Source organism: Henckelia pumila, chromosome 4 (genome assembly GCF_033568475.1).
Source record: "Henckelia pumila isolate YLH828 chromosome 4, ASM3356847v2, whole genome shotgun sequence".
Classification (NCBI taxonomy): domain Eukaryota; kingdom Viridiplantae; phylum Streptophyta; class Magnoliopsida; order Lamiales; family Gesneriaceae; genus Henckelia; species Henckelia pumila.
Window position 1 is genome coordinate 2,516,796 of NC_133123.1, and position 128,303 is coordinate 2,645,098.

Consider the following 128,303-nt stretch of genomic DNA (forward strand, 5'->3'; position numbering starts at 1 on the left):
TTCACAACCTTTCCAAGCAAGTTCTAGCGTCGTTGAATCCAGGTATTACAATGGTGATTTCGGACCAATTAAGTTCTATTGAAAGAACAAAAGTGGCCAACCTAAATCCGTGTATATGGAGACACTGGAAACCAATGAAATGTTAATAGAATTCTCAAGACCACGGTCATTGCGCCTCCTAGGCCGATGATTCAGCCACTCATTGTAGGTGTTAATGATTGAGTTCCATCAAGTGGAACTAGAGGTAGCTGCAACCTCCATCAAGAAAGCCCAAGTGCAGCAAACAATTGACTTGATACGGGATAGTTTATTATAGGAAGTGAATGGGTCAGAGATTATTTTTGAAGAAGAACTTGATTATTTTGAGGAATTACAGCTGGGAGATCTCTCATATGCACCATCACAGTTAGAGGATCACCAACCTTAGGTTCAAGATCCATTAGAGGAAATAAACTTGGGAGATTTGGATAATCCGAAACCTGTGTATATTAGTGCGTTGCTCACGGATGAATTGAAGATCATGATGAAAGAGTTATTGGCAGAATTTCAAGATTGTTTTGCTTGGAGTTATGAAGACATACCAGGGTTAGATCGGCACTTGGTAGAACATCGTCTTCCTATCAAAGACGATTTCAAACCATACAAACAACCATCAAGGCGAATGTCTAAAGAAGTAGAAACAAAGGTAAAGGATGAAATAGAGAAATTGTTGAAAGCAGGGTTCATTAGACCAATCAAATATGCGGAATGGCTGTCAAATGTAGTTCATGTAATTAAAAAGAATGGGAAGTTGAGAGTTTGTATTGATTTCAGGGATCTTAATAGAGACACTCCAAAAGATTTATATGTGATGCCAATAACTGATATGCTCATTGACTCAGTAGCCAACATTGAATTATTGTCTTTTATGAATGGTTATTCTGGGTATAACCAAATAAAAATTGATGAAAGAGATACCTCAAAGACTGCCTTTAGGTGTCCAGGTGCTATTGGTACTTTCGAATGGCTTGTGATGTCATTCGGATTAAAGAACGCTGGTGCAACTTACCAAAGGGCAATGAATGCAATCTTTCATGATATGATTAACCACTTCATTGAAGTATATATCGATGATATTGTGGTGAAGTCAAGAAAAACATAAGATCATGTGGAGCATTTGAGAAAGAGTTTCGAAAGGATGCGGAAACATAATCTAAAGTTAAATCCAATGAAATGTGCCTTTGGAGTTAAAGCTGGGAACTTCCTGGGGTTTTTGGTGCACCAGCGTGGTGTTGAAGTGGATCAAAACAAGTCCAACGTCATTCTAGAGGCTAGGCCACCAAAGAGTAAAAAGGAACTACAGAGATTCTTGGGCCAGGTAAATTACTTAAGAAGATTCATTTCGAACCTGGTAGGTAAAACTAAAGAATTTTCCCAGTTATTGAAGCTCAAGGAAACTAATGAATTCATGTGGGAAGCTCACCACCAAGAAGCGTTTGAGAGAATAAAGGAATATTTATCCAAACCACCAATATTGATGCCTCCAAGGTATGGAGTTCCTTTGAAATTATATATTGCAGCCGCTCCGAAATCAATAGGGTGTTTATTAGCCCAAAACAATGAAGAAAATAAAGAGCATACTATATATTATTTAAGTCGTTCACTCCATGAGGTGGAATGTAAATATTCTGTTATTGAAAAATTGTGTTTGACTCTGTTCTATGCATGTACTAAATTGAGACATTATTTAATTCAGTCAACTGTATTTGTTGTGTCAAAAACTGATTTGGTCAAATACATTCTTAGTAGACCTGTGTTGTAAGATAGAATTGGCAAATGGTCATTAGCATTAACAGAGTTTACATTGATTTATTGCTCTCAAAAATCCATACAGGGACAGGCTATCGCAGATTTCTTTGCTCATCATCCAGGTTCTGATGAGTCAATACCAGAGAATTGGAAATCCCTGTGTATGGGATCGAAGAACCACCATGGACATTGAAATTTGATGGGTCTAGCACTGAAGGAACTGCGGGTGCAGGCATAGTAATTATATCTCCAACCGGAATAAAAATAGCTTTGTCCTTTAATCTGGATTTTTCTTGTACTAACAATCAAGCTAAATATGAAGCATTAGTAATTGGGTTGGAGGTGCTCAAAGATTTGCAAGCAAAGAATGTTCAAGTAATTGGAGACTCACAGTTGGTACTTTGGCAAGTAGCTGGAGAGTATAAATGTACGAGTCTATCATTGATTCCTTATTTTGCAGTCGCTTCCCAGCTGGCTGATGATTTTGAGGAGATAAATTTTCAATATGTACCAAGACAGCAAAATTGGGAGGCCAATGAATTAGCGCAAATTGCTTCGAGCTTGAGATTGTCTGAGGAACTCACTCATCGATTAGTGTTAATTCAGAAAAGGAATCATCCTTCTATCATGCAAAGGGGATTACAAATTGAGACTTTTAATGTGGATGTTAATTTGGCAGGTGATTGGAGAGAGGAACTAAAATAAGTCTTACAGTTCCCCGAGAAACCAACTCCTTACAATTTGAGGATGAAAATCCTTAATTATATATTGGTAGAAGATGATTTATATAGGAAAGAAATGGATGGTTTGTTGTTGAGATGCATTGGGTTCCCTGAGGCAATGGAAGTCATGAAACATGTTCATGAAGGAGTATGTGGTGCACATCAATCAGGAATTAAGATGAGATGGCTCGTGAGGAGGCATGGATATTATTGGTCATCAATGTTGAGGGATTGCATTAGATACTCTAAAGGATGTCAACCTTTTCAAAGACATGGCAATATCCAACGGGTTCCTGCTGATAAAATGTATGCCATTATAAAACCATGGCCGTTTCGAGGTTGGGCTATGGATTTGATCGGGAAAATTTACCCATCTTCATCTAAAGGCCATAATTTCATTATTGTGGCCACAGACTTCTTTACCAAATGGGTGGATGCTATACCATTGAAAAAGGTGAAACAAAAAGATGTGATCGATTTTATCAAGGAGCACATCATACATCGATTTGGTATACCAAAATCTATTATTACAGATCAAGGAACCATGTTTGTAGGGTCGGAAGTCAAAGATTTTGCAACAGATTATGCCATTAAGCTACACTGTTCTTCGCCATATTACCCTCAGGCCAATGGTCAAGCAGAAGCCTATAATAAAGTGCTGATTCAAATCTTGCAGAAAATGATGGAAGACAATCCAAGAGATTGGCCTAGGCTATTATCTGAAACATTATGGGCGTACAAAACATCAAAGAGAACCGCAACCGGGGTGAGTTCTTTTGCATTGGCTTATGGGCATGAAGTTGTATTGCCTATGGAGATCATGGTTCCGTCATTATGAATAGCTATACAAAATCATTTGATTCCGGAAACATACAGTGAAGCCATGATCACAGAGTTAGAGGATCTTGATGATACACGAATGTAAGCTCTCAATAGCCTCGTGCTCCAAAAAGAAAAGGTGGCTCGGAGTTACAATAAACGGGTTAGAAAGAAGTCGTTTCATAAAAGGAGACTTGGTTTGGAAAGTCATACTACCTGTGGGAGTTAAGGATAGAGAATTGGAAAAATGGTCACCAAATTGGGAAGGACCATTTATAGTTCATCGAGTTTTGGACGGAAACGCTTATTGGCTAGCCAATGTAGAAGGGGAACCTAACAAACGATGCATCAATGGCAGATATCTGAAGCAATACATTCCTAGTATGCGAGAGGAACATGCTCTATAAGTAATGTAAAGTGGTTGTAAACGCCACAGTTGTAATTATCAGGCTAAATAATGGCCGAGTGTTTGTAAATAAATAAAGCAGTTGAGAAATTGCAGGAATGATTGCATAAAATAACTAACGATAAATGGTCACTCAGACCATTAGTCTGAAACAGAGAAGAAACTTAAATGTTCAAAAGCAGGCGTTTGAAAATGTTTTAACAACAAAAATAAATATTGTTTTCTCCATGAAACAGTGAAATTAACCTAGTGAGGCTGCCAATTCTTCCCACTTCTGCTTACATTCTAGCTGTATAGACATGGATTCATTCAAAATGGTGTTCCATCCTTGATACTCAGATTTTTGATTCACCAATTGAATCTCAGTGTCGCCAATCTCTTGGTCAGCCGACAGTATTTGTGCTTTGAGAGATTCGCCTTCCTCAAGTAGTTGTACTTTATTGGCTTCACAGGTAGCCAATTCTCTCTTCAAATGCGATATTTGTTCTTCCACATTGTCAAAAGTTTGACCCACTTCAATCAGTTTGTTGACATTACTCTCTCTCACTCTTTTGAGATTATCCAAAGCTTCTTTAGAGGCCCTGGAAGTCTTTATTCTGACCGAGAACTCGGTATGTTTGTTCACCGCATCTCGGGCCTGTGAAAGGATAGAAGGTAGAGAATGAGAAGCCATACCTAGTGGGGATTCGGTAAACCCTTGGGAACTCTGAAGCAAGTGAAAAGCCGTTAGAAGTTCTTGATATTGTTGCTCTGTTAATGTGAGTAAATCCTGAGTGATTAAAGACTTGATGGTGGTCATAGCGTGATTGACGGACTCTATGCTGGGATGGGGTGGAACCTCTGGAATGGGTTCACTTTTGACGTCTTGCAAAAAATGGAAATCTAAGTCCATCGTGACTGAAGGAAGAGTGCACATTTGAATCCGTCGAGAAGAATAATCCTGCAAAAGGTACCAGGAGGTATTGAAATAATAAAAATAGGTACAAGAATATGGTTGTAAACAAAGTGTTACCTCGACAGCAGTTGATACGGTGGCTAAGTTGGAAACTTGTGCAACATGGGGAGCATGAATGGGAATACTTAGTTTGGGAAAAGGAGCTTTTGAAGATATGCCAATGATGATTTGCGCCGCAATGATGTTCTCAGTAACATCAGCAGGTGTTGGGTGCTTGAAGAGAGGCACTGCATCTTTCAATGGCATGGAACTCATTGGTTGAGTTACCTCAATAGTTGATCCAGGGGCATCAACATTGAAGGGAATTGAGGAAACAGATATGGTGTCATCATCTTCTAAATCAACAGGAACCTCAACTACGTGAAGGTTGCATGGCCAATCTTCGTGATACACGGGTACTTTTTCTGACTTTGGCAGGGGAATGTTCTTTTGGCACTCCACTACCCATGGTTTTCAATTTTTTGACAGAGGTTTGAACTGCTAAAGGAAGGAAAGTAATAATAAGTAAGAAAGTTAATTTTAAAAGTCCAATTTAGAGATTGTACAATTACCAGGAGGAACTGTCAAAGCAGCGGTAAGAGCTTGGTATTTGGGAGTCCACCATGACATAAAAAGAACAATGCTTTCCCGAGTCACTTCCTGAATTGGAGCTTGAAAGAAGGATCCCCATACTAGGTTTAATTTAGCCGTTGGTAAAGAAAAACGACGATCAACTAGCTAGCTCATCCCAAATGTTCTCAGGTAACTGTTAAGGAAAGAAAAAGTGGTTTTCGTGTACAGTAGGAGGAAAGCCAAATTTTCGGGCCACGATCAAAGGATTGTATATTTCAAAAGGGAGAATGGCATTATCATTGGCAAAGGTACCACTGCTGATCAAAAATTTTAAATGAAGACAAGCAAGTCGTATGTCATCAACAACTTGTGAAAAAGACCTGCTTTGGTGAGACATGAAACGCAAGATCCAAGGATAATTTGCCGTGTTGAGAAACACTGGCAAATAGTAAACACGCCCTCTCCAAGAGTATTGAAAAAAGTCATTAAGAAATCCTTAGAAACTGTATTGATGCAATAATAAATAGCATTACTGTCAGAAGGATTAATGCTAGTAAACGGAAGGTTTCTAATGTCTGGAAAATAGGAAAAGAGCCACAACTGCAAGAACCAGCAAACACCTTGAAGTTTGCGAAGGGGAGTATCGAGTACACTTTTACTCAACCCTCGGTAGACAGATCCTAAGAACATGACCCCTAAATTGACAAGGTTCCCAATACTCAACAGACGCGCAAGGGATAAGTATTCTGCGGATGGTCAACCAGAAGCAGGACAAAACAAAAATTTGCAAACGAGTACCCACATAAACAAGATATGTTCATCAGCATTTGGGGTCTCAGAGGCGGTATGCCAAGTTCCTATGATAGAATCATAGGAGGTGTAGTTCAGATATTCATCTGGGAGATTTGGAACATCCGTCATCGAGATGACACCTATCAATTCTAGACCAATGATGGGAATCCTTAGTAAACGGAGGATATCATGAAGAGTAATGGTCATTGGTCCACAAGCGAATATGAAAGAATTGCAAGAGGGAGACCAAACGGAGTGCAGATTCTAATAAGTTGGTTTGCAACGGAAACGGACCTTTCGTAAGCTGAATGAAGTAATACAACCCTTGGGATTTCCAAATATCACCAAAATGGGGTTCCAGTTTATCGATCCAATTCACCCATTCAGGAGAAAAACAGGGCCAAGATTTGAATTTAGCCGCTTTAGAAGGATGTTGTACAGAACTGGTCAAAAGTAGTGAGGACGCCGATAAAGAATCAAGGGGAAACAGGTTGGAAAAGACCGCTGAGGGCAAGGGAACTTCTACATACGGAGCGTGGGTTATGGTTGCCAAAACTTCAACGCAATTAGGTCTAATAAGGGGATTGGTAGGCCTGTGAGGAACATAAGTCAAATAAAGACAACAGGAGTGCCAAGAAATCAAAGCGACGATAATATTAGCCGTGAGCTCAAGGAGATTGAACTTACCTGATGACCTTCATGTCCTCAGGAGCGATTGATGAAATGGCAGGAGTAGACGCCATGGAAAAGAAGGAGTAAAATACTGCACAAATAAAAGGTGAATTAAGCCATTGAAGGGTATTTTCTGTTGTGTATGCAGGTTTCAGCAGATGAACCACCAAAGGGATATAAACTTACTGGTTGGAGAAGCAGCGGGATGTCAGACCAAAAGCTAGGCTATCGAGGTTTTACACAATGCAAAGGGATGAAACTCTAAACCAGCTCAAAATAATTACTCGGTGAAGATGAAAAGCCCTAAGGAAAGATAAAGAGATGCGCGAATATGAGGAACAATAATGATAATGCTGAGGTGACGTGATCAAATGATTCAAAATTTGAAGAATTGGATCATTGAGATTTTTCTTGAAAACCAAGTCATAAAGCATATCCATTGGCTCGATAGGTAGTGAGAAATTCATCATCCAGTTTTGATGGCCCAATGGGCCATCAACCTGCAGGGGGCAATTGTTAGCCCATAAAATAAAATATTATATTATATGAATTAGAGTTCCTTGGCCCAGTTTCTAAAAACCATGTAGTCCAAGTGGTTCGGCCCACCAGAAATGAAGCCCACAAGACGAAGATCCATCAGTAAGAAATGAAGGGGAAGTCATATTTAAAAGGAATGACCAAATCAAAAACCAGTTGAAAAGAACGTGGCCCATTTTGAGAGATAGTGGGGTGGAAGTTATGGAATTGGGAACAAATGAGCCGTCTGAAGAGAAGAGCAAACAGACATCATCTCAACAACAAACATAGCTATCAAAAAGCTCTGTATTTTCAGTAATCTTTCTGCAGAATTTTCGTACCTTCATCTTATCATTTTCTAGACATTGTAGCGTACATGTTTAGCTTGTTTTTGCTGGGTTCCTCGAACTATTACAACACTTTCTTTTGTGATTAGTATGACAAACACTTGTCATTTTGAATTTTCAGTAGCAAAGAATCAATATTCGGTTGCTATTAATAATTCGTTTTCTACTTTATTTTAGTTCTTTAGCGTTTTACCAGTGAACTTGAGACCGACGACGGAACCAGGGCTTATTTTCGCTTGGTTTTAGAAGTTAGATTTTTGCTTTCATTTGTTATTTTCATTTGGCATTCACGTGTCTGACACGCCTGTAATCAACCCGCTCGAGCCAATTTTTGTGTGCAAACAATCTTATTATCAGAATTATGACAATATCATATGTTGATTGAACATAAAATAAATCTTACTAATGAGAATGCAATTCAGACATAAAATATTTACCAAAAACAAGAATGTGAAAAGCGCATTAAGATCAGAATACAAATTTTGTAGATAATATCATTCACAGAATTTTGCAAAAGATGTAATATAAAAATATTTCCTTTAAAAACTGCATTGGTCAAACTTCACTTTCACTAGATATTATCACACATTAAAAAGTCAAAAAAAATCAATAAAAAAGAATTATTGTATTGCTACCAAAAATAAAATCTATATTAATGGGGCTCGTTCGATCTCTAATAAAATTGGCCCGCAAAAAAATCCGTTTTTTTTTTTCGGAAAAGTCATTTGTTTATGTGTATTTGAAGTCACTCGAATATTATACTATAAAACGTGTTAGAGTTATTTTCCAAAAATGAAATTTGTCTTCGACTCGTTCCCTCAAATATGGACTCACGTGTCACCTAAAAACAACGACCCTACAACAGCCAAAAAAAAAAAAAAAATGAAAGTCCAACAGTCGTCAAATGAGATTCAACGGCCTTTCTTCAGAATCACTCATCTGATAGGATTTCGATCCATTTTATTACAACACCTTTATTTTCTCCCCTCCTCTTTCTTGGGTGAATTTTACTTATTAAATCGTATATATAGTAATCAAGGTCCCTTGTCCTTCTCCCTCCCTTTGATGCCCTCTTACTTGGACTTTCAGAATTCTTGGGGACCTCCATTCCCCATTATTTCCCCACCTTCATCTCTGGTACGCGATTTTTCTTCTTCCCAGATTATATTTTTTTTTCCCATTCTCCCCTTGTGCATGGTTTCTCGATCGTTTTCACTTTGTTCTTTGCGTCGAATTCATCGTATGTTTATAGGTGATTTGGATATATGTAACTAGTGCTTGAAAATGGTTGGCATTTCTTATACGCGCTAATTTTTGTTAAAGACAAACGATTGAAATCAAGGCAGTGATGATCGCGTGTATTTTCGTAAATTACTGGACTGTGTAATGCAATTTGCGATAGTTATATAATGTATATGTTTTCTCACGATCTTCGCATTCGCCTGCCTGTTACTCATTGGAACAGGGTTTATGATATTCCTTCTCTTGCATAGATCACAGAGCGCGGGTTAGGGAACAGCGGTTTGGCTTGAATGGTATTATATGTTATTTGAACAGCTCTTCCCGTCTTGATTTCACGGCAGATCTTCCGAACCTAATCAATGGAGAACTAAAGTCCTTACATATTAATTAATGTTTCTGAAGTTCTTAGTTATTTCTAGGCTCTTGTTCTAAATTAGAAAAAAGGTTTGCAAGGTGATCGAAGAAAAGTTGGCGAAGCCATGAGAATCACTTGGAGAACCAGAAACCATCATAATCATTGAGAAAAGCCAGTATTTAGAATCACGGTGTCCTTAAATTTCTTGGGCAAACAACTAGTGATACTACCAATTGTTTTTGTTCTAAAAAGGCTGGTGGGAATTGGGATTAGTATTGTCTTGACTAAATCTGAGTAATGCACAAGCAACAATGATAAAGAGATCTCCGAATAAATGAGAATTTTGCCTTCAAATGTCTATTCTGGATGATGATCCGAAATACTTGTCTGACTATATACTGCTGGTTAGTCATGTTGCTTATTTTCGTGAAATTTTGAAATTCTGGTTTCTTTTCTAAACATTTATTTCAATAATCTCTCCAAAAAGTTTCCGCAGAAGCCTCGATTCTCAGGTCCGGTTTGAACTTCACTTGCTTAAACACGTGTAGTATGATCTTATCAAATGCTAGGGGATACATTTTACCTGTTTGAATTTTCAGAATTTAATTTTCATATGATTCCTGATATTCATGTTGAGCTGTCTTCTGTTAGGTGTCATGTGATGAAAAAAATTCATTGAATCTACAACAATGGCATCGGTCAGCTTCAAATACTGGGATGACTGTGTGGATCCTCTAGACTTGGACTCAATGTGGGCAGATCCTGATGTAAAAGCAGAGTGGCTCAACGTCGGAGAGACCAAGGGATCGAAGGTCCATCTCTCACGTGATCCTGATGGTCAGCCTTATTTAACACAGACAGAGATGAAGGTAAAGTCAACCAAATCTCTATCAGGATATCACCATACTGAAATAGCTATCTTGCCTCCAACAAATAAGTTTTCTGCCAGAATAAAAATCTAACCTCTGCGCTCTGAATAATGACACGTTGCAGGCTGTGGCTGGAATCATTGTCCGAAGGCATTTTGTCTCGCAGATAGATTCGGTACGATAACTCAAATGCAATTATGGTGAAACAACAATTTTGTTAAGTTGATGTTCAGGGAATAAAATTTTAACCTAACTGAGATTATTAGACATGGGATAATCTAGCCATTTGAATATGTATCTTTGTAAAAAAAAAAATTCTTTATTTAGAACCTATCACCATTTTGCAGCCTAGCATTAAAACGTGATCTAGAAACTTAGTTAAAACTAGATCAGTTTCTATCTTAGTGTTTAGTCTGTCATTTATTTGTGCTTCATAGGACATGCTTTGTGCTATTGCCGAGCTTGAAAGTGATAGGCAGCCTCTTGCCACAAGGTATAACAAAAAATCCAAAGAGGTCAATGTTGGTGTCATGCAATTGTCTCCTAAAACTGCAGAATGGCTGATCAGGTGCCAATTACTCTAAGACACTGATTGGATCTTTATCTTCAAATTGAAACCGGAACACGAGTTAAAATTGTGTTTGCATGCAGAGATCAGGGTTACCGGACCTATGAAATGGATGTGGATTCAAAACTTCTATACAAGCCTTTTGTGAATGTTTATCTTGCTGCGTCCTATTTAAAATGGCTATCAAATGTCGATCAAAAGTAAGTTGGTAAAGAGGGAATTAATTCCTCAGTGTAGTTATTTCTATCCCTCTCCCTTTTTTTTTTTTTTTTTTCCCTTTTTACTTTTTCTTTCCGTTTGCACTGTTTGCCATCCTTCGAATAAATTTTCCTGAACCTAAGCTTAACATTTAAAAAATAATTGTATTTTAGAGAAAGAAGTGAAGAGTTCATGGTAAGGGCTTATAAAGGGGGTATGAAGAAGGCTGCCCACAAGTCAACTTTGCAATACTGGAATAAGTATCTCTCAGTCAGGGAAAGCCTTCCATCCAGGTATCTACTCTCCTTAGGGAGATGCTAAACTTATAAATCGCTAAGATAAGCTTTTTAATAACTAATATCAGCTCGATCTTATGTAGATTTATTCTGATAAAGTTGAAGGTTATATCATCTACTGAACTATGCCTATACTAATTTTCAGAAAAATTTTTGGGGTTGGATCTGTGCCTGATGCTCCTTCAGCCTCTGCCTCGTCTGATCCTGGTTCTCCAAGGAAAGGTATTCCGGATAGTAAAATTTATGCCTCTGCTCGGTAGTACTGTATGGATATTACAATCTTGACATACAAAATTTATTATTTCTATGCAGCAAGTGACGGGCTAGTGCATGAATGCACATAATCTAACCCCTTTCCTATCTTTTCAGTTAATATCTGTATGACTAGTAAATCAAGCTACTCCTCCTTACTTATTCTACGCAAAGGTGCAGGTCCAATCAAAACGACATGGGACTCAAGAACCTCCCCTGAAGACATGGAGCGTATGTGGAATAATCCTAATGTAAACAAGGAATGGAACAAATCTGGTGAGAAACAAGGAAAAGTGCGATTCTCTCATGACGCGGAGAGGCGCCCTTATCTTTCTCGAGTCGAATTAAAGGTCAGAATGCAGACAGCATAGTTCCTTTACTTCTTGGATAAGTTATGAAAACTTTGATGATCTTTCCGTATTCTCTTGGATAAGTTGTGATAATGATAGTGGTTCTATTTTTTGTAGGCAGTCGCAGAAATCATTTTGGGAAAGCACTTCAGTACCAAAGGAGTGAAACCTGTCGGTATTCAAGTTGCTTTCCAAATTTATGTGAAATTCTGTTTTGTATATCATGCAACAAGTTATTGCAAGTCAACATGTGAGATATGGCCAGTTGAGTTTCTACAAAAGAAGTACATAAAGGAAATGAAAGAACCAATTAACTAAGTTCAATAGATTTTAAACACTGGATGTATCGTGATTATTTGTCTAGGCTTTAGTTCTTGAGCAAAAATCTAGATCGTAGCCATGTACAGGACAGGATATCAGTATTGATAAACAGTGCATGTATGAAATTCTTCCACAGTTTGTTTTATGTGCTATCGCCGAGATGGTTAGCATGCGGTTCATGAATGGAATTGGGCAAAGAACAGGACTTATGGGAATTGACTATCCCACGGCACGATGGCTTTATATGTATGTACACTGAATTCACATAAAACTAATGATTATACACACAAAATCCTCCAAAGTGTAATCTTGATTAGGTTTCAATTGATATTTTCGAGATGGATTCTTAAATTACGGGGTCCTATGTCAGGGACTTGGGCCACAAAAGCTACGAAGTTGAGTCGGTTGAAGATCTTACCAAACCTTTTGTTTCCATGTACTTTGGTGCAGCCTATATGGCTTGGTTATCAGAATACGATAGCAGGTATGCTTCTCTCTTATAATGCTACCAAATATTATTTTTGCAATTATGTTGTTTTCTTTTCAATCCAGAATCAACATGTTGATCTTGATTAATCATCAGAGAAAGGAGTCCGGAATTTGTCGTTCAGGCCTATCTTTCTGGGCCGCAGAATGTAAACCTTCAAGAAACCGGTCCTCTATGGCATAAGTTTCAGGAAACATTAACCCGCTACGAGGATAATAAGAAGTGAGGCTCGTACAATTTTGTTGGTATCGATTAAGCTTTATTTTTATGTTCATATTCTGATAAACCAAGTTTTTCTTATAGGGAACAAGGCAGCTGCATCATTCTGTGATATTGGAGTCTGACTTCACATCTTGAGGTATACTGAAGCATATACATGTTATTTAAGTTGCTGTTTCTTTTATTTTCTTTTGTAAGTCACGTCACTGTTTAATTGTCATTTTCACTTTTACTTGAGAGTACAATGTAGTCTTTGAAAATCTCTACACTTATTTTCTGCTTGTCCCCACAAAAAAATATGGCATTGATAAACAAGTTTTGCTGTTATAGTCCGATGTAGAGTTTATCAGTTTATGCAGATGACTTGTAACTCATAAGTCATAACTCATTTTCTAAGATTGGTCTTTTTAAAAAAAAGTATATAGATATATGTGTGCATACTATTAATTGAAGTTAAACATTTTATAATTAACTTTTGGTATGTTGCTGAAGTTTTTCATAATTCCCAAAATATTTTTTAACCACAATATCTCATATTTTAAAATCTCTTTATCTATATTTTATTTCTATCATTTCAATTTCAAATACACAAACTCCGACGGTAATATTATGACATGAGTCTCCTATTTGGCCAACAATAAAAAAAAATATATATATATATATATATATATATATATATATATATATATATATATATAATATATATATAATGAATTTGCCTACTAGTTTGGTTTAAATTTTGTTTTCTTTTGTTTTGTTTTTTTCAATCTAAATTTCGATATTTCAAATTGTAGTTTAATTCTTCGGTAATATTTACAATTATAATATTACTCATATTTGAATATAAATCAAATTAATTTAAAAATATTATATAAGCATGCAACGCGTGCATCAATACACTAGTAATTATAATGAAGCGCTGGTATTTGAGATCCCTTTGGGAAGCTCTCGAGGCTTGATCTCGAGGAAATCGAACTAATGTTCTTTTGTTTTTCGTTTTGTTTTGTTTTTAAATTTTGATATTTCAAATTGTAGTTTAATTTTTCGATAATATTTACAATTATAATATTACTCATACTTGAATATAAATCAAATTAATTAAAAATATTATACAAGCGTGCAAAACGTGTATCGATACACTGGTAATTATAATAAAACACTGGTATTTGAGATCTCTCATGGGAAGCCTCGACTCTTGAGGCTTGATCTCAAGGAAATCGAACTAATGTTCTTTTGTTTTGTTTTGTTTTATTTTGTTTTTTTTTTTCTAAATTTCGATATTTAAATTGCAGTTTCATTCTTTGATAATATTTACAACTATAATATTACTCATATTTAAATATAAATCAAATTAATTAAAAAATATTATACAAACATGCAACGCATGTATCGATACACTAATCCTTATAATAAAGTGGTGATATTTGAGATCCTTCATGGGAAGCCTCGACTCTTGAGGCTTGATCTCAAGGAAATCGAAAGACTCGTACATTCCCTCTCGCTCCTAATACGGTGTACCATTCTTGGACCTACTCCAGAAAGCTTATTTGGATTTAGACTTATTATTTAAATGGATAAGGCCGAGCCTAAAAGGCCCCTAACCTATCAGAAACTTAAATGGCCACCAAATATTAGCCCAATAATGAATTGGGTATCGCTAAAATTTTTAGACGAATATTCAATATTCTTCCTTTGATGATTTGTAGTGACTTTGACACTTTGTGGGTTTTAATTTTGCTTATCATAATAATTATGCCATGGATTTAATTCTGTTCCTTTAAAACTGTTGGTTAAACATAAAATTCATTTTTTTGGGTATAAATATAGAAGCCATGAATTGCAAAGTCTAATCCTTATTCCTTACAAGACAAATAATCCAACCGTCCATTAACATTTTATTAGTAATTTCGTTGAAAAGTCGTTTTGTTAGTTGCCACGAAAATAAGGTCTCTTGCAAGTAAAATCAATAACGTGGCATCGAAACCAAGAATGAAACTAAAAATTATTATTAAAAGTTTACCATGGAGTATTGACCAATTTCATTTTAAAAAATTAAATGTTTTGACATTTTTTTTCTTGCTAAGTTATTCAATGAGAAAACATTGAAAATGACTTATCAAGGTCTCGTTCGTATTCTGTCGGCAAATGATAATTTTGAATAATTCCACATTGGTTATTGATTTGTATATTACATAGAAAAATAATGTATTAAACTAGGGTTTTATATTTGTGCCGAAGAATTTACATTTAAAGAAAATGTTAATAATTAGGATTTTAATTGACTCAGTGTATCAAGATTTGAAGGGAAAAACCTAAAAGACATAAATAAAAAAAAAAACCCTTAAAATTTCCTTCATTTTTTAAATAAAATTCTGGCACCCTCGGATAGAGATTTTTATTCCCAATCTTTTTGAAATTCGGCGTCTAACATACTATTATTTTTACATGTGGTGTGTTTTTTTGATAGGGACGTTGATACAATTAAGCAAGATTTGAGATCAATCGTTCTAATTACAATAGCATCATAAAATGTTTGGAAGATTGATTTATATATATATATATATATATATGTAAAGAAATTTGAATGATAGATTTAAATTATTTTTTATTCCAACTTTCTCGTCTCAAAGTAACAGAAAGGTTTTTCACCCTAGAAAATAAAAAAAAAACATGGGACATATTCAAACATATATAAAAAAAATGTAAACGTGTATTTATTTCATATAAGATTTATCATACACCAATAAATGTTGTGATAATTGTTTCATATAACTGATAACAAATATCACAATTCATATATATATATATATATATATATATATATATTAATATTGTCATATAATGCAATCTAAGAATCCATATAAAAGAAAATACACATGACGACTCTTTTATAACCATTAGATTAGATTAGAGGTCGCAGCGCTGCCCTGTAGGCTGTAGCTAGCATCCAAGCGCTGCTGATCATAATTAATCATTAAGGTATAGATAAGTTTAATCAATAAATTGTTGACTAAATTAGTTATGATAGCTAAAGTCTAAATTATTGTCCTGTGCGAGAGAGACGTGTGGCCCATCTACTAGATATTATATATTCCTAATGCCTTAAATGCCATTTAATAAGTGTGTTAGTTACAATTTTTTCATGATGATTTTTAATAATTTTTCAACTATTATACATAAAGTATGAATAAAATAAGAATTAGTTATCGTAAAAGAGAGATAATTAACTTATTATGCAAGCCAATCCCTCTCTCTCACTGCGCCGTGGAGAAATGAAACCATCACCCCCTTGGTCACTCGAGTACCATTATTGCTGCATCTGAAAGCACAGCTCGTCTCCAGATTCGGGGAATTTCTGCCTTAATTGTGTTCGCGGAATCAATGATGCATGTGGCGCGGTTGGTTGCAAGCAAGATAAGCTTCGTTTGAATCAATTGTGCTGGAGATGGTTTGATGTTGAGGTAATCACTTGCAGACTTAAGTTTTAAGTATCTTTGGATTTTCTGATAATTGAAAGCAAATTTTAGCTTGATTAGGAAATAAATCAGAGCTCGATGATTCCTAGAACAGGTTTGAAGCTAAGTTTCACGAATTGGAATGATTTAAACTCTTTAATGTTTCGAATTTAATGATTTTGATGAATACTGGTTCGGTGTTAAATTATTGACTAAGTTATCCATATATCTATTTGTTAAAGGAATTTTTATTTTTATTTTTAAAAAAATAGAATTTTGAGCTTGTACAAGTTGAAGTGTTTTGAAACGTATGTGACCATTTCCATTTTAGTATTATTTTTGGAAGGATTCGTAATCATGAATTGGATATCTACGTGGTTGATATGTGTTTTATTTCTTACTATATGTATATATTGTCCGTGACTTATATTGTTCGGTACCGGTGTTCAATTCTGCATCTGCGGCGTCTGAGAATTACTTGTGGTTCACTATTAGTCCATATGCTGCATGTATCAAGGTGCACGCAGGCCTTTGTTTCTTAATGGTCAACACTCCTCCGACATCTGTTTTCTGATGTCATGCTGCTTGTATTACATTGCATAAGTCACCTCTTGTTTTCCTTAGCTACATGATAAGATTCTCACTGTATTTTGTTGATATCTTTCTTTGGAAACTACATGTGCACGGAGTGTTACACATTCGCTTTGAGATTTACAAAATTATCCCAGCGTTTTATTTGGAAAAAATATATCAAAAATGCATGTAAGATAATTATGTAATTTCAAATGCAACGTGTAATCCAATGTGTATACCCCCGTTCACATGTAGCAGAACACTTTTTCTTTTGGCATTCCGACATTTTGTCTGCATTTAGTATTTGTTATTTCACAGTTGTATCATAATTCTCGTGGTCGATTTAATGTTTGGACTTAGGGTTCACACTGGGTTTTAGCTGATCGTTGTTAAACTCCAGGTAATACTTCAAATAAAAATGAAGTTGAGTAAATGCATGAGACAGTCAGGGATGGTGGGAATGTAGAAATCTTAATTCGTGGGCCTTGGATTTTTATTCATGTGTTATTGGAATTTATAGTTTTGTTTTATTAAAGCAAATTTTATTCAGTGGGCAACCTATCTTTAGGATTTTTAAATCTCTTTGTGCTTTATGTAATGTTATATTATTTATTTAATTTATTTGATTCAATCAGCTAATAGAGTAAAATATTTTTTAAAGCAAAATCAATTCCAAGTTTGTTTATTTGGATTTTAAAATTATGGGAGATCGAACACTTAGCATATTTTAAAGGAAAATTTTATTCAGAAACTAGCAAGTTAGGATGGGCTCATTTAGAAAACCCACAAGATTTTTATAAACGACTCGATAAATTCGAGAACTCAATATTTGACTTGAGTGAACAGTGAAGTAATTCGGGCCTACAAGATTTGTTTGTTCTTAGGCACAATTATAGAAATATATTTGTTTTGTCAATCAGTTGGTAACTACGGTTCTTATAGGCTCTCTCGATCAATAATATTTTACTGTTCATGAGTTTGGTTCCTGAAAATGGAGTTCCTATCGTGGTGAATAATATTATAACTTGCATGTTCCTATCGTGGAGTTCCTATCGGTCCAAACCATTGTATTCAAACAGTATTGGTCTCCTCATGTAAAACTTGCTAAAACTGATGATCAACTGATTATGATTTTCTGTGTATCTCTATGCATAATATTACAATGCTAGTTTTTCCAGAACATTTTGTTATTGATTGCGTCTGAATTAGTGTTTGTGTTGATGGTTTTTAATTGCTTGTTGGAATTTTACAAAAATTTTAAAGCTTTTTGAATCAGATGTAAATTGGAATTGAGCATTGGATAATCCTTGCATGGTTTGTAGCATTTTAAGGATTCTCCGGGCCCCATTGTTGTGTATTTAGTTACTGCATCAAAGTCTTTACCATGTACAAAAGGCTAATGCAAATATTCCTTTTTTGCAATGTGTTTCAGGAACTCTGCTGTTGTTAAGTGTTTCCTGTATCTCGACATTAGCCAGAATGTTATCGAACTTTTACATTTATGTATAGCGTAAAGATCAGTGAACTTGTTTTCAAGTTTGTTCTTTTCTTTGTGGTGAGGATTGTGGTGCTTCTCCGTGACTTTTGTAAGCTACACACGACACCGTGGCGTCAAAAGTTTTTCCAGTTGAATCTGCATTTGGACAAGGAGAAATTCTGTAATTTTAATATGGAACCATCAAAAACTCATGATTTGGAGCAATTCAATTCTGCACAACTCGGAATTGATTATCTTGGTCCTGAGTCACAAGTTTATACGGTGGATACTTCTGGTCACGCAAATGCAAATTTGAAGCCTTCAGATATTTATTTTTCAGAATCTAAACCTGTTCATAATTACTCTATACAGACTGGTGAGGAATTTGTTCTTGAATTTATGCGTGACAGGGTAAATCCTAGAAGGCCGTTTATTCCAAATGTCTCTGAGGATCCTAGTCATGCACCTCGATACTTGGAGCTAAAAAGCATTTTAGGAATAAGTCGTACTGGCTCTGAAAGTGGTTCAGATATTTCCATGATTTCCACTGGAGAAAAAGGTTCAAGAGAATTAGAGCGTAAGAATTCATCTTTACTTGCAGAAAAGGTTAATGGCAGCTCTTTGCTATCTATGCAATCAGTGCCACACATATCATCAGAGTTTAACGGTAACTATAAACTTATGAATTCTTCATCTGGAGAATCTGGTACCTCATCAACAAAGCTTAAGATTCTCTGCAGTTTTGCTGGTAAAATCCTACCTCGACCTAGTGATGGAAAGCTCAGATATGTTGGGGGTGAAACACGCATCATCCGGATAAGGAGGGACATTACATGGCAAGAATTGTGGCTGAAAACTACTGAAATTTATGGTGAAACACACACCATAAAATACCAGCTTCCTGGGGAGGAGCTTGATGCACTAGTTTCTGTATCGAGCGATGAGGATCTGTTAAACATGATGGAGGAGTGCAATATATTAGAAGATGGAAAAGGTTCACAAAAGCTTCGAATGTTTCTGCTCTCTTTTGGGGATTTGGATGATACTCATCTCACTCTAGCCAACTCTGATAGTGATTCTGAGATGAAATATTTAGTTGCCATTAATGGAATGGACGGTAGAATGGAAAAAGGCTCAAAACTAAGTGGTCCGACAGGCTTTTCTGGCAATAATTTAAATGACTCGGAAGCACTGAACATTGAGAGGGAGACAGGTAGGATTGGGACTGAATTTTTAGCGGTTAGCAACTTAAATTCAGCTGGCATCCTTGTCCCATCAGTGGCAACTGAATCTTCAAAATTTATTCTACCAATTTCCTCTAAAGTTGATGAAGATGATTTGCTCTTCTTTCATGGTCAAACTTCACAACATGATGAAGTCAAGCAATATTCTCCACCATCTGGCTACAATCTGCATCCCCCTTATAATATACTGCCTCAGACTCAGAATGGGGATCCACAATCTTCTTGTGGACCTATTTATCATCAACAACAAGCACTTGAGGGGAAAACTGTTAGAAGCTCAAGAGCGCAGGGCACACAATTGCAAGAAAAGGAAGGAAAATTAGAAGCTAATGGTTCAACTCCTACCGATAGTGCCATTAATCAAGTACCGGTTAGTGACCAATTTGTTTCTTCACAGATGCAAAGTTGCAGCTCAAAATCTAGTTTTCTTTTTGAAGAGCCATCTCCGGTGGCCTCTAAACTGGATGGTGAACTTTCGTCAAAGATATTATGGAGTGACGGGACCCCCATGGAATCTGTGCAGGTCTCAGAAACTTCTGATGTTGTTGATCCATCTGGACTTCCTGAATCCTATGAGAATTGTCACGTCTCCAATATTCCCCCTGCCCCAGAATTAATAAATTCAGTGTCTGATCCTGCCACCTTGAGCTACTTTGAGTCTTCGTGTCCTCAACGGGGCTTTTATTCTGAACGTATTCCTCGAGAGCAGGCAGAGTTGCTCAGCAGAATATCGAAGTCAGATGATTCATACAGTTCGCAGTTTTTTGTTAACCAGTCACAAAATGACGCTGCACTGCAGGATTTAATCATGGAGTATGATGAAAAATCTCGAACTGGGAATGTAGATACTTTTGTGAAGACATTAATTTCTAATGAAAAGCCCTTCCCTGTGGAACGTGAAACACTCGATCATGAACTTACCTGGAACAAAAAGCTGAGTCAAGAAGATACTATTGATATTAAAGGTCCCATGCTTGAAAATCAAGTTCTTGTTTCAGAGGCAGAAACTGGTCTAAAGCTCCCTACTGTGAGGCATGAGGATTCAATACAACCATCTCAAGATCCCACAACTGATTGCTTCAATGGAGCAGTCGGCAATCATTCCGTTGCATCTGATGCTAATGGGAATTCGCAACCTTCTACACAAACCATAGCTCATGAAAAACTCGACGTTGGTGCTCCCACAACTGCACAGAGAGACATAATAAATGATATCGATGACCCATTCTCTGGTGATCTACTTTCTGAAATTTTTTCAAAAGCTATTTTTTCTGATACTGGTCCTCTTCAGAAAGATTGTGCTGGTGTGAGTGTGAATATAGAAAACCATGACCCTAAACATTGGTCCTTCTTCCAGAGACTGGCAGGGGATCAATTTGGGAGAAGGGATGTTTCTCTTATTGATCAGGACCATGGTCTTTCCTCTGGCCTTACGAAAGTTGAAGAGGAAGCCCTGTTAAATTATAACTTCCTACCTCTGGCGAGAGTTCCTTCTAGTCACGTGGAAGTGCAGCAGAAATATGGTGAAGATGATCAGAAAGGCTTGCCTTGTGGAGATGAAGCAGTCTCAGTAGCACTTAGTTCCAACTACAACGTATCAAAAGGAAACAACAGTGAAGGATTGCAATACGATGATTTGATGGATAATAATACAAAAATTGAAGACTCAGACTATGAGGTATTGTCTTTTTGTTGAATCATGGAAAATAGGGATCTTTACTGAGTACAGCTTTTTTCTATGGAATGTTTCTCAATATTAACAATGTTCTAGGATGGAAATATCAGCTTACCTCATTTTGATCCCTCGCTAGTGGATTTTGATATACACTCATTGCAGGTTTGTGCCAATATCTGTATTATAATATGGAATGTCTTGCTTTTATGTAGTTTCACGCAGTTATTTGACTCAATGAATCCGTCAATCAATTGTAGTTTCTTAACCTTGTAGCTTTTGATTTTCAGATTATAAAAAATACCGATCTTGAGGAATTGAGGGAACTTGGTTCAGGCACATTTGGGACTGTATATCATGGAAAATGGAGAGGCTCAGATGTAGCAATCAAGCGAATAAAAAAGAGTTGCTTTACTGGTCGACAATCAGAAAAAGAGAGATTGGTAATCTCCCTTGACGCATTATACACAGAATCATGTTTTTTCCTATATATGCTTTGGACTGTTGCATGTTACAAGTGGACGAGTACTAGCTAATTCGTCAAAATTTTAACCAATGCTTAGAAGTTGTAAGCAAATTGAAGGGATCCATGTTGCTTTTGCATGCACTGTTTTTTTCGTGCTTGCAGAAATGGCTATTAACATTTTCCTACTTTCAGACCTTTGACTTCTGGAAGGAAGCTGGAATTCTCTCAAAGCTTCACCACCCAAATGTGGTTGCATTTTATGGTGTTGAACAAGATGGACCAGGGGGGACGTTGGCTACCGTGACAGAATACATGGTTGATGGATCTTTAAGACAGGTCTTACTTCGGAAAGATAGGTACTGCTGACATATATTATCGTTAAACTTTGTTTGCAAACCATCTGTTAACATTACCACCTAAACATACTCTCTTTTGGCTTAGACTAATATGGTGGATTATGCTTGATGCCCTTGCAGGCATCTTGATCGTCGAAAGCGGCTCATAATTGCAATGGATGCGGCATTTGGAATGGAGTATTTGCATTCAAAGAATATAGTGCACTTTGATCTCAAATGTGACAATTTGCTTGTTAACTTGAAAGATCTGTCGAGACCTATATGCAAGGTTGTCCAATTGACAATTATTTGTTCAAATAGATGGCTAGTGATATGACCTTATCTTTCAGCTAGATGTTTGTGAATAATGAATTATTATGTTTGTATAAATTAACGGAATTTAGGTTTTCAAAGTCATCTTAAAAGGATGTATTTAATATTCATTTCAGCCCAATTAATGAGGTATCTGATTGAATTCAGATGTTGCCATGCATTTGTCAGGTAGGCGATTTTGGTCTATCAAAAATTAAGAGGAACACCTTGGTTTCTGGTGGAGTTAGAGGAACTCTTCCGTGGATGGCTCCAGAGCTGTTAAATGGTGGTAGCATCAAAGTTTCTGAGAAGGTCAGAACCAACCGTATGCAATCTTTTCTTAAGAAAATTTAAATGATTGAAATCAGAAAGTCGATGCGATAAATATTCCAATCAGATTATTTTAGATAATGGATGAAGAAATTTCTTGTTTTGTTGAAATTTGTAAAATAAGAGTTATTTAATTTTCCTGCTACTTTATTATTAAAGAAATTTTTTATCGTTATTTGTGTTCACTGGATTTTTATTATTCATTTAACAGGTCGATGCCTTTTCATTTGGTATTGTCCTGTGGGAGATACTCACTGGAGAGGAGCCTTATGCAAACATGCATTATGGGGCTATCATAGGTTTGTGATTTCAACCATCACCATGAATATTGGGTTCTAAATATTGAATTCGCACCTCTGGCTATCACTTTGACAACTTTATGTGATTTTGTTTTTGTGGTTGCAGTTTTATACATTCTTTGATTTCTCTCAGATCCATTTAGGACCGGATTATGATTTTATTTTTGGGTGAACTAAACTAAATACAAATCACAAATTGCGTGTTAAAAAAATCATTTTTATGTATCTTAATATATCAAATACATGATTAATTTAATATACCATAAGGGATAATAAAATACTAGATATTTATACAAATTTTGTGATCTCGAAGCCTAGTCTAGCCCTTGAATAGGCCTGCACCTGTATCCATTTTCTGAATGCCTAATTCCATGTGAGATTCTGATATGATAGCTCTTTAATGAATTCTACAAGATTGTCATTTCAAATATATTTTTGTTGTTTAGAGAAGCATTACCCTGAACTTCAAGTCTACTCTTTTCATTTCAAATACATTCTATTTTATATGACTAACTTATAAATAAGTAGTGTATGAATTTAAAATTTGATTTATTTCTACATTATTAATTATAAAATACAATTGAAATCCATCCATCCATCCGAGTGCAATCTAACCTAACATGATTCACGGCTATCTTGCAGGAGGCATTGTGAATAACACACTGAGGCCAACCATTCCAAGCTACTGCGATCCAGAATGGAGAAGATTAATGGAACAGTGTTGGTCCCCAAATCCTGCTGCACGGCCATCTTTCTCAGAAATTGCTAGTCGGTTGCGTGTAATGGCTTCTGTGGCTCAGACTCGTAAGGCAAGTTCATAGTCATAAGCTCAAATGGTTAAATGCCATCTATAATTATAAAAACACTAGATTGGTTCATTCAATTGTACACACTGTAGACGACACGCCATAAAATGGCCCACACCATCACTGTAAGCAAATAACCTGGAAAATACGTACACTCTGTATATATGAAAGTTTTTGGAGATAGATATCCCAGTACTGGGAAGTTTGACTTGCCAGTTGCCACGATCGGAATGAATTGAGGTTAGTAAATTCAGATTATTCAGTAGTTTACTTGCCATGCTGATGCAAGAATTCTTGTCTCCTCGTCATCCAAGCTGAAGGCAACCCTGCAAGAATCTTGGTTATAGGGAAGATGATGCCATCCGTTAACCGTGGTAAAATTTTCTTTCTTTTTTCATGTTGAGGTTTTGGCAATCAACCTAAACCTTAAGAAGTAAAGAGAGTTCCAAAAACAAAAAACAAAAAAAAAACCTTAACCTTATTCAATTATATTTGCGATGGCGTGCACAATTATAAAACTCTATTGGACAAGTACATTTATTCCCTTTGATTGCGAGAACTGAGGGCATATTACTTGGCACGAGTTAAGATTTTACATTTTAAATAATTCTTAAATTTTGTATTTTTATACTATCTATATTATTTTTAAATTTGTACTTTATATTATATTATAAAGATTGTAACCCTAATGCTAACTGATATGTTCTTATGTTAATGTATTTCTGACCCATTGAACAAATTAACTTTCAAATGTTCATATTATCCTTGGTGGGCAAAGTTTTTCATTGTGAATTTATAACTTTGCCCTCAAATTGTGTAGGAATCAAAAAATATTTATGGGCAATTATGGAAAAATGAGGTAAAAAACAAGGGCAAAAAAGGATTAAAAATTTAGTCAGACCTTAGGAGGTGATTTATTGCAAAGTAATGAATATGGATTTAACTTTTCATTTATATCTAATTATTATCTCAAAGTTAATTATTGATAAACTATGTATACTATATAATATAAAATTTCACACACAATATTTGGCTAATATTTTTATAATGTAAACTATTTTACTTTTGAAAGGTGAAAAAAATCCAAATGTTTATTGACTATTAAATGACACAAATCGAATGTCTAACGGTTACACACCATAAAAAAAATTGAGCAGCAATATTGTTAAAAATTAAATATAAATTATTTTTATTTAAATTAGTAATGAGATTAATTAAGATTATTTTTTTAATTAATTTGTTCATTAGCCTATTTTCTTTTAATTTTTTTCACATTTTAAATTTATTCATTAACCTATAACTTTCATTTTACTCCCTTTCTACTATTAATTGTGCCAAATTGTCACAAAATTTGTTACACATAAATTTCATATGTTATTATATGATTTTTTTCATTTCATCCATGTATTTTCAATATTCCAATATAAAATTTTGTAATAATATTCGATCAAAGAATAGATTATTGTAACCGAAAAATTATATTAAAAGTTTTGAAAAATTAATAAATATTTATGGTAAAAATTAGAGTAAAATTCATTTTGATACACGAACTATTGGTAAAATTTCAAATTGGTACATGAACTATTGAAAATGGTTTAATTGATACATAATCAATTTATAAAGTCAATTTTACCCTTTATATACATTATTTTAAAGTCTAATATTTTTGTTAAGTTAAAATAGATACACATTTTATTTTTCAAAATTATTTTACTAATAGAATTATAACTATAAATTTATATTTATTTAAATTTTATATTATAAACAAGGGATCGTACTTATTGTACGAAACATTGTAAATATTAATTAATACAAACATGTACATACACATATATATAATGATTGATAAATTATATACTCAAAAATAATATATATTAAAAATATATAATAAAAGATATTTTTAGGTTTATCTATGTTATAATATTATTATTTATATTAATCAAAATAAAAATGATATATATGTGTGTGTCTTTTCATTTATGATCTACAAATTTTATGTTGAATACTTTTTCGTATACTTTATATATAATCTTCTTTTTATAGTATAGTAATTAGTAAATATAAATTTATATTTACAATTATAATTAATATAATAATTTAAAAGATAAAAATATGTATGTAGTTCAATTAATCAATTTAATAACAATATTCAACTTAAAAGCAACTTAAGTAAATTGCAAAATTGACTTTTGAGTTTGATCATATACCAATTAAACCATTTTCAATAGTTCATGTACCAATTTGACATTTTATCAATAGTTCATGTACCAAAATAATTTTTACTCGTAAAATTTTTTTATAGCATTTTGACAAATTCTGATAAAATATTTTAAATAAATAGAAAAAAAAATTCAAAAATCCAAATTTGTTTCAAATAGTATATTAATAAAAAGTCTTGCAAAATAAATAAATGATTATAGTAAAAATTATATAGTATTTTCAAAAAATTTATTTTTTACTATAAAAGTATGAATGTAGGAGTAACGTTTTTTCATTGTCTATATACATATTTACCCTTTTGTTCTATATAAATTATATAATAATGAGTAAAGTGGAAGTTATATGCTAATGAACAAATTTAAAATAAGAAAAAAAAATAAAAAGAAAATAGGCTAATTAATGAACAAATCAATTAAAAAAACACTTAATTAATCTCATTATTAAATTAAATAAAAATAATTTATATTGAATTTTTAACAATATTGCTGCTCAAATTTCTTATGATGTGTAACAGTTAGACTATATTATTTTAAATAAATATAAAAAAAATCAAAAATCCAAATTTGTTTGAAATTGTATATATATTAATAAAAAGTCTTGCAAAATAAATAAATTATTATAGTAAAAATTATATAGTATTTTTAAAAAATTATTTTATTATAAAAGTATAAATGTAGGAGTAAGGTTTGTTCATTGTCTATATACATACATGTTTACCTTTTTGTTCTATATATATTAAATAATAATGAGGGTTATATAAGTAAAATGACAAAAAAAAAAAACAAAGATGGAAAAATACACAAAATAATTAGGTGTAATAATTTCTCACATATAACTTTCATTTAAATGGAGTCTATTTAATTTTATAACTTTCAATTTACTCTCTTTCTACTATTAATTGTGTCAAATTATCAAAAAAAAATTGTTATACATAAACATATGTTATTATATGAAATTTGAGCAGCAATACTATTAAAAATTAAATATAAATTATTTTATTTAAATTAATAATGAGATTAATTAAGAGTTTTTTTTAATTAATTTGTTCATTAGCCTATTTTCTTTTATTTTTTCACATTTTAAATTTGTTCATTAGCCTATAACTTCCACTTTACTCTATTTCTACTATTAATTGTGTCAAATTGTCACAAAATTTGTTATACATAAATTTCATATGTTATTATATTATTTTTTTTCATTTCATCCATGTATTTTTCATTAAAATTATTAAAGATAATAAATATTTATTTTATTATATTGTGAATTATTTCGATTAACATAAAAATGATTAGATCTTGAAAAATAAAAATTTCTATTTATTAAAATTATTAAAGATAATAAATATTTATTTTATTAGATTGTGTATTATTTCAATCTAAAACAATTAACATAATAAATATTTTCACTCTAAATTTTTTATTTTGTCCTTAGATTGTGTATTATTTCGATTCATTGTATATATGGAGATTTTCTACATAATGCTTTAAAAATATAAAAATTGATATATTAAGTGAATATATATATATATATATATATATATATATATATGTATGTTTGGAAAATAAAAAATATTCTCACTGAAATTATTAAAAAAAAATCATGTATATTTAATAATCTATTACCTTACTTATCTAAAAGTATGAATAAAAGGATAGAGTTTTATCATTGTGAAATAACAACTTTGTCATTTTATTTACACTATAAGTAAGGTCATATAAAAATATATAGAGATATAAAAGTAAAAAAAAAAATTTAAGTTAAGGCATAAAAGTAAATAAATATTTATATTATATTACATGTAAATATTAATATCCAAAAATACATTATACACCTTTATTAAATTACAACTAATGCGTCCATTAATATCATTACATAATTTATTTTTTAAATATTATTTTCTGAAAAGAACCATTTTTTTCATTTTTCACAATTTGTTTTTATTTATTTTACACCTTATGTAATGTTAGGCAATATAAAAATATATAAGAATAAGTTAAATTTTAGTTTGTGGCTTAATTGAGTTGCAGTTAATCAAATAGATAAATAAATTTTGAAAAAAACAAAGAAAAAACTAAAACTTACGGTATTAATATAAAAAGTTAGAATTAAAAAAAATATAAGAATATAAATCTTGAAAAGAACAAAACTAAAATTTACGGTAATAATATTAAAAGTTAGAGTTTTTTTTTTTTTTTTAAAAGTTAGAGTTAAAAACATATATTTACGAAATTAATGTATGAGTATAAATTAAATCTATTACCTACCTAAAAATGTGAATAAAAAGGATAAAATTTTATCATTGTGAAATCTATCTATCAATTATCTATTACCTATCTAAAAGTTTGAATAAAAAGGTAAAATTTTATCATTGTGAAATAACAAATTAGCCATTTTATTTATACTATAAGTAAGGTCATATAAAAATATATAGAGATATAATACAAGTTAAATGACAAAAAATAAAAATAATATACAAGTTACATGACTATATGAAAATATATATACCACAACATAACAAAAAAAAAAAACATGCGAGTTAAATGATCGAAATAAAAACAATATACAAGTGACATGATTAAAATAAAAATGCATCGTAATATGACTAAAAATGAAAACATTCAAGTTACAGGATTGAAAATACAAATTCACCATTAACATGATTAAAAGTGAAAAAAAAAATCATTGTATTATTTCAGTTGATTTTCATAATTAATAATTAAAGTTTATTTGATTTTTATTATGAGGCCGTGAAAATCTCAATAATTATAAAATATAATAAATAAATATATTGTATAAATAAAGTCTCACAACGTGCATCGCACGTGCTGTTTACTAGTATTTATAAAAATATAGATAGATGTTTATTGTTCCGTGTTTGTGATTTTACATTTTAAAAAATTTAACTAAAATTCAAAACAAAACAATAGAATGCCAATTAACTTTGTGTTAAAGTGTTTAGCAGCTAACTCCATTTTTCTTCATCAAACTGCCAAAAAACCATGGAATTCACTCCCAACAAAAATTCGTACGTTTATACAATAGATATAATGAAACGACCCTAACTCTATAATAAATAAATATGCGGAAAATTTTTTTTTTATACTTACTAAATATAATATGTACATATATGCCCATACATATATGCACCGAATAAAGGTATTTAAAATGAATAACCAATTAAATACTTAAATAAAAATGCATTCTTAAAAATATAATAAATATCTGAGTCAAACATTAATTAAAAATATACTGCATAAATAAATAAAAGTTTGCATGCACTGAAAATATTAAATAAATATTCTAGAGCAACTGAAAATAATAAAAATGTATCATTCTGACAAAAACAATATCATGCATAGCGACTCAGAATATTTCACGGTCACGGGGCCACTGCATGCATGCTCATACGTCCTCGCCTCCGGTGGGTACAACGTCATCCTCAACGTACTCACCTGCACCATACCAGTGTAGTGAGCCTAGAGGCCCAACATGCTAACATAACAAGGGTTTAAAATAATTTAAACCAATTTAATACTAATACATACATATACATGAATGAGCATGCTTAAAATTTCATAACATACTTAACTTAAATAAACATACATAACTTAATACATAACATTATTGAGCAATTCATTTTCTAACATCGCATGGTTGTATCCGTAGTGTAACCTTAAATCATACATTAAATACTGATCAGCGTGGAAACCTACGTACGTGGCCGGTGACGAATCACCTCATTAAATTGGCAGTAAACTGCCCTTCAATCATATGGGGACGAATCCCCCTTAAATTGTCACACTACTTCAACTTCCAACATAAAATATTTTATTGCTCAATTTAACATTAAATCATGCATAAAATAATATTTCATGAATGCATGTACTTGAATAAAATATGTGTCCATCATATATATTTAATTTAATTTCTTACTAACGTATAAATATTAAAATAACTTAAATGCATAAAAATAATTAAATATATATTCAGGACACATGCAAATTTTCTCAGGGATGGTCCTGGACTGCTGGCCCTACACACAAGCCCATTAACTTAAATCTGGCCCATTAACATACTTAAGCCCATTATTTCAAACCTTAAGCCCAAATAATTATTCTAAGCCCAATTAAATTAATAAAGCCCATTAAAAATTTTACCAAGCCCAATAACACTTACACTGGCCCAATGGGCCCAAAAACTCATAGACTGGCCCAATAATTTTTATGGGCTCAAAAGCTCACAAAATTAATGGACTAACTTAATTAAAATTTTAAAAGTCCAAATAAAATTATTTGGGAGTCCAAATAATTTTATTTCAATTTATTAGTCTCAAAAACACATAATTTTGTAAAATACTTAAAAAAATAAAATACTCGAGCCCGGCCCACCAAACTCGGACCCGAACTCACTAACCCGACCCACTACCTAGCCGACCCGACCCGGACCACCCAGACCCGACCCGGACCCCTAGACTAGCCCAACCCGATCCCCCCTCTCCCACAGCCTCTCGGCCGTGAGCAGCAGGCCCTCTTGGCCTGCTGCCGGCCGGCTCCGGCCGCCCCTGGCCGGAGCGCCGCCGCCCGGACGTAGCCCACGTCCGGGCGGACCTAACCCATGCCTAGCCCCAGCCCCATGCACGACTGCACGACGAACCCGAAGCCTCTGAACCCGTAACCCTTACCTGCGTCAACCCTAGCCGCCGACTGCACTAGCTCAAAACTTGGGCTCGTTTGGCTCGAACCACTCGAGCCACTCGAGCCCAAACCACCCTACCTCAACCTAGGAATCCCTGACCAGCACCCTAGCCGTCCGTAACCATGAAAACATGTGTATGTCCATGAACGAAAACAAAACAAGGCGCCATGAATGTGCAACCGAGAGGAAACCATATTTTCTGTAATTTCTTAAAGAATTTAGTACATACACCATACGCCTACAATAATTACTGAGATGGTACGAAAATTCAAGAAAGAAATCATGCCTTTCACCGTAGACGACGAGAAACGCGAGCGTGAGACGGTTCCGGGACGACGGGACGCAAATACGGGACGCTTGGAGCTTCACGATCCTTGGCTATGGCTTCCTGGGTTTGCTGGGGTCGAGAGGATGAAGAAAGTGAGTGGGGGTGACGGCTGAAGTTTGAGAGTGACGTGAGGTTTGGGTGGGGTTGGGTAGATTTAGGTTTCAATAATTAAGGAAATAGGTTTTTAAGTTAATAAATAGAATAATATAAAATTTAAACATTCTAATAAAAATTAAATCAGAAACTTTAAATTAAAATTTATAAAATCCCGAAATTAAGAATTAGGGGAATTTTAAAGATAATTAAAAATCATTATTTTGGCTAATTTTGGATAAAAATGACCCCTAAAATTAAATAAAATTAAATACTTAAAATTTTGAGATAATAAAGCTTAAAATAATATTTTAAGGCTCTAAAAAGGCTCATAAAATAATTTGGGTGGAAAGTTGTCATCTCGTCCGTCCACGGTCCCGTCTACGCGATTAAATAATAAAAATACCAAAAATCATAAAAATCACTATTTATGGGTTAAATGCTTAAAAAATAAATTAAATCATGCATAAATAATTCACATAATTATTTAACCCATAAATCATAAATTTAAATAATTAAAAATCCTAATTATGCAGGCGGATTTACGAAATTAAAATACCGGGTGTTACAATTCTCCCCCCCTTAAATTGAATTTCGTCCTCGAAATTAAAGTACTTACCCGAACATCTCCGGGTAGCGAGTCCTCATATCCTCCTCGGTCTCCCAAGTAGCTTCCTCCTCCGAGTGATTCAGCCACTGGACTCTGACCATCGGTATGACCCGCGTCCTAAGCCTCCGCTCCTCTCTAGCCAAGATCCGCACTGGTCTCTCCTCATACACCAGATCTGGTGGCAACTGTAAGGGCTCAAAATCCAACACATGCGACGGATTGGAGACATATCTCCGAAGCATGGATACATGGAAAACGTTGTGCACTGCCGCTAGCCCTGGAGGTAGAGCTAAACGGTAGGCCAACGTGCCAACTCGCTCCAAGATCTCAAATGGCCCTATGTATCTCGGATTAAGCTTGCCTCTCCGCCCAAAACGCGCTACTCCCTTCATAGGTGACACCTTCAGGAATACGTGATCACCTACCGCGAACTCCAAATCGCGTCGTCTGGCATCTGCATAACTCTTCTGCCGACTCTGCGCAGTCCTCATCCTGTCTCGAATCTGCGTCACAATGTCAGCTGTCTGCTGCACAATCTCCGGACCCAACAAAATCCTCTCTCCAACCTCATCCCAATGCACCGGAGATCTGCATCTCCTCCCATAGAGTGCTGCATATGGAGCCATACCTATAGACGACTGAAAGCTGTTGTTATAGGTAAACTCCACTAATGGCAGTCTAGTCTCCCAAGATCCTCGAAAATCGATGACACAAGCTCTCAAAAGATCTTCGAGAACCTGGATCACTCTCTCGGACTGCCCATCTGTCTGGGGATGAAAAGCTGTACTGAACAAGAGTCTAGTCCCCAAAGCTGTGTGCAGACTCTTCCAAAACGCTGAGGTGAACCTCGGATCTCTGTCTGACACGATAGACACTGGTATGCCATGCAGTCTAACAATCTCTCTGATGTAAAGCTCTGCATACTGTGTCAAGGTGTAAGTAGTCCTTACCGGCAAGAAATGAGCTGACTTGGTGAGTCTATCCACAATCACCCAAATCGCTGTGCACCCTCTAGTACTCCTCGGTAAGCCAACTACAAAGTCCATCGTAATGTTCTCCCACTTTCATTCCGGAATGGGGAGAGGTCTAAGAAGTCCTGCTGGACGCTGATGCTCTGCCTTGACTTGCTGACAAGTCAAGCACTCTGACACCACTCTCCCGATGTCACTCTTCATCCCGGGCCACCAATACAATAGCTGCAAGTCCTTGTACATCTTCGTACTTCCGGGGTGAATGGAGTACGGAGATGCGTGAGCCTCTGTCAAAATCTCAGCTCGCAACTGATCGACGTTCGGTACCCACATCCTACCACGGTACTGAACGATGTCATCCTCCACTGTATACAAGAGATTTCCTCTAGCCTCATCTCTCTGTCTCCATCGCTGTAACTCCTCATCAGTGGTCTGCCCCTCTCTAATCCGATCTCGTAGAACTGGTTGCACCGTCAACACTGACAAGCTCGGTGCATGGCCACTCGGATAGCACTCCAAATCAAATCTCTGAATCTCGGTCTGTAGTGGTAACTGCACAGTCAAACATGATACCACTGACGACTTCCGACTCAAAGCATCTGCCACCACATTAGCCTTACCCGGATGGTAGCTAATGTCACAGTCATAGTCCTTCACCAACTCCAACCATCTGCGCTGTCTCATGTTTAACTCCTTCTGGGTGAAGAAGTACTTGAGGCTCTTGTGGTCTGTGAAAATCTTGCACTTCTCGCCATACAGATAGTGCCTCCAGATTTTCAAAGCGAAGACCACTGCTGCCAACTCCAAGTCATGCGTCGGGTAGTTCTGCTCATGAATCTTCAACTGTCTCGACGCATACGCAATAACCTTACCACACTGCATAAGCACTGCGCCTAAACCAAGTTTAGACGCGTCGGTGTAAACCACTAACTCCTCGTGTGGTACTGTCATCGCTAACACTGGTGCTGTAGTGAGTGCTTCCTTCAGCTGATCGAAGCTCCTCTGACAGTCTGAACTCCATATAAACTTCGCATTCTTCTTGGTCAAGGAAGTCAAGGGTACTGCAATAGAGGAAAAACCCTTGATGAACTTCCTGTAGTATCCGGCCAAACCCAAGAAACTGCGAATCTCTGAAGCATTCTTCGGAATGCCCCAATTCTGCACTGCCTCCACCTTAGACTGATCGACTGCAACTCCATCCCTCGAAATAATGTGGCCAAGAAATGCCACCTGCTCAAGCCAAAACTCGCACTTGCTGAACTTGGCATACAACCGATGCTCCCTCAAAGTCTGCAATGCGGTCTGAAGGTGCTGTCTATGCTCCTCGATGCTCCTAGAATAGATCAAAATATCATCAATAAAGACTATGATGAACTGATCCAGATATGGCTGAAAGACTCGGTTCATGAGATCCATGAAAACCGCTGGAGCATTGGTCAACCCAAATGGCATCACCAAGAACTCGTAATGCCCATATCGTGTCCGGAAAGCAGTCTTGGACACATCTGCATCCCTAACACGCAACTGATGGTAACCAGATCGCAGATCGATCTTGGAGAACACTGAAGCTCCCTGCAACTGGTCAAACAAGTCCTCTATCCTCGGCAGTGGATACTTGTTCTTCACTGTGACTCTGTTAAGCTCTCGGTAATCGATGCACAGTCTCATACTGCCATCCTTCTTCTTCACAAACAACACCGGAGCTCCCCAAGGAGAAAAGCTAGGTCGAACGAAGCCTTTCTCTAACAACTCCTGTATCTGCTCCTTCAACTCTTTCATCTCGGTAGGAGCAAGCCTGTACGGTGCCTTAGAGATAGGCACGGTGTCTGGCACTAAGTCAATACTGAACTCCACCTCTCTCACTGGTGGAATTCCGGCAACATCCTCCGGAAAGACATCCGGAAAGTCACGAACCACCTCTAACTCTGATAATGATCTGCTAGATGGTTCTGAAGTCGTGACAATACTCGCTAGAAACCCCTGGCAACCCCGTCCCAACAACTTCCTCGCCTGAATATAGGATATCACCTGAGGAATATCACTGCTCTGAGATGCATGAAAAGTGAACGGGTCGCCCCCTGTAGGTCTCACTGACACTGATCTCCGACGAAAATCAATCGAAGCTCCATTGACTGTCAACCAGTCCATACCCAAAATAAGATCAAAACCACTCAAAGGCAAGACTACTACATCTGCTCGAATGGAGTGTCCCTGCAGCTCTAACTCCAGTCCTCGAATAACTTTCGAGGTAGACATAACCTGCCCTGACGGCATAGTAACATCATACCCACTGTCACTACTCTCAGGTGTGATGCCTACCCGCCGGATAAACTCCAGGGAGATAAACGAATGCGTAGCCCCTGAATCTAGCAACGCAAACGTGGAGTTGCCTCCAACTAGAATTCTCCCGGTGATCAAGGAGGTGTCTGGGTCGACCTCCTCAGCCTGCATCACGAACACCCTACCAGCGGTGTTCTTCTTCCTGGGGCAGTTAGCAATCTGATGCCCCGGCTCTCTGCAGTGGAAGCAAACTCCTGCTCCCAATAGGCAAGGTCCCGAATGCATCTTCTGGCACTTCGGGCAAGTGGGATGAGCTATGGCATTAGGGGCCCCGCCCCTCTGCTGCTGCTGCGGCCTCTGCTGCTGTGGCCTCTGCTGCTGATTCGGGCCCTTAGCCGGCCCTGTATACTGCTTCTTCGCAGGTGGCTGCGAAGATGGTCGCTGATACCCTGTCTGAACAAACTGCCTCTTACCCTGCTGCTGCTCTCTCTGGATCGCTCTCCGACCCTCCTCCGAACGCAAAGCCCTGCTGACTGCAGACTCATATGTAAACACGTCTGCCATGCGCACGTCATGCCTGATCTCAGCCTTCAGGCCCTCAACAAACTGCCGCATCTTCTCCTGCGGACTATCAGCAATCATGGGCACAAAACGACAGCCCCTCTCAAACTGGCTTATGTACTCCACCACAGATCGGTCCCCCTGCCGGAGACTCATGAACTCTCGGATCATGCGACTGCGCACATCCTCAGTGAAATATTTGGCGTAGAAGATACGCCTGAACTCAGCCCATGTCAAAGTAGGTAGATGGACTCCTCGTACTGCTCCCTCCCACCATGAGGCTGCATCGCCTCGCATCATGTATGTAGCACAGCTCACCCTGTCGGCGTCTGTGATACCCATATAGTCAAAGATGGACTCAAGTGAGCGAATCCATCCCTCAGCCACCAACGGATCGGTGGTCCCCAAAAACTCCTTAGGCCCCTTCTTCTGGAACCTCTCCGCGACGTCCTCCTCGTGGGACAGTCTGGGACGGCTGCCTGCTGCTCCAGCAAGGCAGTAATACCCGCCGTCATAGTGGCACTGGCCTGCTCCAGTGCTGTAATAGGGTGCTGCTGAGGTGGCGGTGGAGGTGGAGGTGGATGTGGAGGTCTCCCACGTCAGTTCACCTGTCTGGGAGGCATTCTGCACCACCACATATTTATTTACGTAAATCGCCATGCATAACTAAGTGTTTTGAAATTAATACTAACTTAAATTCTAGAAATTAAATCATGCTATAAACGTTTAAAACTTACAGACCGGTAGCGTGGATTTCTGAGCTCGCATAGCAGTGAGGCCCCTCCGAGGACCGTGCTCTGATACCAACTGAAACGACCCTAACTCTATAATAAATAAATATGCGGAAAATTTTTTTTTTATACTTACTAAATATAATATGTACATATATGCCCATACATATATGCACCGAATAAAGGTATTTAAAATGAATAACCAATTAAATACTTAAATAAAAATGCATTCTTAAAAATATAATAAATATCTGAGTCAAACATTAATTAAAAATATACTGCATAAATAAATAAAAGTTTGCATGCACTGAAAATATTAAATAAATATTCTAGAGCAACTGAAAATAATAAAAATGTATCATTCTGACAAAAACAATATCATGCATAGCGACTCAGAATATTTCACGGTCACGGGGCCACTGCATGCATGCTCATACGTCCTCGCCTCCGGTGGGTACAACGTCATCCTCAACGTACTCACCTGCACCATACCAGTGTAGTGAGCCTAGAGGCCCAACATGCTAACATAACAAGGGTTTAAAATAATTTAAACCAATTTAATACTAATACATACATATACATGAATGAGCATGCTTAAAATTTCATAACATACTTAACTTAAATAAACATACATAACTTAATACATAACATTATTGAGCAATTCATTTTCTAACATCGCATGGTTGTATCCGTAGTGTAACCTTAAATCATACATTAAATACTGATCAGCGTGGAAACCTACGTACGTGGCCGGTGACGAATCACCTCATTAAATTGGCAGTAAACTGCCCTTCAATCATATGGGGACGAATCCCCCTTAAATTGTCACACTACTTCAACTTCCAACATAAAATATTTTATTGCTCAATTTAACATTAAATCATGCATAAAATAATATTTCATGAATGCATGTACTTGAATAAAATATGTGTCCATCATATATATTTAATTTAATTTCTTACTAACGTATAAATATTAAAATAACTTAAATGCATAAAAATAATTAAATATATATTCAGGACACATGCAAATTTTCTCAGGGATGGTCCTGGACTGCTGGCCCTACACACAAGCCCATTAACTTAAATCTGGCCCATTAACATACTTAAGCCCATTATTTCAAACCTTAAGCCCAAATAATTATTCTAAGCCCAATTAAATTAATAAAGCCCATTAAAAATTTTACCAAGCCCAATAACACTTACACTGGCCCAATGGGCCCAAAAACTCATAGACTGGCCCAATAATTTTTATGGGCTCAAAAGCTCACAAAATTAATGGACTAACTTAATTAAAATTTTAAAAGTCCAAATAAAATTATTTGGGAGTCCAAATAATTTTATTTCAATTTATTAGTCTCAAAAACACATAATTTTGTAAAATACTTAAAAAAATAAAATACTCGAGCCCGGCCCACCAAACTCGGACCCGAACTCACTAACCCGACCCACTACCTAGCCGACCCGACCCGGACCACCCAGACCCGACCCGGACCCCTAGACTAGCCCAACCCGATCCCCCCTCTCCCACAGCCTCTCGGCCGTGAGCAGCAGGCCCTCTTGGCCTGCTGCCGGCCGGCTCCGGCCGCCCCTGGCCGGAGCGCCGCCGCCCGGACGTAGCCCACGTCCGGGCGGACCTAACCCATGCCTAGCCCCAGCCCCATGCACGACTGCACGACGAACCCGAAGCCTCTGAACCCGTAACCCTTACCTGCGTCAACCCTAGCCGCCGACTGCACTAGCTCAAAACTTGGGCTCGTTTGGCTCGAACCACTCGAGCCACTCGAGCCCAAACCACCCTACCTCAACCTAGGAATCCCTGACCAGCACCCTAGCCGTCCGTAACCATGAAAACATGTGTATGTCCATGAACGAAAACAAAACAAGGCGCCATGAATGTGCAACCGAGAGGAAACCATATTTTCTGTAATTTCTTAAAGAATTTAGTACATACACCATACGCCTACAATAATTACTGAGATGGTACGAAAATTCAAGAAAGAAATCATGCCTTTCACCGTAGACGACGAGAAACGCGAGCGTGAGACGGTTCCGGGACGACGGGACGCAAATACGGGACGCTTGGAGCTTCACGATCCTTGGCTATGGCTTCCTGGGTTTGCTGGGGTCGAGAGGATGAAGAAAGTGAGTGGGGGTGACGGCTGAAGTTTGAGAGTGACGTGAGGTTTGGGTGGGGTTGGGTAGATTTAGGTTTCAATAATTAAGGAAATAGGTTTTTAAGTTAATAAATAGAATAATATAAAATTTAAACATTCTAATAAAAATTAAATCAGAAACTTTAAATTAAAATTTATAAAATCCCGAAATTAAGAATTAGGGGAATTTTAAAGATAATTAAAAATCATTATTTTGGCTAATTTTGGATAAAAATGACCCCTAAAATTAAATAAAATTAAATACTTAAAATTTTGAGATAATAAAGCTTAAAATAATATTTTAAGGCTCTAAAAAGGCTCATAAAATAATTTGGGTGGAAAGTTGTCATCTCGTCCGTCCACGGTCCCGTCTACGCGATTAAATAATAAAAATACCAAAAATCATAAAAATCACTATTTATGGGTTAAATGCTTAAAAAATAAATTAAATCATGCATAAATAATTCACATAATTATTTAACCCATAAATCATAAATTTAAATAATTAAAAATCCTAATTATGCAGGCGGATTTACGAAATTAAAATACCGGGTGTTACATATAAAGCTATTCAACAGGACATTTTCATACCTCACCATCTCAAGCAAATCAGATGACTAACAACAAATGCCAGGTCTGGTCATGTCGTCCCTGTTCAGTCTGAAGCTTTCATTTGCCAGCCGAAATCCAGGCTTAGCATTCCTGACTTCAAATAATCTTTTGCTGTAAAAAAATTATCTGGTATAAAACCCATTCTACATGGAAGGGTATTTGAAATCAATTTTAAGAGCGTCCACTGATTCTGCTCTGTGTGGTAGGTATAATATTTCTGCGACGCCATCAGGACTGAGACTGAGTAACTGCGTCGTCTGGACTAAAATCTTTACAAATGCTAGAAAAATGGCAGTTCATTTCTTGGAAGGCATCGCCTCTTCAATTCTCCTTATAACTACACTCAGACTGTCTCCATTCTCCAGAGCTTTGATTGCCGCTCTATGTGCATGTTTTTGCCATTTCAGAAGATTGTAAGATTGCAGCACAGACCAACGAGCTTGATTCGACATCTATTATGCAAAAATGTCTAACATATAAGTTCCATGTTGCTATACATTGTCTATAAACTATTTTGCATTCAGGGAATATAAAACGAAGACCTGCACAACGGAAAGTGGGGGTTCGAGAAGAACGCTGATGCTCCTAAATAGATTTTCATCATTTTCACCACCCTCAGCCTCTCCGTACACAAGAGCTTCTGCTGCAATTCCGGCAAAAAGAACCATGCAATATCTGATCATGTTCACAATGCAGCAAATGACTTCAAAGATTAATTTTTATCACTTTGAAATGGTAAGATCTATAATATCATACATAACCAAATATGATCACAAAATCAAGAAAATTCGACAGTTATTTACAAACCTGTCAAAGGCAGTACTGCTGACACGGCCCTCAGCAAGCTCATTTTGAAGTTTCTCATCCCAAAACTGAGTTCCTGCCTATAATTGTAACACTTAATATAGATTACACAGAAAATAAAGGCATAATTGTACAAGTATGATGCTGTAAGAAATAATCTACTGGCCACTTGTAAGATTAAAAGGGGAAACAGAAAGATGCCTGAAAAACATGCTCAAGTACCTGACCCTGAATGCCCATCTGCATAGCAACAATTGGGTCTAAAATCACACCGCGAATCGGACAACCCATCAGGTATGCTGAAAATTGAGAGAACATAAATCATATTAATGCCACAATAATGCAAGTACCTCAACATTATGGATCGTATGCAGACCATGCATAAAAAATTTACCAACAAAAAAGCTCCTCAAAGATCATCAAATACATAAAAATAAATATAGTATTGCAACACCATATTCGATATAAATGCAAAAAAGCTAACCCACAAGAAGGTGACCAGCTTCATGAACTAAAATGCGCCGCTTATAGGGAGGCCAATAGCTTGAGATCTGAGCTAAGCATGAACCACCAAGAAAAATAGCATCTAAGAAGGTCAATCCCAATACTGCTGCAAGGTTTGGTCTGATATCTATTCCTTGATTTAGCAGAATAGACGTTCCGGCAAGTAGAGCAATCAAAAGAATGCTAGAACTTCCTGAAACTCCCCACTTTTTAGGAGAAAGTTTTGACACTGGAAATGCAAAAACAAAGCAAGGGAAATAGGTCATGACTCGGAGTCAAGAGCACTGTTATTGCAAAAGCAGCATCAAATCTTCATCACATCAATTCATACTTTATAGTAAGCAGAACTGGCTCATTGATCAGATATCGTTACATTAGTATGATACAGAGTTCAAAATATTCACAAGGTATATTCCGTTTGGATAAATGAAACAGTTTGGTGATGAATCTATTACCTTCTAAACCAGTAGAAGATTTCAATATGGTTGGGGTAACATCTCTTGGACCCTCCAAAACTGCACCACAAAATAATGATTGTTTCTTCAAGCACATAGGATATATATGATTGCAACAATGGGTTTATACTGATTTCAGAATACTTTGAAGGCGCATGATGATAACGCCAGAACAAAAGAAATTCACATTTTACAAAGAATCATTCATTATTATAATAAAAACGTCACCTCCAAAACATTAAACATAGCGTGTATGAGTAGTCCCACACACGCACACAGTAAAAAAAAACAAACAACCATAAGCACCTGGGTTCAGGCAAAAGAGAAAAAGCATTCTAAGCTAGAAGCATCGACAGACCCAAACCCGATAAAACCTTGACGCAAAAGCTACCCAGGAAATCAAATTCAAAACAGGGGAATATCGAAGAGTACCAATATTACGGTAGTTTCCGAAATTGGGCAAGAATCCTCGGTCCTTGAGAAAAGCGTAGGCACTCCCAACAAGCTTCATGTCATCAGCATTCAAGCACGTGTCCAGCACCTCCCAATCCCTCTCCATTTCCAGAAAACCCAACTGCCTACCATTGAGGGGGCGAGACGATTCAATCGAAGAATCGTCGAGTTCAACAGTTACATCTCTGAGGAAACGGAGGGCACGAGCAAGGTCCTTTTTCTTCACAGCTTCCTCGTACTCATGCCACTCCCCCACAGCTCTAGTCTTGATGGGGTGGCTCACATGGGTTTTGCTGCAAAATGTCTGGGTTCGTGACTGTAAGCTGGAAGAATTGAGGATCAAAAATGGAATTTGAGTCGTGAAATGAGAATTCAGAGCAGCAGCTGCAGCCATTGACGAGCTCATCGGAATCACCTTCTGCTTGACCAGAACAGATTTAGACAGGAAAGTGGTCGGGCTTTAACAAAATTGGGCCCAAGTGGTCCTTCAAGGACGTATGAAATTAGTTGGGCTTTCGCATAATAGTCATGAAATTGAGCCGGAATTCGCCCTTAAAAGGGCGTTCTGGGCATTGAAAGTTGTTGGGCTTTAGCATAGTTGGGCCCGATGTGGCCCTTCAAGCCCGTATATGGGCTTTGAAATTCAAACCAACGCGTAAGCCCGACAAAACTTCAATCGATCGCGATGGGACTCGAACCCACAATCTCCCGCTCCGGAGGCGAGCGCCTTATCCATTAGGCCACGCGATCCTGATGCATTATGTTTACACAATTTAACCCATTAACTATTCGTATTAAGAATTTATAAGGATTCAAGCATAGTCTCAATCGCTCCATAAGAATACGACGCAAATTATCTAGGAAAGAGGTTTGCAAGTTTGATCTTTATTACGACATAAATAATCTAGAAAAATAATTAATCAATATTATTAAAAAGATGGCTGGTTGATTCCAGAAATATTAAATATGGTTAGAGTAACACTCTTGTGAGACGGTCTCATCCATGAAACGGGTCAATTCTACCCATATTTATAAAAATAAGTAATACTTTTGACATAAATTGTAATACTTTTTAATGGATAACCCATATAAAAGATCCGTCTCATAAATATGACCCTTGAGACCGTCTCATACAAGTTTTTGCCATATGGTTATTGCTCCAAAAATTCAAATAACGAACTCTCAAATAATAGTAATAATATAATTTGAATTCGCAAAATCAATATTATCGAGTAATTATTTCATATTTCAATACAAAAGAAATAAGAGCTCGAATTTAATGTATATGATCATGTTTTGCATGATTGTCGATTAGTCCAAAGAGTTAACTCAATATGTATCAAAAGATAATGACCACAAATACTGGATTCATCTAAAACCAAAAACAAAAAAACAAAATTTTTTCTCTTAATTAATATTTTATAATACTAATTGAATAAAAAGTTGGTTTGGTTAAAAATTTGGATATCTAAAATTTTAATCAATGTTTATATTTTTATATTATGAAGGTATGTACGTATAAACATATATATTTAAAAGCATATATAGTACCATAGTGTAAATAGTTTTTAACTAAAATAAAATTTATTAAAATTAACAATTTTTATTATATCTCAATAGTTTCATAAATATTATGTTTGATTATAATAAAAGAAAGAAATGAAAAAATATGTAGTGGTTAATTTGATTAGTATCAAACATAAAATATATTTACTAAATTTAATGTGTAAGAGGAAACGTAGGAAGAAGTGTATTGTATTTGCAACTTTAAATTTATTAAATTATTTACTTAACAATTTTATAAATTAACGATATTTTTTAAAACAATATTTTAAAATTTGTTAAAATAATAATTCTGTCATTCTGATAAGATAAAGATTTTTTCGAAGAGTCTCTTGTAAATATATTGTCATATTAAATTCGAGAAATTAAAAGTCATTTTCGAAAACTCTCTTGGAGATAAATTTTTTCATCTATCCCAGTAATGTGGTTTAGTTTTCATATCTAGTATTATTTTCCTTATTCTTTTCAGCAGTTTTACTATTAAATTAATATCCTAAACTTGTACAAAATTTTCAGCATATGAAAATATTCAGTAAACAAGGGTAAAATTAGAAATTGTGTTATAAAATATACCTTTTCCAACAATTTTCTTAATACATATGAAAATACGCACAAACTTAAATAAGTAGGATGTAAGAAGTTGCAGTTTAGAGTTTAGGTAATGTTGAGAAGAGTTTCTATGAAGCACTTATCAACTTGACAAAGGTTTAAAATTTTGTGAAATTTTGTTAAGAAAAAGATGGAAAGTGCTTTCTATAAGCTCTCCCAAACATTACCTTAATAATCTTTACAATTTGTCAAGACAATTTTTTTATAGGACGGTGCTAAATGGCTAAAATCTGGCTAGCCAGAATGGAGTTTTTGGTAATTTTGAGGCTTATTTTTAAGGATGTCCATGTAATATCATATTTTATGTGTCAATTATAAACTTTTCACCTACTATTATATTTAAATTTAAAATTTTATGTCTCACCACATTAATTTATTGTATTTCCAAAATGTAGTTGAAAAGACATTCAATTATTTTCTACAATTTGTCCTATATATTTAAATTTAATAAATAGATATTTTATATTAACTATTACTCAAAATAATCGCTAATATCTCTTTCACTTTTTGTTTTTATTATAATCCAAAAAAATCTAATATTTATTAAATATTGATATAGAGTAAAAAAATCTAATATTTATTAAATATTTATATAACATTATATAAATATATTTTTAAAAAAATATATTTGCACGCGCAAATATGTATATCAATATTTCTATATCTAAATATTAAAAAAAAAAAACTCTTCTTTGATCAAATTTCAGTATTTGTGAAAGTATTAAAATATCATATTAAATTACAACAAGAAACAAAACACTATATGTTTGTTATTTTTTTCGTTTTAGAAAAACCAATAAAATCTTTGTAATCCGAAACAAAAAAACTAAGTGCATTGTTATTAGTCTAGTTGTTGTTATTAAATCATATAATTGTATCCATCTATTTTGCTCTTACACGTGACTCAATTAATCATGTTTTAAAAATTTAATTTTGAAATAATTCATACGTATATAGTGTTAAATGATATTAAATAGATCACTAATATCAGTTATTCAATTAATCACGAAGTATACATTAATTTGAGATAATTTATACAACTTGTATACTTATAATATTATTACTAGTACAGATAACTTATGATGTACGTTGACATCAGTTATTGGTGCACGTTAACACAAATCAATATTTAATATTTTGTTTTTTTTTTGTTTTGTTTTGTTTTTTAATATTTTAAATATAATTTACTGACACCAATTCTGGTATACGTTGACGAATCTATTTATTTTGATTATTTTCAATAATTTAATTAAATGAGTTAGAAAGAATTGTATTACTTGTTGGTTGAGAAAAACTGCATGAGCTTGATCAAAGGAAAAAAAAATAAGAAAACAAATAAAAGTGCTTATTAAACTATTTATAAGGATGTATATTGATAAATAATATTATGTTTATTTTAATTAACTAAATTAGAGATAAAGTTATAAATATTGATTTTATTTTTTTATGAATTATAATTAATAATTATTAATAAAGAAACTGTAGTATTTTAAGAAAGCTATTATGTAGATAAATAATATTAAGTAAACTTTTAATTGGATTTGATTAATATTTTTCGATTGTTAAATCAATATGACTCAATCTCGTCAAGTAAATAAGGTTTCAATAAGTATTTAAGTTTTTCAAAATTTACTAGCTATAATAATTTTATGATTCTAGTACTAAGATTTATATTGGATTATATAAATTTGTTAAAAGCTATAGGTTTTTTAAATTCTTGTCAGATAGTTCAAATGTGTATTATTTTAATTTTTTAAACTTATATCTTTTTAAAGTGTCTATTATTTTTTCCTTTTACTATCTCTCAATTTTGTACTATACTAACTTGAGTGTTATTTTTTTATTACATACTTTTTTAATGGTTAATATAATTTTCAATAGTACTTTTCTAATATTTAATCCTAATATTAATTGAAAATTAATTTTACAGACAAACAAAAAGTTCAATTGGACCTTTAATTTAATCTTAATTTATATATAAGATTTTATAATTTATTATTTTTTGTGATTATTTTAAAACAATTGTTTTATTACAATTAAAAAAATTAAATTAAACGCATCAAGAATGTCGTACATTAGTTATTTAATTTTTATTTTTATATTTGCTATTTTTTGAGATCGCTAAACTATTAAATTATGAAACCAAAATTAAAAATTAAAATGTTATTTGAACTTATTGATTTGTTAACAATAGTATTATTCCTCCAATAATATTATATTGATCTCAATAATTTATTATATAATTTAATAACAAAATCATTATTGAAATAAGTTGTGCAATAATTTATTCATTTTATCAGAATTATTATAAATTAAACATGAAATTTTTTATTTGTATATATTATTTAAAACGATAAGGATATTTTGTCTTTAAACGGCTAATTAATATGCAAGTTGAATGTTGTAAAAAATTGCAGCTAATAGCACGTGGCTCTGATAGTTTTTTATAACATGAGTATATGCGGTGAATGTTAGAAAATTTTGACAAGTGACACGTAACATACTTGTCCAATCCATTTGTCTTATTCTTAAAACATTCTCTTGTTTCGTAAATCTAGTTGAAATATAGATCTGTGATAATTAAAAAATAATATTAGATTTAACTTTGAGTTTTACTAACTTATGAATTCAGTGAGACATTTTTTAATTTATTATAACATTCTTTATTCATTAGTATATTATAACAATTTTTAATATATATACTCTCTCCGTCCCATATATATTGTCCTATTTTATTTTTCACACAAATAAGAAAAAGTTATTGGAAAAGTAAATTTTATATAGACTTTCTATTTTATCCCTATTTAATGTATTAAAAAATGATTGCACAATTTTTAAAGTGTAGTTAATAAAGGTATATTAGTAAAGAAGTATAAAAACAATATTACTAAATAAGGTATATGACTATATATTTGAGACAAACAAAAAAGAAAACGTGGACAATATAATTGGGACGGTGGGAGTATAATTTATAATAGTAAGTTACCAAATAATTGTGTTTTTTATTTTTAATTTATAATCCATATTTGATTATATTATTTATAATAAATTAATAAATAATATATTTGTTAGTTTTATAATTTGTGGGAATAAACATGTATAAAAAAGATTGCATAATAAATAATATATAAGGAAACAAAAAAAAAGAAAGAAGAGAAAATAAAAAACAAAATGAAATAAATAAACAAGAAGTAGAACAAGAGTTTATTTTTTCTAAAAACCGAAAATGATGAGTAAAGAAAAAAATGTAGAATTCCGAGGAGTTGGAAAAAGAAAATAACAATAAATAATAAAAAATAAAAAATGACACATGTCATTTGATGGGAGAGAATTAAGCTCCCAATAATTAGGATCTAATTAATCATTTTCTAGACATAATATAATTAATTATCTCTAACTAATTTTTTGATTGACTAGATTCCAGCCATTTAGATTTATATCGGACTATAAAGTGTATACCTAGATTAATGGGAATTTATGCACATTAACTCTCCCATTACTCATCATGTTCGATTGATTGAACTGTGATTGATTTGTTCTTCATCACCTTTGCATTTATTGGATTATAGTAACAACAAAAGTTGATTTCTCGAAGGAGTATCATGTTAATAATAACCATATTGATCAAATGTCAACTATAGTTACTAAAAAAATGTTTGGCCTTGTAAAAATTACGTGCAGTTTAATTCGGACTTGTAAATTACTTTTTTAAACTTGTTGGCTTTGCTGCGGTAAGCTTATAAAACTTGTTAAATTAATTTGTACTTTTATCAGTTCCAACCTGAAATTATGATATGACATTAGAAAATGAAAAATAGAGATCACACGGCGACCGATGTTGCGAACTATAGTGAGAAATGACTACAAGTCTACAACTAGGAAAAAAAAAAGTGCAAGTTAATTAGTATAGTCCATTGATTGATAATAGGATTAAAAATTAAAAATATGGTCATAAAAAATGTATTCGATAAATTAACTCAACCAATTAAGCAAAGAACCAGTGAAACCGTCTCCTGAACACCTCAGTCGAACCTCTTCGACTCCTCCTCCTTGGACTGAAGCTCGTATCATCTAGTCTGCATCCCCATAGTCCTAGAATTACCAAAGCGTATACATGCAGTATGCAAGAGATGAAAAAGACTACATAAAAAAAGACGACGTTGTTCTATATCAATGTTCGATTTCTTCGTCCTCGATCAAATATAGTGATCTTGGAGAAATTATCTTGCTCGTTTGCGCCTGATATATGCCCCGTGGACCAGCAGTGGTTTGCTCTATGGGGCTGACCTCGAGAAGCAACAGTAATTGTATAAGAATAGGCTATATGTTAGCTAAAGAATTTTATTTTTACATAATTTATGGTATTTACTGTTAATTTCTAGTGTACGAATCACATGAATTCCATGTACATGTAAATATGTAAAATATATGTATATATGTATAGATGAGTTAAGTAGATGCCACCTATATGGTAGTGTCCTGTGGGTGGCGTGACAGATTTTGATTGGTTAAAATCATTGGACTGGGATCCACTAACTTTAACCAATCATGGGGTTACACGTCGCCCGCAAGGTAGTACCTGTGGGCGGCATGAACAAAACCGTGTAGATGTTATTTGGAGTTAAAAGTTACTTTTGTATGTTTGCATTAATCATAGTTTTATGATGGATGTATCATTGTTTCTTTGGTTGTTGAACTCCAGCCACGTGCAATGTCACTGATATTTGCTTCCATCTTTGGTTAATGTGATAGGGCGAAGAGAATTTGGGACGTTTTGAGTGAACAAAATATATGTACATATATAATTTTGATATCATATTACATATATATATGTAAAGTTTTGCTTCAAAAGAAAAAAAAAGATATGATATATATATGTAAATTACTAAATCTTTGCTTCATGCATGAGGTAGTATTAATGCATATCATGCACTGCCTCCACCATAATGCATTTCATTTCTGTACCTAACAAATAATAAATGCTAATTATTTCTTGCTTCCTACCGATTTTGAATGAATACCAACACCTATATATATTATTTCAAAGTTGGGGATAGTAATTTCCCTGCAAGCATTTAGTGGGAGTTAATGTTTTCCTTTAATGTACGTATACTTTTTTGTTGGATTTGGATTGAGATTTTCGGACACCCACCTTCCCCTTTTTTTAAAAAAAAAAATATATTTTACTATTTGATCATAGATAAAGGATTCATCATTCATCAGATTTTTTCAGAAAATAAATTTATTTTATTTTGCAGATAAAATTATTATTATTATTGGAGAAATAAATATAATATTCTCCGATTTCAGCATTAATGAGAAACAGAAGCTGATGTTTGGTTTTAGCAATAAATGTCTACATCGATAATTAATTCTTCTGTCCGTTCTCTCTTACTAGGGTTTATTTTGGTTAAAGTATCAACTATCAATAGTAACAATCTTCGATGAATTTATTTAAAAAAATAATAGTCATAATCTTTATGAGATTAGAATCGATCGATAAAGTTTTCAAAAAATAAAACCAATTGTTTCAATTGGTTTTATTTTTTGAAAACAACTGGTTTTATTTTTGAAATACTTTATGGATTTTTTAATTATATTACAATTTCTTTTTGTCACGGGGCGAGAAATAGGCCAAAATTCCCAGAGCTACGTCTGCAACGTATATTTGTGTTTTTTAGTGACTACCTAGGCTCCTAGCTAGCTAAATCTTCATCGTTCCCTTCATAATCTCAACTTTGTCTTAAAAAAAAGGGGGGGAAAAAATCTACTGCAACTTGAAATATTGTCTGTGTCGCCACATACTTAGCTATTAGTGAAGGTGAATGTTCTATAATTTTTTATATGATAGTCGAATACATAGTATGGAAATAATTTGAATTTACAATCTACTTCATCGAACAAGGAATTCTGACTTTATAATGACTAATTTTATTTTTAAATATCATGACATGTTGTTGGATGCACTCAATTTGAGAAAGCAGTTGCTATAAGACAAGATGATTATATGTATGCTGGGGGCTGGAATCCGTAGAGTACACAAAACCTGCAATCTTGTCCCGATTAGACTAGCCATGGTAGAAATGGCTCCCCCGTGACCAAATTTAATTCTAAAATTTCTAAAGATTGTCGGCCCATATGGTATAAATTTGATTTGAACAGTATGTTAATTTGTTTCCTTTTTTTTTTTTCCAACTTGAGCAGAAGCTAACAATAAAACTTTTGTCAGCGTACATCTTTTGGAATTATATTGAATATTTGTACCAAATATCGAATAGTTAAAAACCTGGATCTTTTGTTATTTGATGATGTTGTGTGGATTTTATTTGGCTACTTACTTTTCTAGATCGGTGTTTACATTTGATGAAAAAAAAGGTGTCATAGTTATCTAGTCGATCATGCACTTATTTGTAGTTGGATGTGGCTTTTTTTTTTTTTTTTTTATGTTAGTGATAGTGCATGTGTTGTATGCTGTTAATGAAATTATTATCGGGATTATGAGGTTATCTAATGGAACAATCATTTGTGATATTATGAACAATGAGAGATTTTGATTTTAAATTTGAATCTCAAATGAGAAAAATCGAATTTTTCAGATTCCTTCTTTAAAAAGGTTGAAGACTCAGAGGTCAATTAACTTATGTATAATTCAAATCAAGAGACGTCCACGGATAAACAGTGACTTGATAAATCCATAGAGAGGACAACAAATTGTCAGATTCCTTTGCTGTGATTTGTGAATTGTGATAGAATCATAGAAGCAAACGATATAATAACAACAACAATAATAATAATAAATTTTTGCTCGGCAATCACTTTTTAGGAGATGATAGAAAATGAGGGCGCAAGGGACGTGGGACGTAAATGGAAAAGTTGTCAAATAGATTTACTAAGGTTTTGACATGCAATTTTGAGGATTAAAAAACGTTCTCCAGATAACAATTGACATCGAATCCTCTCCCTTGGTATGTATCTATATTATTATATAAGAGTTACATCTTTAATATTGAATGTTTTTTGTATGTCAAATTAATCAAACCAAAAATTTCTCGTATTTTACCCATAAATTTAACACATATTTTCTTTAATTTATGTCTCAAATGACTAATTTATCGTCATTTTTCTCTAAGATCATTATCTCATTTTGTCTTTATCTTCTTTTTCAAATTTCATCATTTATACATTTTTATTAAATTATTCAAATACATTTTTACAACTTTTCTTCACGTTTTTAAAACTCACATGTTTATTATTTGTTATAATTTTTTTAAGTTTTTCTTTAAATAATTAAATTATCGAGCATGTGATATAACCACGTGCCACAGCCCACAGTTGCTAATGTTAATTAATTTTGAAATGTCTATAATAACTTATTTACCCTGTCAAAATGACAACAACGTTATTACAAACTCTCTACTCTATGATGGAAGTCGTAGAACTAATAGAAGTCATGAACATCTCTATATTATTCTCTATATTCTTCAATATTTTATTTACTTAGTTTTTTTATAATGTTTTTTTAAATAATGTTACACATAAATAGTGTACGTTCGATCACTGATAACTAAAGTTCTAAAAAACGCGAAACATGACGAAATATCACCATCAAATTTTATACTTCACAAACTTAAATAAATTTAAAACAAGCTTAAGCATAAAAAAACATTTTAAAATTCAATCAAAATCAAATATTTTAAAATAAAATATTATATTATTTACATACGAAACATAATATTTACACACGTAATATCAGTGCGTCCATGCATGTTTATCCCCATGACTGGTACAGAGGAAATTAGATTAATAATTCGCTACTTTTTAAAAAAAAAAAAAAAAAAATCAATAATTTGCTACTTGCTAGTATGTGTGGTGTGTGAAGTGGAGGGATGACCTAGGACTCGCGTCATCATAATGCCAAGAGGTTGCATGACAATAAATGTCGCATTCAAAATTTATGACAAGTCTTTTTGGCAGCCACTTTCGCATTTAATGTCCCTTGTCCCTCGAGGAAAAATTATATGTTAGAATAATGAATATTGCGTGTGAATTTTGAAATATATTACCTCATGCATTAAATGCCCTTCCAGGAATAAAAATATTTTAAAATAAACTTGCTTGTCACCTGTTAATAATTTTAGAGACAAGTGGGGAGCCATTAACTCGTTGCCACTTAATCCCCTATGGAGAAAAAAAAGAAAAAGAAAAAGGAAAAGAAAATGAAATATTTGTAATTATCAGTACTGGAAAATAAAATAGATGAATACGTATAAGTGGTATACAAAGAATTAAAATTGTCTCACTAAAAAAAAAGAATTAAAATTATCAGCATTTTTTAAGTTTCGAATTAAATTATAGTTCATTGGTGAATAAAGCATACATATAACAATATATATATATATATATATATATATATATATATATATATATATATGTGTGTGTCATCGATCCTTTAAGTTTGAGGTGAGATCATGAGATTTGAAATTACGAAATTAATTGTAATAAACCCAACAACTAAAGAATCTATAATTTATCAGAATCTCATTTTTGTGAAAATTAGATTCATCTTCTCCTTTTCTCGAGTAAATACTTTAATATATACGAAGCAACCAAATCCATGCCATGAATAACATTCATCGCACTTCGTTACAAAACAATTTTATATTTTAATTATTTTTTTGAAAATACGTGCTCCCGAATAATATTATCATTTTATTTAAATATTATATATAAGTGGTGTGTTGAACTGCCCGTGTGTTCCACAAAAGTTTCTTTATTTTATTTTGTTTTTTCGAAGAATTGTTTTGCGTCTCTTGCAAGTTGCAACGCGTCACATTCTAAAATTTTTAAAACTAACATTCCTACTTTTAAACAATATATATATATAATAATGATTTCTTCTATGCTTTCTCTTTCTAAAATATTATAAGATTAAATAAAATAGTCAAAATTTCCTTTAATCACCATCATCCTAAATTTAACACCTACTCAAATATTTTGAAATATAAGGTAAAGATGTAGTGACAAAAAATTATGCACACCCAATTAAAATTGCAAGCCTAAATGGCCAATAGCTACATACTTGACCATGCTGTATTCCTAATTTGCCACATCCACCTTTTGGAGTCAAAATAGAAAAGCTTCTCCTTTTACTCTACACAATTAATAAATAGCAATTTAGACTTAATCCTACTTTACAATTTGTCAAGCCAATTTTTAATGAAGTTGACTATGAACTTGTATGCCCCAATTAATGAGTAATTATGTGCTTTAACTCCCCCATGACTCATTAAGCATGATACTTGGCATTAAAATTTGGGGAAGAAATTGAATGCCAACCCATGTTACCTTGATTTCATGTTCAATCAAGACAACTTTTAACTAGTCAAGATCAACGAAATTATTGTCCTCAATGTTTGATTGAACCGTGATTCCATTTATTCTTTGTCTATCTTGCATTTATTATTGTAATATAAAAAATTATTTATCCAGATTTTATTACATGTACGCTTCTAACGACCATATTAAAATAAATGTCAACTACAATTACTAAAAAAAATCTCATTTAGACAAGAAAATTACCTAACATGTTTTAATTTCTGTCATGTATCCCATGACTCAAGCATACGAGGGACTCATCTGAAAATATCACGAATGCCCTGCTGCACCCTCGAATTTCCCATTTCACTCTCAATTTTTTTTTTTTAAAAAAAATCCAAATCAACGTATTTGGGGAATTTCATGTTATTTTTAGAGTAGTAATATCATCAAGGTGCATTTAAAGGTAAATAATTCTTCTCATCTCACGTGTAAATTAATTCACTGAAAAATATAAACTCTACATATCTATACTATACTATATTATAATAGTTCAACCCCTTAGACTAACCGATTTTGGTGTGTTAAATTACACAAAAAATTCTTCTCATTTTACCTCTAAATTTAACACACATCTCTTTTATGTTAGATCTTAAATAACTAAAGTATTCTCGTTAGCTCTAAGAGTTATCTCCTATTATCTTTATCTTTTTTTTTTTTCAAATTTCATTATTTATCAATTCCTATTAAATTATTTACAAAATGTTTTTACAACTTTTCTCTAATTTATATATCAAATTATCAAGCACGTGAAAATCATGTGTCACGATCGTTAATATATATTATATAGTACACGCGTGTGCAAAGCATGTGCTACGGTAACTAGTATCAATAAATATTCACCATTGCCCCCAAGAGGGTGTCCAAGTTGATGGAGTAGATGAACTCTTGGCCATAGTTAAGGAGTTCGATTACTTCTACCAACACCTTTTTGGACTAGTCTGTCACACAGAGCTTGTCTACTGTGGTTTACCTGACTGGCGTTGTTTGCAGGCTATTGCGTTAGTCCGAAAGTTTATCCAGAGCGCATCGAAAGGTAGCGACTGCGGATACCCACGTAACAAAAAAAAAAATTCACCATTAAATATATCTTTAAGATAATATTAATATTCTCATGGTAGAATCTCCTTTCTCCGCTCTCGGAGCATATCTCGACTTTCAAGCACAACCGTGGCATGTAAAAATGATGAGTAGGATGTTGGAGCGGCTTTACATTGAAAATTCAAATTCAAATAAAATTAGATGAGGGGAAAAAAAAAAGTCAAAGCCCATCAATTAAAATCCAAATAGTTTAAAATGGATGGGAATAGTTAGTTATACCCACAATTTCAATCTCAGTTGCGAATAGTCCGCCACCATTCAAGATTTTTCCTTAAATGTTTTTGTCACACTAGTAAATTGGCAATTTCGTCCCGGAAGAAATATAGATAATTTATTATGTAATAGAAAAAATGAGCAGAGCCAAAGAGACGTCCCAATCTCCACTAATTTTCATTCGACACTAACGCAGAAAACAAAAGGCGATGAATGCTTTCACTCTTCAATATAAATACATACATACAAATTGGTTGATTATTTAAATTTAAAAAATAAATGAAAAGCAGCCATTACCATTCATTAATGGGGTTATCAAAGGAAGCCAAAAGGGCTTTGTATTATGTGTGGCATTAAATCACAGCTGTCCTTTAGCATTTAATGCCACCATTACTGACGGCCCCGCCTTCTTCTCCACTTCACACAATCTCAAATTATTATTATTTAATAATTAATGCCATTTAAATAAAATTTCCTGTTATTTCTATATAAAACAAGATTTCATTAAATTCTTCATTATTGCTATTTATTTTAAAATTATTATTTTTATCATATGGTAGCAGTAGTTTCCATCTTCGACATATACTCCCCTCTTCTTATTTTTTATATAACACGATTCGATTTCAACCCTTCCCCTTCCGTTTCTCTCTTTCTACGATACAAAAACTCTCTTTACTCTTTGATTTTTGGTTTTGGTCAAGTGTTCTATGGCAGCCGAAGTCAGCTCTTTGCTCAGATTGATCAACGGTGGTAATACGAAGGAGTCGGGGAAATCAACGGCCCCAATCACTAGGGACTTTCTTGGCGAGGGTCGTACCCTTGAATCCAAAGAACTGGACCTCGACTTGCAGGTGCCTTGTGGCTGGGAAAAGCGCCTCGACTTAAAGGTACAATCTTTTTTTTATTTCGTCCCAACAAAAAAAAATTGGATTTTTTTTATTGGGTTTATGATTCTCTGTTTGTTGCTGTTCCCCTCTGTTCTTTCATGGGCATGACATGGAAAAAGAAGCCATTTTCTTGTATTTTTCAAACTCTGTTTTTGTTTCTGTTTGGATATGTAAGGATTCTGTTTTTATGATTTTTATGATTTCTTTTTTTTCCCCAAATAATCTGATATACTATTTAACATATATAATAATTTGGCATTCATGAGTTGATTGAAGTATGCATTGATTGGATTCAAGGTCATTTGGAAAGGAAGTTATCATCATTTGTTCATGGCATTTATTCCATGTTATTACACTATATGATATGATTTGGTTTCGATGATTCTCGTGTATGTTACAATTTAAACATTTTGGAATTTTCATGTGAAAAATCTGCGGATTGATGTTAATAATAGCATAATGATGGCATTGAATTTGAATATGCACGTCCGTTGATCTTGATTTAATTATAATTTCTCGATTGAAATTAAAGAATAGTCAGAGTCTATTAAATATTAAATCTTCTTGAAATGTGGATGAAATTCTTATAGTTAAATTTTTTACTGCAGTCAGGAAAGGTGTATCTTCAGAGATGCAATCCATCAAACACACTCTCTCCAACCTCAGAAACGAAGCCAAAAAGCAACGAAATCTTCTCCAAGTTTGAAGACCTCAATTTCCCTCCAACGTCGAAACAGACATTGAACCTTTTCGACGACTCGGCCTTGGACCTGAAGCTAGTTTCATCGTCATCTTCGTCCTCGAATTATCAAAGCGTGTGCACTCTGGACAAAGTGAAGTCGGCACTAGAGAGGGCGGAGAAAGAATCCATCAAGAAACGTTCGATATCAATGTCGAAAACATCGTCATCGCGCTCGAATTCTACGTCCTCCATCAAAGACAGTGATGTCGATCATCATCAAGAGGAGAAGTCTTCAGGCTCGTTTGCTGCAGGGTGCCCCAATTGTTTGCTGTATGTGCTGATCTCGAAAAGCAACCCCTTGTGCCCCCGATGCAACAGTTATGTGCCTTTGCCTGTGGCCCCGGCCAAGAAACCTCGTATCGACCTTAACATCTCCATATGAAAATTAGGTTGTGAATGAACCCGTAGATGGTTCTCATTTTTTGTAAAAATGGGTAAAAAGTAGGTGTATGTAGCTAAAGAATTAGTATATGAATTTATATAAGTATATTCTCTCTTTTCATGTTATATATATATTTTTGGCTCTAGGCATTGTTTAAATGCTATGTGATAAAAGTTTAATCATCAAGGTTCTCTTTTCTTGCGGAATTCTCTCTAGAATTCGTAAATCTCCGATCAGATTATTCTATGTTATGCGGGGAAGATTTCTCTTTTCTCATTTGTATCAAAAAATTCATGTGGAGGAGTTCTCAGTTCACAAGTTACAAATAGTGAGAGGTGGAAGAAGTTAATGAATGTGCCTTAAATGAAGTGATGGGTGGAAAATGGAGTTCAAGCAAAAAGTAAAAAGAAAAAAAGAATTTAGTGAAAGCCGTAGCTTCGCTTCATGTGGTAATATTATTAATATAGAAATATGCACTGCCTCCGCCATATTGCATTTCATTTCTGTACCTAACAAATAATAAATGATAATTATTTCTTGCTTCCTACCTATTTTGAATAAATACCAACACCTAATTTATTTCAAAGTTGGGGATAGTAACTTCCCTGCAAGCATTTAGTGGTAGTTAATGCTTTCCTTGAATGTACTTCTTTGTTGGATTTGGATCAAGATTTTCAGACACCCACCCCTCCGCATTTTATTTTTATATTTGATCATAAAATTTAATTTTAAACAATATTTAGACTCCCGTATTGCTATTGTATTTTTGGGGCCAATAAATAATTAAAAATAATAATAATAAAAGGCTACCCTTTAGTACAACTGTTTTATAAGTAACAACTTACATAATCCAGTCAAACTTAAAATGCAACAACTATAAAGTTAAACATTAATGGTGAAGCTTGAGTTGACCGTGTTAAGGGCAATTATATGAAGTGTGATGATAAATTAATTGCATTCACACATTTAATGAAAAGTCACATATTTCAATTCAAACATTAATGTGGAATCTCATCTCAAGATATAAAAACGAATAGGCGAGCTTAATAATTATCTAATTTATTTATTTATTGGTCCAAACTCCTATGTCTATAACGAGTCGCAATCAAATTGCAATCTCATCAACAAAGACTGTTGAATTTTTAAATGATACATTTTCATCAATTAATACCGTATGACCTTTCTAAATACTCGACCCGATTACACACGCGGAGTATGGATGGATAACTGACTTTTATTATTATTATTATTATTATTATTATTATTATTATTATTATTATTATTATTATTATTATATAATATAATATAATATTGATATTTTGAGTTTTTTAAAATCCCCATCGATACCACGAAATGTTCATTTGAAAATCGTGAAAACATTTGATCTATTTCTCAATATGTTATTTCAACATGTTGGGAATGTCCATGAAATGTTAAAAAAAAGTCGAAAAATATCATATTTTTATGTGTGGGTATTTTTTTTAAAAAACAAAAAAATTATTAAAACTTATTTGTAAGACCAATTTATTAAGGCAATAGTTCTTCTAAATCTTTATATGAATAGATTTCTTGTGAAATATATCGAATCAATCTATATATGCACGAAATTTAATATTTTTGATATAAAAAGTAATATTTTTCGTAATTCAACTCGAGTTAGGAATTAATTTTAGAAAATTGATATGTGAAATAATCTAAACGTAATTTCTTTTATATTATATATATTGTGAAAAAAGGAAAATCGCTACTTATCAAATGTTTATAGACAAAAATTAAAATTTAAACATGTAGTATTTTGTATTTTTAAAGAAACAAATTACAGGTCCAAGATGGTGTCGCCATGTCATTTTCAAAAATAAATTGCATGGCATAAGCGTGTGCGCCGCTGATCCTAGACACAGAATTTCGTCGCTTTATCCGCGTGGAAATTTTGCTTCGAATCTCTGGAGAGGCGGAGATTGATCGAATCAATCAATCACATAGTTAAAATTATGAATAAAATTTTTTATTTATTTTTTCAGCCCTTTATGTATACTGCAGTATACACATATTAAATTTTTTCGTGTCTCTCAAATAGAACAAATCCCTCCTTCAATTTAAATTAAAAATAAATAATTATAATAGTTAGATTTCATGTTACGTCGCTACATCTAAAGTTATATATATGTATTGTTTATTGGGAAAAATAATATGAATCTGACATGTACTATTAATAAATATTCATATTCGAACTTATGATAGATCTCATGATCTTATTTTCGATAAACGGCCATCGAGTAACAAAATTATGCATATGATGAATCATTATACCTAGATAATGACTGGCATGGTTGCATGCATCGCTTGATCATTGTAAGCAAATGGTAATTAGTTCTTTAATTTAGGGAAAATTATTTCATGTTCCATCGTGGAAATATTCGATACATTAATTTTTATTTTTTGGTTATTTTGATGTAATTTTTGACGTGAAATGAGATCAAAATAATCAAAAATTAAAAGTTAATGTTTAAAAAACTAATGAACCAAAAACCAAAAAATAAACAATTTAATGAAAAAAAACACTTTTTTCTTCTTTAATTTAATTCCAGTATGTATGTATGAATGTACTAAAGTCTTGAATATTTATTAAATGGAGCACTGTAAATTGCAATATATGAAATAAGGTTTAGTTCAACCTACCTTACGGGTATTACCCTAATTGAAGATCTAACAACTCATTATTTTTCATGTCAGGACTGTAATCTTTAACATTTTATTAAGGCTGAGAGCCTTAGAAAAACTGTTTTGGTGTCTTGGTTTGAATTTTTTTAATCCAAAAATACCCTTTTACTCGCCCATATTCTTTCTATTATTTTAATTTACACATTTTTTTTTAATTTTTCTCTCCCTTCTCGATTCACTTCTTTTCTTCTCAATTATATGGACATAACTGCTCTAATACCATATATACATAAATAATATTCATGTATTACGTCGCACACATATCGGGTGTGTCACAATTGCTAGTATTAATTATACATATGCATTAAAATGTACATCTTTAGACGAATGATTTGAATATTACCTATAAGGTAGGATCTCATTAACCAATAAAGAGATGGATGTGAGGGGCACCTAAGGGATTAAATATTTTTGCTTGCCTCATGAAACTATAAATGAAAGGCATTTACTGGTCACATTCATAATGTACCTAACTTACAATAAATTCCATCCATCCATAATATTAATGTTGGGTTTATGTAATACCCCATTTAAAATAGACACCTACCGTTTCAGATGAAACCCATCTTAAATTACATTTATTGCCTTTTTATTATACCTGTAAATATTCAGCAGACTCTCGTATGCTATTTAATCGCTTGTCAGTACAATCAAACTTCTATGCATGGTAAAATCATATATTCCTTCCGTTTATATATTTAATTTTTCATCCGTTCCAAATATATAATTTAGTTTTTATATTTAATATTATTTTTCTCGTTCTTTTAACAGTTGATTATATTAAATGAATATCATTATCTAAGTGTACAATTATTTTATCCTATTAATTAAAATCTACATTAAATAATAATAAATTAAATGAGAAATGCATTTCTAAAATTTACTTTCTGAAACATTTTTTTAATATGAGTGAAAACACACACTTGTTTATCGAGGAATGATATCGAGTAATATATAATATTATATATAATGCGTAAAATAAGAACACATATTTATATTTCATTCCGATTCTATATTTTTTTTCTGAATCGATGATACTTCACTAGAAGTGGGTGAAACTCGTCATATTTGAATTGACAACGACCGTGAGGAAAAATTATAGAAAATGATGCTTGTTTGATCTTGGATTTGAAATCTAACATTCTTAATTTTTTTAAAATCTTTTCTTGGTTTTAGCGTTCATGCGTACGTGCTTGAATGTTATTTTGAAAATAAATAAATAAATAAAAGGTTAAAGTTTTTTTAAAAAGTATTTGATGAGTTTCATTTTTCAAATATCTAGATGTTTGGATCTGAGTATAATCCGCCTGAAGCTCAATCGTAATAATAATGCATGGGCTAAAAATCACGAGCGAGCAAGAATTGTCATAGCTAGCCTTTAAATCAAAATATTGTATTAATTTGTTTTTTTAGTGGTATTAATTTGTTTATAGTTACGTTGCCGATAAAATGTTAGTATGTACTAATATATATACCTCTCAAAAATCACATTTAATTTGATAAAAAAATCACATTTAATAAAAATCTTTGAGTAATCGAAAGTTTCATAGCAGTGACAGTCAAGTCAGAGCCATAAAATTCCATTGGTGGGGCGAAATTAATAGTGTTGCTAATTTTTAAAACACAATTAAAATAAACTACTGATAGTAAAAGAAATTTTATTTAATAATTCCGTTTCTTACTATAACATATTTGTCATATATATATACATATATATATATATGGGTGATCCTGCTTGAAGTTTTTTTTCCTTTCATTTTTATTTTTTCCTCCAATTCAATTCTGGTATAGGATGTAGGGAATTGCCAAAATGATTTTATAATTGAAAGTTGAAACCAAAAAAAGAGAGAGAGAGAGAGAGAGAGAGAGAGAGAGAGAGAGAGAGAGAGAGAGAGAGAGAGAGAGAGAAAAGATCATTCACCTAAGTTTTAGCTTGGGAAAGAAATTATCGATGATATTTCTTATGATATTTATGAGGGCATTAAATTCTCCCATGTACCTAACAACCTATTGCCATTTAAGATCTCACAAAGGCAAAAATTATATTGTTGTCCTATAATTTGTATTCATTCTATTTTCAGATTTGTTTATGTTGAATTTCTATTTTCATCCATGTAATTTGCATGTTTTTTTATAACATTTTTAAACATTTTAATTTCAGTCATGTAACTTTTTTTTTCGTTTTTTAATATTTATCTTGAACATTTTTTTGGACAATTATTTTTTGATCCTTAAATTTGTCTCATTGCGATTTTAGGTTAGTATCTTTTTTTTTTCTTTTATAATTTCAGTCAATCTCAATTCTCAATGATACAACATTATCATTTTACATTTTAATCCACTGTATAATTTGAAAATTTTATTCTTTCATGAGTTTATATCCGAAGTGACAATTGTCTTCTTGTATAACTCCAAACATATGTTCTTATTTCACAAGTTGATAATTTAAAGGTTGCACTCGATCGAAAGAATTTTATTTGGGATGAAATATTTGATTTGAAGAGATATTTGAAGGGTAAATTAGATTGTGGATTGTGTTTGGATGAAAGAGTTTCAAATCCATAGATTTAAAATTTTTGTTGTCAACAGTGAACAGAATAAATCAAATTTTAAAATTTTTATTTTATTTATTTATACATTAATTTTATAAAATAAAATGAATTTAAAATAATACCTTTATTGACTGAAGTTGAAATACTATTTAAACATGAAGGAATGAATTTGAAATTTGTGTTTTACTTTTCTGAACCACGAATTTGAAAATTCTTTTATTCAATGTAAATTTAGATGGATTTCAAATCTATCATATTCACAAATACATTCACTTAAGTTAAAGGATGAGTAAATTTGAAAAATAATTACATCTAAACAATCAAATTTATTTGAAACGCAACCTAAAATTTTCTTTCAAAGTAAAAATTCTTCAATTTCCCCAAAAAAAAATTGAAACAAAACGCAACCTAGAACATATTGCTCATACCGTTTCCTAGACACGGGCCAAACTTGTCCAAGTCCATAACATGAAGAAAGCAATCCATTGACAGGCCCTTTACGAAAGCCCGTCCATACTTGTTCCTTGTGGCCAACTTTAACTAGCCAGCCCAATTCTCCCAATTCATTCATTCATTTGTTTTTTTTTAAAACCCACATGGCCACACACACACACACACACTAAACAATAGCAAAACATGTGCATCATATCAAGTTATCAATCTTTCACATGTTCTCGACTTCTCGTGATATATTTTTCATTTTTTTAAAAAAAAAAATATATCAAATCAAACCGTACTGATGTAGCCAAAAATCACTTGTATTCGACACGTTGCTTCCGCAAAGTCCGGAGTATGAATAAGTCCTTGTACGTTCCCTTGGAAAATCTTCAGTGGGTTGTTCCTACGTCACAAAACAAAGTCAGAGGAGCCGAGAAGGTTCCCGGCGAAGGCGCTCCGACGCTCAAGTCAATGATTACTCAAGGAATAATAATCAAGAGTAGAGCGTTATAGTGCTAAAGAAAATGTGTACCTTAATAATGAGGTGACTTGAGCTATTTATAGATATTCGGAGAGTTTCACGGGCTTGAGCCTCTTATGGGCTTTTGTAGAATTCAGGGTCTGCTTGAATTAAATATATATAATATTTAAATAAGCTTGGGCCTGAAAAATATTTGGAATTGACCTTTATGATTGGGCTCAGGCCCAGTTGAACTTTTAGGTGTAACCTATCACATACTAACTGTAAAAGCACCGAATACCATGGGCTTCTTTTCCTTTTCTTCTTTTTTATTTTTATTTTTATTTTTATATAAAAAAAGATGTGCTTCTTCCAATATATTTGGGGAATATTTCAATAAAGAAATGAATAATTTATATGATAACATGTGCCCAGTGCGTCAATCAAGGGAAACCCTTCCCGGTCTTCACAGTGAAAATTACGCAAAAGTGTTCTTGAAGGCCAATCCTAACGAAGTACACATTGAATGTATCTTGATATAATCTGGCTTGATTTTAAGGTTGAACTATTAAATTATTGTCTAATATATAAAGCCTCAATTAAAGGCTAAACCATAATGATTACATAACGTCCATTGCTCTGTCAGCTAATATTTTATTTCAAATTCACCGAATAATATAGTGAGTGGAAAGGTCTCGTGAGCAAATATTTTTAAATTCAAGTTTTATTGACTCTTGGATCATGAATAAGATGGTGAATGATGTATATGTATAATATAAAAATGATGAATCAATATATCTTGATAAGATAATAATTCATAACACGTTAAACTTATATAAAATTAAATCAAACATTTGACAAAACAAAAACGAGTAATCAATTAATGATTTATCATTCACATCAGAAACTATAATAATTATAAATTGTTTCATTGACGTTCTTAAAAGAAATGACATCACTTTGTCTTTAACTAGATTTGTTTTGTGTTTTTATGGTCATCACGGTAGCAACAAATTAACAACCACTTCAGTTTAGGTAGTGTTTGAGAGAGCTTTTAGAAAACACTTTTTAGCTTCTCGTTAACAAAATTTTACAAAATTTTAAAATTTTGTTAATAAAAAGCTAAGAAGTGCTTCTTAGAAACTCTTCCAAATACTACCTTAATTGATTGTGACATTTATCGTATATAGCGGAATATATAAGTTCTGCGATCACCTAATCAACGTCAATTAAAGTAGGTGGAGATATATACAAATAAGAGACATAAAAACTTAACATTGTTTTAGGTATAGAGAATAAGAACCCTAACTTTGCCATCAAATTTAATTAAAAAAGAAGCGATATATGGAGTAGCTTTTAATAGAAAAACAAGCCTCCATTTTATTTCCAGGAAATTCGTTTAAAAAAAATAACTCGTAAGACAATCTCATAAAAAATTGTGTTAAAATATATAAAAAATTAATTAACTTGCTCTTACTTTTTTTTGACAGATAAATTGCTCTTACTTATTATCATTTCATCATACGAGTCTCTACCCACCACAAAGCAAAGTTGTAAAATAATTGAGGACGGTCTCACCCACAATTACCTACCTTGTATTTTTATTTTTATTTCTTAAAGCTCATTAAATTTTGCTAATAATGAGCAGGATTATAAAGTATTACACAGTCGATCAAAATAAGAAATAATACAGCTCGAAAGCTCACTTCAAACCGTGGGACTAACATAGAGAGGAGAAGCTTTTGCCAAAACATGCCACAACGCGCAAATATTCGCCTCGAGTCACACTTATGCCTGGTGAAATGACTGAAAAAGCCCTCCATCCCTCGAAGCTTTCGGCATTTGTTTATTTTTGTTTATGGGAATTCTGGAGATGCACAGTTTGGTCTTATTCTAGGGAAATAAATTTGACCATTTGTACTTTCTATATATATATATATATATATATATATTGAATCAGATGATAACATAAATATAATAATAGTAAACTAAAATTTAAGAAATAAGATTATTTCGATTCCGAAAATCATGGTGTATGAAAATCAACTGTCGAGGCAACCAACGATCTAGCGGTTTTTCTCCGGCTAGTTCATTTCTTCGTATCGAAAAAATAATCGATTCTGCAAATTCAACCAACTTCATACGAGATTTCATTGAATTCGTAAAACCATAACAAAATTTGTAGATAATAGAAATGGAAAGCAAAGAGACTGAAACAGCAATGGTCAAATATATATTAGGCAAAAAATTCCCCCATCATCAATCTCAACTCTTAAATTCTCCACTTCGTTCATCAACAAAGTATGGTATTTACAATGGAGAAGCCAAAAGAGTGGGGGAAAACCGAAAACCGAAAACCGAAGACGGATCTGAAAAAATAAAATCCAGCGCTGGTTGCCATATTCGATCAATACTCTAATTCATCATCTCTGTCTCGCTACGTTCTCCTACCACCGGTCATCTGACAGCGATTGCAGCAGCTCCTGAAGGTCGCACGCCTCGCAGCCGATACGGAGCGCCTCCAGCACGCGTTCGAAGAGGAACACGTGGCAGGGGATCCGGAGCACGCCTTGCTGCTCGTACCCGTACTCCTGCGCCGAATTGTCCAGAAGCTTCACAAATATGGGGTGATTCAACAAATCCGCGCTCACCACAAATCTCTCCATCTCATCGCCGACGTATACCGGGAAATGCCCCTCCGGAACACCGCAGTTCCTTCTCCGGCCGCGGGGCGCCTCCTTGGATTCAGTCCGAAGAAGACAATAGCTCGAGGAATCGGCGACCTTGGATAATCTCCTCATTAGCTTCTTCATTGTTGCGGGAAATATAAAACTGACCTGAACAGAGTAATGGTTTAGTGATAGCAAGTGGAAATGAATGAAGAGACTCTGCTTACGGCCACGCTATATATATAATTATAATTATAATAAATAATAAAAATAAATAATAAAATGAATTAAAAGGCGGGAGAAAAGAAGGTTATTTAATATTTAGAGGTACAGCTAGGCGTACTTAACTGGTACGACGTAATAATTTATTTGATTTTGTACCTTTTTTAAAATTGAGTCAAGAGTAATTAATAGTTGTTGAAATAGGGAAATAGATCATTAATTTTTTTTTTTTGGTGTCGAATTTTGAGAAATTAATTCGGAATATCTGTGGAAAAAATTTTGCGCTGATATTTGAGTAAAATATGTAAAAAAAAAAAAAAAAAATCCAGTTATGATATGATCATGGAATATAAAATAATACCTGCAGAGAGCATGTGTAAAGACTGAAGATGGTCAATATTTGAGTTGATTTGAAAATTTGAAATAATATATATTTCAAATTGATTTGAATAATTTATTAAATTCATGAATTGATTGGGCTGTGAGTATTTAAGTATGGAAACGACTAATCATTTCATTCTACAAGGTAATGGAGTATGGCCTTGAAAGGGAAAATACCTATGATAGCATGAAAAACATTGATTTATATTGATTTCCAAAATTTATATGGGATGATCTCTCTAGTCTACTAGTCTAAAAATAAATTATAATACTATATTTATATATATAAACACACATGGGATTTCAATTCTGATATAAAATTTGTTTGAATGATTTATAAAAGATGAGAGTTTTGGTAGTTTAGAGTTTAGATGTCGAATTGTTCACTTAACATATATGCGATAAGATGCTGAAATATATAAAAAAAATTATCACACTTTTTTTCTATCTTTTAATATTGTAAAACTCAGGTAAGACACAAAAATGATATAAAAAATATTGAATCTCGTTATTCGTCCATCTCGATGTCTTGTTACGTAAAATTTTGTTTGAAACTGATATGAATCAGATAATTTAATAGATAAAACTACTAGGGACAAATTAGTATTAAGAAGGTTAGTTTTGATTGTCTTGGAGGGTACGAATAATCATTGTGTAGTATATATTATATATATTATAATTATATGGTGTCATTAGCCAACTAATTGAAATAAGAAAAAAGAAGCCATGTTCGATTCTCGTCGCCAGCCTGTGTGGAGTTGGGTACGATACAAATTATTTAAGAAAAAGGAAAATATGCAATGATTGCATATTCCCGTAAATATATAAAATAAGTAAAATGACAGTTAGGTCTTGAGGATTTCCCCCCATTTTAAAAATATTCCAATTTTCTGATGCCAATTATAAGTTACAACTTACATGTAAACTATCACATGCATGCATATTGAATCAAAATCAAGATCAGTTGGCATCATGATTTCCCTTTTTTAATTACTAATCAGACCCAAACCTCATATTTTCACATTTTCCCTTATTTTTCTATGTTTGTAAAGAAATGCTTTTCATATTTAAAATAAAGACAAGATACTATTTTCTATAAACTTATTAATTTACGAGTCATATTTTTGGAAACCAAGTCGAAATGCATTAACTAAAACACATTTATGATAGCATGCATAACAAAAAAAGTTGCACACAAGTTCTCATGCGAACGTCTTACGAATCTATTTTAAGAAATGAATTTTATATTAAATTTGACTCATGAAAACGATTTATATGTTAAAGTATTACTTTCATTATGGGTACGTATACTTGAAAAGCTTTGCACGTTCTTAGCTTATATTGAGTTCACGCATGTTCAAAAGTTACATGAACACAGTACTGAAAAAACAAAACATCATATTCATATTCACAGTCCATCTATTATTACAATTACAAATATAAATATATGAGAGCTTGACATTTCAACCAAACCACAGGCACTTATATTATATTATTATTATTATATATGTAAATATATGGAAATCCTACCGTTTCAGTTGAAAATGATTACCTTCCAAACTAGAATTTTAATTGTTACAAAAATGTACACCAAACATCAAAAGGAAATTTACACCATGATTCAATCTATTGGTGAGAGATAAATTTGATATTAAATAAAAAATCGTATGATATTGTTAGTAAATATAAGCATTGAAGTTTAATTATATTATAAATAAGGGTATGTTTAATATGAGATGCATGCTCTCACATATCTCTATATCCGTTAGATTGATTGGTCATATCTATATTTACAATGAAAATTAATATATATATTTTTTAACATAAAACAGTATTTTTTTTATAAGTAAGGTTAAATAATTATGAGATTCGTCTCACAAAATTGACCCGTGAGATCATATATATATCAAGTTTTTATATATAAATAAAAATATAGAAGTATAGAATGCATACGTGCATTAATACTTTCGAGGCACTAGCAAAATATCTATAATTCCGATAATTACTTTTTTGTGATCTAAAGCTAATTGATACACGTACGAATTAAGTCACGAACGATTTTATCTCATTTATAAAATCGATCTTTTTAAACATGGTTTCTTTCTATACACTCTTGTTTCAAATATTGAAATTAAAGAACAAGATACTAATTAATCTAAAAAACATATACTAATTATGAATTAAAGTATTACTGATCAATAACTAATTTCAAAGACATGGTACAGGTACTCGTTGAAAGCTTGGTTTAAGCTACATTACAAGAAATTAATAATTCTATCTATTATCAGGTTTACATATATAAAAAGGGTGGATCTTAATTAGATCAAATATTATATGTATAAATTGGATATAAAAATATGTATATTGTATCGAGAGTGCTTTAATTTTTCATAATATCAAATATCACCATTTATTTCCTTTTATCTTTCATATAATTTTATACGTGAATTATGCCCTGGGTACATATATTGTGGAACACATTATGAAATGTATGTATATTATTTTGAGTTAACTGTTTAAAAGTTTGGAGGTGGAAGGAATATATATATTTTATATATATATATATATATATATATGCTTGTTACCTTTTTGTAAGCATTTTTTTTATGCTACTCTTGCAGACTTATCTATACCCTCATGATCTCAAAACCATTGGATATTGTATGAGCTCAACATTTTTTCGTGAGGAATCCAGAATTGACAATACTGTGGGGTGATTTTCACCTAATATAATGAGTTGATCAGTGAGACCCACGTGGGATCCATTTTAACAATCATGGGGTACACGTTTTCGTAATTTTATTTTTATTTCCTTTTTCGTCATTAATATCGTGTATTAATTAATGTTAAATAACAGATAGTTGGATAAGTATCAATTTTCAGTACTTAAAAACATTAGATGCCTACACAAATTGCTAGTAGTATATGAAAATGTAGATTTTATAAATTTTTGTTAGATTTCCTGGATTGTAAATTTCGTTTTAAATCTGACCCACCGAGATATTGATTATTATGGCGCCAAACAAGAGAAAAATTAAGGGAAATAAGGCAACATGCGGGTTTTTTTTAAGAAAAAAAAAATGGCGTACGGATTCAGATATAACAACTAAATAAATAAATAAAAAGTTAGGGATTTTTTTCCCTAAAAAACTAATGGAAGTCTCCACCGTGTACTGTACTTCTGTGAGCTGGAAAAGTTTGGGCTGTGGTGATTGAGAATTGAGATGCTGCGGTGCACCTTATTAATTAACCGTCATATTACCGTACGGTCATGTCCGAAATTTTAAATTATATTTTTTAGCTTTAGAGATTCTACATATTTAATTTAAGAGTTAATTAATATTCAGCACCCATTTCATATGTTTCATTACCATTCAGTTCTTGTCAAAAATTTTATTTTTCTGCACTCCCTAATTCAGCAAAAAGTTTGTCTTAACTCCCTGGACCCACAAAGCATTTTCGAAGTGAAAAATATGTATAAAAATTTAAAAATCAGGTGCAAATATATGAAATTTAAGTACCAACTATTTCAAATCTGGTATAAAAACAAGTGTTCTTGATATAAAGTTTTTTGTGTTATGTTTCATCTCTCTAAAATCGAAAATATAGATCATGATTTGATACTCAATTTGACGTAATTGATGCCATAAATATATAGATCCATACTCAAATTAAATATGTTTGTACTCAAATATTTTAAATTAGTACACATAAAATTGTTGATTTTCGGGATTCTTGAAATACTAATGTATGTACTGAATAATAATGAACAAATGCTTTAATATAAATATTTTGTACATAAACATGTATGCACAATATGTTTTTTATGTTAAGAAATTTGTTCGAATTTTATACTCAAAATCTTAATTCTTGTACCAGATCTAAAAGTGATAGTTCTCAAACATCATATATTAGTACCATATATTTAACTTTTTATACCAATTTTTATATATGAAAAGAAATGTGGGATTAGGGAGTCAAAACAAAAATTTATGACATAGAGACTGAATCTTAAGTTATTATTGACCTTAGAGACTGAATACCAACTAGCCCTTAATTTAAACTCGGAAGGATGTTTTTTATTTAATAAGGTGTATTTAAATATCATATTTCTATGCAAAACAACTTATAAAGTAAATTCACACACAAATAAATTGAGAAAGAGCGGTGACTACGGAGGACATGATAATTGATAAGGATATCCACGAAGTGGTGGGCTCTTTTCCAATGGGCCTGTCACACCCATTTGCAGAAGCTTGCTTCAGATGGATTCGCCAACAAGAATCTTGGGTTTCCTACGATTGCTCTAAATTAAGAACCCACCTCTCAATATTTATCGAATATTTTCTTGAATTAGGGACCTTTGGAAAACTTTGAATAGCTCTCGCTTAATGGACATCTGATGGTGATCAGTTTCAACTTTCACCTTAATTGGTGCGAATTAGTTAGGTCATCCCGGTAGAGTTCAACCTACCTTGTGTGTATTATCATTGGAAAACTTTGAATAGCTCTTGCTAAATGGACATATGCTGGTGATCAGTTTCAACTTTTACCTTAATTGGTGCGAAATTAGTTAGGCCATCCCGGTAGAGTTCAACCTGCCTTACAGATATTACCTCAATAATAGATCTAATGTCTTATGATTTGTCACTTTAACAATATATTATTAATTACGCCTATGTGTAGAGATATGAGTAATTAGATACATGATTTGGACATTACCTTTAATGTAAGATCTTATTAACCGGCCTTCTCCATCCATGATTTCAACTATTCATTGTGATGTGAAACGACACGTCGACAACATTCATTAATATCTCTTAATTCGTAAAATTGACACTTCGAAGATATATGTAAATGGACGATTATGATGTAAAATGTAAATGATTGAACGTCATCATTCTACAAAAGTCATTTTTTTTTATTTTTTGAAATCACACAAGTCATTATTATATTTTAAGCTATAAATATGTATGATTATAATAACCATGTACATGCATCAAATGAACACGTAGGAACAACGCACTACAAGAAAACGCAAAAAGACAACGGATAGGGGGTTAAAAACTGTTGTAACTAATGGTGTTGTTAAACATACGCTCCTACGACAACGGGTAAAATCCGTTGTCTTTTCTCTCAAAGACAACGGATTTTATCCGTTGTCGTAGGCCCTCAAAGACAAGGGATTTTATCTGTTGTCGAAAGCACGAATCCGTTGTCTTTGATAGAAACGACAACGGATTTTATCCGTTGTCGTATGGACGTGCTTTTAACAATACCATCAGTTACAACAGTTTTAGACCCCTTACGACAATGAATTTTATCCATTGTCGTTTTTCATATAAAAAACAAAAAAATAATAAAAAATAATATACAAATTTCAATATTATAAATAAACCAAAATTTAAAATTCCAAAAATAAAATTTAATATACAATTTTTTAGTATTACAAATCACTCGAATTAAATTCTAATGCAATGCACACTACAGAAAATTACAAATAAAGTTCAAATCAAATGATTAACGGAAGCCGGTAACACTTTCTGGCTTCAGAATCTTTGTAAGAAATCCTTTCTTCTCTTCCTCAAGTTCTCTGATCTAGCTTCCAGGAAAGTGAAGATGAAGGCATAATAGAACAAACTCATGTTAAAAATTTAAAAACAACAATATCAGGCTCGAATATAAAATATCGATCATTATATATGTGCATACCTGTGCCCTTAATTTTCTAATTTGAGATTCCTGAGCAGCTTTATTTTTTGAGAGCTCTTCACCTAAAGTCATGTATCATAGCATGGCATCTGTCTCTGACAGCAGTAGCTTAGCAATAAGAACGCGAAATTTCTTCGGGAAATTTGAAACTTTTAAAAAGCTCGATTTGACCCCAACTTATTCAATCTCCTTAATTACATTCCTAGTTAACTTATATATATATTGTTTCTGAAAAACATAGTTAATTTAATGAGAGTGAGGTTGAGCAAGAGAACTATTCTATGATATATATGACGGACAAACAAATGATGATACATAAACAATAGCAGTGATATAAATGTGATAAATGATTAAGGGAATTAATAGGTGTGGATAAAATTAGTAGACAGGTCTGAAAGGTGTTCACATACAAGAGGAAAGTATGATACTTATGTGGAGGCCATGTACTCTTCAAAGAAAAAGTAGTCCAGAATGTATACCAGAATTAGGAAACAAAAGACAAAATTCTAAGTATTAAACAATTTCAAGAACAAACACAACATAATTTTTTCCAACATACCACACAAAATAGGTGGTAGAGTATCATTGCTCGGCTTAAGTCAGTCACTTGAATGCATTTTGCAAGAACAGACAGGTTTATAAGAAGCTAACCCATCATACAGCTCTAACAAAGTAAAATCTACAAATATATTGGATAACATTAAATTAACTAATGTACAGGCCAATTCTACCATGTGAGGAGATAAAGGTGGCTATGTATATCACAATCGCATTCACTCATAGACATGATGGAAAAAAGCTGATCAACAGTAGTTTTCTTCCAATCAAAAGGGCGTTAACTGCAAAGAATTGTTACTGATTTATACAGTGTATAATAGAAAATAAAAATAAAATAGAGTCTGGTGAGAAACTGCCAAAAGCACTAATAGCTAAGTATGTTACGAAGATTGTGAAAATTTCAAGACACCTAGCTAGCATCTTAGGTTTGGAAACATACTTGAGGTCAATTCCCATGAACTGAGGATTTAGTTCTATCCCAAACCACCTTTAGTATGACATAAGAATGCATGAGTATAAAATGCAGAAAACTCTTAGGGACACACTATAAATTTAGTAAATAAAGCATTGCGTGTATAAAAAAAAATAAGTAGAAAAGAAAATGTGAAATAGTTCTTGAAGCTTGAATGATCAATAAAAACTGCTTGGAAGATCTCTTCAGGGGAAACTATAATATTTGATTTCAATAATAATTTAGAGATTTTATGTGACAAATTGAATGATTTACTAGTCATGAATGAAGTTTCCGATGACTCGAGGTTTTAAAGAAGAACTTTGTGAACGGGAATTATAGCCAGATATATAGAGAAGAAACGTCACCTGTCATGGACAAACACTATCAAAATTCAGAACGAAACACTAGTGATGTACAGGCAAGGAGAGACAAGATCGTCAAAATTTACAAGGTTTATGATCACAGAATGATTGAAAGTGGCCTTTAAGTCGAAATAAGGTACTGGGATTCGCATGAGTGTATGTGGTGCAACACTAGTTAATAAAATTTCAATATTTCAGCGTCACTTTGTGATTGGATGACACCAATAATATGACTTCTCAACTAAAATGTTGGAAAATGCAACTCAACGTCATATTTCAACACCGACAAATCTATTACATATATTTACTAGATTAAAGATAACCAGTCAAGTTTACTATAATTAGAATATGAGCCCTCATTTGAATAAATGAAACAAAAGGTTCACCAAAAACTTACGATTACACTGAATATAAATGTTGTTGACAAAAGCTCAAGCCCTCTATCTGCAATTGCCTGCAGCAAATATAGTGACACCAGATGCATTTCAGAATTCAATGCGTGCATAATCAACAATAAGCCAACTAGTTTATCATATACACTAAATGTCGTGAACACTGGAAATATGGAGGTAAAAAAGGAAAAGAAAAGGAGCACAATTGTGATTGTGAAATGCTTTAGTGACAAAAACATGCTAACAAGAGCATTCATATGTTCCTGGCATATTATACAAGAAGACGAGAAAATAGAAATTCAGTTCAATCTTGTAAATCTAGAAAGAATTCTACCTTAGCAAAAGATCTCGAGCTTAACATACCAAAAAGAGTTGCACAATCACCAACTTCACCAGGAATACAAGACCTAGATCCTAAAATTTAGTCCACCCAATGTTCATACTTTTCCAATCACAACCTAACACATCTAGACAATACTTTCACGATTTCAATGGCATAGAAACTGAATGTATGAATCACATGCATATTGTGCCCACTAAAGCATACAACAGCTAAGGATGTAAAATTGAAATAATAGATAATATGCTGAATGCTTTTGGGGTTAGTAGCACCGAATTGACATACGCTTTTCAAGACAGACTCAATGCGGGCTGGTTGCTTCGCTTGCGAAAACAAAAATCGAAGGAAAACACGTAGAAAGGCTTCTTTTATAGGCTTTAACACAATCTTTTGCAAGAGTATCTCTTCAGATTCTTTGGTTGCATCATCGGCACTACCAAATTGTCCTTCAATGTTTAACAACACAATCCCCTTAACTTGATCTTGCATCGAGGCCGCTGATACCAAGGCTGTAAATCCTCCTAGACTGAGACAACAATTAGATAAGTGGCCAAGTTCAACTTCACCTAAAAATAGGGAAATGCAAAAACTAAAATTAGACTTAAAAATAGACCAATCAGCATGATTGAAAGTCTGCAGCTCCTCCGACTCTATTCCATACACAGCTTTAATGGTATCCGTACAACAACTAAATTCAAGACATTTAATGAGAAATGAAAACATGGCATTTAATTTGATCGAAAAGATTCTAAACACCATAATCAGAAACCACACTTCAACTGGGCCAAAACAAGAAGGGAAATTGGTTTAGGTTTGTATGACCTATATGCCTTCTTGTTGAACTTTGTCTTGCTGATTCCATACAGTAAATCAAAAACCTCTGGCTCAACCCAGTAAAAATATGGGTGTTCTAAAGTGCAAAAGGAAAAGGAACATAATCTTCATCAATCAAAAGCAAGAATTCATATATCGAGAATGAAATCGAAGCTTCAAAATGAATCTTGCAACGGAAATTAACTTGTTCTGCCCAAAATTTGAATCAATTTTAGCAAACAGACTCAATAATAAGACGATGTATGTCGAACAAACATAGAACCTTAATACAGTAAATAACAAAGGCTTACATGCAACAATCAAGTGAAATTTTGAATTCATACCGCCATTCTCTTCGATCAGTGCACAATGAGATCCGCTGCTTTGAACTGAAAGTTTCGGGCTTGCTAAGCTTTGAATCTAAGTCAGAAAATTAAGAAATGACCCAAAATATGCTCAAAAAACGAAGAGCAAATCACGCGCAGAAATAGGTCACGAACAGCGCCTCCTTTCGCACGATTTAGGGTTCGATTTTTGCTATTCAAATCTAAAATGGAAGGTACAAGTCATGGGGTAGGTGAGTCATGGTCGGCCGAACCATTTCTGGTGGTGTAAGGCGGCGGCGACGACGGCGACGCAAGGATGAAGATGAATAGGGGGCGATGGGTTTGGATCGGGTAAGGTCGTAACTCGTAATGGTTCTTTCTCTCCCTTTTTGTTTTTTTTTTGTTAAACGTTTAAGTACGTGTATATAAATGTACATTACATGTATGATTAAAATATATTATTTTTTAAATTAAAAAAAATTAAGAAAACAGTTTTATAAAAAAATTGTTGTCTTTGATATTAAAAAAAACGCATAAAGACAACGATTGATAAAAACCGTTGTCGTAGTCCAAGAAAAACCGATAATAGACAACAGTTTTTCAAAATCGTTGTATTTTACCCTTCAAAGACAACGGTTTTTTAAAAACCGTTGTCTTTGACTGAGAAAAATGCTCAAAGACAAGGGTTTTAATTAAAACCGTTGTAAAAGGGAAAAAAACAACGATTTTAGCATAAAACCGTTGTCTTTTGAGTGTTGTTGATTTATATATTTCTTGTAGTGCTTACGGGTCGATTAGGATTGTTCTACATCAGAATGAAGAATTATTTCAGCCATTTTATAATTTGGATTTTGATTTACGTAGTTCATTTTCAATTTACCCGATCGTGAAATATATTTCCAAGGCATATATATATCTTAAAATAAACTAAAGAAGACAAAATTTTACTAAAAACAATATTTATGGCATGCATGCATGTGATCATAACATAGTTACATGTTCACAGACGACGAAGTATATATAAGATGGAAAGAAATTCATCATGATAATATATAATATTATATACATATATAATTGAATATATATAGTACGCAACTTAGATGATATAGGTAGTGTTTGAGAGAGCTTCTAGGAAGCACTTCTTAGCTTTTCCATAACAAAATTTAGAAATTTTGTGAAATTTTGTTAAGGAAAAACCAATAAATACTTTTAGGAAGTTCTCCCAAACACTACCATAATTAAGTTCTTTTTGTTAATCTGACCCTCAATCCATGCTTGGCTTGAAGAATGACCGAATCCAGTGGGGCAACAGGATGCCCCTCCACCAGTTCAACGCGATAATGATAGATCACAGATGCAGCAACCACTTTCATCTGGATAAAAGCCATTTCCTTACCGATACATGTTCTTGGTCCAACGTTGAATGCCGGGAAATTGTACGACGGCTCATGTCTGATCCTTCCGTTTGCCGAAGTCCATCTCTCGGGCTTGAAATCCAAGCAATCTTTTCCCCACACCTTCTCCAGTCTACCCACCGAATAGAATGAAATTATCACCTTGGAGTTCTTTCGAAGACGGTGACCGCTAGGGAGAATATCGTCGTGAATCGGAGATTTGTGTTCCAGAGCAACTGGTGGGAACAACCTCAGAGATTCACACAATGCTCCATGGAGGTACACCAGCTTCCGGGATTCTTCCACGTTGAAGAATCTCCAGCACGAATCCCCCTTTATTTTTAGTTCGGTTTCGATTTCTTGGAGAATCTTGGCTTCTGTACAAGGGTTTTTGGCAATCAGCCAGAAAAGCCATGTAAGACAAGTACTTGTGGTATCCCTTCCTGCACGTAATTAAAATAAAAAAATATTTGTCACGTACGGTTAAGTTATTACATGCAAAATCTTAGAATACCGTATATAAAGTGTGAATATTAATAAGGAAAAACTGCAAACTTTGCGATTTAGGTCATTTATATTTTCATATTTCAGTTTTAGTCCTGCATGTTTTGATTTTTGGCAATTTCGGTCCTTTTTATTTGAAAATGCGTACGTGTCACTGAACACGTCAGCTCCACATCAGCACTGAGTTGGTGTCACGTCAGCGCCACGCCGAAAAAAGGACTAAAATTGCCAAAAAAAAAATAAAGATAGCAAACTAATTAAACTGAAATCTAAAAATATAAAGGACTAAAATCGCAAAATGACAAATCTACAGTAAAAAAAAAAAAAGCAATTTTCCCTATTAATAATTCTTGGCGAATTCGCGTCTCAAACCTGCAAACATTAAACTCAACGCCGTATCCTTCAAGAACTCTCTCATATCACCGGAAGAATCAATCTTGTTTTCTTCATACACTTTCTTGAAAATTTTCATCAACTTGAAATCATCATCAATATGATCCTCTTGCTCTTTATCATCCTTCAAGAAAACACGAGGAAATATAAATTCATCGAATGCCTTCTTAGCTTCGTCTAACGTCTTTTCATTACCGAAATTCATCCATCGTTGAAGCTTCCAAATTCTTTCAGGCACCACATGCCTATGCAACAGTGGTTCCACTGAGTTACTAAACGCTTTTTCACAAGGAATATAAGGCAAATCAATGCATAAACTCCCTGGATCATAATCCAACACAAGTTTGCAGATGTTATCAAACGTAAACCTCTGGAAAATTTCTTGTAGATCGAAATCTTTTCCCTGCCCACAGAAATGATCAAGAACAGGCATGAGTCCGGTCTCCACTTTCCCCCAAGCGCTGTTCAGCAGAAGAATATAGAAGTTGGAATTAGTCAAAAACGAAAGAGTTACTCTCCTGTGGATCTCCCACAATTCATAATCGGCATTGAAAATCCCGTCTCCCAAGATTTCAAAGATTTTTCTGAACTGGGGACCTTTTGGATAATTGGGGAAATTTTTGCTGAAAATATGGTGGATATTGGCCGGATCACAAGTAAACAACATGTCTATGTTAAAGAACCAGGGCCCTTCAAAGACATACGTGCCGCCACACTCGCTTAAAACTTGGGTCGCGTATTCGTGGGCTCTGTGCAGATTTTGAAGAACCCCTGGAAGCATGCCGACCACTGGCCAATTTGTAGGCTCCGATCGGGTTTCCCGGCTCATCCTTCTGTACAAACAAAGGACAAAAATGCCGCCGAGGGAAAGGAAAATCAATAAAAAGTTCATATCATGGAGGATAGCCATGTATGAGTACTGTACGTAAATGGAGTAAGACGAGGTATTTGGAAATTAGAGAGTATTTAAAGAAACAAAATGTTAAGGACAGTTATTTTTTTCTATTTATTTATAGGAAAGGAACATTTATTTATTTATTTACAGGAAGGAAGGAACAGTTCTATCTACCTTCAACTAGCGTGTTTGATGCCCCTAAGGAGAGGTATCCAAGTTGGTGGCCGGAGTAAGAGCTTTTGGACAGAGATATGAAGTTCGATTCATCTTATCAATATTTTTTTGGATTAGCCTGTTATATCGGGATTGATTAGTGTGGTTTATTTGACTAACGTAGTTTGTAAGCTATTGCATTAGTTCGAGGGTTTACTCAATGTGCAACGAAAGTAGCGACTGCGGCTTCTCACGTCACAAAAAAATAAAATATAAATAACTAGCGTGTTTGATGTGAGATGATTGTATAGATTTATATGTTTGTACGTGAGTGCGTTCGACTTATATCTATAATAGTATTTTTAGTATAAAAATAATATATATATATATATATATATATATATATATATATATATTTAGATTTGTCATAAAATTGATCTATGTATGTTGGCTCATAAAATTTTTTGTCATGTCCGATTACTTATGTGGCGGCATCAAAGTTTTAATCTTATTATAATAAAAAAATTATCAACCCGAACTACTCTCAAGTATACATTTATATTTGAAAATTAAAATAAATTAGTCGTAATTTGATATATAAAATAAAAATTAAAAATAATTATATTTTTAATCATATAACTTGAACATCATTCATTTTTAATCACGTTACGTTGTAGATGAATTCACGTTAACCGAAAACAAATAATGATACGGTATTAGAAATTAATGATTATGTGTCAGACATTATTAACACGCTTATATTACGTACGTAAGTGAATTAAGTAAAAAAACGTGAATTTCCCTAAAAAAAATTATTTTAACGACCGTCTTGTTGTTGCTATAGTGTGTATACTTCAATTCCAGGAAGAAAAGCTACATGACAAAAAAAGAAAAAGAAAAAAGAAACTGCGATTCTTCCTAAAAAATTTGTTTTTTCCTAAAATTAAACAATATCTTGTTTGTATACTCTTAGGAAGAAAATAACATCCAAATTTTATTTTTATTAGAATCTCCCGTGAAAAACTTTATTGAGTAAGCTCATTCATTCACCTAGTACATGCATGTGTGTGTGGCAATGAACTTCTGATAAGGTCCTATCAGCTCACAAAATTATTTAAGAGGTAGTTGGCCGGTTTAATTTATGGTGTATGAACACACGATGTACTATTACTAATTCATCTGTCAAAGACTTTTAATTAATACTGATTGGGAACAAGGATATGATCAACGTGTCGCAATTGCAGCTTCCCTTAATTTATTTCTCTCGGGGCTTCTAATTTACATTGCTCTCCACATATATTCAAATTGGTTGATTTATATTATATTATATTATATATAAAATTTTGAAATACCTATATTAAAAGACCTATGATGAATTCATCAATTTTGAAATATTCGTAATAAAAAATGAATATATATAAATTCAAATTTATGTGAAATCACCAACTCCTGGAAATTAAACAACAATTTCCATTTATTATTCGAAACTAATAATTGGACGCATGCATGTTTGTGACGATCCGAAGATCCTTAAATCACACTGAAATCAAGATGATTGTTTTGAATCACGACCAAATCAATAGGTACCAGCCGTTACTTCCGAAAGGGTTTGGGTTTATTATTTGGGAAATTAGTTCAAAATGTTTATCCAATTCTTATGAAAAGGATAATATTGTTTTTATCATTAAAAAAAATTATCCTCAGCAGCTAGCTAGCTTGTGATGGGATTTCGATAGACATGGCCCAACGGAAAGAGTGACCTCTTGCCTCATCTATCAAGACTCAGAGTTCACATATGATTGTTTTTAAGAAAGTTTTATGGAGTATGTGAACGTTTGATTAGAGCTTGGAAGTTCGATTTTTCCTATTAATATTTTTTTGAACTAGTATATCGCACATGACTTGTCTAGCGCAATAGTGCAGTCTACTTGATGCGCATCGAAAAATAGCGGTTGCGGGTTATCACGCCACAAAAAAAAGTTTACATATGTTCCCCTAAAATCCAAAAGTTTAAAATTTGGATATGTAGGGTTTTTTTATAAGCATATATAAATTTTACATAATCAAATCAACATTATATAATTAGATATAATATAATGATATTAATTATCTTTATACTAGTATCTTATCACTAAAAATCGACTGGTTAACGTTGCATGATTTTTATTTTATTGTTTTTATATATGAATAATTTATATCTTTTATCACTTGGGTTGACTTTTAAAAAGTCTTGGATCGGTCATTTACTTGATTTTACATTTTAATTATTTTAAAATAAAAATACCTTTATGATTAATTTTAATTTTTGTGTATGACATTATATGAAGAAAACTTTCTTCTTTTTTTTTTTTTTTTTAAATTTGGGCAAGAGCCCCCCATGTGCAATCATTTATCTCATGTCATCTAATCAAGTACTGATATTGTTGTGCATCACAATTTTTGAAAGAGAGAGCTAGTGCTGCCAATTAATTGAATTAATATATAACATTTCTGCTTGCATACATAGATGTCGACGTATTACTTGACAATGAATTTCAAATCTTAAATATTTTTTTCGTTCATTGAAGTGGATTTCAAATATATCCCAACATGGAGTTAGTTCAAAATTCGAATGTGTTGTATTAAAATATAAGTCCTACATTAATTTAGGTGTAACTACCTTCAAAAAAAAAATTTGGGTGTAACATAGATGATCTCTGTTAAAAACCTTGGAAAATTATTTTAAATTTGATACGATGGAGTCTATATCCCTCTGCATATCATCTATTGGTTGGGTAATTTTGTCTATTAATATATGTCTAATTGATAATTAATAGAGAGGATATTGATTGATGCTGAAAAATATTGATGCGGCATATATGGAGCACATATATTTTCAAAAGTGGAAACTTTTATATACGATAAAAGCAAGTTTTAAAAAATTAGAAGGGCCAATGAACCCTAATTTTTTGCATGAATATATATATATACAAAACTTTACAAGCTTATGAGAAAACAAAAAAAGAAAAAAAAAGAAGAAGAGACATTTGATTTTAAGTTTACCGGAAAAATAATTTTTTTGGTCCATTAACTTGTCTATGTTTTGGTTTTGGTCCATTAAATTTTTCGATGTGGATTTTGGTACACTAACTTTTTATTTTCTGTGATTTTTGGTCTAACTGCATACGTGTCATTTTCTGATTGGTCCAAAATGATGACGTGGATCAGTCAGAAGCTAACACGTATGCAGTTGGACCATTAATAACAGAAAATAAAAAGTTAGCGTACCAAAACCCACATCGAAAAAATTAATGGACCACAACCAAAACATGGACAAATTATTGAACCAAATAAAGTATTTTCCCCATACTTGGGCCGAGCACCGACAAATGATCAATTAGACGAATGATCAATTAATTCATCGGACAACAAATGAATACTATAGACCAACAAATTAACGAAGGATCAATTAATTCATCGGACAACAAATGAATACAATAAACAAATGAATACAATAGACCAACAAACCTAACACATTTTGTTGGTTCAAAAGTTTTTTATTTAAAGAATTTGTTAGTTCAAAAGTTTTGTTTTACTTTGATAATTAACAGGAAAAATTGCTTTTTTGGTCTAGTGTGTTTGTTTTTGTGATTTTGTTCTATTATATGTTGTCAGATTTCAGTTTTAGTTAATAATTTTTATTTTGTTTTTTTAAGAATTTTAGTCATTTTTTTCGATTTGACACTGATGTAAAACAAATGCAATGCTAACGTGTATAATATCACATAAGCATTATCGACTGAAATGAATTAAAAGCACAAAAAATTAGAACATGCTGAACTAATAATGGAATTTAAAATTTTTCCTTAATAAAAATTAAAGATAGAGGTTAATATTTGAAATGGGTTTAGTAAAAGATTTAAATTAAAAATTCATATGATGCGAAAGAAATTAATTGAAAAATAAAAGGGTTCGTAAAAAAAATTTCCTTGTGAAAAAAAAGGTGAACGTCACTTGGCCTGCCGGCGGCGACGCTTTGGCCGTTGGGAATATCAAAAGGTTCAAAATTCCCGGCAACCATAACAAATTTGACTTTTCTTCGCGGAGATGAAAGTAATCATATTCTATATTCAAATCAAATGATTCATCATTCTTGCGCAGTCTTCTTCGACCCCGTCAAAACTCTGTGAAACAGTGAAAGTTAATATAATTGGAAACTGTGATTGACTTAAGAAACACGGATTCTGTAAATAAATACAAGAGAGCAAAAGCAACGTGAAACATAAAACTGGCATAATTGCAATCAAACAGAAAACTTAAAAACACATGTTTTTCCCCCTCCAGGTTTGCATGATTCATTCTCGTATGACACAATATACAGTAAACAAAAGGGACTACTCTCGTCTCGTGCCTGATACCATACTGCAGCTCCGCTCGGGAGACGTTTTGATTCCAAACTGTTAAGATTATCTGCTCTCAAGACATTTCCAATTGTAAACTACTGAAGATTCCGGACTCGGGCTCTACATGCAACACCACCATTTTTTCTGCAAATGAAGCATACCCCATAGTTAGCTTAGACAGTTGATACCAGATGAATTAAAAAATTCAATAATATTAGCAAAGTAGTAAAAAAATATAATATGCCTTCATTCAAATAGAATGAAAACAGGAGAAAGGGCCAATAGACAATACTCAAATGGAAAATGTGTAAACATGAAACTGTAAGATTTTCCACAACAGAGATGGATAAAGCCAGGAAAAAAACAATTCTGTGATTGCAAGTTCTTTTTCTAGTACACCGGCAGAAGATGTTCACAGTAACGATTTGATTTTTTAACAGTACGATATTTAATGCAATAACTTACAGCCTGAGGTTTAAAATGTTCTGCCCCATGCCTTGCATTTGTATCTACCTTCGTGGGAGAATCTGGCTTTCCACCAGTCTTCTTCTCATCCCTGGCTTTGTTAAAAATGACAGTGAAACTCTCTGCAGATGTTGGGTCATTAACATCCCATTCACCAAACTTTGGTAAAGGTCGGCCCTTCTCCTACAAATAAGATAAAATTGAACAGGTTTTACAAGAAAATACTTTTGTTTCATTACTACATTTCCTAATAAGAGATAACTACTTGAAGCTAAACATTCTGACTAGATGAGCCAAAGAAAGAACTCATAGAAGACTACAGATTATAGACATCCTTAATATGCAATCACAATCCGATCGAACTGATGATCATGACAAATCTTTATGAGCAATAAACTCTGAAGTACGTTTTTCATTTAATAGGGTGTATTTAAATATCATATTTCTACGCAAAACAACTTATAAAGTAAATTCACGCACAAATAAATTGAGAAAGAGCGGTGACTACGGAGGACATGATAAAGATGTCCACGAATTGGTGGGCTCTTTGCCAATGGGCCTGCTCCAGCCCATTTTCAGAAGCTTGCTTCAGATGGATTCGCCAACAAGAATCTTGGGTTTCCTACGATTGCTCTAAATTAAGAACCCACCACTCAATATTTATCGAATATTTTCTTGAATTAGGGACCTTTGGAAAACTTTGAATAACTTAATGGACATCTGCTGGTGATCAGTTTCAACTTTCATCTTAATTGATGCGAATTAGTTAGGTCATCCCGTTAGAGTTCAACTTACTTATGAATATTATATTTGGAGAACCTTGAATAGCTCTTGCTTAATGGACATCTGCTGGTGATCAGTTTCAACTTTCACCTTATAAATTGGTGCGAATTAGTTAGGCCATCCCGGTAGAGTTCAATCTACCTTATAAGTATTACCTCAATAATAGATCTAACGTCTTATGATTTGTCACGTTAACAATATATTATTAATTAAGCTTATATGTAAAAATATGAGTAATTGGATACATGATTTGGACATTACCTATTAATGTAAGATCTCATTAACCGGCCTTCCCCATCCATGATTTCAACTATTCATTGTGATGTGAAACGACACGTCGACAACATTCATTAATATCTCTTAATTCGTAAAATTGACACTTCGAAGATATATGTAAATGGACGATTATGAATCTCAGGGACGGATCTATGCAAGGGCTATGTTGGGCTGTAGCCCACCCCAATTCTTGATTTATGTGTGAATATATAAATATATATTGGGCTTTGATGTTAAAAATAAATTGGTAAAAAATATATTAGTTAATTTTCTATATGTCTTGGGTTGGGCTTAATTTAAATATAAATATTGGACTTAATGTAAATATATATATTTGTACTTAATGTATATAGAATAAGTTAAGAAAAAGAGGAATCAAGAATACGATAATGAGAGAAAGCAAAATTCCCTTTTTCTTCTCTGATGTGTATCGTGTACAGTGGCCCTTTATATACATTAACATAAAACTAATTTAGAAAAAAACAAAAACAAAATAGAGAAAATAAAATTTGTTATTCTGTTTTGCCTAATAACAAATGGAGATTTTTCTACCATCTTGTAGAGAATTCTCCTCATGTGAATTTTCTCTTTGCACACGTGTGCACTTGAACGTATTACTTGACTTGCCCCTGCAAGCTCATCGTGGGATTCAGAACAACATTGAGCTTGGATCGTAAGCGATGGAATGAGTAAGAAGACAATGGTTTTGTGAGAGCATCAGCCGTTTGATCATAGGACGAAACATGACGCACTTGCAAAGCATTAGACAACACCTTTTCCCGCACAAAAAATAGATCTAATTTAACGTGTTTAGTCCGAGCATGTAAGACTGGATTAGCACTAAGGGCAATTGTGCTTAAGTTGTCACACCGTAGAACAGGAATGTGAGCAGTAGGAACATGAAGCTCATGCAAGAGGGATTTGATCCAGAGAAGCTCGGCAGTGGCATTAGCTAAACTTCGATATTCTGCCTCCGTACTTGAGCGAGAAACAATTGCTAGTTTCTTGGAACTCCAACAGACAAGTGATCCTCCAAGAAACCAACAGTAGCCAGAGGTAGAACGACGATCATCCGGATCATTCCCCCAGTCTGCGTCGCAATAACCCAAAAGGGATAAGAGGGATGAAGCATTGAGATGCACACCATAATGAAGAGTGCCATTCAAATATCGAAGAATGCGTTTGACTGCCGTCCAGTGGGGATGAAGAGGATTGTGCATAAATTGAGACACTTTGTTGACACTAAAGGCAATATCCGGTCTCGTAATAGTTAAGTACTGAAGGGCACCAACCATACTTCGATAAAGCGTCACATCATCAAAGGCATCTCTTTCTTTGGTAGATAATTTGGATCCTTAAATCATCGGAGTAGGAAGAGCTTTGGCTTGACACATTTTTGTTCGTGCAAGAAGATCTTGAGCATATTTTGTTTGACAGAGAAACAATTTGTGGTCAGAAGTTCCGGAGACCTCAATTCCCAAGAAGTAAGATAAATCTCCTAAATTCTTCAAGGAAAACCGAGAATTCAGTTGATGAATGAGCGCATCAAGTTGATGAGAAGCATTGCCTGTGACAATAATATCATCTACATAGACCAGCACATAGATAACCACAGTAGCAGTAACTTTAATAAACAAGGAAGCATCAGCCTTTGAAGCAACAAAACCAAGCTGAATAAGAAAAGATTGGAGCTTATCAAACCAGGCTCATGGCGCTTGTTTCAGGCCATAAATGTCTTTATGTAGACGACAAACCAGCTTAGTATCATTAGAACCTTGTTCAAAACCAGGAGGTTGTTGCATATAGATGGTTTCAGTCAAAGTCCCATGAAGAAACGCATTATTGACATCAAGTTGTTTAATAGACCATCGTTTAGAGATGGCAATAGCAAGCACAACCCGAATGGTAGTAGGTTTAACCACAGGACTGAACGTTTCTGTATAGTCAAGACCTGCTATTTGGGAATAAACCTTTGCAACAAGACGAGCCTTGTGTCGGGCAACAGAGCCATCGGGATTGTGTTTTATCTTGAAAACCCATTTACAACCAATAATAGGTACATCGGAAGGTGCAGTAACTAAAGACCAGGTATCATTGCGAAGTAATGCATTATATTCCTCACGCATTGCATCACACCATACTTGATTTTTGAGAGCTTCTTGCACATTAGATGGTTCAGTTGTAGCTGAAGCTTGGGCAGTGTAAACTTTTGGCTTGAAAATACCAGCCTTAGACCGAGTAGTCATAGGATGGACGTTCATAGGTAATGGTTCAAGTTCCCTAGGAAGAGGAGAGGAAGAACTGGAGATAGTTGTATTGGAGAAAGGAACATGAGAATTCTCAGTACCAGTAGAATTCATGTGACAGGGTAGAGAGATAGCGGAGGTTGTTTGGCAGAAAGATGGAGCAGAAATAGATGATGAAGACGGAGGTAGTGGTGAAAGAGAAGTCTGTGAAGAAGTATGGTTATGATTCTGCAACACATCTTTATGAAGAAAAGGAAAAGATGATTCATGCATCAAACTTTACATGCCTAGAGATGTACACACGACCATCAGCACTCAAACATTTATATCCTTTATGTTTGGGGCTATAACCAATAAATGTGCAAGGCTTGGAACGAAAATCAAATTTGTGAGAATTAAATACTCGAAGGTAGGGAAAACAAAGGCAACCAAATACCTTAAAGAAGGTATAATCAGGATCAATGTTAAACAGTTTCTTAAGTGGAGCAGAATCTTTGCAATTCGTAGGAGGAAGACGATTAATAATAAATGCGGCAGTAGAGAATGCATCTTCCCAATATGTGAGTGGCATGTGAGCATGAGCAAGAAGTGATAAACCCATGTCAACAATATGACGATGTTTTCTCTCCACCACACCATTTTGAAGGGACGTGTGTGGACAAGAAACACGATGAGTTATACCATGAATTTGAAGAAATGAGGTTAGTGTTCGAAATTCGCCTCCCAATCTGTTTGAATTGCTTTAATCTTTTTATTACATTGAAGCTCAACATGTGTTTTAAAGGTTTGGAAAACTTGAAAGACTTCAGACTTAGCCTTAAGAAAAAAGAGCCAAGTGTGACGACTATATGCATCAACAAAACTAACATAGTAACGAAATCCATTTCTAGACATCGTGCCTGCAGGACCCCAAACATCGGAAAAAATTAACTGAAGAGGTTCACTATAAACTGTATTAGAAACAGGAAAAGGAAGGCGATGATTTTTACCCAGCTCACATGCCGAACATAAAGTAAATTTATCATTTCTGGTAAATGGAATATTACAGTTCAGTAAAACTCTTTGGACAGTGGGTAACATAGAATGACCTAATCTATTATGCCAGCGAGTCAGTGAGGATGAATCCATTTTGGGAAGAGATTGTGGTTGATCCATTTGATTGAAACTAGAACTTGATGTTGCAGGAGAGGAGTGAAGAGCCAGACAGGTGGCAGAGTTAACAGCGGAAGGAACTGGTTTTCCAAGATTGAAGCGATATAGACCATCATGGAGTGTTCCTTTGAGGAGGGTGGTTTGCGTTGTTAGATCCTTCACAACACAAACATTAGGATGAAACTCAAAAAACACATCATTATCTTTAGCAAATTTACTTACGCTAATAAGATTTTTGGTGATATGGGGAACATGAAGAAGTTTATGTAAATGAAAAGAACGAGAAGCAGGCTGTGGATGAAAACAAGAAGTGCCGATGTGAGAGATAGGCAAACCTGAACCATTTCCCATGTAAACTTGACCTCCATGTGAGTACTCAGATCCAATAAAAAGATTGGCAATATCATTTGTGACATGGTGAGTAGCACCAGAGTCAGGGAACCACCAATCATCTGGCACCATGTCTGGTTGGGTCATTGCCACAGCAGCGGATGGGGAGAAAGTTCCTGCATTACTATACTGTTGATGTTGATGCCCCTGATTTCTTTGGCATGGAACAAAATCCTTATCGAATCGATAATAACACTTCTCAGCAATATGCCCATTATAGCCACATATTTGGCAAACTGGACGGTTGTTATTGTTGTTCCAATTTTTACGACCACCGCGATAATAATGACCACGTCCACGGCCACGAGTAGATGTCCCGGGGTGTGGAGTATCACGCCCCTTAGGTTGTGAAACCATTGCTGCATTAACACTAGGAGTTGTGCCTTCTGTATTGAGAGTGTACGACTCGATTCTACCTTCATGGCAAGAAGAAGAGCACCCACTTCGGATGATGAGAGTGCTTCAATTATGGAGGTAACATGTACAACCACAGAGTCATACTGTTAGAACCTAATGGGGGGGGGGGATTTAGGTTCTATTGGCAACTTTAGCAATTTAAAATGATTATGCAAGTACGCAAGCGGAAGACTTAAGCAATCAAATAAATAAGTGCGGTAAATAAATACGTAATGTAAATAAAGCAGTAAAAGAGAGATAGGAATTGTTTATGGAAGTTCGACGATAAATCGTCTACGTCTCCCCTTCTTGGTTAAGTACGATTAACCAAGGATCCACTAGCACTCGAACACTTGGCCTTGATGGCTCCAAGGATAGCCTTTACAACTCAACACGATCACCGCGCCGATACAACTCGAACACTTGGCCTTAATGGCTCCAAGGATAGCCTCAACAAAAACACTTGGGTTCACACTCAAGTGTTTACAACAATCTCACAATACACTTGGCTTCACACTAAGTGTTTACAACAATAGCACAACCAACTCACAAACTATTTTCACAAATAACTCTCAAATATTGATTGAGCACTTTGGTAGAGAGAATATTGCTTGCAAATGAGAGAAGAAATGAGTTGGGATGTCTCAAAATGGTCTTGGCAAGCCTCTATTTATAGTTGGCAAAGATTTGAATTTGAATTTGTGTGCTTGGAGCGTTTATTGGGAAGCCAAGGAGTAGAGACAAAGTGTAGGCGCCGCTGCCTTCTTTTTCCAGCACTGAGCAGCTTTTGTGGAAAAATCATATCTTCCAATATAACCGTTGGATTGATCTGAAATTTAAACTGAAGCTTTAAAACATCTGGATCTTCAATCTGAACGGTGGAGATTTGATTCTAACGAGTCAAACATTTCCAGTAAATCTCGGAAGTCGCAAAATCACGTTCTCGCTTTTGTTCTGAGCATTACTTTTCAAAAATTCGAATCTCACAATCCATCCGTTGGATTGGCCTGAAATTAACACACAATCTTTGTAACATCCTGATATTGATCGTGATTGGTGGAGATTGGATTTGGATGCCTCCATCGATTCCAGTAGTCTTCTGAATCCGATACTTCAGCAGTTAGCTCCTTGCAGAAATAGCTACTGTTCAACATATTTGAAAAAATCATAACTCCATATCCAGCCGTTGGATTGATTTGAAATTTGGATACAAACTTTAAAACATCATAGAAATCCATGTGATCGGTGGAGATCGGATTTTAATAACCGAAGCATTCCCAGTTATTTTCTGAAGTTGAGTCTTCATAGTTCATTCCTTGCAGAAGTAAGTACTGTGCAGCTTTGTTAAAAAAACTCATATCTCCATATCCAGCCGTTGGATTGCTATGAAATTTGGAGAGAAGCTTGAGAACATCCTGATCTTGATTTTCATTGTTGGAGATCTGATTTGGATGACCGGAAAGTGCCCGGTGAATTTTGCAAGTTTCTGCTTTATAATATTGGCTTGTCCTTGTCCATTTCTTTTACAACTTCAAAGTAACTTCCAAGAATTTGATTGTTAATATGATCTAATCTGCAAAGTCTCACTTTAAATGGTTAGTAACAATTAACCGAGTTTTGTAATCATCAAAACATAATAATATGAGATTTGTTAATGCATTAAAAACATTAATCTCATAACACGAGATTTGTATGCGTTTAAGGCGTAACAATCTCCCCCTTTTTGATGATCACAAAACTTGGTTAAATAGGAAAAATAAATGTACAATATTAAATAAATAATTTAAATTTGCACAATATAATTGCATGAATAAAACTCCTCCTAAATTAAACAATTAGTTAAGAAGAGTTTGTTTATCAAATAACCAATTTTTTTTATTCTCTATGCATTTAAGCAAACTAACTCTCCCCCTTAGTTAAAGTATTTAACCAAACTAATTCTCCCCCTTTTTGTGATAATAAAAAAGACTGGAAAAATAAATACAAAACATGATAATTAATATGATTTCTAAAAAGCAACACATAAATTTCACATAAAATGTGAGCTTTATAACTTTGAATAAATACAATTAATTTGTATTATCCAAAATTAAGTTGCTCAAATTTTATATTAAGCTCCCCCTTAATATGACATTAAATTTATTTATGTCCACAAGTGATTACAACTCAATCATGCCAAGTTCACCACGCAAACGAATAAAAGTATTTTCATCTAGTGGTTTTGTAAAAATATCGGCAATTTGATTTTTAGTGTCAACATATTGAAGTTCAACTTCATTTCGTTCGATGTGGTCACGAATAAAATGATGACGAATGTCAATATGTTTGGTGCGCGAATGTTGAATCGGATTCTTTGTAAGACATATGGCGCTAGTGTTGTCACAGAAAATAGGGATTTTTGAAAAAGAGACGCCATAGTCGAGCAATTGATGCTTCATCCAAAGAATTTGCGCACAACAACTACCGGCAGCCATATATTCGGCTTCGGTCGTTGATAACGCAACACAGTTTTGCTTTTTGAAAAACCAAGAAACCAAACAGTTTCCTAAAAAGAAACAGGTTCCACTAGTGCTTTTCCGGTCCACCTTATATCCACCAAAGTCGGCATCGCAATAAGATTTTAAATCAAAGAAAGAATTTTTCGAATACCACAAGCCGAGATTTGGAGTATTTGAAAGATATTTGAAAATGCGTTTTAAGGCGAACAAATGTGATTCCTTTGGACATGATTGAAATCGTGCACACAAGCAAACACTAAACATAATGTCCGGTCTACTAGCAGTAGCATATAATAAGGAGCCAATCATACTACGAAAGGAAGATTGATCTACAGTTTTACCATTTTCATCCTTGTCGAGTCTGATTGCTGTGCTCATCGGTGTGGATGATGATTTTGTGTTCTCCATTCCAAACTTCTTTAGAATCTCCTTGATGTATTTGCTTTGGTTCACAAAGAACCCATCCTTGCACTGTTTGATTTGTAATCCGAGGAAATAGTTAAGTTCCCCCATCATACTCATCTCGAAGTGTTCCTGCATCAACTTAGAGAATTCTTGACAAAGAGTTTCATTAGTAGAACCAAAAATTATGTCATCAACATAAATTTGCACAATTAATAAATCATCTTTGTCATGTTTGGTAAACAAAGTAATATCAACAATTCCTCTAGTAAAGCCATTGGTAATAAGGAAAGAAGAGAGTTTTTCATACCAAGCTCGAGGAGCTTGTTTCAATCCATACAAAGCTTTGTTGAGTCTATATACGTGATCAGATAACAAATTATCAACAAAGCCATCAGGTTGTTCAATATAGACCTCTTCTTTCAAATCACCATTCAAGAAAGCACTTTTAACATCCATCTGAAATAATTTAAAATTTCTAGAGCATGCAAAAGCAAGTAACATACGAATGGATTCAAGACGGGCAACAGGAGCATAAGTCTCATCATAATCAATGCCTTCTTCTTGACTATATCCTTTAGCTACGAGCCTAGCCTTGTTTCTAGTGATGGTGCCATGCTCATCAAGTTTATTTCTAAACACCCATTTAGTACCTATCACAGGTCTATCATGCGGCCTAGAAACAAGATCCCAAACATTATTGCGTTTAAATTCATTTAACTCATCTTGCATAGCAATAATCCAGGAATCATCAAGTAAAGCATCATCAACACATTTTGGCTCAACATGAGAAACAAAAGCAAGATGATTACAAATATTATTGAGAGAAGAGCGAGTAGATACTCCCTTTGATGGACTTCCAATTATCAGATCTTTAGGATGATCTTTGTGATGTGTCCATTCCTTAGGAAGTGGTGTTTCCTCAACTGTAGCATCTATATCATTTAAGCTTGAGGAAACCATCTCTTCTTCAAGTATTTCTATATCATCATTGTTAGTGCGAGAAATATTTAACAAAGATTCATCAAATATAACATGCATTGATTCTTCAACAAGTAAGGTGCGCTTATTGAATACTCTATAAGCCTTACTTGTAGTAGAATACCCAAGAAAAATACCTTTATCGGATTTGGCATCAAATTTGCCAAGGTTGTCCTTACCATTGTTGTGAATGAAGCACTTAGATCCAAAAGCCCGAAAGAATGAAATGTTAGGCTTTCTCTCCCTCCATAACTCGTATGGAGTTTTCTTGAGAATTGGCCTTATTGATACGCGATTGATGATGTAACAGGCAGTGTTCATTGCTTCAGCCCAAAAATATTTTGGTAGAGAATGCTCACATAACATGGTCCTTGCAATCTCTACTAGTGTCCTATTTTTCCTCTCAACGACCCCGTTTTGTTGAGGAGTCCTAGGACAAGAAAAATTGTGACCGATGCCTTTTTCTATACAAAAGTTTGAAAAATTCTCATTTTGAAATTCAGTTCCGTGGTCACTACGGATCTGTTTTATTGAAAGATTTTTCTCATTCTCAACTCGTTTAGCAAAAGTTTTAAAATACTCAAAGGCATCATTTTTGTGAGCTAAAAACAATGTCCACGTGTAACGTGAAAAATCATCTACAATGACAAACGCATAAAGATTTCCTCCTAAACTAGCGTTCCTCGAGGGACCACATAGATCTAGGTGGAGAAGTTCAAGGGGCATAGAAGTGGATACAAAATTTTTGCTTTTAAAAGATTCCCTTGTATGTTTGCCAAATTGACACGCATCACAAACAGAATCAAGTTTCAAATCAAGTTTTGGCATACCAACGACTAAGTCAAGTTTTAAAAGTTTTTCGATGGTACTAGGACCAACATGACCCAATCGTCTATGCCAAAGAATGTTGTCATCAACATTCACGGATACAAGGCTTTTTATATTTGATAAAGATAAATTATTTAAAGAGACCTTGTAAACGTTCTCACTTCTATATCCTTTGAAATTTATGGATTTGTTACTAATAAATGATACAGTGCAGTGTTGGGGAGTGAATTTGACTTCATAACCTCTATCGCACAATTGACTTATGCTTAGTAGATTATGCTTAAGTCCTTTCACTAGGAGTACATCATCAATTAGACAAGAATTAGATATACCTATTGAGCCGATGCCTTCAATTACTCCTTTGCTGTTGTCTCCAAAGGTGACAGTCCCCTTCTCCTTTGGTTTGATTGATTGAAGAAGATCCTTGTTCCCCGTCATATGTCTAGAACATCCACTGTCTAGATACCATATGCTAGGGAGAGCATTTTTCTTGTTTCCCTGAAAATAATTGATTTTGGTACCCTTTAGTTCTTTTGGGTCCACAATGTTAGAAAAGAGAGATACAAAATAGACTTCTAAGAGTTCAGTCTCTCATAGCAACATCATCGCCACTTTCCAAGAGTGCTCCCAGTAGTAGGTAGGGCATATGGCCACTTTAAAAACCTATTTCCTTGGACAGAGCAACGTTCAACAGGGAGACCAGCCGCAAGTCAAGGCATTTTTAAGCCGGTCTATATTGAACTCCCTTAGATTGTGATCTCATAATGCCGACTAATGAGTTGTTAAGTACTCTTAGGCCTCCATTTCATATAGCTCTTTTGAACATATTGATATTTCAATGATCTGTATTTATGTCTAACATGACCAGATTTGCAACAATAAGAACAAGTAGGGGTTGATCTCATTTTAGCTTTAGCTATTAGACTAGCAAAGTCTATAGACTTTTTACCATAGCCTATTCCTCCCTTATCAAAGCTACATTTCTACATGCTAAGTAGGTTGTTCAATTTATTGCTACTCACATTGAATTTATCGAAAGATTTTTCTAAGTGATCTAAGTCATCCTTAAGTCTAAGGTTATCATGCTCCTTAGTTTCTAATTCCTTTTTAAGATTTCTATTCTCTTTTCTAAGAACCTTAACCATATCAAACATATCTTTATAAGCATGTAAGAGTTCATCGTAAGTAGGTACCTCGTCATCGTCGTCAGAGACGATGTCATCACTTTTAGCCATTAAGCAGAAGTTTGCTTCCTCGTCGTCGTCGTCGCTATCACTCCAGGTAGCTAGTAGGGCTTTCTTCTTTCCTTTGTCCACTTTCTTCTTGAGTGGGCATTCATTGGCGTAGTGGCCTTGTTGTTGACAGTTGTAGCAGGTCACTTCTTTCTCAGGTTTCTTGTCCTTTTTGAATTTGTTTCCTCGCATGAATTTCTTGAATTTTCTTGCGAAGAGAGCCATGTCATCATCGTCATCTTCTTCGACTTGTGTAGTCAAGGCTATCCCTTTGTGCTTGACATCTTCTTTCTTTGATTCTTTTCTTGTGGACACTTCTAACTCATGGGTTTTTAGGGTCCCATGTAGTTGATCAAGATCATAGGCGGCAGTGTCCCCTTTGTTGGATTCGATGATGGCGGTTCTCTTTGCATCCCATTCTTTTGGTAGGGCACGAAGAGCTCTCCTCCAAACTTGCTTGGTAGGATATTGTTCTCCCAATTGTGCTAACTCATTGATGATTTGAGTAAGCCTTCGGAACATGGTGTCAACATCTTCGTTGGATTCCATCTCAAATGTTTCATATTTGAGTTGGAGTAAGTCGATCTTTGTTTCTTTCACTTGGTTGGTGCCTTCGTGACATATCTCTAGCTTGTCCCATATCTCTTTAGCAGATGAGCACATCGATATCCGGTTGTACTCGTTCATATCTAAGGAACAATGCAAGATATTCATAGCTTTAGCATTTTGCGAAATTAATTTCATGTCCTCTTTTGAAAAGTCATCCATTCCCTTAGGAATTTCAACCCCATCAACTATTTTCATAGGGGTATAGGGACCTTTCACCGTCACTTTCCATAGGTCATAGTCTACGGATTGGATATATAGGGACATACGATTTTTCCAATACCCGTAGTTTATGCCATTAAAAAGAGGAGGACGATTAGTAGATTGCCCTTGAGCATAATCACTCGCTAGGTTTGCCATAAAAAGGATTTGAAAAGTATTTTCAAATGGCTCTGATACCACTTGTTAGAACCTAATGGGGGGGGGTTTAGGTTCTATTGGCAACTTTAGCAATTTAAAATGATTATGCAAGTACGCAAGCGGAAGACTTAAGCAATCAAATAAATAAGTGCGGTAAATAAATACGTAATGTAAATAAAGCAGTAAAAGAGAGATAGGAATTGTTTATGGAAGTTCGACGATAAATCGTCTACGTCTCCCCTTCTTGGTTAAGTACGATTAACCAAGGATCCACTAGCACTCGAACACTTGGCCTTGATGGCTCCAAGGATAGCCTTTACAACTCAACACGATCACCGCGCCGATACAACTCGAACACTTGGCCTTAATGGCTCCAAGGATAGCCTTAACAAAAACACTTGGGTTCACACTCAAGTGTTTACAACAATCTCACAATACACTTGGCTTCACACTAAGTGTTTACAACAATAGCACAACCAACTCACAAACTATTTTCACAAATAACTCTCAAATATTGATTGAGCACTTTGGTAGAGAGAATATTGCTTGCAAATGAGAGAAGAAATGAGTTGGGATGTCTCAAAATGGTCTTGGCAAGCCTCTATTTATAGTTGGCAAAGATTTGAATTTGAATTTGTGTGCTTGGAGCGTTTATTGGGAAGCCAAGGAGTAGAGACAAAGTGTAGGCGCCGCTGCCTTCTTTTTCCAGCACTGAGCAGCTTTTGTGGAAAAATCATATCTTCCAATCTAACCGTTGGATTGATCTGAAATTTAAACTGAAGCTTTAAAACATCTGGATCTTCAATCTGAACGGTGGAGATTTGATTCTAACGAGTCAAACATTTCCAGTAAATCTCGGAAGTCGCAAAATCACGTTCTCGCTTTTGTTCTGAGCATTACTTTTCAAAAATTCGAATCTCACAATCCATCCGTTGGATTGGCCTGAAATTAACACACAATCTTTGTAACATCCTGATATTGATCGTGATTGGTGGAGATTGGATTTGGATGCCTCCATCGATTTCAGTAGTCTTCTGAATCCGATACTTCAGCAGTTAGCTCCTTGCAGAAATAGCTACTGTTCAACATATTTGAAAAAATCATAACTCCATATCCAGCCGTTGGATTGATTTGAAATTTGGATACAAACTTTAAAACATCATAGAAATCCATGTGATCGGTGGAGATCGGATTTTAATAACCGAAGCATTCCCAGTTATTTTCTGAAGTTGAGTCTTCATAGTTCATTCCTTGCAGAAGTAAGTACTGTGCAGCTTTGTTAAAAAAACTCATATCTCCATATCCAGCCGTTGGATTGCTATGAAATTTGGAGAGAAGCTTGAGAACATCCTGATCTTGATTTTCATTGTTGGAGATCTGATTTGGATGACCGGAAAGTGCCCGGTGAATTTTGCAAGTTTCTGCTTTATAATATTGGCTTGTCCTTGTCCATTTCTTTTACAACTTCAAAGTAACTTCCAAGAATTTGATTGTTAATATGATCTAATCTGCAAAGTCTCACTTTAAATGGTTAGTAACAATTAACCGAGTTTTGTAATCATCAAAACATAATAATATGAGATTTGTTAATGCATTAAAAACATTAATCTCATAACACGAGATTTGTATGCGTTTAAGGCGTAACACATACTCCATCCCAACTCCCCCTAAGATATAAAGAATGTGATCCTCATCAAAGATTTGATGTCCACAGGCAGCAAGAATATCAACATAGCTTTTCATTTTTCCCAAATAATCCTTCATGCTTTGACCTTCCTTTTTCAGAGTTTGCAACTGTAATTTGTATTGCATAACACGGGCTCTTGAATGCATCCCAAATATGCGAGAGATTCTAGACCAGAGTTCAGCAGATGTGGAGCAGTCGATCATCTGTCCTTGAATACCTTCGGTCATTGATGCCAACAAAAAAGAAAATAGAAGTTGATCCTGCCTGCACCAGAGAAGATACAAAGGATTTAAGATCTCAGTCCTCTCCTGGGTTGCTATCATTTCTGGTGGAGGAGTTGAGTTTTCTGAGAGTAAAGCTTCAAGCCCTAATCCTTTGATGCCCGATAGAACTTGCAGCTTCCAAAGAAGAAAATTCTCATCAGTCAGTTTTACTGCACTAATTTGATTTGCAGGATTGATTATCAAAAGATTTGGATTGGGGTTGGACGAAGAACCCCCGCTGGTTTCAACGCTAGAGGTGGCTTCCGCCATGGCTCTAGATACCAAGTTAAGAAAAAGAGGAATCAAGAATACGATAATGAGAGAAAGCAAAATTCCCTTTTTCTTCTCTGATGTGTATCGAGTACAGTGGCCCCTTATATACATTAACATAAAACTAATTTAGAAAAAAACAAAAACAAAATAGAGAAAATAAAATTTGTTATTCTGTTTTGCCTAATAACAAATGGAAATTTTTCTACCATCTTCTAGAGAATTCTCCTCATGTGAATTTTCTCTTTGCACACGTGTGCACTTGAACGTATTACTTGACTGAATAATAGTGGATTTATTAATTAATTATGCCATAATTTTCAAAATAATATATCAATATTAATCGATCCAAAATGACTCAACGATTTTTAAAAAAAAAAATAATATTTGGCTTAAACATTAATTCAACTATAGATATGTTATTATATGATTGTTAAAAACATACAAAAAAATACCTAAAAAAACTAGCCTACTGAAAATGGATTTTTACTTATTTTTTTAGCATTTAATATTTAAATATATATGTTACGATATATTTAATTTATTATATATATTAATCTTGATATGTTATATTTCCACTAAATGTTTATAATTTGTATCAAGTTCAGCCCACCTGGATATAAAATTCTGACTCGTCCCTGATTATGATGTAAAATGTAAATGATTGAGCGTCACTAGAAAAGTCATTTTTTTTTTCATTTTTTTGAAATCACACAAGTCATTATATTTTAAGCTATAAATATGTATGATTATGATAACCACGTACACACATGCATCAAATGAACACGTAGGAACTACGGGTCGATTAGGATTTTTCTACATCAGAATGAAGAATTATTTCAGCCATTTTATAATTTGGATTTTGATTTACGCAGTTCATTTGCAATTTACTCGATCGTGAAATTTCTAAGGCATATATATATATCTTTAAATACACTAAAGAAGACAAAATTTTACTAAAAACGATATTTATTGCATGCATGCATGTGATCGTAACATAGTTACATGTTCACAGACGATCAAGTATAAGATGGAAAGAAATTCAATTCATCATGATAATATAATATTTGGGAGAGCTTTTAGGAAGCATTTTTCGGCTTTTTCTTAACGAAATTTTAAAAATTTTGTAAAATTTTATTAAAAAAAAGTCGAAAAGTGCTTCTAAAACGAACTCCCAAACACTACCATAATTAAGTTCTTTTTGTTAATCTGACCCTCAATCCATGCTTGGCTTGAAGAATGACGGAATCCAGTGGGGCAACAGGATGCCCCTCCACCAGTTCAACGCGATAATGATAGATCACAGATGCAGCAACCACTTTCATCTGGATAAAAGCCATTTCCTTACCTATACATGTTCTTGGTCCAGCGTTGAATGCCGGAAAATTGTACGACGGCTCGTGTCTGATCCTTCCGTTTGCGGAATTAATCCATCTCTCGGGCTTGAAATCCAAGCAATCTTTTCCCCACACCTTTTCCATTCTACCCACCGAATAGAATGAAATTATCACCTTGGAGTTCTTCCGAAGACGGTGACCGCTAGGGAGAATATCGTCGTGAATCGGAGATTTGTGTTCCAGAGCAACTGGTGGGAACAACCTCAGAGATTCACACAATGCTCCATGGAGGTACGCTAGCTTCCGGGATTCTTCCACGTCGAAGAATCTCCAGCACGAATCCCCCTTTATTTTTAGTTCGGTTTCGATTTCTTGGAGAATCTTGGCTTCTGTACAAGGGTTTTTGGCAACCAGCCAGAAAAGCCATGTAAGACAAGTACTTGTGGTATCCCTTCCTGCACGTAATTAAAATAAAAATATTTGTCACGTACGGTTAAGTTATTACATGCAAAATCTTAGAATACCGTATATAAAGTGTGAATATTAATAAGGAAAAACTGCAAACTTTGCGATTTAGGTCATCTATGTTTTCATATTTCAGTTTTAATCCTGCATGTTTCGATTTTTGGCAATTTCAGTCCTTTTTATTTGAAAATGCGTACGTGTCACTGAACACGTCAGCTCCACATCAGCACTGAATTGGTGTCACGTCAGCGCCACGCCGAAAAAAAGGACTAAAATTGCCAAAAAAATAAAGATAGCAGACTAATTAAACTGAAATCTAAAAATATAAAGGACTGAAATCGCAAAATGACAAACCTACAGTACAAAAAAAGCAATTTTCCCTATTAATAATTCTTGGCGAATTCGTGTCTCAAACCTGCAAACATTGAACTCAACGCCGTATCCTTCAAGAACTCTCTCATATCACCGGAAGAATCAATCTTGTTTTCTTCATACACTTTCTTGAAAATTTTCATCAACTTGAAATCATCATCAATATGATCCTCTTGCTCTTTATCATCCTTCAAGAAAACACGAGGAAATATAAATTCATCGAATGCCTTCTTAGCTTCGTCTAACGTCTTTTCATTACCGAAATTCATCCATCGTTGAAGCTTCCAAATTCTTTCAGGCACCACATGCCTATGCAACAGTGGTTCCACTGAGTTACTAAACGCTTTTTCACAAGGAATATAAGGCAAATCAATGCATAAACTCCCTGGATCATAATCCAACACAAGTTTGCAGATGTTATCAAACGTAAACCTCTGGAAAATTTCTTGTAGATCGAAATCTTTTCCCTGCCCACAGAAATGATCAAGAACAGGCATGAGTCCGGTCTCCACTTTCCCCCAAGCGCTGTTCAGCAGAAGAATATAGAAGTTGGAATTAGTCAAAAACGAAAGAGTTACTCTCCTGTGGATCTCCCACAATTCATAATCGGCATTGAAAATCCCGTCTCCCAAGATTTCAAAGATTTTTCTGAACTGGGGACCTTTTGGATAATTGGGGAAATTTTTGCTGAAAATATGGTGGATATTGGCCGGATCACAAGTAAACAACATGTCTATGTTAAAGAACCAGGGCCCTTCAAAGACATACGTGCCGCCACACTCGCTTAAAACTTGGGTCGCGTATTCGTGGGCTCTGTGCAGATTTTGAAGAACCCCTGGAAGCATGCCGACCACTGGCCAATTTGTAGGCTCCGATCGGGTTTCCCGGCTCATCCTTCTGTACAAACAAAGGACAAAAATGCCGCCGAGGGAAAGGAAAATCAATAAAAAGTCCATATCATGGAGGATAGCCATGTATGAGTGTACGTAAGCGGAGTAATGTTCTCTTTTCGCGTTTCTGATCTAAAACGAGGAAACAGAGTATTTACTATGATAAAAATCTCATATTTAATTATTAATTTTATAATTTTTATTTTCAATGTTTAAAAAATAAATCGGTGAATTTGGTATTTTTTATAATTTACATATAATTTATGACATTTTTAATGTTTATATATTTAAAAAAAGACCAGAAATAAAAAACCCAAAAATTTTAGCAAAAAAAAACCCAAAAATATAATAAAATTAAAAATTAAATATATTTAAAAAAGCAAAAAAAAAAAAATTGAATTTTGTGATGTGGGGGGCAAACGATATAGCACCTCCTTCTTTGGGCATCCCCATAGATCATTTATTTATAAATGTGTTATGGTTATATAGCTAGATTTATGTGTATGTGCGAGTCAACTCAACTTATATCTATAATAGTATTTTTGATATAAAAATTATATATATATATAGATTTGGTCGCAAAATTGATCCATGTTGTCTCATAAAATTTTTTGTCATGTCCAATTAGTTATGTTGCATCAAAGTCTTAATCTTACTATCATAAAAAAATTATCAACCATTCAACCCGAGCTACTCTTAAGTACCTTTATATTTGAAAATTAAAATAAATTAATGATTCTCGTAATTTGATAAATAAAATAAAATTATAAAATAGTTACGTTTTTAATCATATAACTTGGACATCGTTCATTTTTAATCAGATGAATTCACGATAAGGGAAAAAAATAATGATACGTCATTAGAAATTAATGATTATGTGTCAGATATATTAACATGCCTATATTACGTACGTAAGTGCTACAATAACAAAATAAGTAAAAAAAACGTGAATGTGCCTAAAAATAATTATTAAACGACCACTCTCAAAAAAATTTTTTACTCTTAGGAAGAAAATTAAACAATATCTTGTTTGTTTACTCTTAGGAAGAAAATAACATCCAAATTTCTAATTTCTTTTAACTCATTAGAATTAATCGCCGTAAAGAAATTTATTGAGTAATTAAGCTCATTCATGATCACCTAGTACGTACATGCATGTGTGTGGCAATGAACGTCTGATAAGGTCCTATCAGCTCACCAAATTATTGAAGAGGTAGTTGGGTTTAATTTATGGCGATGTACTAATTTTTAATTAATTAATACTGATTGCCGATTGGGAACAAGGATAGGATCAATGTGTCGCAATTGCAGCTTCCCTTAATTTATTTCTCTCGGGGCTTCTAAATTACATTGCTCTCCATATTAAAATTTGTTGATTTATATTCATGTTTTAACATAATCAAAATTTTGAAACCTCTTTATAAGACCTATGATGAATTTATCAATTTTGAAATATTCGTAATAAAAAAGCTCCCCACAACGGCTAGCGAGGAAACTGTAGGGCTTAAGGCAGCGACTGACCTGAGGGTAGGCAACTCCACTCAATATACGTTAGAGTCGTCTTCCTCTCGAAAGAAAAAGAGATGCTTTCCTCCAATAGCTGAAATAGCTGCGCTTTTTCCTAGTCGCACCACACGATTCTTTCGCGAAGCGCTCTCTCAGACGTTTCCCCAACAATCAAGTAGTTTAGCATATCCTTCTATGAACCGTACGAGCACGTTCTTTGTCACCCCCCACCGCAAAATCTATTCTATATACGTTATTTATGGACCAAGACTTTTCCTATACTTCAAGTTACTTCCGAAAGGGTTTGGGTTTATTATTTGGGAAATTTAGAGGTGTCAAAATGGGATAGGTCCGTCGGGTTGATCCGTCCGTCATGGAAAATTGGTGGATTTGATTGACAATTTCTCAACCCGCCTGGAAAATGGGTCGGCCCGCACCGACCCACCTAATGATGGGTTGTGGTGGGTTGCATCTTGGCTCGCAAAAACACACCAATTTACACGTGAACCTGCCGGATTGGCCCGTCCCGCCACCTAAAATAGGTGGGTTAGGTTGTTTTTTTCCCAACCCGTCTAAAATAGGTGGTTGGGAAAGGTGGGTCACCCCGCCTTGCCCGCCTAATGGTGGGTTACGTCGACGGGTTGTTGGTTTGCCCACCTCACTGATCCATTTTGACACCTCTAGAGAAATTAATTCAAATTGTTTAATCGGTTATTATGAAAAGGATAATATTTTTTTTAAACATTAAAAAAAATTATCCTCAGAAGCTAGCTTGTGATGGGGTTTCGAACTTTCGATAGACATGGGCACATGGCCCAACGAAACTATGGAAGGCGTGACCTCTTGCCTCTCTCTATCAAGATTCAAGAGTTAACGTATGATCGCTATTAAGGAGGTATTCAAGTTGTTGGATTCGGTGAATATTTGATTAGAAGTCAGAAGTTTGATTCTTCCTATCAATATATTTTTGAACTAGCATGTCACGCATGACTTTTCTAGTGCGATTTACTTGGTTATCTTAGCTTACAGATTATTGCGTTAGTCCGAAGGTATATCCAGTACGCACCGAAATAATGCGGTTGCGGGTTCTCACGTCACAAAAAAGAGTTCACATGATGATATTAATTATCTTTATACTAGTATCTGTTGGACTTTAGGATTTAGGCCTAATTGGGCTTTAGTGTGAATGGAAATCTTGGACAAGCAATTGGGCTTGTTAAGTGGATGGGTAAGTGGAAAAAATAAAGTGTCCCACATTGGAAAATTAACTTGGCATTGGTGAGCTTATATTGTGTTACACTTTATAAAGGTGTAAGAATGATTGGTCAAGAGACTCTCTCTCGCGCGCGCCTGCGCAGGGGGTGCAAATCAAGGGCCCAATTTGCACTGAAAAAGGCTTGGCTTGTGTGCAAGCATACGAGCGCGACCTGAGTGGCGTCGAATGTTGGACCGATCAAGGCAACAATTGCCTACCATGTTGGCCACCTTTTGCTATTTTATTTTGCTAATTTTCGAAAATAATTCAGTATTTTCGAATGGATCCTTCTGGATGTGACCCTCCGCTTGCCTGACTGCAGGTGCTCCATCTGCCCTGACTGTTGGTGCTTCTGCTGCCCAGTCTTTTGGTGCTTCAGTTGCCAACCTTTGGATTTTCATCTGTCCAACTGTTCCCTATAAATAGAGGCAACATGCAGTCCTTTCAGAAGAGAATTTCGATCCTCTCTTTGCTGATGCACTCTGCTGTTCGCTTCTGCTCTGCACTGTTTTTGTGCTTCTGCTTTGTCGTGATACTGTTCGGGTACCTTCTCGGTTTTCCGGTGTAGTGCCTTCGTGCTAGGTGTCTACAAGGTTTCTCCGTTGTATCCTGAGAAACAGACGTCCGTGTAATCCTCGAAGCGCACATGTTGGTATTCTTAATCTTTAGACTATTGAGTAGATTTTTTCGGACATTCTATCACGTGATATGTTGACATTCATTGAGACTTATTCAAATCTAGAAGCACGATCCAAAAAAAATCCGAATAGATGTCTAAATCGAAATAATATTGGAACTAACGTAAAAAGCTATACTATGTGTGAATGTTAGTATTCTAAATCTTTAGAATATTGAGTAGATTTTTTTCGGACATTCTATCACGTGATATGTTGACATTCGTTGAGACTTATTTAAATCTAGGAGCACGATCCAAAAAAATCATAATAGATTTCTAAATCGAAATAATATTGGAACAAACGTAAAAAGCTATACTATGTGTCAATGTTAGTATTCTATATCTTTAGACTATTGAGTAGATTTTTTTCGGACATTCTATCACTTGATATGTTGACATTCGTTGAGACTTATTCAAATCTAGAAGCACGATAAAAAAAATCCGAATAGATATCTAAATCGAAATAATATTGGAAATAACGTAAAAATCTATACTATTTTTTTTTTTCCGGAAAACCGCATTTTATGGCGGGGGGTTTGGCGGACCCCTACCCGTTTATTAAAATAAATAAAAAGAAACACAAGAGAGGGGGACTAGGCCGAGACCTCTTGAGGAAATTACAAGATCATGCACTAAGAGAATTAACAAAGGCCGAGACACCAATGTCAATTACTGTTTACAAAATTTCGAATTAATCCTAACATAAGGTAACCCAACTCTGTCAAGTCTGCATATTCCTTTCAGCTCTCCATGGATATCACCTGGTTGAATTACTGCTGGCCCCAAATTTAGCCCAAGGTTCGCGAGCTCGTCAGCGGCTGCGTTTGCTTTGTTGGAAAATCCGGCGATCAGATCAATCAGAATTGATACCCGGTGCAGCGGAAGTTTAAAAATTTAAATATGGAACGATTCCATAGTGTGGGTATCAAAACTTACGATTAAATTATTGTGTGTGTAAAAATTAAATAACTGTTATTAAATTTTTATCTTTAATCTCGAATCGAGATTCTGGACACCAACAGATTTCTCTGCTCTTCTTGTATCACCCTGGAACTGATGATCGAACGTTTCTTCAATCAGGTCCACGAATAGAGGTTTAATCCCTCTGATAGATTGCACTAGAAAATCTATCAGATGTTTTCTACGAAGAGAATAACGAATTTGATTCGCTATTCCAGACTGCAATTCAAAATCACAGACCGGAAAATCTCAGGTAGAGTGAGGGAGGGGGGCGGCGGCCAATGTGTGTGAGAGCTAGGGTTTTCGAAAAACTGTCTCTCAAATTATGACCTGTTGTGTCTAATTTCTGTACTGCAATAACTTATTTATAATGCAGGCCACTAACAGCTTAGGACCCATTAGTCATAAGTTCAGGCCCGACAAGCAAAGCCCGCATGTTCAGAAATTAATATAAAATTCATCGTGACTCCGATTGATAAACTGATTTCACCAATGTGAACAGAAACCATTTCTGCACCTTTTAAAGTCAAGATAAATTTTTCTGAATCCGAATTCAGTGGTTTCCAAAAATGTCCATCCCTATGTCATTTTAGGAAATCTTACTCCCTTACTCTTAATTAAGAAGTCCAACTTCTTTGTTCATTAAATTTAACTCTTTAAATTTAACTATCTCAACGGGGATTAAAAATCCATTACTCTGTGTGACCCTCAATGGTTCAGGGATACAGCTAGCCATGGGTTCACAACTCCTTGTGACTCGGAACAACACTTTCCGACTTGCCCATCGAATCATGGTAAAGCGCCTAGCAACATCGCCCCATGATTCCCTAGGTATCACTGATAGTGCCTACAAGAACCAGTAGATTTTGGTTAGCGTACAGTACGGTCCCTTCATCCATATATCCCGATCGAATCAACAACCATTGGTATATCGAGAGTCGCTCAAGATTCGATAACTATGCAATACATTTTGAAGATCAAATTAGTGACATCGCATGTGCTACTAAGAAACCATTTCTTAAATCACATCAAGTACTCTGGCCAGAGATTCGTCACACTAATATCTCCTCAGATCGCATAGGATATCCACACTCGCAAGTATGTGGTGAATCCTTGACAACAATGCATCGACTCCTATATGTGTCGTAACTGTACCCAATCCCGACACCTGATGACCCCAATAGAGTCGGTAAACGAGTCAAAGCACAGTACTAGCATATAGAGTCTCCATGATGTTTCAAGTAGTAAGGACTAATGGTGTACAACCAAAACCGCGGACTTTATCCACTCGATAAGTGATAACCACTTGGAAAGTCCGGATAGGGTAGTTCGATCATTCATCATATGAATATCCATTTGCATGCTTCGAACATCTCCATGTTCCCTACCAATGAAACGTGGTACTCTGCATCGCAAATGCTAGTCTCAAACTCGAGCGATCCTTATCCTTATTATCGGACGGCTCAATTGACTAGGAACAGTTTAGAATATACAGTGACTATAAGATGTGTTTCATGATAGACATCCCCATGTTCTACCACATCTTACATACACTATAGTATATTCAAGGTCTTTATCAAAACAACAATAGTATATCACAATATAACAATATGAAGAAAGATAAAGTCATTGCCATTAATAAAAGTGTAAATTATATTAAACAAAAGATTGTTTATACAAAGAGTCATCAAAGCCCATAGCCACAAGTTGGCTCACTGGGCACCCACTCTTTCATGCTTCTCTAAAAACATGAGACTTTCAAACATTTCTTCCATGCAAAATTTGTTGAATGCGCGATAGAATAGGAGAAAATTCCCAGCTTACCGAATTGGAATCAATAATATTAAGAGATGCCATCGAGTCCACCTCAAGCCAAAGTGGGAAAAAAATATATAACCTGAAAATTTGTAAGCCTCGTAAGATTGCAAGCAGCTCTGCCCGAATATTAGACCCTATCCCGATGGAGTGATGATAGGAAATGATAGGTTGACCCCTATGGTCCCTGAAAATTCCTCCAATGCTTGATGCGCCACCCTTTTTCGAACAACCATCTGTGTTGAGTTTAAATGAACCAATTGCAGGTGGAATCCAACGTACCATTCGAATAGAAATTTTTCGAGTGAAACGTGGACTCAATCCCATTTGGGCAACAATGTGACCGAACCCGCTCCAATGGATAGCCCTCTAAACACATGCATGATCAAGCGAAATAATAAAGTCATCAAGAAATCGGATAATCCTGCTGGCCAGAATTCGAATGCCTCTATGCTTCCGTTCATTCCTAACCTTCCAAAGAAACCAAATAATAAGGAAAGGCACCAGTTCCCTGATATGTCCATCCTTTTCCATTCCAATCCAATTTTCCAGTGATTAAAATTATGAGGATGATCAACCTTGTAACGCCCGGAATTATTTAATTTTGATCCGAGAATAATTAATTTGGGAATATTTGGAGTTTTAATTTAAATTCTAATATTCTTAAATTATTTAGGATTGAAATTGAAATAAAAGTTTTGTCGAGGACCGAATTGCAATTAAGCAAGACTTGAGGGGCTAAAGTGCAAATATTGAAGTTTGAATTGGACACTTGGCTTGTGGGAGTTTTATACGTGTATGTTATCTTATTCTTTATCAGGAAATTAGAGAAAACCGAGAGAGCAAGAACAAAGAAAGCCAAGTTCATTCTTCATCTTTGAATTGCAATATCTTGAGTTCTGTTGATCCGATTTTGATTCCGAAAGGTGTTTTGGAATCCTCGAGACGAGACCTTCGAATTGATGTAAGTTCTCCTTTATTTATTTATGGTTTGAGAATTCGAAAATGACAGAGATCAGAATTGTATATGAATTGAGGTTGTTGAGCTTGTATTCTTTGTTCTATCAAGGTCGGATTGAAGGATGGCTATCGATTATGTTCTTATGTTTTCAGCTGTCATTCGATGATATATTTGCTGATATGTTGAAGAATTATTGTTGGTGTTGAATCAGATACAATCGATATGATTATAGAATTGATATAGAATTGAGTTTCGGCTTCCGATATTGTGCCGTTACGTCGCCAGGTCATGATTTGCTAGAGTTTGCATCTTTGTTGATTGAGATGTGATATAAATGAGTTGTGCTGATGTTTCTTAGTTATATATGTTGTGATTTCAGTTTACAAACAGGGGACATCAACTCGAGAATCTCAACTTCGGAACCGATAGAGATTGAAGTAAGGTTTGAAGTTATTCTACGATGAAGTTTGAATGGTTCTAAGTGCAGATTTTGAGACAAGGCTTATGGTTGTTAATTGTACAGATTTGGAAACTTAGAAGACACCAGAAACTTCACACTTGAAAGGTAAAAGTGAACTATTATTCGATTGGGATTATAACTCGAGATGGTTTGTATCGAGTTCCCTAAATCACATACTTATTTGGTTATTTGCTCTTATATGATTTGTATGATCTTAATGAATGCTTGATTGTTGTTGTTGGTTGCATTCATCTTGATAAACCAATTCCTTGATTTTGAAATGAACGGAAACATTCTATTAGACGATTTGAGGGATTATATATGTACGGCCTAGGTGGTTGATTTAGCCTAGCGTCTGAATTACATATATAGTGGCTTCAAAGTCTAGAGAATTGTGATAAGTAGCCCCACCTCGACTGGGAGTGTCGGTGGTTTAGCTATGATATCTTCTTCTCGGGATCCCAACCGACGAAACGATAGAGTTCTTGAGTAAACCTTGTCTTTAAAACATGCATTGTCTTTATTTATATCATGAGTTTGATATATGATTTGATATGCATGTTGGTTGCTTTTATGTGACGTCCCGTATTTTAAACATTTAATAAAAGAGTTGCGGAAAAAGAGTGAGAAAATTTTTCAAAACTTTTTAAACTATGCAGGGAGTGCATCGCTCTAGTACATCAAAAAATCAAAATATGGAACACGAATGCAACCCTACATTTAAGTCCATCTAAGATACGGCACGTCAAAACCTACTAATAACATTTAAAGAGGATAGGGGAAAGTAAGTTCAATTAATTAACTATATATATAAAATACATTTGAAAATAATCAAAGAATTCACATAACAACATTAACTGAAATAAACATTTAAAAGATGAAACATTTGAAATCCTCAAAACTCATCTCTAAAAGACTGATAATAAAAATAATTAAATCATTACTTTTAAACATCGTACATATAATATTGTAACAATATGACATAAATAAAAATTTTTAATTATTTTTCTTTTTAAAGAAACATCAGAGCTTCTGATCTGTCGTGTCATGCAATGTCTTCGCCTCTTGGACTCTTCAGCCGTGCTACCAATGCTTTTTAAATCAAAACTGCTAAACCATCTGCACCATTCAAGTATAGTGAGTCTAAAGGACTCAGCAAGATTAAAATATGCATATCGATATCATTATTATTTCAAAATACTTTAAACTTAAAATGACTTGAACATACGTAACATGATACCTTGAAATTGAAGAACTTTAACTTAAACATCATGGAACTTTAAACTTAAAATATTGAACATGAAATTCATGCATTTCTTCAAAACTTTACCATTTAATTCTTAAATAAACATTTGCACTAACATCTAATGAAAATCATGCAACTTGGACAAACATCAAACTGTGAACATAAACCATGAATATAACATAAAAACTCATCATTTTGGGATGATGAATTATGTGAAATTGTGGCAACCTTCATAATGGGCACATTCATCTTTCTTTCTTGTTGATCAACAAGCATATGACACTAAGCCTCATAACATTCGTTCTTTGGAAAGGCCCTCTTCGGAGCTCATCCCGGAGCACCAGTCCCGTGTACATATCCATTTCGTGAGCCATGTTTGGAAAGGCCCTCTCCGGATCCCAAACCGGAGCACCAATCCCGTGTTTGCCACCACAAAGACACATAAGACGTCAAAATATTTTCGTTCATCAACATATCATATCATGCTTCATCTTAACATTATTCATTAATGCCTCATCATCTTATCATTTCATCATAACTTTCATCTTTCATCATATCATTTCATTAATTATGAATCATCATTATTTCATCGTAATTTCCTTCATAAACTTTCATTCATGAACATAAAACTTTACTCAATAACTTCATGCATGTCATAGATGATAAAAATCATACTTTCATATTCAACATAGGTTTCATGAATGAAACATAGACATGTACATGCATCACATAACGTAATCGATCCACGTAAGTCGTTCTTTTCGTTCTTGGCTTAAAACTTGAAACTTTTTGCATAAAAACTCTTAAATATACTTTATAAGCCTTTAAAGATCATATGAATTTAGGACCCTAAAATAACATAAAAACAACTTCAAATCAGAAGGCCATGCGCGGGGGCGCCACCTTTCAGGCGCGGGCGCGCGTGCTCTGCTGTTGGGTCTTCTTGTTTGTTCTTAAACTCTATTTTTCAGTCGGAATTCGGAAAAGTGGTAAACATGAAAGTTTTAAACCTTGATCTTGGATTTCAAATGCCGAAAACCGCACCTTAATTGGAATTTTCAGTAAAAAGTTATGCTCATTCTCCCCAAATGTTTCACTGCCGAGAAATCAAAACACTCGACACACTTTGGGGTGATTTTGACCAATCTTTCAAAATGATTTTGACAAAACTCAGAACATGAAAGTTGTAGATAAATAAGTTGTTTTTCAAATAAAATTGGCCTCATATCATTTAAATCACTACACTAATTTTGATTTTCAAAATAGTAACAAGTGCCGCTAATCCGGAACAATCCAACACATTTAACATTTCAAAACTTTCACTCAAACTAACTCAATAATTTAAAATATGATATTTTCTACTACTCTAGCTATATACTTTAAATAAAACACCCCTTGAAACTTCAAGAACACATAAAAACTTAAATGAAACATGTATCTCTTGAATCAAATTCAAGAACATGACAAGAACGACTTATGCTTCACGATTTTATACTATCACATAACATGTTCTTCAAACTCATAAAATCAAAACTTCATGCTCTTGAAATTCTTGAAATTCATGCATACATATCTCAACATACATCTTTTCATATCAAAATAAATATATTTTAAATGGTGGTTTCAAAACCTTAAAAATTTGTACTTGCCTTAACGAAGATTGAGATGATCCAAAACTTCGATAACGAGCTAACCTTTGGTACGAACGGAAATTGGGAGCTCTTTGATTTTAAGGAACACCGATGTAAAGGGAAAAGGAAGAAATGGAAATGGGAGGAAGGGAAGTAGGCGTGTGATTGAGAGGGAAGGGGAGACAAGTGATAATGAAGGGGGTCAAGGGTAGATGGATATGGATAATATGAATTAATACAACAGGTGTGTTGGATACATAAAATGTAGTCAATCCAACACGCCTCAAATCGGATTATTAAAATTTTCCTTCCAATGCTAGAAATAAAACCATAGCAATATTATACTCAAAATGCTTGTAATAATATTCTATACGATCTCGTGTATTGGTTAGATTTGTTCCGTGAGTCCAAATCAAACTCGACATGAAATCGTTAACTCAATCGAGAATATTAAAATAAGATAGACATAAATCATAAAATCATTAATCTAATCATGACTTAAAGACTTTAAAGAATATAAACCATTAAAACAAGTATAACCATTTAAATCAAGAATAATAAAATAAAATAATTTAAAATCATTTAACACAATGAAAATATTTAAATGACAAATGCATTTAAATCATAATCAACAAAATGGAATAGATTAAAGCTCATTTAAAATACCTTTGTAAATCATGAATAATACAAAAAAATAACTTAAATCTATTAAAATTCATTAAATAAACCGTGAATGGACTTATGAATTTTCTGGGTATTACATTTTACTGGGAAACTATGTTTCTTACCGGAGTTATCCGGCTATTGTTATGTTGTATGTGTCATGGCGATTTGCGGAAGTGGAACAGGACAAAAGCGAACTTGAAGAACAAGGAATGAGAGATTAGAGTGGCAATCTTTGTTTAGATGTTCATGATGCTGTCAAGTCTTATATTGAGTCTAGAAGAATGAACTTGTTGTACTTATGATGTTAAAGACTTGTTAGTTGATGGAGAATAGTCTTGTTGAAGCTTTGTAAGACTTGAATTAGTTATGTAAATTATGAACAAAACTCATCTTGTTGTGATATGTAGTTCTTGTGCAAAGAGTTCTTTACATGGCTATATCTTCTCTTTGAAAAGGATGGCATGTTTTCTTTTTAGATTAATGCCTTAATGATGTATTGTGACATAGAAGATGTCCATAACTTGATCTTGATATAAGGTATATTGTAGCATTAGAGTGCAAGCTTAGAAGAGAAGGAATCAAAGATGGAAAATGTCCTGCTGAAACCTGGACTGCTACTGTCCAGGGGTGCGCTCGAGCGGCTGAAAATAGCAGCTCGAGCGCAGCCCTTGGAGGGTGCGTACTGTTTTGGAAAAAACAGGGCGCGCTCGCGCGGCTTTTTCAGCCGCGCGGGCGCACCCCAAATTGAAAAAAAAAATTTGTTGCTTTGATGCTTAGCTTTAATTCATGATTCTTGAATTCATATTATAAATTGAGATATTACAAACGGGGTCGTCACAACCCTCAAACTTTCGAGCATAATGGTTCCAAACTTCTCTCGCCGGGACACTAGAGAAAAAAATGTGAGAAAAAGTCTCTTGCCCGCGACAACATTGGCACATAGAAGGAATTGAGAGACCTCTACCCTATAGAATATCATCTGTAGGTAATCTTTTATAGAACCATCGCAAACAAAAAATCGAAATGGAGGGTCTAAGAAGTTTGGACCAGCATCCAGAAAACCAGCCCTCATGATGATTCTTGTTCCGAACAAGCTGCCAGGCCGATTTAGAGGAAAATTTGCCATCCGAGGAAGGTTTCCAAACTGCTCGATCATCATTAGTCGAGTGAATGGGAATGTCCATAATCTGGGCACTCACACCCTCAGAAACCACTGAATGCAATCTCTCCAAGTTCCACTCTCTCCCATCACAGAACCAATGAACCAGTCTATTGGCCAGCCCCTGAATCGGGTATCTCGAGGCCAGTGTACCATCTGGCATCCAAGAATCAAACCAGAAACTCAAAGCCCCCTTGCCTATACTCCAACCGATTTCCTTTTCTGCTCTATCTCTGATCTTCATCATTCTTCTCCAAGTTGGGGAGACATCTTGCATGAGGCGCACTGCAGTGGGAAGAGAACTCTTGCAATATCTAATATGCAAAAAATCACTCCAGATAGAGTTCACCGTTCTGAAGCGGACCCAAAGCTTAACAGAGAAAGCTGTGACCGTATCTTTCATCCTCCGAATACCGAGACCACCTTCCAATACTGGTTTACAAATTTTGTTCCAAGCAATCCAATGATTTTATAATCTCAGGGCTTTGAGCCCCACAAAAACTTGGCACAAATCATTTCTAGGCGCCGTAAAACAGTTCTCGGTGGCTGTAACACCTGGAATAAATATATCGGCATAGAACATAGAACACTTTTAATCAACACCAGTCTGCTACCAAAAGATAACAATTTTGCTTCCCATCCCTGCAATTTTCGATTTGCGCCAGCAACAATATGATCAAAATAGAGGCTCTTACGGGGACCCAAAAATAAAGGAGCACCTAGGTAGCGCAAGGAAGATTCCTGTGATAAGTGTATTTTATACACTTAATTTATTTATGATTTTAATTGTTAATTATTTGTTTCGAGCAGATTTATGCCTGGGTTTTGTTGTTTTTGTGCTTACAGAGAATTATTAAATTGGTGAGGAAAAGAAGAGAAAAATAAGATTTAAAGAGAAAAGAAGAAATAGAAGAATAAAAGAAAGGGAAAAGAAAGAAAAAAAGGAAGCGTAACGTGCATAACGTGCAATTCTATTGGGCTTTATCATTGGGCTTTTGACGCGTTAAGTATAAAAGAAATCTGAGAAGGCAGATTTGAGAAGAGTCGCACGCACAGCAGCACACAGAGCAGAGAAGACGTGATCGTGGGAAATTCTGAGAAGAGAATTCTGGGGCTTTATCATGAAGAACAAAGACGGAGTTCGATTGACCGGACACGACGTCGATGACAAATTTGATTCTTATCTTTATTTATTTAATTCTGAATATGTTTGGATTTATGATTTATTGTTTTCCGAATTTTATTATGAACTAAATTTTTAGAGTCTAGAGGTCGGATGGAACCTCGTGTAGACATTTTCATGAATTTTTGATTTTATTTAATTGATTTCTTCTAAATTAATTGTTCTTTCTAGTTTTGGTAGTCTTTTCAATTACCTGATCAATAATTGAATTGTAATATTTATTTGGAATCCGGAACTCGACAGAGGGGATTTTAAATAGGACAGATAGAATTAACACCTTTAATTATTATATAGCTCGAGAGAGTATAGAACATTAATGGAGCTTTTAGGAAGAACATTGTTTACATAGATCACTGCAATTAGATTCTTAATAGGGATATTAGAATTGAAATTGTAGTTGATATAATCTATTTGTTGCTCGAGAGAGGGAAATAGAATAATCTAAGTATTCTTGGCTATTACTTGAAAGGAATTCATGAAACTAAATTAATTAGGAATGATTGTTGTTGAAACCAGGTAAAATCTAAACCTCTAGACCATTTTTTCCTCTGATTATTAATCTCTAAAAGTTGCGTGTGTGCTATAAAATTATCTTTTATTTTATTTATTTGAAAACCTCTAAAATTCTATTTTTTTAGATAAAGTTTGGACTATTTTAATTACAAGTACTATATATTTTCAATTTACTCTCTGTGGGAACGATACTCAATTCATCATTATATTAAAACTTGACACTCGTACGCTTGCGAGGAATTTTCACAACAAGTTTTTGGTGCCGCTTCCGGGGAGTAATTTTTGAAATTAATTTAGTCTTGTTACCAATTAGTCTAGATTTTAATTTAGAGTTTTTATTTTTATTTTTAGTTACTGATTGAAGTCTTCTTGTTTTTTATTGCAGTTTATGCGACGATCTCAAAGTGAGAATTCTCTACTTTATTATCTGGAGATCGAGCGTACTGCACGTGCTTTGAGAAGAGCAAGGAGAGAAGAGCTACAAAATATGGCTGAAGAAAACCAAGCTCCCATGGTGCCAATCAGAGACCACTTCAGGCTGGCGATCCAGGAATCACTATTCTGGAATCGCTCGAGGGACAATTAATGCCCACAATTTTGAACTAAAGCCGACATTAATCAACATGGTGCAATCAAATCAATTCAATGGGAATGCTACAGCTGATCCTCATCTACACCTGCGGACTTTCTTAGAAATTACCGATACGGTAAAATATAATGGTGTTCCTGAGGATATAATTCGCTTACGCTTGTTTCCTTTTTCTCTCAGGGATCAAGCTAGAAGTTGGTTGCAATCACTGCCGTTGGGGAGCATAACTACTTGGGAAGACATGGCAGTCAAGTTTCTTGCAAAATATTTTCCACCTGCCAAGTCCACCCAACTCAAGATAGAAATCAGTACCTTCAGACAGATGGATTCTGAACAGTTCTATGAGGCGTGGGAAAGGTATAAAGATTTACTTAGACGTTGTACTAACAACAATTTTGCAAATTGGGAGCAGATTGAGTTGTTTTACAATGGACTGAATGCGCCCACGAGGATGTCTGTGGATTCTGCTGCTGGAGGTACCATATTTGCAAAGGATCCCGCTCAGGCTTACAATATGCTGGAACAAATGATGATCAATAGTTTAAATGGCCATTTGAGCGTATGGGAGTCAAGAATCCTGTGGGATTGTATGCAATGGATCCTCTTACATCTATCACTGCCCAATTATATGCACTGTCGACGCAAGTAGCTTCATTGAACAAGGTGAATGTTGCAGATTCAGCGGGTGTGTCAGGTGCTATGGAGGAATCTCATCATTCTGAACAGGCACAATACATAAATCAAAGAGGTTATGGAGGCTACAGAGGTAATCCTGTCCCTAATACTTATCACCCTAGTTTGAGGAATACTGAAAATTTTTCATATGCTAACAATACTAATAATGGTGATGGTAAGTTGTCTTTAGAGGATGTGGTTAATACCTTTGTGCAGGAAGCAGGTAAGAGGATGGCGAGAACTAAGTCTCGTCTTGACAGTCTAGAAACACATGTGGTAAATATGGGTGCCATGATGAAATCCATGGAGACTAGCATTGGGCAGTTGGCGAACGCTTTGAAAGATAATAATCGTGGTCAATTCCCAAGCAATACTGAGGTGAATCCCATTGAACAGTGTAAGGCCATTGAGTTGAGGAGTGTAAAAGAAGTTGGAGTCCATGAACCTACTATCGAAGAGAAGAAATCTGAGGAAAAATTCGAGGAGAAGGAGATTGAACTTGAGCCAAAACCGATGTACAAGCCTCAACTTCCTTACCCTCAAAGGTTCAAGAAGAAGGTATTGGATGAGCAGTTCTCCAAGTTCTTGGAAATTTTTAAGAAGATTCATATCAACATCCCCTTTGCTGATGCTTTGGAGCAAATGCCGAATTATGCGAAGTTCATCAAGGAGGTGATGTCCAAGAAGAGAAAGCTGCATGAGAATGAAGTGGTTAACCTAACTGAAGAATGCAGTGCTGTGCTACAAAATAAGATGTCACAAAAGCTTAAGGATCCAGGGAGTTTTACTATTCCTTGTTCAATTGGTGGATATCTTATTACTACTGCATTATGTGACTTAGGAGACATTATTAATTTAATGCCATTTTCTGTTTACAGGGCATTGGATCTGGGAGAGATGAAGCCGACATCGATCACTCTGCAGCTGGCAGATAGAAGCATAAAGTATCCACGAGGTTTCATAGAAGATGTACTCATCAAGGTGGATAAATTCATCTTTCCGACGGATTTTGTGATTCTGGATATGGAAGAAGAGCACGCCATGCCATTGATTTTTGGGAGACCATTTTTGGCTACGGCGGATGCAAAAATTGAAGTGAAGAAGGGTGAATTGTCAATGGGGGTGGAACGAGAACGAGTGATTTTTAACATATTTATGAAGACACCTAGTACACCCATTGAAGAATTGTGTTTGGTTGAGCGAGTTGTCCTGAAGCAAGATGACCGCCAAAGAGCTGAAATCGAAAATGAATCTCCAAAGGAGCAAACACCAAATTTACCAAAGAAAAAAACCACGAAGAAAAAGAAAGCCAAATTTAAAAAGTTGTTCGTGGAATATATTTGGCGTGTGAAAGAGAAGGGAAAGACCGTCTAATACCGATGAAAGTCGGGCTGACGACTGTAAACTAAGCGCTACTTGGGAGGCAATCCAAGATTTTTCTTTTATTTTATTTACTCTTTTTTTTATTTTGATTTAATTTTTGATTAATTATTTTTAGTACATTTTTTATAAATTTTTTTTTTGAAGCCTAATTCTTGTCAATTTTTAAAATTTTTCAGGCTTAAAAATCTCAAATTTGACACAGAGGCGCGCCCACCCCTCTTAATCTGAGCGCCCGTGCGAAAGTCTGGGAGAAATTAATTTTGAAGTCGTGACTTGAGAGCGCCCGCGCTATTCTTATTGAGCGCCCGCGCGCACGCTACGCTTCAAAGAATTACTAAGAGCGCTACTTTCTGCGCCTTTCATCCCAATCGCGCTACTCTGCTGCGCCTTTCATCCCAACCGCGCAGAAAGCAGCGCCCCTCAGCCAAGCAGTGCTATTCATGCGCCCCTCACAATCAACAACGCTAATTTCCGCGCACTACATCAAATCCATCTAAACGCGCAATAAATTCAACAGTAGAGATACATTGGGCAATGGCATCTTCACAAGTCTTTCTCTCGTTTAATCCCTCTTCATAGACGCTGAAAATTTTCATTTTTCTACAAATTCTCAGTAAGGCAGTTACTGGAATCTTCAAGAATTGATCATCAGGGCCCGTGCATCTAATCTCTCCTGTAGTTTTTTTTCCCTTGATCCACGCACGTTCCAATAGAGCTGTGATCCATCTTTGTCGTGACGATAAAAAGCTGAATTTTACATTTCAAATTTGAGTCGTGTTCAAATTATGACTTTAGGCAGTTGAGTTTTGTGATCTGTGGGGTTGAGCGTGTGATGTGTAGTGAATTTGGATACCATTGATTTAGCACATACAAGGTTTTCGATGAATTTTCAGGGAGAAAGTTGTGCGTGAACTTCTGTTGTTTCTAACGTGGGATTGTGATATATTGCTTGAGGCTATTAATTGGTGTTGAATTGTTGACTTGCCATGCCGCCTAAAACCAAGGGAAAGGGAGCTATTTCTTCATCAACGTCTGCTGCTCAGTATGATATACACCGTTTTTGGAATGCCACCGCAGTTGATAATTACAATGAGTTGTTACAGAAGGGTATGCACAAAGAAAGGGGAATGAGTTGAGAGAGTATGATGCTCCGACATTAATTGAAGCAAGACGACGAGGGTGGGAGTTATTTGTCAGGAGTCCGCCATATGCGGTGATGTCTTTAGTTCGCGAGTTCTATGCGAATTTAATGGTCAAGGATGTAAACCTGAAGGTCCGAGTTCGAGGACAATTGGTGGCCTTCGACAGAAGCACTATTAATACCTTATACGGTTTGCCAGAAATTGAGAATGATGAATACCAGGTATTAAAGAATGATCCATTCCCAGCGGATGTCGTGCTTCAGATTTTGTGTCACGATGGTGCGGAATGGAAGAAAAACTCGAAAGACGTTCCTGTGACATTTTTATCCAGATTTCTTTGAAGGGATCCGAATAATTGGCATGAGTTTGTAGCTGCCAGGATGTTGCCATCTGGGCATACATCAGATGTGACTAGGGCTAGAGCTAGTCTTGTTTATTGCATAGTAACGGCGAAATCTGTTGATGTCGGTAGGGTGCTTCAAGACTCTATTATTGACGTTGTCAATGTAACACCCGGTATTTTCCATACGTAAATTCGCATGCATAATTAAGAAAATAATTATTTAAATTTATAAATTATGGGTTAAATATTTTTATGTGTTATTATGTGAATTACCTGCATGATTTAAATTATTTTAGCATTTAACCCATGATTTTTGGAAAGTTTAGATTTTTAAGAAATTTATTATTTTGATTGCGTAGACGGGACAGTGGACGAACGAGATACCAAATTTTAAGCCAAAAATATTTTTATGAATTTTGTGAACCTTAAAATAATATTTTAAGGTATTTTGTCAAGAAAATGTTTGTATTTAATTATATATTATTTAAGAGTTGATTTTTTTTTGCAAAAATTAGCCCCTTTATTGGCTTTTATTAAATTTTAAAATTTGCCTATTATTTTATTTCGGAATTTAGGAATTTATATCAGATTATTATGTATTTTAAGAGTTTAAAATTTTATATATTATGTTATATTATCTACCTAATTAGTTATATTATCTATTTAGCTTATATTTAAAGATTTTAATCATAATATCCTACCCAATCCCTCCCATATCTCACGTCTAACTCCCTCAGCCGCCTCCACCAGTTTCTTCCCACCTCCATCACGCCAATTAGCAGAAATCTTCAAACCTCCATAGCCAACTTTTGAAGGTTTTGTCAAGTTTTTCGTCCGATCGTCGTCCCGGAGTCCGTAGACGCAATAACCTTAGTTTTTATTCATTAAGGCATATCTAAAACTTTTATTTGGCCACCATATAAGCTATTATTCATGCATAATATTTTCTTTTCAGATTCCATAAGAATATTTCGAAATTATGCGATGTTATTTAAGTTTGATGCATGTTTGAGTGTTTTCATGTCATAGCTCATGTTTTATTCAGCATGGCTCGGTCCAGGGGCTTGGGGCTCGGGTCAGAGGTGACTTAGGGTCCTAGGGAATCGAAACATGGTCGGGCTAAGGGCTGGAGTTGGCTGGGTTCAAGGCTGGTTCAGTTTTTGGTCCATAGTGGCGCAGCAGATCGCGCAGGTTGAGCGAGGTAGGGAGATTGGCTCGTTCTCAAGCCACAGGGCGTGTTTTAGGCTGATTCCAGTTGGGTTAGAACCGTAAGCCAAAGAGGAAGGTATTACAGGTGGGCCTCTTGCCGGTGGTTGCCGGAGATGGGCGGACGAATGACCTGAAGTTTTTGGTTGCGCGCAGCGCGCGAGCAACGCGCGAGCAGAATAAGGGCTAGATTGTTTTGGGTCTTTCTCCTTCGTTAGGGCTCGGTTTGGGCTGGTTTTTAGCTTGTTGGAAACGTCTTAAAGTGTGCTAGGTTTAGGCTATGGTTTCATGGCCAAAGGTAGCCGTAGTTGGCTGGCCGAAGGCGAGCAGCAGAACTGCTCGCCCAGCCGATAGAACAAGGGAAGAGGGCTACAGGTTTGGGGTTTTCTGGGGGTTTCTAGTTTGGGTTTGGTCCTGGGTTGGGTCTGGGCATCTGGTCGGGTCTAGGGTGTAAGTGGGTTGGGTCAGGTAGGTCCGGGTCTGGGCTAGGTTGGCCGGGCTCGAGTATTTTAATTTTTAAGTGACTTATGTTTTAATTGAGTTTTTGGGCTAATTAATTAGAAATAAAATTATTTGGGTCACTAAATAATTTTATTTGGGCTTCAAATAATTTATTTAAGTCAACCCAATTAATTTTATGGGCTTGGGAGCCCATGAGAATTATTGGGCCAGTCTTTGGGCTTTTGGGCTCATTGGGCCAGGATAGGTGGTTATTGGGCATAGGTTGTCTTATTGAGCCAGGAATGTCTTATTGTGTTTGAATAATTTATTTGGGCTTAAATTTAAGTTAATGGGCTTAAGTTAAGTTAATGGGCCAGTCTTATAATTTATGGGCTGAAGTCTAAGGGGCCAGCAGTCTGGACCGAAACCATGAAAAAAATTCCTAAGTCTGAAATATATATTTAATTATTTTAGTGCATGAAAATATTTTAAGTATAAGTATATATGTTATGACAAAACAATTAAATATATATTACGGACAGATTTTCAGTGCATGCATACATGAAATTTTATATGATTATGATTATGTATGTGTTGAGCAATAAAAAAAAATATTTACAGGCGAAAATTGATGTAGTGTGACATAAGAGTGGTTATCCACCATATGATATATGCGGTAGTTTACTACCATAGGAGGTGATTTATCACCGCCACGTACGTTGGTTTAAAAGACTGATCAGTCGACATAGTAAGGTCACACTTACGGATATGACCATAGATTTTTAAAGAATTATGATGCTCAACTATGTTATGTATGAAAAAAAGTATGATTATGCGTAAGATTATGATTCAGCATTTATGTTATGCAAATGTTTTACTGCATGTTCATGTATCATGTATATGTATTAGTATGATTTATGTGATGCATTATTTTAAATCTCGATATTCAAGTTTAGGCATGTTGAGCCTCTAGGCTCACTACGCTTATATGGTGCAGGTGAGGCAGATGATTTTTATGTAACTCCAACTGGTGGTGATGACGTATGAGCTCACGGAACAGTGGCCCCGTGACCGTTGCAGTTTTGAGTCATTATTTTAGTTGCAACTATTTTATTTATGATGAGTTTTAAGCAAGTTACATTATATTTATTTTCATTGTATGCAAACTTTTATTAAATTGTTTAGACAGTATTATTTTAATGCATGACTCAAACATTTAATTTATTAAATGTTGCATAGTTTTATTTAAGCTAATTCTTTTTAAATCTATTTAATGTTATACATATATGTATGGGCATGTATGTATATTATTTTTATACTTAGCATTATTTAAAAAAAAACAATTTCCGCACTTAAGTTTTTAGAGTAATGGTCGTTTCAATTGGTATCAGAGCACGGTCCTTGGAGGGTATCCATCTGCCACGTGAAGCTCAAAAATCTCACTATCGGTCTGTAAGTTTTAAATGTTTTATTATGTTTTATCAGGAGTATATGTTATGAATTAAGACTTTATGTTAGAAAAGTTTAAAATACTTAGTTATGCATTGCGATTTACGTGAAGAATGTGTGGTGTTACAGTATATCCCCGAATCGTGTTTTACGACAGAATGACCACAAGGAATTTTGAAATTTGGGATTTAAGTTTAACATTTGAATTTTTGAAGTAACTTATTAATTTAAGTTAGCATGATTTCATGGGTGAGTTATTAAGAATATTGTGAGATTAGCACTTAATAATATATTATAATGTAATTATTTAACTCGTGAATTTGGGATTTATGAGAAATTATCTCGGAACTATGGTTTACACGTATAACTTTAGAATTGTTGCTTGAGGTGAGAGTAGGATTCTTCGCAAGAAAGATTATTCAAGGGTTGTACAATTTTTCTGCTTTGATGAATTTAAAACGTTCCTTTTTAGAGGCTAGCATATACTTTTGGGAATTAAGTCACATTGTGTCAAATTATTAGTTGGGTTCAAAGATATCACATTGTCATTCATTTAACTATTAAGATTTTTCCTTTGACAAAGAAGTCATGATTTTTTTGGAGATGACATATATACCATAAGTTTATAGTATGATGATTTGTGGTTTTAAGTCTGTACTTTTAATTATATGAGGCATAAATTGATGATATGTATGTTGTGCGTTAGGTTTTTGAATATTTGGGAATAAGAATAATGGTGGAGTTGGTTTGATAAAAACTTGGATAATCTTTGATAATATTTAAGGGTTCGTGTGGTTGGTGTTACCAAGTAAGTTGTATTGGGTTTGATGTTCAAGTCACTACGTTTAAATAAATAATATATTTGGGAACTTGTCAGCCTGACTCATAGATGATGTGACAACTGAAGGATTAATGTGTAAATTTCATAGGCTTGTGTGATTGGTAAGGTAAAGCATAACACAATTGTTATAAATTTGGTTTCAATGTGGAGTATAATATAAGCTTTATCTATGAACTAAGAGTTTACGAGATGTATATATATATATATATATATATATATATATATATATATATATATATATATATATATATTTGGAGTGATTTGTTTGTTAAGAATTGAGTCGTTTGAGAATTTGGGTTGTTGGCTCCACGCACGTATTGGTAATTGAGGCACTTGGGAATAATCACGAATCGGCGTGATGACTTGATATTATAATTGTTATCACGATACTTCCGTTTTACTTTGGGATTAATTGCATATGAGTATTTGTATTGATGTTATTTAAGTATCCTTGGGTTGTATAAATTTAAATTACGGGATCATTATATAGGAGTGTTCCCACCCAGATTTTTGTGATGCATGAGCTAAAAAGTACTAGCCTAAATTAAAGGGGAGGAATTGTGATGCATTATTATTTCAATTCAATGTAATTTATTGGGATATACTTGAGATTTCGAGGACGAAATCTTTTATTAGAGGGGAGGAATTGTAATGCCCCGAGAAATACCCAATTAAATAATTTATGAAGAATTGGAATTTAATTCTATGTTTCATAAATTAAAAGATTGAAATTGAAGTTTATAATGAACAAGGGCTGAATTGCAAGATTTGAAGAAGTTCAGGGACTAATATGCAAAAAGTTGTATGGGACCCCATGGAATAAATGATTAAGGGAGAGTTGTCTCCCTAATCATTCTCCCATTTTTATTCTTCTTCCTCATTCATCCAAGAGGAGAGAAGGGATACTCCATCTCCATTGTTGTTCTTCAAGCTCCGATCCAAGAAAATCCAACCGATAGAATTTTGATTCGGACACGGTTTTGCGATCCTCGCAACAAGAGCTACGTTTCTACGTAAGTATGATTAAATTCTACCAAGTTCTAATTTTGAGATGTGTGAGACCTCGTTTCTAATCAACTAATATCAGACGACAAGCGATAAGTAAACATGAACCCAAAGTATTTATTTATTTTTTATTTTTAAAAAAGGAGGCTCGCGCGCCCGCGCCTACGTCTCGCAAATCCCAGCGCGCCCGCGCTCATACATCGCAAAAACTAGCGCGCCCGCGCTCTAAGTAAGAGCGCCCGCGCCCACACCTTGCAAAGAGGCCGCGCGCCCGCGCCGCCCCTCGCCCAGAGAATTTAAGGCACTGAAATAAACTCAATCAAAACCTAAACACTAGCATTAAGAGTATTTGATATTCCAATAACAATACAAGAAAGGTTTAGGGGAGAGCAACATTCAATTCGATAGCACCTACATCATTTTTTGCTTACAAAACATATACGAGAAGTTCGAATGACTAAACATGATCGCAAAACATAACTAGGTTGACATGCTGATTCGACTTCTAAACGAGTCTCACTTCTATCTCTTGCTCTGGACGCTAACCAGGTCTATGCTGACTTGATCCTGCCCTTCCTGTTGCCATGTACACATACAAAACAAAGCAACAGCCGGATAACCGGTGAGAATGATAATCCCAGTAAAAGCAACATATCAAGTAATGCAACAATAAACATGCTTCCAAGACAACAACAAAATCAATGACAACGTAATGAAATGCATGTCTTTAAACCGGGATATCAAATCTGATAACAAAGGATTGCTGCTATGCTTTTGGGATCCCGAGGATGAGATCACGTGACGACTCACCGACTCTCCCAATCGTGGTGGTGCCACGTATCCCACTCCTCTAAACTTTGAGCAACTATAATGAGTATGCTAGCACTAGGCGCAATGACTACGTCCTAGGCCACTCGAATATAGCTCCCAAACGTCTAACAAAAGGCTGTTCTGCCCATCGAAACAATAGTGCTGGCTCAATATGAATGCATATGGAAACAAAAGGAACTTAGCCATATAAATTCATTCAAATAATCAACAAAATACAGGTTCCATAAACTAGAACCAGTATCAATGCAATATGTGATTTCAAGGGAAACTCGAGAACCAACTGTCCCGAGTATGCTATCCCGCTACAAAGATTGCTTTTACCTTTCAATGCCGTAGATCCAACTCCGTACAAGCTACAACAAAAGATTGTATCAACAACTAGACAACCTAAACAACAAACAACGGTTCAAGGAAATCTCTTTACCGTTCTTCGTCCAACTCTCGACGAATAATGCTGCTAACCCAGGGCTCGACACACTCCAACGAATCTGTACGAATACAAGAGTTGATCAACAACCACGATCATTCACAAGCCAAGGCTTCACTCAATACCAAAAATGATTCGAAAACCCAAAACTCAAACCGACGGCATAACGGCTATAAACTGAACAAACCGGAAATGCAGACAGCAGTTCAATACTGATATAATCTCATTTCAATGCCCAAAACAACAATAACAAAGCAAACCCATCAATCTCAAAATCCACATTTTTGAAAATGGCTTCCAAAAATCATAACAAATCCAAACGTCGCTCTAATTCAAAATCGACAGATAATAAACGATCAGAACTCTGTCTAGAACAACATACTCGAATCTAGAACGATTCTAACAACATCCAAAAACTATAATGTATCCGATCGTAGAAAAACTTACGATATAACAGAGCTCTCACTGCAGTGATCGATAATCTGCCTTCAGAAATAAATTCCAACGGCCAGATCGAGCTCGGACTGAAATCTGGAAGCTTGGAAAAGGTTGGAGGCGTCTTCAATGGAGCTCACGGTTTGGAGGAGGAAGAAGAAGACTTTGTCAACAAAATCTAAGTGTAGATAATATATAAAAATCAATATTTGCGTTTTAGTCCCTGAAATTTCCAAAATTTGCAAAAAGGACCCTGATCAAAATCAAACCGGCTCGAGAACTCTGTAATCTCTGATTAACTCAAATAAACTCATTTAAGATAAAAACAGGGCGTTACAATTCTCCCCCACTAAGAAGAGATTTTGTCCTTGAAATCAACGAGAACCACAACTCATAAGATAGAATATAGAACTAAAGAAAGTAAGAAGAACTCACGTCATCCGAATAGCTCCGGAAATCGCTGTCTCATATCAGATTCTGTCTCCCAAGTCGCTTCCTCGACGCCGTGACGGCTCCACTAAACTTTCACCAACGGAATCAAATTGGTTCTGAGTTGCTTTTCTTTCCGATCAAGGATCTGAATCGGTCGTTCAAAATAGCTCAGGGTCTCGTCTAACTCGGCTTCGTCAGGCTGAAGGATATGAGAAATATCTGGTTGATACTTTCGCAGCATAGAGACGTGAAAAACGTCTTGAATACCAGATAAAGACGGAGGAAGTGCAAGTCTGTAGGCAAGATCGCCTATCTTCTCGAGAATCTCGTACGACCCGATGAATCTCGGAGATAACTTTCCTCTCTTACCGAATCTGACAGTGCCTCTGAAAGGTGAAATCTTCAGAAAGACTCGGTCTCCCTGATCAAAACTCAGAGGTCTACGCCTGACATTCGCATACTTTGCCTGTCTATCTTGAGCTGACTTCATTCTGGTCTGAATGATCTTAACCTGCTCTGCCATATCTCTAAGCATCTCCGGTCCCAAATCTGGTGACTCGGACAATTCATCCCAAAACAACGGAGATCGGCACTTCTTACCATACAAAGCCTCAAAAGGCGCCATACCGATACTCGCTTGGAAGCTGTTGTTGTAAGAAAACTCGACAAGAGGCAAAGAATCCTGCCAACTAGTGCCAAAGTCTAGCACTACCGCTCGCAGCATATCCTCTAACATCTGGATAGTCCGCTCTGACTGTCCATCGGTATGAGGATGATAAGCTGTACTCAGATGCAATCGGGTACCAAGTGCCACCTGAAGACTGTGCCAGAAGTGAGAAGTGAATCTAGGATCTCTGTCTGAAACGATCGACTTCGGCACACCATGCAGTCTCACAACATTGCTAACATACAACTCAGCCATCTGATCATGACGATACGTCATCCTGTACGGAATAAAACACGCAGACTTCGTCAATCGGTCGATCACTACCCAAATGGCGCGCATCCTCGAACGGATCGTGGTAGCTTCGTGACGAAATCCATGGAAATGTGATCCCACTTCCATTCAGGAACAGATAAGCTGTGCAACAGACCTCCTGGTCGCTTCCGTTATGCTTTTACTTGCTGACAGTTCAAACACCGAGATACAAACCTCGCAACATCGCCCTTCATTCTCTTCCACCAGAACTGACTCTTCATCGTTGTACATCTTACGACCTCCAGGATGAACACTGAACCAACTGCAATGAGCATCTCGAAGAATACGCTGTCTCAACTCCGAAATATCAGGCACAACAATGCGGTTATTCACAAACAAGACGTCATCTCTAACCTATAATTCTGACTGATGCTCAGATCTGACTTTCTCTACTGAAACCTGAATGCTCGGCTCAGACTTCTGTGCTTCTCTGATTGCAATAAACAACTCCGGTTCGGCTTGAATAGCAAACACTCTGATAGTATCCCTATCTGTTTCAAACTCTAAACCAGAAGTGCAACAATCATCAATCAACTGAGAAACACCAATACTAGTAAGAGATAAAGAACATAGCTTTTGGCTCAAGGCATCTGCAACTGCATTCGACTTCCCCGGATAATACTTGATTTCACAGTCGAAATCCTTCAACAGGTCTAACCATCTTCTCTGTCTCATATTCAGCTCTTCCTGTGAAAACAAGTACTTAAGGCTCTTATGGTCAGAAAAGATCTCGAAAGACTCACCATAAAGATAGTGACGCCAGATCTTCAGAGCAAAGACGATCGCAGCTAGTTCAAGATCATGAACCGGATAACGAGTCTCGTGCGGTTTCAGCTGTCTCAATGCATACGCTACCACATGCTTATGCTGCATAAGAACACAACCCAAGCCTTGGTTAGAAGCATCACAATAGACTGTGAAACCTCCAGTACCCTTCGGAATAGAAAGAATTGGAGCACTGGTCAGTCTCCTCTTCAGATCAACAAAGCTAGCCTCACAATCTGCAGTCCAGACAAAAGGCGCATTCTTCTGAGTCAGCTGGGTAATAGGCTTGGCAATAGACGAGAAACCCTTGATGAAACGACGGTAATAACCAGCTAAACCCATGAAGCTTCGGATCTCCGGCACTGAAGTAGGTCTAGGCCAATTCATAACCGCTTCAATCTTGTTGGGATCGACAAAAATCCCCTCTTCAGAAATAATATGACCGAGAAAGACAACTCAATCTAACCAGAATTCACACTTAGACAGCTTGGCAAACAACTGCTCAGCTTGTAAATATGGAGTACGGTCCTCAAGTGCTCTGCATGGTCAGTACGGTTCTTCGAGTATATAAGAATATCATCGATGAAAATAATGACGAACTCATCTAAATAATGCTGAAAGATACGGTTCATCAAACCCATAAAAACCGCTGGAGCGTTAGTCAAACCGAACGGCATGACTATAAACTCAAAATGACCACCTCATTCTGAATGCGGTCTTAGGAACGTCTTCCTCTCGCACTCTCAACTGGTGATTGCTACAACTTAAATTGTAATTCACCCAAGTGTAGGTTGTCTGCAAGTAATATACTCGTGAGTACGAGATCGATCCACGGAGAGGATGTTGTAAGTTTAATTTTAGCAATAATATATTATAGATGAAAATATTATTATAAAACTTCAAATACACAAATTATAAAATTGTCAAGGTTTCAAAGGTTCATTGTTGGTTTATTTAAGATTGCTAAATAAAAATAAATAAAAAAAACTAAAATAAAAATAAACATAAAAGAACAATGAAATATTTAAACAAGTATATCATATAATATAGTTCCCACTATATTAATATCAGATTAACCGATATTTAATACATGGTACCCATAATATATATATAGATGAATAAATATGAACATAAAAAGAACAATTAAATATTTAAACAAGTATATCATATAATATAGTTCCCACTATATTAATATCAACCGATATTTAATACATGGTACCCATAATATATATATAAATGCATAAATATAAATTGACATAAAAGTAAATGT

General features: G+C 34.6%; 7 protein-coding genes and 1 non-coding gene across 10 annotated transcripts; 3 read left to right on the forward strand and 5 right to left on the reverse strand.

Annotated features, from left to right (window-relative positions):
• The first annotated feature begins 8,549 nt into the window (after positions 1 to 8,549).
• On the forward strand, positions 8,550 to 13,069 carry LOC140866341 (uncharacterized). 2 transcript variants are annotated; one of them, XM_073271315.1, is made up of 13 exons: positions 8,550 to 8,706; positions 9,818 to 10,035; positions 10,160 to 10,210; positions 10,473 to 10,603; positions 10,687 to 10,803; positions 10,975 to 11,094; positions 11,243 to 11,319; positions 11,524 to 11,699; positions 11,817 to 11,870; positions 12,157 to 12,266; positions 12,391 to 12,504; positions 12,604 to 12,729; positions 12,811 to 13,069. In XM_073271315.1, the coding sequence occupies exons 2-13, from the start codon at positions 9,856 to 9,858 to the stop codon at positions 12,836 to 12,838; spliced, it is 1,284 nt and encodes a 427-aa protein (XP_073127416.1). In that variant the 5' UTR covers positions 8,550 to 8,706; positions 9,818 to 9,855; the 3' UTR covers positions 12,839 to 13,069. The 2 variants fall into 2 exon arrangements, with proteins under 2 accessions (XP_073127416.1, XP_073127417.1); XM_073271316.1 differs by having other exon boundaries at positions 8,551 to 8,706; positions 11,530 to 11,699; positions 12,811 to 13,068.
• Positions 13,070 to 15,887: 2,818 nt separating this feature from the next.
• LOC140863199 (uncharacterized) lies at positions 15,888 to 23,953 on the forward strand. Of its 2 annotated transcripts, XM_073266446.1 has the most exons (10): positions 15,888 to 16,187; positions 17,115 to 17,154; positions 18,187 to 21,153; positions 21,247 to 21,312; positions 21,438 to 21,590; positions 21,806 to 21,969; positions 22,090 to 22,237; positions 22,450 to 22,572; positions 22,802 to 22,889; positions 23,532 to 23,953. In XM_073266446.1, exons 3-10 carry the CDS (start codon positions 18,256 to 18,258, stop codon positions 23,708 to 23,710), a joined length of 3,819 nt encoding a protein of 1,272 aa, XP_073122547.1. In that variant the 5' UTR covers positions 15,888 to 16,187; positions 17,115 to 17,154; positions 18,187 to 18,255; the 3' UTR covers positions 23,711 to 23,953. The 2 variants fall into 2 exon arrangements, with proteins under 2 accessions (XP_073122547.1, XP_073122546.1); XM_073266445.1 differs by lacking the exon at positions 17,115 to 17,154.
• A 14,819-nt stretch (positions 23,954 to 38,772) lies between these two features.
• LOC140865926 (uncharacterized) lies at positions 38,773 to 41,620 on the reverse strand. The gene is made up of 7 exons (XM_073270767.1): positions 41,147 to 41,620; positions 40,715 to 40,774; positions 40,240 to 40,488; positions 39,978 to 40,054; positions 39,759 to 39,835; positions 39,494 to 39,626; positions 38,773 to 39,403 (listed from the first exon to the last, which is right to left on the reverse strand). Exons 1-7 carry the CDS (start codon positions 41,571 to 41,573, stop codon positions 39,248 to 39,250), a joined length of 1,179 nt encoding a protein of 392 aa, XP_073126868.1. The 5' UTR covers positions 41,574 to 41,620; the 3' UTR covers positions 38,773 to 39,247.
• Positions 41,621 to 41,844: 224 nt separating this feature from the next.
• On the reverse strand, positions 41,845 to 41,917 carry TRNAR-CCG (transfer RNA arginine (anticodon CCG)). Its single transcript has one exon. It is a non-coding gene; the product is annotated as a tRNA-Arg (tRNA).
• Positions 41,918 to 54,569: 12,652 nt separating this feature from the next.
• LOC140866289 (uncharacterized) lies at positions 54,570 to 56,157 on the forward strand. Its single transcript, XM_073271251.1, has 2 exons — positions 54,570 to 54,915; positions 55,524 to 56,157. Exons 1-2 carry the CDS (start codon positions 54,736 to 54,738, stop codon positions 56,037 to 56,039), a joined length of 696 nt encoding a protein of 231 aa, XP_073127352.1. The 5' UTR covers positions 54,570 to 54,735; the 3' UTR covers positions 56,040 to 56,157.
• An 8,282-nt stretch (positions 56,158 to 64,439) lies between these two features.
• LOC140867394 (auxin-responsive protein SAUR71-like) lies at positions 64,440 to 65,026 on the reverse strand. The gene has a single exon (XM_073272463.1). It carries the CDS (start codon positions 65,021 to 65,023, stop codon positions 64,658 to 64,660), a length of 366 nt encoding a protein of 121 aa, XP_073128564.1. The 5' UTR covers positions 65,024 to 65,026; the 3' UTR covers positions 64,440 to 64,657.
• Positions 65,027 to 75,425: 10,399 nt separating this feature from the next.
• Positions 75,426 to 77,704, reverse strand: LOC140865153 (alkane hydroxylase MAH1-like). The gene is made up of 2 exons (XM_073269685.1): positions 76,710 to 77,704; positions 75,426 to 76,276 (listed from the first exon to the last, which is right to left on the reverse strand). The coding sequence occupies exons 1-2, from the start codon at positions 77,638 to 77,640 to the stop codon at positions 75,678 to 75,680; spliced, it is 1,530 nt and encodes a 509-aa protein (XP_073125786.1). The 5' UTR covers positions 77,641 to 77,704; the 3' UTR covers positions 75,426 to 75,677.
• Positions 77,705 to 97,972: 20,268 nt separating this feature from the next.
• On the reverse strand, positions 97,973 to 100,191 carry LOC140865388 (alkane hydroxylase MAH1-like). Its single transcript, XM_073270012.1, has 2 exons — positions 99,213 to 100,191; positions 97,973 to 98,787 (listed from the first exon to the last, which is right to left on the reverse strand). The coding sequence occupies exons 1-2, from the start codon at positions 100,141 to 100,143 to the stop codon at positions 98,186 to 98,188; spliced, it is 1,533 nt and encodes a 510-aa protein (XP_073126113.1). The 5' UTR covers positions 100,144 to 100,191; the 3' UTR covers positions 97,973 to 98,185.
• Positions 100,192 to 128,303: the final 28,112 nt, after the last annotated feature.

What these genes read in the sequence shown, in the direction of transcription:
- LOC140865926 (XM_073270767.1), bottom strand. Translation starts at nt 41,573, where the DNA reads ATGAGCTCGTCAATGGCTGCAGCTGCTGCTCTGAATTCTCATTTCACG. An exon ending in AGATGGGCATTCAGGGTCAG is followed by an intron (nt 39,836 to 39,977) that starts GTACTTGAGCAT and finishes TTACAATTATAG; the next exon opens with GCAGGAACTCAGTTTTGGGA. An exon ending in CCCCACTTTCCGTTGTGCAG is followed by an intron (nt 39,404 to 39,493) that starts GTCTTCGTTTTA and finishes TTTGCATAATAG; the next exon opens with ATGTCGAATCAAGCTCGTTG.
- LOC140865388 (XM_073270012.1), bottom strand. Translation starts at nt 100,143, where the DNA reads ATGGCTATCCTCCATGATATGGACTTTTTATTGATTTTCCTTTCCCTC. An exon ending in GTTGAGTTCAATGTTTGCAG is followed by an intron (nt 98,788 to 99,212) that starts GTTTGAGACACG and finishes AATTACGTGCAG; the next exon opens with GAAGGGATACCACAAGTACT.
- LOC140865153 (XM_073269685.1), bottom strand. Translation starts at nt 77,640, where the DNA reads ATGGCTATCCTCCATGATATGAACTTTTTATTGATTTTCCTTTCCCTC. An exon ending in GTTGAGTTTAATGTTTGCAG is followed by an intron (nt 76,277 to 76,709) that starts GTTTGAGACGCG and finishes AATTACGTGCAG; the next exon opens with GAAGGGATACCACAAGTACT.
- LOC140866289 (XM_073271251.1), top strand. Translation starts at nt 54,736, where the DNA reads ATGGCAGCCGAAGTCAGCTCTTTGCTCAGATTGATCAACGGTGGTAAT. An exon ending in AAAAGCGCCTCGACTTAAAG is followed by an intron (nt 54,916 to 55,523) that starts GTACAATCTTTT and finishes TTTTTACTGCAG; the next exon opens with TCAGGAAAGGTGTATCTTCA.
- LOC140866341 (XM_073271315.1), top strand. Translation starts at nt 9,856, where the DNA reads ATGGCATCGGTCAGCTTCAAATACTGGGATGACTGTGTGGATCCTCTA. An exon ending in TTTCTCGAGTCGAATTAAAG is followed by an intron (nt 11,700 to 11,816) that starts GTCAGAATGCAG and finishes TATTTTTTGTAG; the next exon opens with GCAGTCGCAGAAATCATTTT. An exon ending in GTACCAAAGGAGTGAAACCT is followed by an intron (nt 11,871 to 12,156) that starts GTCGGTATTCAA and finishes ATTCTTCCACAG; the next exon opens with TTTGTTTTATGTGCTATCGC.
- LOC140867394 (XM_073272463.1), bottom strand. Translation starts at nt 65,023, where the DNA reads ATGAAGAAGCTAATGAGGAGATTATCCAAGGTCGCCGATTCCTCGAGC.
- LOC140863199 (XM_073266446.1), top strand. Translation starts at nt 18,256, where the DNA reads ATGTATAGCGTAAAGATCAGTGAACTTGTTTTCAAGTTTGTTCTTTTC. An exon ending in TTGATATACACTCATTGCAG is followed by an intron (nt 21,313 to 21,437) that starts GTTTGTGCCAAT and finishes TTTGATTTTCAG; the next exon opens with ATTATAAAAAATACCGATCT. An exon ending in AATCAGAAAAAGAGAGATTG is followed by an intron (nt 21,591 to 21,805) that starts GTAATCTCCCTT and finishes TCCTACTTTCAG; the next exon opens with ACCTTTGACTTCTGGAAGGA.